The sequence below is a fragment of the Poecile atricapillus genome, chromosome 2 (assembly GCF_030490865.1).
Source record: "Poecile atricapillus isolate bPoeAtr1 chromosome 2, bPoeAtr1.hap1, whole genome shotgun sequence".
In the NCBI taxonomy this organism is placed as follows: Eukaryota; Metazoa; Chordata; class Aves; order Passeriformes; family Paridae; genus Poecile; species Poecile atricapillus.
In genome coordinates this window covers 79,401,280-79,545,458 of record NC_081250.1, presented here as the reverse complement: position 1 = coordinate 79,545,458, position 144,179 = coordinate 79,401,280, and positions in this window count along the sequence as shown.

The window sequence follows — 144,179 nt, the reverse complement described above, 5'->3', positions numbered from 1 at the left end:
CATTTCTGTGGGTGCTTGAATTCACCAGTATAGGAGTAGGTAGTTACTTGCTATATGCACCTGGCATTATGCCCTAGGACTCACATCCACATTTCAAGGGTAGCAGATTTTCTGGACCTGGATTCTGTATATATTTATGAGTGCTGTACTCAGCGGTGAGTTTGGGGTTTTTGGTTTCTTGTTTTGTTTTGGGGTGGTTTCTTGGTTTTATTTTGGGGTGGGGTGGGGGGGTTGTTTGTCTGTTTTGTTTTGTTGTTTTTCATGGGGTTGTTTGTTGTAGCAGCCCAGGCCCAGATTAGACAACCGGGTGCTACCTCGGGATGTCAGGGCAAAGGTCCCTTAGCAGGAGAGATGAAATGAGGATCTAGTGACCCAAAACAATAGCACTTTAATAAGGAGAAAATAACAAACCACAGCAACAACTGAGAATGTGAACAAGATATGGGGTGCACTAAAAAGGTGGAGACCAGGGTCTTAAAGTAATTTATATAAACTAAAGTAGGGGTGGAGTCTGAGGGAAGGGTACCAACCAGGAGAGATTAGGAATTTGCAAATAATTGTGACAAATGTAAACCAGTAACAGCAGGGGGAAAAAAAAACTTTCTAGCAACATTAACATATTAACTCCCAGGGGCCAATGCAGGTAATATTTTACTCTCCATGACTATTTTTCCCACAACCTTAAGTCAAAGCCTTCATCGACCCCAACAGTTTGTTTGTTTGTTTGTTTGTGGGGTTTTTGGCTTTTTTTCAGTAAGCACAAACCAGCTCCAAGTGTCAAATATGGTGAACAATCTGACCTCTTAAATCTTCCTGGATATTTAACCCAGTTTACTTAGTGCTTAGATTGTACAATCTTTTATCTGTTTTGGAATAACTGGACAGGCACAAGGAAACAAAGGCAGAATTGCAGCCCCACAGAACTTGGCCCTTTCTTAAAAATTCTTGGACAAGTCCACCATTATTTGTTAAGGAATCTTGCTACTGTGTTTCTCCCTCATGTTTTTAAAATGCAATCCAGCCTTTAGCATTAAGTCAAACTGAGATTATGCTTTCACCCCCTGATGAGCATATGCATATCATGAGCAGATATATCAGATATGTTCTTGAGCTGAAGATGCCCAGTCCTGCATAACCACTCCTCTGCTCATTTGTCTTTACATGAGAAAAAGAGAAGTGTTGTGTTAAAGTCTGAACTCATAAAGCTCAATCTCCAGATCACATTGCTTTTCAAACATCTCATCTTTATATAGACTGCACCACTTCTCATCTTTATATAGACTGCAGGAGGCTATATTTCAGACCTGTCAGCAGAGCCAAGAATCATAGCCAACACAAGAAAAGGTTTAAATTCCTGGCTGTACTGGATGTTGCAGGAGCCAAAAGATTAATGGAGAAATGAGAAGATTAAGTAATGGACTTAGAAAACAGAGATGAAAGTTTGTGTCAGGGTAAAGACACAAAAGTAAAATGACACAAGCATTTAAGAAAGAAATTGCCCTGTTGCCCTGTATAAGGGGAGCACATCTTTACACTGACAAGGTCTCCACAAGCCCTTATAGCTAGTGTTCCTACCTTTCTTTCTTGTGATTTTTTTCTCTTTCTTCTCTTTGACCTTTTGTCGTCTTACACCACCTGAGCATACTAAGCAAATGCTCAGTAATCCCCATTGAAGAGATGTAAAGTCTCTGAACAAGTCACTGAAAAAGATTGGCTGAAGCAAAAACATTACTTATTTTAGTATCATTGGTACATTTGTCAGCTAGAAAAACAGTAAAGGAGATAATCTGACTAGATCTAGTATGCACTAGAAGAAAAAAATCTTGTCTTGCACCAGGGACCATGGGAATATTGAGTAAATATGGAGAGCCAAACAATAGCTTTGTACGGCATTAACTCCCAAATCTTTAACCCACTGAGACTTCTGGAAAGCCTCTGGACAGTATCACTGGAAGGTAAAGAACATGAAGTAGACTGATGAAGCCAAAATAAAGTAGAAAATAAGGAGAAAACTCGAGACAATTGTTTAATACTTGCTTCAGGATTCTGAGTAATGTTTTGCAACATCAGTGCAATCAGAATGTAATAAAAGTCATGTAAGATAAGCAGGAACAATCTGCTTCTGTATCATAGTGCACAAGTATAAAAGTCCGAATGGTTCTTACCTTGCCATTTGCGTCTGAAAAAAGGAATGAAACTCCAAAGCAAGATATGTGAAAAATTCAAGAACTGCTTCCTACTGAAAATTGGTTTGAGCTAACCTTTATTTTTCCTGCCTCAAAAGGGTTTACTTTTCAGATTCCATCCCTGAAATTTCCTCCTTTTTATTCTAAAATGTCTTTATAATTCTGAATATAGATGCTTTTAGTTCCAGCAGATATTTCTCTAATAAGCTTCAGTGGGTATGGCTTATGTGTCCTTGGTGGGACATAGTTATCTGGTTACATTTCTAAAATTTATTTTTTAAATGACAGGTTGCCTGCCTATACTGATAGATCAGTGAAATACTTTTTCTTATCAACTCTTTTTCTTATCAACTTGTCCATCAAAACTGAATAAGAATTAAAACCTTCAGGGAAACAGTTCTTGTGGTGAATGGACCATAAAATCTAATTCTGCTCTGGGACTAAAAAAATACCTGAATTTTTCTTTTTATGTAATTTTTAAAAAGTGCACCAGAAGAAATTTCATCAGTAAAGCATGGTTTCGATTTTAACAATATAATTTTGCAAAGATGACTGCTGATAGGGAAAAACCCAGACTATTTCCTTATAGATTCAATTTATTAATGTAGAATGCTATTAGCAGCTATTTCACTGCATCAGAAAAATCCATAGAGATCTTACAGAATGCATGGATATCATCAAATCTGATTCCTCTACAAGATAAAAAAACCCCTTTAGAAGTGTTTTGTTGAACTCCTCCCAAAATTGTGGAGTCTCCACAGAGGGTAATTTAAAATTTAATGTATTGTTTTCATTTTTACATTCTTGAAGGAGTATTTTTTAATAACAAGGAATGACCAATTTTGGTTTAATCATATAAATAGAACAGACAGCAGTTCTGGCTGTGCTAAAATATTAGTCAGTAAAAAGTCTTTTATTTTTACAGGATTCTGTTTATGTATAAAACATTTAATCATGAAAAAAGAATTCTGTATCTGGGCCTGCACGACTGATTGATTTATGTACCTCTAAAAATAGAGGAAAGGCTCTAACTGCTTTATATGTGTAGGAACATCACTCATTTCAATCACTGCATTGTCACCTTTAAAGACAAGTTTGTTGTGCTTTCACTTTTATTGTTAAAATTACTGGCATCAGGGGAAGAAAAACATTTTATAGAGACTGCTCTCTAGCATAAGTAACTAGTCTGAAGTTCACCTTTAGACTCAATTTTTTTTCATATTTTCTGCATGGATAATTTAACATTCCTATTATACATTATATCATAGCTTTTGGTACTGAGAGCTCAAAAATATAGATCAAAAAAGAAGTTGGATAAGACTTTAATGCAACTTATATACTTCTCTTTTCATTCCTCACTCACTTTTTAAGACCATAAGAATAGAGAAATTACCCTAAGCAATGGCAAGTTCTTAGAACAAATGCATGTAACAAACATAAACATCATAACACATGCCATAATCTTTTATAATATTACACATAAACTGCTTCATTTTTAGCTACAGACAGTAATTAGAGGTGTATATTGACAGTGCAAGGTCAAATGAGTCCATTTTGTTTTCCTTTTCTACATTTCAAAGAAAATAAAAATTGGCCTGATCAATATTTCCAAGTAAGGAATATATTATTTAATAAATTTTTCTCTGTATTATCTGTGCTGTCCATAAAGATTTTATATTTAGCTGTATTTTTTGTCTGCCTGCCTCCAGTAACAGCAAAGTCAGTATAGATGATTCAAATACCAAAAAATTAGTAACATGGACGAAAACCTGAACATCACCATAAAAATGATCAGTAAGTGTCGCCCTGAAAATTCAGCTTCTGAGCTTGCCGACATGGTTTTCTAAAGACTTTCCCAGGACAGTAACTGTAAACATAGATATGTGTACATTCTTTCTGTTACATGTCTTGTGATGGGCATCTCTCATGGTCAGTGCAGTGAGAAAGTGTTATCCTGACCATCCAATCCCTGGCTGTGGTCAGAAGCCTATAAATCCTGGGAGGAAAAATAAACTTTCTCTCCTCTTCTTTTCACCACACCTCGACCTGTGTCCAGGTGATCTATTCATCTTCAGTGGCAACAAGTAAGCACCTATGTGACTCTCCACTGGTAGAGATTTTTAGTCAGAATTCCAATTACAGGGAACCCTTTAGGGATCTGAAAGTAAAGGAATTATTTTTTTCTTTATATCTGCTCTTTCTTTCCTTGGCAAGCACTCTCATTGACAGAAGACAGCTCCTTCTTAAGGCAAATTAAGTAACAGCAGCTGGCAATGTATGATTCATACAATCTGGGGTCTTGCAGAGGTTTCTTCTACAGGAACAGAATGATGCTTTTGGGTAGAGGGTGAATTGGCACAGGGTCCTTATGAAGCCTTAGGCCCATCATTTTTGGCACACAACATTATCATATTTATAAAAACAGTAACCTTCCCCTCTTTATCTCTTTAATAGCCTACTGTCAAATATTACTGATTGTCTTTTAAGAACAGAACACATCAAAAATATTGAAAATATATAAAGAGTAGTAAAATTATTGAAGAAATAAAGAATTTTGAAGCCCAGATGTACAAAAATTAAGACTACACGTTTGATGTAAAGAATTTATTAATTATTACCAGTTATTAAGACAATAAATGTCCCATTGCAGGAATTTATAAAAGGGAGATTGTTGTAAACAACAGGTTTTCTATGGCTTTTCAGACCTAAATAACAATGTTTTATGAAAAAATAAGGAAAAAGAGTTTTTCATTGATTTTACTGTCGGTGCCATTTTTGCACATAGGATATTTTCTTCATCATAAACTGCAGAATGTAAGCCATTTTATATGGCATATTTTTCTAAAGAGGCAATTATTCTTCCACATCTGTAGCTGACTTGGAAGGCCAGAAGCTGTTGTAGTAACTTCAGGAATATTTTTCTGAAGATGCATTTTGGAGTGCTTCCTTAAAACTAGTTTTTAAAATTAGATTCTAACATGAATCCTGTCAAATGAACAGTATCTAAAGATGAAAGTAAAAGTACAAATGTAGAAGAGCTTGCCTTTGCTCTAAGTTCTTCATCTGAAATTCAATGGATTTTGAGTGAGGTACCTGTGCTTTGAAAACCTTTGCTGTTATATTGACTTTACTCACAAGAGAATAGGAAGGAATATAAAGGATTGAAATGGCCTAATGTGAAATGATAAATATACATTAATAAATAAGAATGATAGTGTTCAAGTAGTGGTGCTGTAATAATACAACTAAGGCAAAATTTATGGGCAAATGATCACCCCATTGACTATAGCATTTCTTCTCATGCATGGAATATCTGTTCACAAGTCATGATCACAAAAATCTACATGAACAATCGAAATAACAGTGACTTAAAAGATAGTTGCCAAACACACAAATAATGTACTAATGCTTGGAAACAGCGGACTAGTCACATTTATTGTGAAAGCTGAGGGAAAAGTCCTGTGAATTATTTACTGAGCTGTTTCTGGGGGGAAGTGAATTCAGTTGACTACCACAGGGTGGCATTGTCAAAGAGGAGTTCATTAACACCTAGTATAGGATTTAAAATGTTAAGTCAAAACTCCTTTCCCTGTGAGAAGGATGGTAAATTTCAGACAGTGTACAGCTTCTATAAATCAGGATAATCCTTGCATTTCATCAGTGGTATTGACCAAGAAGGTGGAAAGTTAACCCATAACTACATCCAGTGCCAGTGCCTTACCAGATCCAATCTAAAGTGTGAGTAGCAGGCAGAAATTCAGATTTATTCATGTATACTTGAACAATTAAAATGAAATAGGGCTTTTGTAGTTACCTGACTACAAATTCAAGTCTAGTCAAGTCAAGTCAACCCTTTAGCCCTTTTGGTTGCTTTGTCACTGTCAAAATTATTGACAGTGCAAGTTATCTTACTTGCACTAACATTAGCTTTGTTTTAAAAAAATCACTAAATAAATGTTTCCACCCTGAAGCTGCCTGAATTTTTAAGCATTTTTTGAAAATTGAGCTGCAAATCCAGCTTCATTTTCTTGTATTCAAAAGTTAATTTTATGCCTTCATATTTGACACATGAATCTTTGCAGTTGGTCTGCTCTTCTGCATTCTAACCAGGTGGATCCCAAAGGGATATACATGCAAAAAATGTTTCTTAAAACCAAAAAAGAAAGAGCTTTTTATTTTTCTGTTCAGCAAAATTATGGTTTTATATCAACATGAAAAAAGCAAGAGTCTTTTTAAGAAAATATGTACTACTATTTGCTGACATTTTGTCAGGTATATAGTAAATGTTATCTTGAGGACACCAGAAAAAATCTACAAAAATTTTGAGAGAAAGCACTGTAAGTATAAAATCCAACAACAGACTAAAAAAACTAGTTTTCATGATGGAAAACATACTGTACAGAAGTGAGAGGATGGCTGTCAATATCCTTATAGCAGAAAGGTCACTTTACAATTACAATAGCGTTACTTATCTTCCTTTTGTCTGAAGCTGTCTGCAGAAGATAAGTGCTTACATCCACCCTTATCACAACATGAGTTTTTTCCTGTGATGACATGCTTGCCAAAAACAATTATTTAAGCCTTACCTATGTAAAGGCACTGGAAAAAATTACTTGGTTTAACTTCTAGATGACTTAAACAATGACAAACCCTTAAATAGAAGCAGTAATTTAGGTCCAGAATGTATGTAATTTTGTTTAATTTATTCTGATTTCCAGTCTAAAGGAAGCTGAATCTTGCCTCTGAATGAAGCTAGGCAAACATACAAGCTACTAGTACTAGTTCTATTGCCCTGCCATTGAGTGGCAGAATTTCAGTAAAGTGTAATAAGAATATTAGTTATAAATGTAAGTTCCATTTTCTAAGTCAAAGCGATGGATCTCTCTTGTGTCATGAAGACAAATGACAATATTTGAAACAGGAAAGGGATGTATCACAAACTTTTGTAAAATGCACTCTCAGACTTCAGATCTTGGCAAAACTGCAATCCAACATAGATTGTTACATACGGCATCTACAAATTTTCCATGCACCTGGACAAATTAAAGTCACAAATTAATTGATTTTTTCTTTGTGGCCTAGGGGGAGTCCAGAATTAATGCCGCCATGCTTTTCAATGTACTGTGCTGTCTTCAAAATTATGAGAACCTAGATGGCTTGTGTGAAGCCTCAGGCTGATATGTCTAAATGGTTTCTATTGATGGAGCTGGCAAGTACCTTTGCGACATGATATGCTGAATGATTTCCAAAATAATCTTGTAAGTCTTCAGAATGCAAGGCCCTTCTGCTGTAAACTGTATTCACAACTTAGTTATGTAGTTATCCCACTCCACCTCCTACAAGAGGGGATGTGATTAATTCTCTCCTTCCCATCAGTACATGATGCCCAGCCACTTTCTAGAAAGTAGAGCATACCATGACTAGTATTTGTTTAAGCTCCTTAATAAGGAGTTTTCCACCTTTTCCTCCTTTCCCTTAGCTTTTGTTGCTGAACATGATTTCATAATGTATGGACTAACCCTTTAGTCAGTTTGGGTCAAATGTCCTGGCTACATTCCTTCCTAACTTCTTGCCCACCATCAGCATGCTAACCTTTTGGGTGTGACTGGTGTTAAAGGGTATGGATTTCCCTGGTAGAAACAGAAGTGCAGAAAGGACAACAATGTCTAAAAAGTTTCATATAATTTTGAAGACAAGAAAAGCAAGATTGTATATTCTCACCAAATTCAAATACAATTGAACCTTATGAGGGTATGGCAGTATGGTTGTCACTGAAGAAAATTCCAATAAAATATAAAAGTTTTCTGGAAACAAGAGTTTTCTTTGTAGCAGCATTTCAGTTTACAAACATTCCCCTCTGTTTCTCTAAAACTGGTGAAATTATCCACTACCAACTGTCTAAGGCTTTACCTCATATTTCAGTATAATTTCTTTTTAAAGGTTATTGTCTTGATGGTCCATGCTACAGTGAATAGTTATTGTGAAAAAAGTATCCATGCCACAAAAAATTGTAATAATGTTTTTTATGAATATGAACTCCATAGCTCTCATCCTACTGGATATCTGGGTGCAAACAGGCAAACAAGATCTGTCAGCCTTTAGCAAAATGGGCATCGTTTCTTCATGTAGAAGAAACCTATTACTTTTACAAAATAAACTTTTACAAAATAACAGGTTATATTAACCCTGAGGCAGAAACTGTTACTTGCTACAACAGAGAATAGTACATGTCATTTGACAGGAAATCATGAGACTTTGAGCTACCATTTCTCTTTCTCCTGGGTCATTTGATAGCCCTTCCATGCAGATGAGATATGTAGATTTTTCTATTCAATAAAAAAAAAATGTTCACAGCTAAGTGCTGTTATATTTTCCTGGGTTTTGTGCAGAACATTGTTAAGTAGTACCATGTTAGGGGATTTTGGGCATTTGGAGTAAAAATGAAATGGTCATTTATATGTGAACCTCTATAACAATACTGAATAATTATATTGTTTCAGCCATCGTCTTTATTGCTTTTTCTCTATATTGTTTCTCTGTCTTGATTTGGACTCTGAAATATGAAGTGTCGAGATGAAATACAAGGTATGGGACCCCTTTGCTTTCAGATGATTTATTGCTCAAGTAGCTTGATAAGATATCAGTCTCAAGGCATGAGGTTTAGAAGCAATATGTCAATCATAGCCTTAAGAAGCCATGAGTTTCTTCTCCACATGGCAATAAAAAACTTTTTAGTCCAATAGACAGCTGACATGAAGTTTGTTTTCACTTATTAACCTATCACCTTTACTTAATTTTGCCACCCTGCATTTGTCTTTTAACCAACAAGCTGACAGGTCATGTATTCACACACACCTCTGTTACAGTTTCTAGATTTCTAACTTACTCTATAAATCACACTATTACAGTTTAAACTTCAAACTATTTTACCTAATATAATTTCTTACTTACTCTAGACATATTCTTACTTGAACCAATTGGAACATAAGTTTATAATTTCTCTATCCAGTGCCTGTGTACTTTCATCACCGCATCAATCCAAGTTCTTTCCAAGGCTGCAAATTGAACTCTTCAGTATACGTAGAAGTTTCTATTCCTCGGTTTCCAACAATGGAGAAGACTTCTTCCAGAAGAAATGAATTTTTAAAAATTAGTTGCTGAAAACTTGATTTAAAAAGCAAAGGCTTTTCTGGTCAATTTCTATGATAATACTCTCAGAATTCTTCAAATTTTTCTATTGTTCTCTCTTGATAGAAGAATTCTTTATTAGTTTTCAATTTTCAATATCTGCTAATATTAGATGCAGATAAGACCAGATAAATAAAGACTATCCTTTATTCAAATAGATTCTCCTGATTAGATAATTTCCAAGCCCTGTTTTAACTACCAACATAATAAGAAAATTTTTAGTATACCACATCTCTCTTACCATTCTGAGAACTCTGCCATTGACATTTAAGTTTTTTTCCTAGACTTCAATTTAAATACCTGTAATAAGAACACTTTGGAACAACTCAAAGCATGTTTCACCCATCTGACAAGTAATTTAAATTTCAGACAGTATATTAGTTCACAAAGTAAGCTTATTTGTTCTTTTGGGGCTCAGAAGACAATAAAAAAATGGATATATATTTTTATATTATAAATAATTGGCTTATTTTGCTTTTCTGACCATTTACTGTGGGACTCAAGAGTGCATTTGCTTCTAATCTTTTGTCAAAAGAAGAGAGAGACAGATGTGAAAGCCATCAACAGGACTATGCAAAGATGTCAAAAAATATATCTGTGTGAAACAGTAAGATGCATAAGAAAAATCTTGGATTTGTTTGTTTGTTTCAAATACTCACTCCACCCCGCACCCCCATTTTCAATTTAGATAGCCATAGGTTTTGCTTTTAAATCTTAAAAAATTTGAGTTCCATACTTTTTTTTTCAGTTTAGGAGCAAAATTTAGTTATGAAGTCAAGTATCTCAGATATGATTACAATTATTTATAAACAAATGACTGTGAGATCTGAATAACAGAAATACAATGACTGTGTCATGGGTTAGCTTCACCTTTAAGACCGAGTAAAAAAAAGAGGAAGTTGAAGCTACTGGTGACTGATGGGAGTTTTTCTTCCTGACCAATTATCAGCCATTCCCAAGAATTGACAGCAGATCTGACCATTAAAAAGTGAATTCAACTTGTAAACACCCCCTTAAGAAGTAGACTCAGAGCTTTCTCGCTCTTTCTGGTTTCCGGCGTTTGAGAGGTAACAAGCTCTGTGTTGGTTTCCCTCCCCCTCCCAGGCCCGGGACAAGGCCGCAGGGATGGGGGGGGAGGAGGAGAGAAAAAGCCGAGCTTAACACTTTTGTTTAGTTTTCAAAGTCTGCTGTTAGACTGAAACCTGACACTATGAACTTTTGCAGCTTTCTTAAAACTTTTAATTCTTTTACTACCTGAATAAACAAACAGATTACTCCTTTTTCTTAAAAAAGACAGAGAGAGACAATTAACATGTAAGACATCATAAAACCACCAAAAACAGTGAAGACAAGAGTTAAGTTTAAATAAGAAAGAGAGAAAAAGAGATGCTTGTTGCTGAAAAGTCTTTCTGTTACAGCTATGGAGATGGACAGTAGTTTAAAGACTCCTTTAATTCATGACTAAAATATGAGAGGAATAGAGTATTCAAAGTGTGGACTTTAGAAAAAGTAGTTGTGATAACTGTAAGTTGCTGGAACTTAGGAGTGAAGTGAAGATTTTGAAGCTTTGAAAGAGCCAGAGAGATAGCTGTTTTCCAGGAGGGCTCACAGAGAGAAATGAAGAAGATTTCTACCTTTAAATTACTTATCCTTAAAAATGGCATCCCAGGACTTAAAATGACCCCTGCACACCGGAAGAGTGTACAATGGGAGGAGTAGACTCTAGAAACTCCATGGATTAGCAGAAAGAGACTTCTGTTTCTCTGCAGAGACTGATGAAAAGACTCTAGAAATTGAAACTGTTTTTGACCACCAAGATTCTAAATTTTTTTGTCTCTATGTTGTTATGTGTACAAAGAAATGATCAAGTAGTGAAAAGTAAAAGAGTTCTCTGAAAGTTTATTTTGGTATTCTTATTCTAGTAGTTTGTTAATAAACTGTCTTTATTCCTTTTAAGTTTTAAGCCTGTTTTGCTCTTATTTTAATCCATATCTCTAGCAAGAAATAAGTAGTTTTTTTGTTACTAGTTTAAAACCACAACAGACTGTTATTTTGCTTTGGTTTGTTTTTTTTTTTTCTCCTCTTGTTTCTCTTTCTGGCTTGTGGTAATTCTTCACTGCCCTGCCTCCAATTAAAGAAAGAAAGGGACTTGTAGATGTGGTTAAGTTCCTAATGTGGACAAATTTACAGCTGGTGGGAGAGACTGTATGACAGGTGGAGAGAACAAAATCCACCTGTTTTGTAACTGAATCTTTCAGGGCATAACCTGACATAAATGCACTGGAATCAGTGTCTGAGTTAAAGACAGTCTCCTCCAAAACAGCTTTTAAAACATAACCAGAAATTAAATGAGCCCATTTAAGGTCCTCAAAAACTCTCATTAGAGGGGAACCACCTGCTGTTGGGGGAAATGTAATTTCCCCAATTCCCAAAATTTAGGTTTTTTTCTATACCCTGTCTGACTGCCGGAGACTGATAAATCTGGATCTCTGCACAAAATGCAGGGAAACTAAAGCAGACATGGAAATGTATCTAACTCCTCAGCAGGGCAAGTCATAGCCTTCTTGCAATCATGCTTTACCACTAGCTGTATCTAATTTGCTGTTCACCGTCACCCTTGAAGAAAGCTTGGGATGTTAGATATTCTACCTTTCCCCTGAATGTATATAGTTCAGACTAGCTATTACAGCTATAATAGATTGCTATTTCTTCCTTCAATGCCAAGTATGGGAAGTCAGGGGGTTTTCAGACAAAATCTTAACCTTCAAATACTAGTGATGTGAAGAGAGGCAAGATTTCACATTTAATTTTTCTACATAATATAATAAAATAATAAATAATAATAAATTATTAATAAAACATGATTGCAGCAATGTTTTAATATAAAATTAGCTCTTTCATTTTATAAGGAAGAAATAACATGGAGGTTTCAAACAATAAAAATATTGATTCTTTGATTTTCTGGTGCATATAGGTTCTTTTCTCACAGGTAAAAATCAGTAACTCTCCAATATTGGCTCTCTAACCTAGATTGCACTCAAACCCAAGAACTATAAATACTGTATTTCATAATCTGTCTTTCTGTAGTTAGCGACAGCTGAAGTAAGCTGATGTCTGTTCTTTAGAAGACAGATGAGTAACACATTAGTATGTAAGACATGCTGTACTTAGAGCTGTTACTTGAAAATCTGGCATAATGCTAATAGTGGATGCTGCTACACATTGTCTAGCACTCCTTATATGTGAGGTAGGATGCACTATCATCTCCATCAACCATAAAGTCACTTATTTAAAAAAGAAGGATTCTTTCTTGATTTATTTTAGCTGAGAGATTGTCTAATGTAACAGGTAATTTCTCAAGAAATAGCGTCTGTGTCTATGTTAGAAAGAATTAAAAAATAAATAGAAACAAAAATTACCAATCCAGTTGATAAGTATGCAGACAGAAAAAATAAAGATCAATCTATGCTAAAGAAAAGAATGCAGTTTATTTTGAAAATTCATTGTTGTCTGGTATGCTGACAATGGCACCCAACTGTGGATGCTAGCTTTGAAGCAGGCTGTAGGCCCATGGCCTGACAGGCCTGCCTGAGAAGCTAGCCTGGGAAATTCATGGGAGGATTCAAAACAATCCTCAAAGACACAAAACAGCCTGCAGGTGCTGTTTTCTGATTCCTGTGTTTTCCTTACAGGAGAAGGTCAGGGGGTGGTAAACCCCACTGACCAATGATGGTGATGTAGTACTTTACTAACCAATAAGAGTTTCCTTTCTGTACTCTTCACGAACTAGTCTATATAACATGACTGTAACAATAAACTAGAGATTCTCTCCTGTTCTGACTCCCCTGAGAGTTCGTGTCGTTCTTTCCGCCGTTCCCAATTAGAACGACATCTGGTGACCCCGCGTGATGATGGACCGACCCTCCGAGGTCTGATAACCCGACGTGATATGCAGCCGACCCCCGAGGTCAGAAAGCAACGAACGTGAAGACATCTGCTAATCCCCTGAGGGTAAGCAGCGAGCGGGAAAAACACCGGCCCTTCCCCCTAGAGGGGAAAGTGGAATTCTCCCGGGCTTTCCAAGAGGAAGCTGGTTTTTAACCAACGGGATAGTGGAGCCTGCCGGAGAGCGGGCTTGGAACGGCCTATCTTGGTGAAGCAGAGCTTGAAATCCCGGGTCCAAGCCCATAGCGTTTGCATAATTGCATTCGCGGAGCCGCCAAGATAAAAAATTTTTTCATAATGGAGAACTGTGATTTAGCTGATGAGCAACTTGTCAGCTTTGCATGGCAAGACGCCTTGCTGAGCATGGGACTCTGTATTCCTGAAGAAGATATACGCGCTTTGTGCCACTGGGTGAAAGCGCAGGAGTTTGCTGTGACTGTGAATGATGTGTTTAACCTTGAGATTTGGTGGTCAGTGGGAGACCACCTGTGGACTAAGCTAGCTGCGGGAGATACCAGTGCGTGCAGCTTAGCAGCAACTTGGGGAGTGATTTTTAAGGCACTGGAACAGTGCCAACCTAAAAACAGTGAAACCGAACTGTGTAGCAGTCCTTCAGCTCTGCCCAGACCCTTAAAGAACTTTAGCAGCGGGCAAGAGCAGTCTGTGAGCCGGAGATCTTCCTCTCCAGAAAAATTTAAGCGCCCGCTGTCCGCAGAGCTCGGCGTGCAAGTTTTACCAGCAGGAAAACAACAGAAGAGCGAAAATCGCTCGGCTCTGCCTTTACCGCACCCGCAAGCGCCGCCATCGCCAGCGCCGCGAGAGCCGCCTCCGCCTGCGCCCTCCGTGGAGCCCCCGCTGCGAGCACTGCTGCCAGCGGCCGCCGTGGAGCCTCCGCCGGTGCCCCGAGTCCCCACCGCGGCAGCAGCAGCGGCGAGAAAAAAACCAGAAAAAAGGTGGAAAAGAAGGAAGAAAAAGCTAACTCAGGACGCCGCCCGCCGCCACCGGCCGCGGGCCGGGCGGCCGGCCGGGCCCCCTGGCTCCGGCCGGCTGCAAAAACCCCCTAAAAGCCGAGCCGAAGCCCGGATCTGGAGCCGGGGCCGGAGCCGTGGCGAGCATTCCCCCCCCCACACACCCATCCAAAGTGCCGGCCGAAAAGCGGCGGGGGGGGGGGGGGGGGAGAGCCCAGGCACCCCTTTCGCTCGCGCGCGCGCGCCCTCTGAGCTCCTTTCTTCTGTGCCGCGGGAAGCGGCGCGAGACCGCAGAGCCCGCGCGGACGCCCACCGCTTCCCCGCGCGTGTGCGCCCCGCGCGGAGCGAGCCGCGAGGGTCGGCGCGGAGCCGCGGGACCTGCACAACACCCCCGCTGCCCCGTGCTCACCCGCGCTCCAGCGGGGAAGCGGCAGGGAGGACGGGGAGCGAACTCCGCTCCCCCCCGCGCCCGTCAGTGCGGCCCGCGCGCGCGCGGACCGTGCTACAGGCGCCGGGCCGGTTTCTGCCAGCCTTGTGCTGCCAGGTTCTTCTCCTGCAAACCCGAGCCGCCCCGCAAGACGGTGCCGGAGCTCGAGCAGTGCCCCGGCCAGCACGCGTTCCCCCCCCCGCCTTGCAGGGGGTGAACCGCACCAAAGTCCTGCGGTCCCTGCGAGACCCAAATTTGCTCACCTTATACCACTTTAGTGTTCTTTTAAACTACTATATTGACAAGTTAGACTGTCAGTTTGAACAGACTAACAATGTTTTGTATTAGTTCACTGAATTAGAAATATTTGACTCAACCATCAAATCCTTGCAAGGAAAACAATCTTTAAACATCAAAATCATAAACCAAAATTCCAAATTAGTATCCATTCCAATATCTAGTAAAAAAAAAACCACTTGTGCCGTGTTTGTTCTCCCTCCTGCAAGGGCCCAGCAGGATGTTACAAACACTGTACATTTTTTATTTTTTTTTCCTAAACCGAAAAGGTGAGTTGTGGATGCTAGCTTTGAAGCAGGCTATAGGCCCATGGCCTGACAGGCCTGCCTGAGAAGCTAGCCTGGGAAATTCATGGGAGGATTCAAAACAATCCTCAAAGACACAAAACAGCCTGCAGGTGCTGTTTTCTGATTCCTGTGTTTTCCTTACAGGAGAAGGTCAGGGGGTGGTAAACCCCACTGACCAATGATGGTGATGTAGTACTTTACTAACCAATAAGAGTTTCCTTTCTGTACTCTTCACGAACTAGTCTATATAACATGGCTGTAACAATAAACTAGAGATTCTCTCCTGTTCTGACTCCCCTGAGAGTCCGTGTCGTTCTTTCCGCCGTTCCCAATTAGAACGACACCCAACATTTCTGATATTCCAAAAAACAAATTAAGTATCCTGGAAAATACAGAGTAGTGAAAACTCTGTAGTATGCTCAACTCCTTAATGTACAACAATGTACATAAAAATATCCCACTGTACTCTATCTCACATATGAAGGTATCTTACCAGATTGCTGACACAGTGAAAACAAAGAATTTTTGTTTCAATTTCAAGCACATTGTTCTACTATGAATAGACTATAAGTGTGAAGAAATAAGTTGGTTAAGAAACAATTACTGTGCTCTTCTTTTGTAATAGGCAGAATAACCTTTACAGCATCCTATGATTCATTAGTGAATATGTCAAGAACCTGTAAATAATACTTGAAGCTTGTGCTTTTTTTCTCCTAATTAAACTAACAGTGAAACTCTTATCTCTTGAGGCATATGTTGCTGCCCTGAATATTTTAAGCAATATTTCATTCCTTGCAGTTGTTTTCACTCTAAACATGAAGGTGAATTAAACAAGTATTAATATTCTGTTCAAACTCAAAATTACCAGATTAAACATCTTTAATATAACCAATTTGTTTGACCCACGCTCAAGCATCAGACCTTTCTGATTTTTATAGGGCACAGGTTATTTTATATTAATGGATACATATAGTCCCATCTACAGTGGTTTAGTAGCTCCAGTTATGCAGCAAAATGAGCTTTTTGCCCTTTTTTTAAATAGCAAAGCTGCAGTTAAATTTTGATCTAAATTTCAGCACCTCCTTTCCACTAAAGAGAGATTTATATGACTCTTAATGATTTAAGAGTAGTTCCATTAACTGCTCTTCATATGTGACTAACCATCATTCATCATACAAACATGACTATTGGCATTCAGGATTCTTCCATTCCTTCATTTATTTCTACTTTTCATTCTCAATTCCAGCATGTTTGCCACAAAGTATTTGAAAATTCCAGTATTCCAATATTTAATCTATACACAAGGTGGGAAGGGAAGCTAACTAAATTCATCTCCCACCTCCTTACAAACACAGAATTACCTGGATTACCTATTCTTTTCTTTTAACTGACTTGAAAATTCCAATCAGAGCACTTTGAGTGCAATCAAAAGCTTATTTGAGGAAATTGGAAATCAAATGCACATCAAGACTTTGTATCAAGTCCTTGGTATGTGGTACTTTTATTTTTCTCAGTAACAAACTCAGTTATGACTATCCCCAAGCTTTAAACTTGAACCAGTGAGTACTCTGCTAAAGGGAACAGGTCATCACAATCCTTAACATGCCCCAACTGTACACAGATAACTTATTTTCTCCATGAGGAAGAAAAGAGCTTCTTTAAATCTCATTGCTTCCTGCAACGGCCACTGCCTGCTTCATGGTGATCAAGAAACAGCCAAATCAGTGAAAAATAATCATTTAGGGTTATGAGCTTATAGGGTTTACTGAGCTTAAAGATGCAATGTCTTTCTTATCCCCTCAGTCTGCAAGCAAAAATACCATTTCATTGTTCAAATATGCCCTCATTTAATTATAACAGAAGAAAGATGTTTTCCTAAAGAAAAGAATATGCTGAAGAAGCTAGTAAGTTACTTATCTTTGACTTTCTTTTCCACATCTACCATGTGTTAGCTAGCCATTTTATTGTGGAAAGACAATAGAATGTGAGAGAAGTTTTCAAATACTTAGTTTGAATTCAGACAAACAGCTACCATGAACACATAATAATAGATTCAAAGGGAAAGTCAAAATAGTAAAATAAGTAAAAGACATACAAGAGTCCATAAGGTGAAAAATTTGATGTATTTTGAAACTTTTCATAAAATGGGAAGAATTTAATGACAAACATTATTAAAATATTTTTGAAGAATATGAGGTACTGGACAAGGTTTCCCAGAGAAGCTGTGGACGTCCTATCCCTAGCAATGTTCAACAGAAAGTTGGTTGGGGCTTTGAGCAGCCTCGTCTATTGAAACGCATCCCTGCCCATGGCAAAGGGATTGAAACTAGGTGATCTTTAAGCTTGCTTTCAACCAAAACCATTCTATGATTCTATGAAGAAAAATAACTCTACTGCAGCCAAAACCACAACAGTAAGGTATGAACAACTACAGGCAAAAGGCAACCCAGAAAGCACAGCCTCATTTACATAAATACAGAAGATACTGCTGAAGTTTCCCATGTTCCAAACTTTAAAAACCCAAGATCAGTACTAAGAAACACCCTGAAATAACCCCCACCCAATCTCAGAAAAAAAAAAGGTTCCTGTTCACCAGTAAGCTTCGAACTTTTTATACGTTATTTATAAAAAGTGTATTTATATACCACAGAAGCAGACTGAAAAATAGCTTTCATAAGACTGATTTTCCTGGTTTCTATATCTATGTAATAGAAGTGTAAGAAAGTTGATCTGAAGTATTTTCAGTTTGTCACTTGATTTACCATTTGTGTTTGCCAGCACTAGACTTGTGCAAGCTTTATGGGCATCAGTACCAAAAATTATAACACAAATTTGTTTTATAATTTACACTAGTACAATGAAATTGTATTTATACTCTGAATTTCAGTGATTTAAGTGAACCCTATTATTTGTATTTTGTCTTCTTCATGGAACATTCAATCTATCTATTTTACATGTAAAGTTTAATTTGGGTTTTGAATCTCTGTAATTCATTAACCTTGTACATCTTGTCTCTCAAATCACAATCATTGAAACTGTGTCTCCTTTTTTCCTATTTTTAATACTGACATCAGTGAATAATAGCAGTGCAAAAAATACAGAAGTGAATTTGCATCTCTTTCAATCTATATATAAAATGTGAGATATGATATGTACATTGCTGCCTCAGAGATGGGATCTGTGACACATTCCCTGCAGTCATTAGGCTTATTGTGACAGCTGTTAAAAAGTGGTAAGTTTCTGGAGTAACAGAAAAGCTTTGGATACTTCTGAAACCCTGGTTATCCTGCAGTAAGTAACCATTCATCCTTTGCTGATGATACTGACCCCCTGCCTGGTAAAGATGAGGCACATTGTTTTTTGGGAGATGTTTAGGCTTCTCTTTAGCACTGAGCCATTGTCTCATGCTGTTCCTCCTCCTTTCTGGCTGATCTTGAGCCTGAGATAATTGGTGGAGAGGTCATAGACTTGCAGATGAAAATAAAGTGCCTGCCTCTACAGTCCTAGATAAGCAGAATGTGATGGCAAAGGAAATACTAAGCTGATGCATTACATGGTATATCTAAACATGTATTGCCCTTAGTGTATCATTTAATACGACAGCCTGTAGTATAGCAGAGGAGGGGAAGAATGAGCTGTAAAACATTTAAAGAACTTTCACTTGATGAAAGCAGGACTATATCTGGCAATGACCATATTTTGTCTCTAGACACCTATGTCTATCAAGGTGTCCTGGTTTACGGCAAATTTGGGACAAAATCAACAAATGGGGTCTGTCCATAAATCAAATTAAAATGGCCTCTCCCCCAACTGATTCAGGAAAAGATTTCTTTGGGGAAAACTGGAAAAAACTGTTTATTTAACAAGCAAAGTATCCACACAAATAAAAAGGATGAATAATATTAAAAAATAAAACCTCTCGCTGTTCTGAAGAGATGGCAAATCCAGATAAGACCTTTTCATGGGGTGCACCTCGGCTCACTCAGTCTTTTATCAGTCCCTCCAGTGCTGGAAAGTGCCGAGGCCCAGGCTCCGATGGGCCACAGGCGTGAGCTCCTGGGGTTTGTCTGGGTTTTCAGTCCAGAGAAGGTTTGAACAGATCCAAGGAAAAAAAAGGGAAAATCCACAGTCCGGGGAACTTCTCTGCCTCAGCTAGCTAAACGAGCTAAAAGCAAAGGAGAGCTCTGTCCTGCTGTTTGTCCATGCTGCAGACAACACAGTCCAGGAGCAGGATGTGGGGCAGTGAGGGCTCTTTCTGAACACAAACTGCGGCTTCTTCTTTCCTCCCCTTGCTCTCCGAGCCAGTCTTAAAGGTGCAGAACTTAACATGTAACATAAACAGAACAGACAACTGGGGATACAAGCATCATAAAATCACCCCAGGACACAAGGGCAAGACAAGTTATAGGAAAAGGATTCAAAAGAAAATTAAGCAAGTGAAGCAAATCTAATTAATAGTAATAGGATATTAAATCTATGTTATATCACTGACTCCTTGTATCCCTCTAAAGGTGATAGCCAATTGCATCATGTAGTTTGGCCTGTACAAACTTTCTAAATCTGCAGTGCAAGTTTAGTAATATGAATTAAGTACTAAATGCATCACCTGAAGTAACAAATGTTGCAGGGTTTCTTGGGGAAAAGGAAGTAGAGACAGATAAAATTTTTAGATTAAAAATTTACTTTTGTTGTTTCCTTAAATTACAGAAGTCAAAGGAACTATTTATTGTGCTTTAGCCATGAGAAGTTTATGATACTTACGAGCCAGTATTACCTATAATGTGTTGCAAATGATTAAAGTACACATCTTTAAAAGAGAGTAGTGATTTTCTTCCCTAGCTGCATTATTCTAGTAGCCAAAAATGATTATCAGTTGAGTATTTGTGAGTACTGCTAAGACTATAGCTTGAAAGACATAACACATGACATAAAATGCAAATGGGGTGGCTGTAGTTCTCTGGAATTTTCTATTTTCAAAAAATTAGAAACTAAGAAAAAACTGTTAACTTTTCAAACTGAAAACTAAGAAGAATTAATGCATCTTTCAGTAAATATGGTGAATTAATTTATACAGGACTTTTGTTTGTTTCTTTGGGGGCTTGGGTGTGTTTTATTTTCTTTTTTCACTTTAAGAAAGAACTTCTTAAAAGCGGTCTAGTAAAACAGAATGTATTTTGTTATGACTCAGAAGAAAATGTAGGCCATGTTAGTGTTCTTGACATAAACTCATGGCACTGTTTTAAATTTGTTTTTATATATGAAATAGTGAGAGACTTGTTTGTCACTGCTGTGATAACAGGTAAACTCTCAAACTTGCATGCACAGAGCAGTGGTGAAGTCTCCAGGAGGTTTAAAGACATGACTGGATAAATTTCTGAGCAACTAGGCCTGACCTCATAACTGACTCTGTTTTGAGTTAGAGCTAAGACAGGATGACCTCCTGAGATCCCTTCCAAGCTTAAGCTACTCTGTGATTGTACAAGTCTTGGAATGTGTCTGCAGTCTCTACCATGACGTGCTTTGCTATCTGTGGCAACTGACAATTGTTAGTCTTACTGCCTAAAGGAGCTGGAAAAAGAATGTACCTCTCCTTCGCATATCCACGCTGCTTCTGCTTCATGTGGGATCACAGAAGACAAGGTAGACAAGAAGACAACTTTTTTTCATCATTATAAAGGATGAGGAAGAGAGTGTCACCTGCTAGAACTAGGAGTTAAATCCTAGTTAAACCACTATGAGCATAGCAACAGTGTCCTCAGGCACTGACTGCTGAAACTAGAGTCCTTCTTCCTCTTTCCATATGGAGGTACATGCCTCAAAAACCCATGCTCAGTGTAACCTTTTATTTGAACTTTGGCTCCTCATACTTTAAAGGAACTTTGCTTATATATATTTGTTCCAACACATTGTGACAACCTTCTGAGTGGTCTCCCAGCTGCCACTCAAAAAACCACAGGATTGTGTCTGATTGTGTCTGGGTGTTGTTTTTGTCTTACAGTGTAAAATCAATGATTCCCCTATGTCACGAATACAGACAATGTATTTCAAAGAGCAACAGTTTTTTGAGGTAACCGTCTTCATTTACTTAGTCATAAAATTTCTCGTTTTGATGACTGAGAGGCAGTGACCACAGGATGTTATGCACATATCTTCAGAAGACCTACCAATCAGGTTAAAGATTTTGCAGTCTGACAATATAAGTAAAAGCAAATAACATGACTTCTCAGTAAAATAGCTCATTGGTACCAGCTACAGAAAGTAATATTTTAATTAATCAAGAAACCAAAATGAACTAAAAATTCCTCATTCCAGAAAATCTCTTGAGGTCTGAGTAACACTCTCTGTAAAGCCTAGAATATGCCTGAACAAAAAAGTTAGATTCATAATATTTTGTAAGATTAATCTTATCCATAAATGGGATAGAAAAAAATTTCTATTATTTTTCAACAGAAAATGTATTACTTGTGTTATAATAAGAAAAATTATTTATCATGTATCAAAAATACAATATTTATTTTATAATATTAAATATAAACAGTAAATATAAACTGCATTTATTCCAGGTGTCATCAGTTCATATAGTTTATATCTTATTTTCTCTTTTTAACTACATAGGTTATTATAACACATTGTTTTACTTTCTGCTTGGAAGATTATTGAAGTTACTGTCCTCAAAGAAGAAAGACAATATTAGCTGAATGAATCATAATTGCCTGCAACACTCTAAACAGATGCAATTTCATGTCAAAATCTCTATAAAAATGTCTCCACATTTCAAAATAAGTATTTCATATTTTTCTCCACAAAATGATCCTCAGCCTTTGTACAAAATACGTAGGCATTTATAATTCTATTATTTTGTGTTTAAAATATACAGCGCTTCTAAACGATCCCACATTTTTCTACTAGGTACGGGAAAAAAAATCTCAAAATAAAGGTCCATCATTTACACTGTAGATCAGCATGAGATCTCACCTCTCGTTTCTTTCTCACCCTCCCTTCCACCTAAGAAAGAGTTTCATTCTTCAGGTTGTAGCAGACTGGTTTCTCACCACTCCTTAGGTGTCTTAAACTTTTTATATTGCTAAGGACCTTCAATTTTCCCACTCTACAGCCTGCGAGCTCTGTAGCTCTTCATGTGATCTGCTGTGACAGTGTTTTCCCCAAATTTTTCTCATGTTGTTGTTTTGCTGCTGTTATTCCCAAGGCCTTGCTCCCGCAAGCTGTGGTGTTGCTACTTTAGTTACTTTTCGGAAGCAGTTGCCATTAGTGTAAGAAAGACCCTTCTTTACCATTGTTCTACCTGCTGCCCAAGATAAGCCCTGGTTATGCTGCTGGAGACAATAATGTGCATCCAGATAGGTCAGCAGCCGGGCAGTGTGCAGCACCTGCCCTATGTTGGCACCAACTGAGGCATCACGAGCAGGAGCAGTTAGCTTGGAGGTTGAGCAATTTCTGATGGAAACCGTGTAGTTGCTAAAAGTAAAGTATATAGTTGCATCAGAGAAAACACATGGATGGTGTTTGTCTAGGAATTCCTGTGCTTTCTTTAAGAATTGTCCACTAGGAAGAATTTTCCCTTTCCTCTTTCTCTGCTCTCTCTCTCCCCCCCTCTCTCTTTCCTTTGTTATTTTTTCTTTATGACCCAAAGCAGCGTCTTTTCATCACCAACAGAATGGCTGTTTGCCATCAGCTGCAAACTGCTGTATTAAATTTTTTTGCATTTGAACCTGCCCCAGCATCCTTTTCACACCACCATGTACCTCTGGAGCAGGTGCTCTAGCTAACTTCTCTGACAGCTTTTCTCCTATGTTATAAGAACACCAAAACCAGTTTTTACTATGTTTGAATGCGATGTTGTTAATTTTCCTAATAGTACCTTGTATGATGCTGTGTTTTGAGTTTTGAGCAGCTATGTGGGGCTCAGCTGCCTACAGAGTTAGGTCACAATATTGACGAGAGTTTTAGGTGATCGCCATGTTATTATATTTTAAAGTAAGTCTTAACCTACAGATTTATAACATCAACTATCACAATGAGAAAATTGATTGAGAAGAAATTGATGCATGGACAATTTCAGATACTAAGTATATAGATATATAGATATATAAGATAGAAGGATTCAACTCAAAAATAATTAAAGAAAAACTGTGTTCTCCACATCCACCAGAAGTTTCAGGTAAAAAAAAAAAAAAAGCATTTCTATGATATTAGTACAGTATTAAAAGGGTTGACAGTAAACTCATATAATCTATGAAGTAATTATGCATAATATAGTCACAGTATTTCAACTTCCATCCAGGAAAAATACCCTTCTTCTAGTAAGTATTATCTCCAAAGAAACAATTACAACATGTTTTATGTAGAATTAATGTCTGTAAATAAAAAAGCACTATCTCTTCAAAAAACTTTCAGTGAAGATTAAATTGGAAAAGGAACAATAATTAATAGACTCTTGATAACCTTAAGAACTCTTCTGCAACAGAAGAATAATTCCTATTTATCTTTAAAAATAAGTATTTCCAGGAAAAAAAAAACAAAAACCAACAACAACAACAACAAATGGGTGTTTTGTTATACAGGATAGCAAAGCTAATTTTCAAAAAACAATTGAGCTACGACAGTAGCAAATTCAGACAGGAAATTTCCCACATCAGATAGTTCAAGAACTGCAAAGCATTTAGAATGAAAACCACTAAACCTTCAGTTTTTGAAATATATGTTTGAACATTGGCCATAGTAATTTGCACATTTATGAACAAGTACCTAAAAGATTGATTAAAGGTATAAAAACAAGGGGTATGTGTATGTTATTGTCAAGAGATACTTCTGGATTGTGAAAAACGAGGTTCACTCACCTGATAAATTTTAAAAGGTTTAATATAAACAAAAAGGCAATAGGAGACAAAGATAATAAAGAAAAGGGTTAAAACAGCCGGGTGCTTGGCTCTTTGCCAAGAGCACACCTGGTGTCCTGGGAACACCCTTTATATAACATTACTGCCACATGGATTCATGCATATTCAAACCTTTCCAGGAACTGTTTTGCATGGCCACTCCTTGGATCCACCTTTTTAGAGCATGTACTTTTCAGGTTTAATTTCCCTTTTATCATCTTTTTATTTGGGCTGAGGTTCTTTCTTCTACAGGCGATTAGTGCTGATAGCAGCCTGGGCCCCATCATCTGTTCCCTGGAGGTTATCTTGCTTTGTTCAGGAAGGACCTAACCCTAACATCCAAAATTCTTCTTGACCTACACCTAATATTTTAGCTACTAGCAGGAGAAAAAAGAAAAAGACATAGCAAAAGCTACTCTAACATTATACATATAACAGTCATCTTAATACTTGCGAAAAGCCAATATCACAATATGTATTTATAAGATGGATGATTATACTTAAGAGGATGATAAACCATTGCAAACCAACAAAAAGCCCAGAACAAAACACCACCCCCAGATACACTCAGCTGAGCTTTAATGGGAAAAATGGCAAGGAATAGGAAAAAGGTTACAGCTATGCTACAAAAAGTGAAAAAGCTAAGAACTTAGCTTTTTGCTACCAGGCTTGACCAATGATTTGTTTTTATGTAAGTTTCCTCTCATTTCACTTCAGCAGTGAGCAGCTGCTAGCTAGATTAAAATGATAATAAAATAAAGATTGTATGCTTTTCTCCACTGTGAAAGCAAGAATGGCAACTCTATTTTTCATTACAAGATGTCTTTGTGTACTTATGAAAGGGCAAAAAATTAAATAATCAATGAGTTTCATCTTTATTTAATAGCGAGCTTGTACATTATCTACAAGTCAGACATGTATTCACACCTGTGAAGCTGCAATTGTAAAAAGAAATGAAATCTAATGAAAATTATATTTTGGAGGTTATCCCTTCATTTCTCATGGGCTGGTGTTTATCCAATTGCTTTATCTCTGTGGGGAATATCTTTGACTGTTAACTAAACCAAGGGCCCCAAACCCCTCTTAATCTGTATTTATTTTTGGATAAGTATCTGTACCTTCCTGGGTTAATCTTGTTCAGCTTCAGGTGTAGCTCAAACAAAAAAATTTCTTATGCAGCTAAAATATTCATGTCCTGCAATAAAGCAGAGATTTTTCTATTAATATTAACAATGAAAGAAAAATGACTGCCCATCGGACTTTGCATTGAAATGGAGTGGTTACACTTTGCATCAGTCTCTGTCATCTCTAGCTAGTGGTGTGTGTAGTCCTACTCTTTTAATCACAAACTCAAATGAGTTCACCTATATTGTGTTTTGTCAATATTCTGTTTGATTTTGTACTGGAAGAGAAGTGGTAGGCTGATAGGATCACTTACAGTCAAGAGGAATTTTATTTGTTCCTCATCACCTCTCAGCCAGTAAATTGAGACTGATAGCTGATATTTGGGTTTGATTCATGAGTTTTATAATGTAGAAATCTATATGGCATTTAGGAAAAAAGTTTCAGTTTGACTTCTGGGGGACATTCCAGACTTGATTAGAATGTATAGTAGAGATATTGCCAGGAAAACCAGCAGGTGTGTTGACTCTTCAACTAGAGTTCAGCAATGTCAAGATAAATCAGCTCTGTGAACACAGTGATAGAAATTTAGGAAGAAAAGCAACATCTAGTGAAGCTATTTCCAATGGTGGAGTATAAAGCCTTAGCCAGACATAAGGTTGCATTCATATATACTGTCAAATTTTACTGGAGACTATTTTTCTAGTAAAAAGAAAAATTTGGTGGTTATTTCCTAAGAGTTTTTTCATGTGAAAAGAACAATATACCTTTTCTAAGTTTATTTTATTTCTTCTTTCATCAGAAATTTTACAGTAGAGCAAGATATCAGATTTATCTGTCTTTTTATTACTTCACACCATAAAGCTTCACTAAATTGTTCTAAGGGAGTCTAGAATCTACAAATATTTTTATTTTACTCCAAATAAAATTTTTTGGGAAGCAATAGCCAGGTTGGTGTTTGAATGTGTTCATCTTGTTGGAGGCTTTCTACTGTAGATAGGAATTGTTTTCTCTAGTTGCAAGACAGTCTTCCTTCAGAGCTAATAAATCATGTTATAAAGTGAACTCATCATAATAGGTATCGTTTTTCCGTTGTTTGCCTTCTAGAATTTTGCCTTCTGCAAATTCTCTCCAGTATATTTTAATTACATGTTTATGTAATTTAGCATTGATTTGCATCCTGTGCAGGAAAGTATTTTTCTGCAGACTGATTCTACCCTTTGTTGAGGGTTTATTTATTGAGAATTGACCTTGACAAGGAGGCTAGGATGGGCCTGATATCATCTTGAATGAGAATTGCTGCCAGGCAACCCATCATTCCTCTCCAGGGTGAGTGAGATGCTACAATATTATGAGTGCTCTACTGACTGCTGTGAACAAGCTAGAACTAAATATATCCATTGGATAATGATAGATAACATTTAGGACCTTCAAAAAATGAAAAACAAAGCATGGAGAGATGAGATAGAAAAGGAAAAAATATCTTGCCTTTCTGGGAACTTCATTTGGCCTATGAAAATATCTAAGAATTCTTTTATATCTTATGGCAATACATGCATGCAGATTTACCAAACTATGAGTTAAAATGATAACAGATGTTATAGTTAAAAATGAGGAGATGCATTTTTTCAATTCACAGTTCTAACTTATTGGCATAAAATCAAATTAATGCCAAAGAAAGTTAATAGTGGTGTCAACTGTGAAAAACTGAGAAGCAATATTTGCAATTCAAACAAAACTAACTGGACTTCTAGGGAGTAAAAAACCCCATTTTAATTGTGAATATTATTTGCAAGCCATATCTGATGTACACAAACAATAGATAATTTGACCAATGCATCCTATATATACATTAATCAGTCCAAATGAATGTACTACAAATGGAAGTGCACAAACCATCTATGTAATTAGATTTCTAATTTCAATTAGAAAATAATTAGTGTGTATATATAATATAGTATGCTAGTGTACATTTTGTGATAAAACTAAATTATATCTAGCTTGTAGATCTTTATTCACTCTATTGCAGTACACAAACTCATCTAGACACAAAATTGACTTCAAAACCCCTCTGTTTTCTCTACTCTGAAAGCAGAAATGGAGAAAGAACTCCAGGAAAATAAAATGGGGATGAATTTTATAGCTAGCACCTTTCTGAAAAGATAGTATACATTTATGCATAATACAGACAACTTATAGCATCAGAGAACCTTTTATCTCTTAAAAGCAGAGTAGCCAAAGAGGTTCACTCACTAAATTTAAGAACACCCTTGAGCAGATTATTCTCAAAAATCAAACAATTCTCTGTGCTGAGAAAGGCAGCAGAGCTTTACAGAGATCTTTAGGAACATCACATAGCAGAATGAAAGCCTAGACAGCAGTCTTGTTTTCTGGGAAGACACCAAACTGAAACAAAGGGAAGACGTCAGTGTTTCTTTCCTGAATAAAATATGGCCATTTAACCTCTGGCACTGAGCAAATCTGTTTGGAACCACAAACCCAAGCTTTAAAGCAGTACTTCAGTGGCAGAAGATGCTATTTCAATGTAACCGTCAACCTCCCCTCCCAGAGAATACTGTATACTGATTTGTCTGTTGATTGCAGAAAAGCCTGATCTCTTAGGGAGTCCAGATCCACCCTAGAGAGAAAGGCCAGCAATCAGAGTTTGCATGGATACTGCTGACACAGAAGAGCAAGAGAAAGAATCTGAAAGCAATTTCAGATAATTTGGAAGAAAGATGACAGTAAACACAGCTATGTCAGTGAAATGTTCCTAAGAAGTTGAAGAATCTTAGTGTCTGGCTCAAAAAGTGCAAGGAGCAAGAACTTGGATTCATCAGAAATCAAGGCTGGATTTATCCAACTGCAGTGGATTAAAGAGCATCTATTAGGAAGGAATGGATTTTAACTCAAAGATAGAACTATGTTTCTCATGTTTGATATAAATAGCAATAGTTAAGTTATGAAAGGAGACTCAAGCAAAAGAATTAGGAATGGTTGGGTGCTTTTCATAAGGAATGCTGTCATGGTTTAGGAATGGTAGTCCACAATTTAGTCAAACACTCCAAATGTCTTGCCACTCAATCACTTCCCCTGACCCCTTTTTGCACCAGGCTGGAGAGGAGAATTGGAGGAACAAAAAGTGAAGATCATGGTTTGAGATTGGAACAATTTACTAGAAACAACCATGAAATTAGAATGAACAGTAATAGCTACAATGTTAATAACAGTGTGTGCAAGAGTTGAATGATTACATGCGAGCGCTCACCACATGAGAATCATGAATACCCGACTGCTTTACCACATTTCCCAACCTAAGGAACCCTTTCCCCTGACCCCCGCACGTGATGTGACATGGTATAGATAACTTCAGGGCCTTCAGGGTCCATACCCCTCCTGGTTACTGCAAATATTAACCCTGTCCTGGACAGAACCAGGACAAAGACAAGAACAAAAGCAGTAGTATTCATGCTTCTGCATCAAAGTTGGAAGCTTAAGAAGTTGTGTGGATGATCTTAGTCTAGCACTAAATAAAGACATATAATAGAACATTAAATATTTATCTAATCAGTGGGAAACTGAGTTACAAAATGTACAGGACTAATGCTGAAATGGATATGAAAAATGACTTGCCTCAGAAGGTAATAGAATCCAAATAGATTGAAATTTCAGGTCTCAGATAGGAAGAGCTTATTTTCTTGATGTATTTTTTGTGATACCATAGGATGTTAACACTGTCTGTCATCTGCTCATAGACATTAGAGGCAGGAAATACAGCAGGCATGGTAATCTTGACTCCATTTAAACTAAACAAATGTCATTCACATAAGGCTCCTAGGCAGAGACCACAATTTTAAACACTGTCAATGACTAGCAACTAGCTGGAAGCTTTACAAGGAAACTGGGGATGAAAGTATGCTATTCAAGGGGTGCAACTAGTTTCCGGGTTGACCCACTAATAGCACTTCACCTCATAATTCTTGGACAAATACTGTTCTGCTGCTGATCATGTAGCATCACTATCAGGTTTCTCCCAGACCTACTGGGCTGCATGCACCTCTAACCAGTCATTCTGTTCCTTAGTATATTGCTCTTCTCTTGCTTTATTTACAGACAGTGCTTGTCAACTAGTCAAGGTATTTCTCTTGTCAAATTGTGAGCATACTTTTATAGTAGTATATCTTGTACACTTTGTTTGTTTAGGTAACTGAATCTGTTTTTGGAAACTCACATTTATGGAAATAAAATTGTAGCTTACAATCATGGGAACAACTCTGATCACGGGAATCCATACTACCGAATGGTGATATTATTATTGGATATTAGTTCAAAATCAGGAACACAACTTCCACCTTAGTTTAATTAGCTATATAGTCACTAAATACTACTTCACACAATGTACCAGAATGGAGGCCTAAGCTACCTATAGACAAATATATCTTTAATCATTTAAAATGCTCCATTGGGTAAGAAAATTAATTGAAATATTTTTGAGAAATGTCACGAACTTTATTTAAATTTAAAATTCTGCTCCACAAAAGTCTGATTGTCCCTTGATTCCATATGAAAACTATGTACATCAGCAACAGAAAAAAATGAACTGAAAAATTAGAGATGTATTGGAAGACTGAAGTAAAATTATTAATCAATGAGAATATATGCTCAGTGTAGATATAATTAGTTTAAAGAGTAATTATAGTCTGATGCAAAATTTTTACCATTTCTTTTTAACACAATATTTACTCTTGTCCGTATCCCACAACACATATCCCAAAACATCTAAGCACTTTTCCTTTGTTTTAGAAAATGAGCAAACCATGCACTAAATGTTAAGATTATGATGGTCTAGTACCTAAATTTTACAAAAGTCTCTTTAAAGTATGCTTTCATAAGATGCTTTTTGACTACTTTCATTTTTTTTTATGTGAGGTTTATATGTGCCTGCTACAAGAAGTAGCTTCTACTTCCACATTCTACAGTTTTGAAGGTTGTGAAAAATACATGTTTTGATTACTTGTGTTTTTATAATTCTGTGTGAACAACACAGCTTAGACCATTTTCTTGTCAACAATACTTTGTGTCTTCTGTTTCTACAGCTGAAGAAAAGCATGGTTGAAACTTACTGAGTTCTTTTGAAAAGTTGTACTAATCTGACACAGTAAGGTTTGAGAAATGCTTTTTTTTCTGCTCATAAAAGTATTTTTCCAAAATGGGCTGGATAGGTTGCTTCTAAATTAACAACATATTAGGAGAAAAAATTCTTCAAAAGACTGAGTACCTCATTTAGGTTAAAATTCATCTATTTCTACTTTGGGTTATGTAGCATCTACCTAGGTATCTAGTCCTTTTAAAGGTTCTACAGACCTACACATCTGATTTATCATATATAGGGGGTTTAGCGCTGCCTAAAATCATCAGTGCACCTACTCATTTCCTGCTGTGAGATATGAATTAGGAGGGCAAAACAGACTCAAAAGGTATAAAGAAAACTTTATTAACAGAACTAAAAGAATAATAAGAATCAGAATAAGACCTTTAGAATTCTTCTCCTCCCCTCCCCACAACCTCTTTTCCTCCCCACAACCTCTTTTCTTTCCCAGCTGACAATGCAGAGACAAAACCTGAGATTTTTCTATCAGTTACCACCTATACAATAGTCTTTCATCAGTTCTGGTAGGGAGAGGAGTTTCTCTTGCCATGCCATGGAGACTTCTCCACAAGGAATGGTTCTCTCATGGCTTTTAATTTCCATGAATAGCAGCTGCCCAGAAAATCTGCAATCGTGAAGTCTCTCCCATCTTTCATAGCCTTCTCACAGCTGAGTTCATGGGCCATGTCAAATTTACAGGGTACTATTTTAAGGATAAGCTGTTCAAAAGCAAAGGATCTCTTCATCTATCTCTGAAATCATCTTAATCTCTGGGAACAGAGGTCTTCTTCTCTCCGTGGGGGTAAAGAGTCTTCATCACTTTCTCTCTGTTCAAGGTTCTCATGGAATCACAGCTACTTCAACATCTGCTTTGCTACATTATGGATGCCTCTGCTCACATCTACAGTTTGAACACTCCATTCTCCCATGCTTGTTCATGAATTAAAGGAGATATTCTGGTGTATCTGTAGTTTATTTCCATGGCCTTACCAGAAGAATTCCAGCCCAAGACTAAGGCATCTCCTCATTCTCCTGCTATGTGAGACTTGACTTCTTCTTTAGTAACATTGGTGTCTTCATGTTAACTTCTACGTGTCTTCACTCTGTCCTTTTCTCTCACTTGAGAGAGGATCAATGCTTTCAAGTTTCAGCTGTGCAGTGGAAATGTTAGTATCTCACCTGGGCCTGAGAACAGTCATATCATCTCTGCTGGGTTGTGAGCCGAAGATGCTTAGGATGCAAGTTCTTCAGAGCTGTCCTGGGGGCTGTGCCAAGATCTCAGGGGGCCCATCCAGAATGGTGGAGGCCACTCTGGCCACATGGTTGGTCTCTGGCCCCTTCTTCCTTCAATTTCAGCTACAGGCCGATGGCTTCCCCTCCCCTGCCTTGCAGCTGCTGTGGCCCAGCCCTGCCCCTGCCGACTCTCACAGGCCATGGCTGAGGGAGCCTGGCCTGGCCTGCAGCGACTTCCGGGGCCCAGCGGACCCTGGCTCGGCCCAGGCCGGCAGTGGGGAGGGTTTAGTGTCAGACAAGAAGTGACAGCCATGGCCCAGCCCAGCATCGGCCGGGGCTCCACGGCCTCCCATCCCCCTCCCGGCCACAGTCGGGGTCCAGCCCAGTCTTGCCAGGCCATACAGGCCACGGCAGAGCAGGGCCTGTCCAACTGCTGGCTAGTTACCTTTTCAAAGCCAGAAGCAAGAGAGATTTCTCCTGATTTCCTGTCTTTAAAATGTGAATCTCACAGAGGCAGATCTAGCTTCTTAATGCTTTAATAGATTGTCAATTCTCAGAGCTAACCAGCTATTAGTTTCTGCCAGGCACAGAGAAAGCTCTTAGCAGCTTCTCTCAGAAAAATAATTTCCTTGGGTAGCTTCTTCCCTCCTCACCAAAAATCAATTAATGCAAAACCAGCACATCGTATAATTCACTTTGAAGTAAATATTCTCATCTAAGTATGATTTAATTTCAAGTAAATACCTGGTATTAAAAATTATAAATCACTTTAGTAAGTCGATGGCTTAATATTAAAAAAAGTTGCAACATTTTGTTTTCTAGACTGAGACAAATCTGGTACATGTTGGAGTCTATCCTAGGAAGCTGCTTCTATTTTATGTGCTACAAATATAAACTAGAGCAAACTCTGCAGCTTCTTATTTTTTTGTTTGGGCCAGGTGTTGCTGTCACGGCTGTTAAACCTAATGCCTCCTTTTCATCTGAATTTTAAACATCTCTCCACAAGGATGTAAAAAACCCTATTTTATTTCTTTACTTTTTACTGTAAGTATTTTGAAGCAGCCCTGTTCTTGATCAAAAGTGATGTCTCAATTGGAAAATCTACTCTTCATTTCCTAAGTGAGATTCTATACATTGAAGAAAAATGAAATGCCAGTTGTGAGTGTGATATATACATGTTTTATAAAGTTTATGAGTATTTGAAAATTTGGATTCTTTTTGTCAGATTCCAATGTCACTTAATAATGGTCTCAAACTGAATTCTGCTATTAAGGGAATTTGCAATTTTAGCATAACTAGAGTAAATATACATATTTTTTAAAGTGTGTTTCTGCACATGTCATTCATGATTAAATGTGCACATGCCTTTTTATGTTAATCTCTTAGTCTTAATTCTCTGTAATAGTATAATTCATCATATGCAAACAGAAACATAATTCTCCTGTGAGGATTCAGTGACAGAAGAGCCAAATACCATAGTCTGAATAGTACTGCTTTACACTGACTTGTAATTTGAAGTCATAGTGCCATTTAACAAGTGGAGAAGTGATTAATATAACATAATTTAGGTACCTGGAAAATGAATGGAACAGTGAGGAGAAAATGTTTTCTATTCATTTAATGCTGTCTACTGATAGCATCATATAAAAAACATATTTTAGTAAAAGTTTAAGTCTGCACAGGATGTTAATAAGGTAAGTCATCCATGGGACTTTAAAAATTCTTCATTAAAATGAATAGGTCTCTGTCATGGTTGTAGCTAGCCTGTAGCTGCCAAATAATTTTGGCCATATCAGACCCCAAACTCAACCTAGCCTAGAAGTAAAAGAAATCCCCAGGTAAGACAGAGATAGGTTGGATTCAAACCCAAGCAGGGACCTCAGCCAATCATGTGCAATCCATAAAGCAAACATATCACAGGTCAAGGAGCTGGGCGGTGTTAAAACCTCCACCAATCAGTTATCTAGACCCGGGAATTTTGACCCCACTATTTAAGAAAGTTCCGAACCATAAAACATGCTGTTTGTTGAGGAGGCTCTCTGATTTCCTGTTGTCTGTGTCTCCAATCAACGACCCATAACGCAATAATTTGGTGACCATGATGTGATGACAGCAGCCATCCCGTGAGTAGAACAGGGGGAAACAGAAAAAGCATGCATAAAGAGCCACAAACCAGCAAAAAGCTGGAAATAATTAAGAGGTGTGCAAAAAGAGCCATCCAAAATATACAGTGTGCAGAGCTGTTTTGCAGTGGAAAACTGCAAAAATACGGATTCTCCTTTGTATATATCCTTTTTAAATAGAAGAAAAATGGCACCGAAAATATGGAAGGATGACTCTCACTGGAAGAAAACCCCATCATCAACGCACCTGAATGGGGGGTAGAATAACAGCTAGCGCAGTATAAAGCTGTGGAGGCTTATAGAAGAAGCTCTAAAAGCTGCTATGGACATTATAAAATCATGGAGGCTTGTTTCGGACTGGCTGGGGCAGTTAGAAGCCAAAAAATATGCAAAAGTGGCTTCTAAGACACCAGTGCCAGTTGCTCAAAATGGTGGAGAGAACATGTGCCGGAGTCACCCAAGATGGTGGAGCATGCACACCAGAAACTGGAAAAGAAGACAGCAGCCCCACTGCTGGTGCCTGGAGCTGTGGACTGCCCATACCACCATATCCACACTTGAGATGTGAGAAACCTGGGAAACATTGAGGCCTGGCTGGCATGAGCTTCCCAGGACTGCAGGACATCACATCACGGCAGCAGTGAATAGCACCAGAATCCAGCAGGGCAAAGCGGGGTTGTGTGCTACCACCACCAGTTGCATTACCTAGCAACAACCACAGGCACTGGATGTATCTGATCAGGAATTGCCAACCTGCCACTGCCAATGTCGGCTGCCCCCCAAAGCCTTTCTTTGTCTCCAGCCAACAATTCTAAGGTTACCAGGACTGTGGGAGGAGAACCAGAAGATGACCCTTGGTCTCCCGATCTCAATCTCCTAAAGAGATCCCAGACAGTATCACAAAAGAGCTCCCATTGCCCATCACCACCAGCTAAAGCTGTGTCACACCTAATGGCAATTCCAGGGGGAGCCCTTTCCAGCAGCGCATCCCCTCTCAGACTGCCCTCTACAAAAGCGGGGTGGGGCAGTAGCAGCGGCGGAGGGTGAGCGGCACGCAAATAAGCAAAGACGCGGTGTCTGCGATCACATGGTCCTCTGAGCCAATCCCAGCTGCGCAAAAAGCCATGCAAAGAGCTGCTCCCCTACACTGACGCCAAAGATCAGGGTGTTATAAATACATACGGTGATAATGGCTTTTTGCAAGTATTAAGATGAATATATGTTAGAATAGCTTTTACTATGTCTTTTTATTTTTTCTCCTGCTAGTAGCTACAAAGTTTTTAGGCATAGGTCAAGAAGAACTTTGGACATTAGGGTTAGGTCCTGTCTGAACAAAGCAAGATAGCCTCCAGGAAACAGATGATAGGGCCCAGGCTGCTATCAATGCTGACCGCCTGTAGAAGAAAGAACCCCAGCCCAAATAAGAAGATGATAAAAGAGACATTAAAACCAAATGTGTGTGCTCTAAAAAGGTGGGCCTGAGGAATGACCATGCAAAACAGTTCCTGGAAAAGTTTGAATATGCATAAATCCATGTAGCAGGGGATGTTATATAAAGGGTGTTCCCAAGACACCAGGTGTGCCCTTGGCAGAGAGCCAAGCACCCGGCTATTTTAACCCTTTTCTTTATTATCTTTGTCTCCTATTGCCTTTTTGTTTATATTAAACATTTTAAAATTTATCAGGTGAGTGAAACTCACTTTTCACAAGGGTATGGGAAAAGTCCCTACAGAGAGCCCAGTGTGCGGAGTACAGCAGCAAAAAATGGTAGAAGAGGTGTGCAGAGGCATGGTGCCGTGGGGACAGTAGCGATCAAGCCATCCTGAAAAAATGGTGCTGGACACATGGCCATGGCTCAGGACAGCAGCAGGTGGTAGGCCACTTTCTCAGTGGGTCTGGCGAGACACACATAACTTTCTGCATGTGGGCAGTGAAGAAGTGACCCAGGGAGGCCAACAGCCCTGGCAGGAGCAGTGTTGCATTCCTGCCTCCGCCACGCAGCAAGTTGTGCCCGGGAAGGCACGGCCACCATTTTGCGTGCCAGCAGAGCCCTGCAGGCTGTCCCAGGGCAGCTCCCCACATGCCAAGACTGAGGAGTGGGGCCTGCCTGCAGCCAGCTGCTGCTTTGACTCTGCCAAAGCTCTCATGCCCTACAGATCCTAATGTTCTCATACTTTCAGTCTATGCATTTCACATCCAACATCCCCATCTAATTTGTGGAAGTCACAGTTTTAAGTATGTCACTCAAGAGCTGAACTTAATGACTAGCATTCTTTAGATGCATAAAATGTGAAGAAAAATGTGAACAATCACACTGACAAGTGCCATTTTCAGAACATAAGAAAAAGTCTGCAGGACAAAAAAGGCCAAGCAGAAAGTTTGCAGATATTTTTGGTTGCAATTTTCTCAGTTAGCAAGTATAAGGACAGTGATGAAATCTCAGTTGTGCACATACACACACACACACACACACACACACACACACACACACACACAAACACACACACATGCATATGCACACATGCACCCTCCTCTCCTCAGCTTCCAAGAGAGTGTTGAACAACTAGAGGGGTCAGTTATTTTTCATCATTTCATATTTTTAATTGTTGTTTTATGGAGCTTTTTTCAAAAGCCATGATGCAAATTTCTTTAAACTACTAGCCCTTGAGGCTTCAGTATATTAAAGACACAAACAGAGTAACCATATTAAAAAACAAAAAAATAAACCAAAACCTAAATATCTGAATAGTAGTGAGAATGCTTAGAAATAAATCATGTTTTGTTCATAAAAATATCTTAGTGTTATTTAATTGTCAAGGGTATTTATATCAAAATTATATGATGAGCTGCACTTAGTAGATATTGATCTGATCTGTTCTGGAAAACCCTCCAGAGACAACTCATGGTGACATTTTCCACTCCCCAAGCTTTCTGTAGTGTCTTGGTGATAGGCGGAATAAAGACTCCACAACCAGCAAGGTTGTAAAGTAGATGTTTTCAGCGCTGGACACACAAACGTGCGTGCCAAACAGAGCAGATGATCTGTTTATATGCACTCAAGTTCATACATATTTATGAAAACCTCTATACATATTCATAACTTATGCCCACCTACTCTTGCTTCATATATTAATTAGTTCTCCGTCGGTCTGCGCTTGCACACTGTGTCCTGGTGGTCTTGGGCAGGAGTCGCTGGACTCCTCCTCACAGTGTCCGCTGGATGAACTTTACACTGGCTCTCTTGGTATCTGGCTGTCCCTCAGGGCTTCTGGCCACGTTCCAAACTAAAGATCCAGTTTTTACTGGTTTTTAGAGGACTAGTTCCTGCTTTATTAGTCTTAAGTGATAGGTGAAATCCTGTTGTTGCATAGCAAAGGACTATCTGTTCTGAACACACTTGATTACACAGAAAACTATAGTTGCATAAACGTAATTATAAGTTCCCTATATAATTAGTGTGTATGCGAAGACAGGAATATGCAGAAATTGGAGCATACTATTACCATTTTCTATTCTTATCCAAGAATATTTCATGGTCCTTAGAATTTTTTTTTCCCTGAATGTTTTAATTGTTCTTAGTCCATTTGTTAGATAGATTTTACAATCCTACAATACTTAGGAAATGAGATGACAAATATTAAATCTCTGGTGTACCCTACTAACCTTGCAACTCCAGCCCCCCCCCCCCCAACATAATATTTTATCATTCACAATCCTGCAGCTTCTAATGCTTGCTCTCTTTTCAACTAATCACCTACTTTTTTCCCCGCTAAAGTTACACAAGTGTTAGATTGAAGCAAATGTTGGAGTCCATTAAGTCCATTCTCCAACTTAAACAAGCACTATACCGACACTGCATCATGTCAGACACAGCTTTAACTGAATCTTAAAAATCACCCTGGACAGAGAATCTGCAGCCTCTCTGGATAGCCTCTCTTGGTAGTGAATTACTCTTTTGGTGAAAAGAGATTTCCTGCTGGCTAAACTGAAGATCTCTTTAAACTTCCATTATTCCTCACAATATTTTCTTCTGCCCGTACTTCCTCCTTAGACTCTAATTTCTTCCATTTTTGACAAGATCATTTTCCAGTCTCAACGCTGTATCTGTTGTGCTTTAGTGTTCTCATTTATGGCTGTGGATGCAAAAGTTTTCCTATTCCTTTTCTGGCATATTTTAGTGACTGTCCTATGATTTATCCTGAAAGACAGAAACACAAATTCCTTTCCTAATTCTGAAGATAAAAGTAAGTTATATGACGCTTCTTCAGCAATGCTGATCTATGAGGATTTCTCTAAACACACCCAAACAAAATACTTAACAGTTAAATGACTTGCACTGTTCTAGAAATCTCTATTACTATCTAGACCATTACCATAGTCTACTACTGTCAAAGGCATTCACTGTTATAGTATGACAAGGCATAAGTATTTCACAAGAATTTGTGACCTTCTAAAGGCCAGTTCTTCATACCTACAAGGTACATTTCTGCAAGTGTTTTTCTCCAGATTAGATGTTTATGAATGAATGCTTTAAATGTCGAGAGACCTTAGTACATTTATTTCTAGCGAAGACCAAGAAAGAAGGTTTCAGTGGTGCTAGATTTCCCCTGTTTCATGACTCAGGAATGCTATCTATTACATCTTCTCCCATACGTTGTTGGTCCTGCTGTCTGTACTCCTTAAAGTTTTAGGATTTATTTTATATTACGTGATCAAGGATTGATCTCCATGTTAAAACAGGCATTTCACTACTAAATAACCAGACTTTTAATTTTTTTAGCTCAGAACTATAGTTCCTCTTTTCAGAGTTTTAGCTAGAAAGTGAATCACATTTGAGCCTTTGATTATTGAGGAGGTTTAGCTCTGGGGCTGATACTGAAGCTGGTACTTCCTTTTAATGAAGATATTCCTGCATTAAACTCAGAAGGACAGCTGTTTCCATTCCCCAGCTTCTCTGTTCCTTTTCTTTCATTGCAAAATTTCCTGATTCATTAAAAAAACACCACACCTGGCAGTGCACAGACCTGATAGTCCACATATCAGTTGTCCACAGGGCAACCTTAGCAACAATATTAGTGAAATACTGTTCAGAAAGAATCTGCAATTTAAAAAAAAAAACAAAACAAAAACACAAGAAAAAAAATCCAAAACCAAAATCCCCTTGAGTTGGTGATATCTAGAAGGTGGGTAAGCCACTGGTGGTTGTACCCTCTGGCAATTGGCAGATGACACTAAGCTGAGTGGTGTGGTTGATACACCTGAAGGATGGGATGACACCCAGAGGGAGCTGGACAAGCTCTAGAAGTGGCCCATGGGAATCTCATGAGGTTTAACAAGACCAAGCTGCACCTGGGTTGGGATTACCCGTGGTATCAGCACAGACTGGGGGATGAACAGATCAAGAGCAACCCTGCCCAGAAGGACTTGGGGATGCTGGGGGATGAGGGGCTGGACATGACCCAGCCATGTGCACTCACAGCCCAGAAAACCAAACATGTCCTGGGCTGCATCCAAAGCAGGGTGGCCAGCAAGGGAGGGAAGAGATTTTGTCTCTCTCCTCTGCTCTGGTGAGACTCCACCTGCAGTGCTGCACCCAGCTCTGGGGTCCCCAGCACAGGAAGGACATGGACCTGTTGGAGCAAGTCCAGAGAGGGCCAACAAGTTGATCAGAGTGATGGAGCACCTCTCCTATGAGAAAAATCAAAGAACTGAGATTGTTCAGTCTGGAAAAGAAAAGGCTATGACTTTTGGGGCTGACATAATTGTGGCCTTCCAGTACATGAAGGGAAACTGCAAGAAACATGGAAAAGAACTTTTTTGCAAGGGCAAGTAGTGACAGCAAAAGGAGGAAAGGTGTGAAGATTTTCTTCTTCCTAAATCTTCCTAAATCTTCCTAAAAGATTTTCTTCTAACCTAAACCTACTTTCTTTACCTTTACTGAGAGGGGTAGTGAGGCTTCACCATTCCTGGAAGTGTTCAAGGCCAAGTTGGATGAAACTATAAGTAAATAGGCCTAGTGAAAGGTGTTCCTGCTCAAGGAAGGTGTTTGGAGCTGTATGATCTTTAAAGGTCCCTTCCAACCCAACCTGTTTTCTGATTGTGGTGAGGTAGTGGTATTGAACATTAGGCTTGGTGTCTTGTAACTGATACTAAACCTATAAAGCAAGTTATGTGTGACTGTGTAACTTTCAATAAATTCATACTTTAAAATAAAGCTCAATTTCACAAACAGTGCTGTATGAAAATATAATGTGATTGAACTTGATGAATAAAAACTCTAACCATAGAACTGCTGAAATGAAAGTATGAGGGAACTTTACTTAAAAACATTTGTATTCATAAAATGTACATATTAAGCCTCATAATAACATCTGAATCTGGAATGTGAACAACCAAGACAAATGCGGGGTCAATACTCTTCCAAGTGTAATGTATTCACAGTGTGAATACAATCCATAGAGATAGACAAGGTTTAGGGATAGAACTTAAAAAAATATTTTGAGTCATACACTTCTACAGCTCAATAGGGTTTTTTAAGTTCTCTGGAAATTTTCTGATGCAAATAGTTAAAATATGTTCCCTTAATTTGATTAGTGATTTGGTCTGCAGGCTCTGAAAATCTGAAACAGTGCTTGATTAAGAAACAGACTCTTTTTCTTTATTTGGAAATAAACTTTATCATTGAAGAATTTAGCTTTCTCTTCTTTCAGCAGTTATCCTGAAAGCTGACATTCTTTCAAACACTAAATTATTAAAAATATGTATTTTCTTAACATAGAAAGGTTAAAATTTTCGGTTGGCAAGAAATTGCTGCCAGTGAAAATGTAAAAATAAGCTGGGTTTGTAGCAGTTTTTCAAGAATCAATGTGAATTCTCACTTGCAACAATAAATGTGATTTATTTTGTAAAAGATTTTTTTAGATAAGTAAAATACAGGTCCAAAGTAATATAAATTTTTTGTGTCATCATCAACATTGCACTTAATTTGTCCAATAAAAGTAAACTTGACACAAAGTTTCAAGAATTATATAATGAATAATCTGATCATTTTTTTTCAGAGCCTTGACTTATTTAGTTTAGTAGTTTAGTTTAGTAGTTGAAAGGTGAAGATTTCACAAGCTCATTGGTCCATTCCAAATTCACTAATCCTGATTCTGTAAAATTCAAGTAAACTCAGATTGCTGAGAGAAGCTATGGATATCCCATCCCTGGAAGGGTTCAAGACTAGGTTGGATGGGGCTTTAAGTAACCTGGTATAGCGGAAAATGTCCCTGCCAGCGAAATTAGGGGTTGTAACTAGATGATGTTTAACGTACTTTCCAACCTAAACTATTCAATGATTCTATGATTCTGTGTGGTTTTGAGGGAAATAAAAGTCCTGCTAATTTTCTATTGTCCACCAAGTGCCACAGAAATATCAGCTGTTTTGTTTTTGGTGGGTCTTGAGAACATTGAATGTGTATGCTTTTCTCTTTGAATAAAAAGTAAAAATATTTCAATACCACGTTATCCAACAGACTTATTACAGTACTAAAAATAAAATTATTAAAATTGTAAGGAAGAAAGTAACACAGAAAATCATCAGTAAGGAAAACAAAAATACAGTCTCAGGAGTACAACCATGTGATCTTGCTGTCACAAGGCAGGGGTAATATGTACTTTAAATTGGATATCTATGTATGCCAAGTTTGTGCAGTTAGAAGAAGGATTTCATTGGTATTAAAAATTCACTTTGGTTAGAGGTTTTAATCACTTTTTCTTGTATATTTAAATATTCAGGTGAATTGGTCTTTAACTGCTTGGCATAACACAGACATACGGCACATGTTAGGCATCTAAAATACTAAAAATGAGGAATTCTTCTGGCATCACCTCATCCAATGATAATATTTACTTAGTTTTCACCTTGTGTCAAAATAGAAGATTCCCCAAGAAAAATCTAGCTGACTGGACTGACTTGACAGAATCCTTGTGAAAGTGCTTCAGTTCAGTACCTCTGGGATGACAGTAGGACAGAAATCATAGTTTCTGAGGAAGATGGGGGAAGACAGAGGTGATACAAATGATTCTGCTTTATTGCTCATAGTCCATGATTGTTCTAAATAAATGTAGTTCATCTTATTCTATTATCTAACTGCAGCTGTGGGAATATAGGGCTTTCTGTCCAAAGGGATGTCCCAATATTTTCTTAGGATGCTTCTTGGTTCATTTTATAAAGTGTGTTTCTTTGCAAAGTGAAGGTAGGGACAAAAAGGTAGTTTACATGCTCATTAATTTCTTTAAAGCTTCCTTTATCAAAAAAAAAAATCCAATCTAGTCTGAAAAGTGTTGAGCTAGCAACTCTATAAAGATATAAGATACTAGACTAAAACTCTACCAAAATTTTTAATATAATTTTAGCTGAGGAGAGTTTGCACATAGAATGCCCTGCCTTGTACTGAGAAGATGAAGAAGCAAGTTGTAAACCTTGAATTATAATCACCTTTAAATACTATTAATAAGGTGAAACTTATAACTGCCTATATGCTTTACTATCACTCAGGGTCTGCCGTTGCTGAGGAGCCTCTTTTTTACAATGAGGACTTGGAAGGCTTCTCCCAGATGACACCTCCATGTTTATCTCAAGGAAAAGTGGTTCAACTTTTGCAAAGTGAAATCAGCTAGTCAAAGTGACTCACTTTCCTCTTTAGCACAGAAACACCTGGATTTGATAGCTTTCCCTGCCAATCAAGACCATAGTTTGGCCAGAACTAAGACCTAGACTGGGAGGGCTTGATGGCACACCTCTCCTTGCCAGTCAAGGCTGCAGCTTGGCCAGAGCTGGAACCCAGACTGGGCAGACTCCCTATCACATCCTTAAAAGAAGTCTTTCAGTAATGACTCATAGAACAGCTGTCTTTGTTATTTATCCTTATCTAAATAACTAATGATATATAAACAACTATATATATATAACTCCTCTGAAAGTACCATCCACATCCTTGTTGTAAACAAACTAATTTTAAACTATTAATGGAAATATCTTTCTGTCTCAGTCACTACAGGTTACATCTTGGTATATAACTAAAAATGACACATTTTTGTGTTTTAAGGGTTTCATAGATGGTATAAGGTATATATTTGGAGCTTTTGGATTTCTCTTGTGAAGGCTTTTTCACTTGGTTGTGATCTTAGCTTATTATTTGATAGATAGATACAATGTTAATAATATTCAGTTCTATTGTAGAATCTCTTTCTAAAGATTATAGTTTCTAAAGTTATAGTATCAAAAACAGTACAAAATCTGTTGGGTTGTCTGTTTCTATAAATATAGATGATTTGTAGCATTACAGAACAGAGATAACAAAAGTGAATTATTTCCATTATCTGAGGATTCTTACGAAGTTGTTTGTTGAGGCTGGAAGAAATGAAGTTACTCTTACACAGCTATTGTATTATTAATATACTTAACAATATCGCTTAATGGTAGCAGTGTAAATAATGAACTTTTTTCTTTTGTTAAGAGTTTTGAAATTGAGTTAGATTTAGTCAGTGAAAATAAAAAAAGGAAGATAAGAATTTATAGTATGCATGGGCGAATCAACAATTTTGGTTAATTTAAACTTTTGGGGGGGGGATGGTTATGCATTTTCATTTAATATGTTTCTTGCAGTATAAATTATTTTTGTTAATTAGAAGTTCTTGTTAATACTTTCACATATACAGTTTTTGATCTTTTTGTAATCTGAAAATTACTTTAGTTCTGTGATTAACATCTGTATACTTAATTGCAAAAAACTTAAAATTAAAAATCATGGTTATATTTTAGTTTAAAAATAAGAAAACATGCAATTAGTATTTTAAATATGAAAGGTAGCTATGTTTAAGTTTCTCATTTTAGTGGTAATTTTTTTTCATTAGGAAAATGTAAGGTGAAAGTTGTTTTCTAGAAAGAGTGCCTTGAAAAAACATTAGCTAATTTCTACTTGATAGGATATCTTATTAAATATAATTATTATAGGAGACTATTCATAAAAGGCAATCTTAAATCAGGGGTTTGGGATAGTGGTAACATAGGCATAATATCAGCACTGACTCTTTAATTCGTGTAGAAATCGCTATTTCTATAGTAAAGGTAGAAAATTTCTATGAATTACCTATAGGAAATGATAAGTTTAGCTCACAACTGCAAACACTCCTGACAGCATTTGACAATTCAAATTTAAAACTGTGGTTTGTTTTTCAGGTTGATGGAGCAAGCATGATGCCTGCAGAGTGCACAGAAGCAAAATCAATGAACATTGTACTATAAACTTCAGGACATACTTGGCAAACTGCTGTCTGTATTCATAACATTGGCATGACACCTTCATAATAACTGCAAAAGAATTAGCTAACAAAGATATGTTATATGAGTCAGTTTTAATTTTAGCACGTGTAAATGTTGCAGTCCTCCCTCTTGAGGGAGAGGCTGTTAAACTAGCCCAATCTTTTCTTCAATTTAGTATCAGCATATTAGAGTTTGCAGGGCACGAGAACCTTGACAGATTCAAAGCAGTGTTGGGTGGGGTGGCTCTGGGGCTCTGCTAGAGGGTGGCCTGAGGTACTAGAGGGCAGCCATGCTTTACTGGGCAAACGCCACCATGTGTGTGGGGTAGGAAATAAGCGCTGGCCAGTGCTGCTAAGTTCTTTGGTTTGCCCCTTCACTGCCACATGCAGAGAGTTGCTGACATCCTGCTGGGCTTGCTGAGAGGGTGCCCAGCCCTTTGCCACCACATGGCAGCTGTGCTATGTAGATAGTGCTATTTTTTTGGGATGGCCTGATTGCTACTGCCCCCACAGCACCATGCCCTCATAGGCCTCCCTCCACCACCTTCACCACCGCTTTCCACTCACCAGGCTCCCCGTGGGGACTTTGCCCATGCCCTGATCCTAGGTTCTAGCACAGGGGCATGTGCTTGGGGGCCCTTCTTTTGGGGTGTCTGCTTTTGGGACAGCTGGGGTTGGCTCAGAGCATCATGCAGTTGCAGGCATCTCAATATGGCAGACTTGCCACTGCTGTTGCGGCACTGTGTCTTTGGAGATCTGCATGCCCTCTCCTGCTGTTGTACCTCTGTGGAAGGCATATGCAGAGGGGATGCACTGCTGGAAAGGGCCCCCCCCAGCTCTAGCCAATGCTGCACTGCACAGGGCAGCACGGGCTCTCCCATGACACTGTTAGGGTGTCCCTCAAGATTAACTGAATGAGGGGACTGGGGGCTATCTTCTGGTACTCCTCCTATGGCCCTGGTACACTTACAGTTGTTGGCTGGAGGTGTAGAAGGGCTTGGAGGGGCTGCCGTGGTGGCCCAAACGTCCTTCTTTATCTGGTCTGTGGATGCAGAGCGGCAGCAATGCCTCTGCAAATTTGGCTGCAAATGCAATGAGATGGTGTTCCGCAGCTGTGGGCTTTGGTGGCGGCTTGGGCAATGGCAGCATGGGTGAAGTTGTGTACAATGCAGGGGCAGCCAACACTGGAGGTAGCAGATTGGCAATTGCCATGCAGGCTGTGCAGACGCATCTGGTGCTTGCGGTGTGAGTGGCTCTGGTCCCAAAAGCGTGGTGCCCTGGCACCGTGGGGCTGCCAGCTTCTCTTCTGGTTTTTGGTGACGTGGTGCCATTTTTTCTGGCTTCTGGTAAGCATATCAACACAAATGCAGAGGCGATTTTGGCCACTGCCTTCACATGATCAGTGTGGTATCTCTATCCCCCCAGGCTGTCTCCCACACTCCGCCACTTTGGATGACTCCCGTGCTATGTAGCGTCTGCCATCTTGGGTGAGCTGTGTCCGAAGTACACAGCATTTGCCACGTTGAGATTTTTTGGCATGCTGTCTTTGCAGTGTGTTACGGGGCATGGAGCACAAAGATGGTCGCTGTAGCTGGGGCATGGGTGGACCTAGGCATTCCAAGGATAGACCTGGAACCAGCAGCAGTGGGGGAGCTTCAGCAAGTAATGACCTTTCCCCCCTCATTTTTTTACTCATTGCTCTGCCCCACTCCGTGTCCTTGGTGGGCATTTCAGTGGGTGGTGTCCGCAGCATCTCCACTGCTGCCCTTGCGTCCTGCTCAGCTCCCAACCATCCCAGAGAGTCCAAAAAATTTTCCAGGGCTTTATAACATTCAGTCCATGGTTCCCAGACTACACCAGCAAGGCTAGCAATATCTGCTGCATATATTTTACTCCATTTTAGGTAAAAGGAGAATCCATACCTTGAGGATGGGGTTCTCTTCCAGTGAAAAATATTCTTCCATTTCTTCAGCACTGTTTTCTATTTACAAGGGGTATTTACAAAGTGGGTCTGGTGTTGTTTTGGTCTGTTCTTCATGCCATTTTTGGTCAGTTCTTCACACCATTTTGGTCAGCTTTTCATGCTGTTTTTGGCAGCTTTCCTTATTTGCCATAATTTTTTGCAGCCTGATGGACTGTTCTGTTTCCCTCTGTTCTGTTCATGGGATGGCTGTCTTCCCACATGTGTTACATGCGGTCGTAGGTTGGAGACAAAATCATGACTCAAGTTCTCTTGATTATAAGACAAATAGCTAAGAGTTTATTATGCTAGATCTTTTTACAGGGAATTTGAACTTCCCAGGTTTAGACAGCTGATTGGTCTGGGTTTTAACACCACCCAACTCCTTGACAAGTGAGATCTCTGCAGCAGGATTGAATAGGATTGGTTGTGGTCTCTGTTTGTGTTCAAATCCATCCTATCATCACTCACACAGGGACTTGTTCTACTTCTTTTCTAAAACGAGCTAGGCCAGCCAAATTTGATTTCTGTTTATGGCCAGATTTATCTGCCCAGCTACACACTAGCTGTACTGTGACAATGGTATATAAATGGGTACCTTTGAAGCACACCAAAACCATCTTTGTCCTATGAAGATGAACAATAAACAAAATCTGTAACTAAATAAACTAAAGGGATTTTTAATGTGGAATAAATGGAGTAATGACAGGAGAATGAAGTCTAAAAGACCTTCTCTAATTTGAGACAGAAATTTAGTATGGAAAGTCAGCCATATCAACTGGATACCTTAGGCTACCTGGAGTAATCCCTCTTCACTTGAAATAGGTAAAATGAGCACTTAGAAATCTTTCAAGAGGATGGATTTCCAAATTAACTTAATTAAGTGTCAGATGTAGTATTGGTGGGGTAATGCAGATGCTACAGACTTGTAAATTATGTAGGCTGCTTATGTTCCTTTGAGGTAAATATCTAAATATCCCTTATGACCAAGGTTACTAATAGAAAGAATTATGGGAAATTGAGGTTTTCATGAACCAAAACTTTTCAGAGATCTCTGTACAATCATCCCCTTAAGATTCCACTTCAGTTTTATAAGATGTTATCTTCTTCAAGGGAAAATCCAGACCTAGATGAGAAAAAAAGCAATTTTGAGCTATTACTGTCTCCTTGACCACATAGGGGACAATGACAACCATGCAAAAGAGGTCAGGGATGCTTTGAGATTAGGGCATACAAGAGAAATGGCAGACTTGCCTTACCTTATTTAAATCAGGGAATCACAGAAGTTTCATAAAAGGCAGGGTAATTTTTTATTTGGTCCTCACCAGAGCAAAGAATGTGATTATAAATGCTGATGCTTGAGGCTAATTGAGTTACAGTGACTGATTTTTGTAATTCAGTATTTATAGAATCATAGAATGCTCTTATTTGGAAGAGACAAAAATCATCTAAGGCCAGCTTCTGGCCCTGCACAGGGCATCCCCAAGCGTCACTCTGTGCACCTGAGAGCATTGTCCAAGTTCTTCTTGAACTCTGGCAGTTTTGTGCCATGACCACTTCCCTGGTGTCGTGGTTTTAAACCAGTAACTAAAAAATTACTTATTTCCTGCTGTGAGATATGGATTAGAGCAAGAGCAAAACAGGCTTAGAACTTAAAAAGGAATAAAGAAAGTTTATTAACAAACTACAAGAATAAGAACACCAGAATAAACTTCCAGAAAACCCTTTGTATCCCCTACTACCCACCATTCCCTTGTTCACATGACAACAGAGATAAAAACTTTGGAACTTTGATGGTTAAAACAGTCCCAATTCCTGCTACAGTCTTTTCATCAGTCTTTGTAGAGAAACAGAAGTCTCTTTCTGTTAATCTATGGAGTGTCTCACAAGAAAACTATTTCTGTTATAGTTTTTATTTCCCTGATGTCAGCTGCCCAAAAAATCCTGTCATCAGAGCTCACTCCTCCCATCTCACATCACTCTGAGGTGTGTATGGGCCAATGAGTCTAGGGATGTCATTTTAAGGATGAGTTATTCAAAGGCAAAAGTCTTCTTCATCTGTCTCTGTGAGCTCCACTAGAAAACAGTTTTCTCATTGCCCCCCAAGGCTACAAACCTTCGCTTCACTGTATCACAATTACTCTACTTTTTACTCAAAATCCACACTTTGAACACTCCATTCCTCCCTATATACTCTATCATGAATTAAAGGAGTTTTTTCAGGACACTATTGTCCATCTCCATAGCTTTAACAGAAAAATATTTCAGCTTATAAAGCATCTCCTTATTCTCTACCTTTTCTGAAGCTTCTTTTCTTTACTGTCTCTGATAGTTTATAAAGTCTCTTTACATGTTGATTACTCTCTTTTTCTCTCTCTGGATAAAAGGATTAATCTGCAAGTCTCGTCTGCATAATGAAAAGGTTAAAATCTTGCCCAGGCTTTGTAGATAGTTCCGTGATCTCTGCCGGAGCAGCGGCTGGAGCTGTCTGTGATGGAAGATTCTTCATGGCTGCTCTGGAGAGTGTGGTCACTGTCTCAGCTTGCCACAGGTCCAGAGCTTTTTTCCTTTCTTTACTCGGCAGTCTCTGGTGAATTCAGTCACAGCAGAAACTGCAGCTGAGCCAGGGACCGGCCTGGCCTGACCAGAGCCCGGGAGAAGCCCCGCAGGCCCCATTTCCCAGCCGGGAGCCGCTGGACCCAGCCCAGCCCCTGCCCGGGCCGCATGGCCTGGGCAGGGAACGGGAGGCCAGCCGGAGCTCTGTTACCTTTCACAGCCAGGAAAACAAAGAGCACAAAAGTGCCCTGACTTTACATCTTAAGGAGGTGTTTACAAGTTGACTTCACTTTTTAATGGTTAAAACTGCTGTCAATTCTTAGAAATGACTGATAATTGGTCAGGAGGAAGGACTCCCATCAGCCACCAGCAGTTTCAACTTCCTTAGCTCCCAAAGCTATCTTAAAGGTAAAGCCACCCCATGACATCTGGGGAGCCTTTTCTGGTGCCCAGACACTGTATGGGTGAAGAAGCTTTTCATAATACCTAAACTAAGCCTCACTTGACACAGACTCAGGCTATTCCGTCACTCCTGCCACTGATCACCAGAGCGAAGAGATCACTGCCCTTCTGCTTTCCCATGTGAATAAGCTGAGGACCACCATGAGATTATCTTCTCAGTGCCCTCTTCTCCTGGCTGGACAAACCAAGTGACCTCAGCTTCAAATGGCTTTCTCTAGGCCCTTCAGCATTTCTGTAGCAACAAAAGCAGGCATTCATTAGAGCCACAGTCAATTTAAAAAGGTGACCAACATAGAAATGAACAAATGTCTTGAAAACAAGGTAAAAGAAAAAGACAGGAGGTAGAAGTCTTCTCAGGCAGCATGGAAGTTACTTGCAGACCATGCTGGAAGCAAAAAGTATATGTGAACAAACTGTCAGGAAAGATTTTAGAGAGCACAACTAAACATCATGATCAGAGACTATGGTAAACACTATGGTGAAAAGAATTTCTGGAAGTGACATTGTATACTTTTTTAAAAAAAAAGGAATAAAGTTCAAATAAATGCCATAAGGGCAATTAAAAAATCTAGGGAGGTATGAGTGCTAGGGCAACAAAATATGACAAAATGTTATTTTACTAAAGAACTTGTAAAAGATATGAAAGTCAACAACTAAGCTCTCGTAAAAATTGGAAGGAGGAAAAAGTCTTCAGGGATAAAGTGATTCAGACAGAAGCTAATACAGTTACGATTGGTAGTGGTTTATTTACCAGCTTGTTTCTATATCCTGAACAAAAAGGTATACACCAGGTATTTTTCAAAATCTTGACTCTTAAATCAGAGTTTGAACTTTCATTGATTAACAAGTAAATACTGACAGCCACACTCATTCCTTCTTACTCATTTTTTACGTTGTCCATACAATAAAGAGGCAAAGTTTTTGAAAATATGTCCTCAAATTACTTCCATGACCCTGCTGCTGTCTTATCAATGCTAACTCTGCTCCACAAAGCTCTTCTTTTTTATTAGGTGAATTTCCCTGGTATTAGTCTCTTCTCCCTTCTGTTATCTACCTGCCTCATAATGTAGCTTATATGTTAACCTAGTTACCCCAGCCTTTCCTTTGCCTTCATGTGTCTTTATGAGTACCTTGCCCTCTCTACTGTCCACCCAACAGGTTACACAGCTGTCCTTCTGTCCTCTGTCACTAATGACATTTTTCTTAGACTGCTTTTCAGTTACCCATATCAACTTAGACCCCCCTTCTTAGACTTACTCTGGGCTCTTAGACACAAACTGTGGTTATTGTTTGGCAAGTTTTTTCTGCATAAGATATAGGATATAAGATTTTCTCTTCAAATACACAGGTAGAACTTGTTCAGAATCTCATTTGGCATACCATTTCCTTGACAATTTCAATATTTCTCTCCTAGTATATTTACATTGCAACAAACACTGTTTTCCCATTCAGCTTTAGGCTTTTAATCTTTCTGTCTTCTTCCACTGTCTTGCTGTTCTCCATGTCACTCAAATAAACTGATGATTTTACTTCACCTATCCTATATGTATAATCTCTATTTTTGTATGAAAAAACTGAATTTGAACTCTATTCCAGGAAGCCAATTTTTAACCTCTAGTTAGGTTAGATTTTGGTGGAGGTTGTTTGCTTGTGTGGTTTTTATGTTTTTTTTTTTAGTTTGTTAGTTTGTTTGTTTTGGGGTTTTTTGTTGGTTTTTTGTTTGTTTGGGGTTTTTTTCCTTTTAAATATTCATGCCTTTGCTGTTATATTCTTGCATCTTTGAAAAATTGCATTTGGTTTAAGTTGCAAAGTTTTCATAGTGAGAGGGGATCAGAGTTAGTTCCAGCCAGATCCAACAGTCTCACCGCATGACACAGATGAGCAAGGGAAGGCAAAACTCTGCCAGACAGCCAGGCCTGAGGGGAACTGTGTGAGAAACTGCCCTGCAGCCCCAATGGGAGAGAGAGAGGACGAAAGTTCCTGGCAGGGATGCCTCTTCAGCCTCAGGATGGAGAAATCCTGTGGAGAAGGTGTTCTGGATATCCACTCTTCAGGCTGTGGAGTACCCCACATCACAGCAGGTGAAAATGGCCTGAATGAGGATGCGGCCCATGGGAAGACCCCACACTGGAGCAGGGAAAAGCATGAGGAGAAATGAGGGGGAGAGAGTAGTTGTTAGGGACTGATTGCAGCTCCATTCTCCATCCCCCTGTGCTGCTGGAGGAGAGGAAGCAAAGGACTTGGGAATGATGGACAAAAGTTGAGCCCACAAAGAAAGGGAGCTTGGTTAAAGGAAGGTGGTTTACGCTTTTTGTCTTTGCTTCTTCTGGTCCAACTCTACTCTTTACTGGTTAAATTATGTGATTTTTCCTCAAGTTGTGTCTATTCTACTGCTGGTACTTAAGATGTTGTCCTCAAGCAGTCAGTGATCTCCTTGTCTTATTTCAAGCCAGGAACTTTTGCATCTTATTTTTTCTCCTGTCTTTTTGAGGAGGGGCAGAGGCAGAACAACTGGGTGAGATCTGGCAGCTGCAAAGGGTCAATCCACAACAGAAATTCCATGTAAATATTTTCAAGCCTCTCTTCCTTCCATCCTAAAAATTGTTTTTTCATACACCATTTTGCTGTGGATTTTTATAAAAACTGCAATAATCATTAGTTTGATGATGTGTGAAAGGATTGGTTATGTAGATTAATAAAGTTCTATGTATTACTGTGTACCTTTGTCTCTTTTGTATGTAGACTAAACAGCTTAAAAGTTCATGAGGGCAGGGATGATTTTGTCGTGTATGGTTATAGAGTATGCATCAGTATACAGTACTGATTTCATGGGAAGGGTCCCTTAAAGATACTTATCTAAGTTAATTCAACCTCATTTTCTTCCCCTTACACTGCATTAATTCTGCTTAAAATGTAAATATTTAAAATAAAAATTTATGACAATATACTTCTTCATTCATTTGTATATTCTACAAACATCTCCATATTAAAAATTCCAGAATATTATTCAGTTACCACTAAAGACTATTTCCATACAATGTAAAATAAACCAGGATGGATATAGATGACCATCCTGGAAGGTGGAGTAGATGACCACTGGAGGTCCTTTACAACACAAATTATAGTGTGGTTCTAAGAAGTAAAAATCTCTCAAATCCTTATCAACAGAGAATTTATGCTGTGATAAGCAAAGTAGTTACAAAAGTAAAGACTTCATAGAATAGATCAGAAATCTGACTGTAATTCCAAATAAAATACCTGATTGTTGCACATTCACATGTAAGAAATCATTCCTAAATCTCATGCTATGGACAGATTGGCTCTTCTCCAAGAAAAACAGCAAAACCACATTAATTAATCGCACATTGTCTACAGTGACATAGAAAGAATAATTATTATGTAATTTCTGTCTCTCCTTCAAATATTGTTCAACTCTTTTGCAAGTTCATGTGTGCACAAACACACAACAGTGCACATATATACACATGCTATTTTTTTGAGAATAAATTGATTTCATAATTTCCTTAAGATTTGATACACAGTGTACATTTTTCTCTTGGGAAATTTTGTTGAAAATGTCTTTCTTTCACGTTACTTCAAATATAAATTTCCAGTAGTTTTGTTGCTTCCATTTTTTCTTTAATTTTTTTTTTTTTTTTAATTTATTTTCTGGAATTATCCTTGCAAATGAGCTTGCTAAGAAAAATGTTCCTAAATCTGCAAAATTTAGAAAGACAGAAGATAAAGTAATTCTGTATGTAAACACAACATTTTTACAGTTGGAATCTGAGTTGACTGCACCCAATCAGGTAGGCAGGAAAAAATCCATATGGTTTGTGTTGCCACAGTGATGCCATTTAGCTTTTACCTTTTTTCTATGTTCTCTGTATTCTTCACACATCTATTTGTAACTCTGTCACCTATTGTATTAGTAGCTAGTTTTCCCAGTAATTTTCCATGCCCTTTCCTAAGCAGAAAGATAAAAAAAATTCCAGAGCCCCAAGACCTGGGGAGTACAAGGATCCATGCTAACTTGGCTCTTCCTGGGAGCCAAGGCCAAGAAAACTCTTTGAGATACATTTTCATGGACAAAGTGCAGCTAATGCTGAAGGAAGGGCTCCAGAGAAGGGGCTTGACCTGGAGGGGGTGGAAATTGCATCCCACTCGTGTTCCTAATTGGTGCTTTTTATCAATTATTCTAATTTCCTAAAACCTATATAAATGTACTCACCCCTGTGGGGGTGGGGTGGCCTTTTGTGTACATCTTTCCATAACTGCTTCTGAAGGCTTTCAAATGAAGATCCCCTCTTATATTACCTCCTTACTAAAATTATCTCCAGTTTTATTTCCAGGTTGGGAAAAAGGCAATAGTAGTAAGAATCAAATAATTCTGAGTACAAATACAGTTAATTACTTTGGAGTGTTGTTTAGACCTGCAAATGACAATACAGTGTATTCTTGAGACTATCTGAGGTAGCAACTAAATCTTAGAAGGGATGTGGAAAGATCAGGGAAATTACTCAGTTAAAGGGGGAAGACCCACTTAGGAGTCATAAGGTGGGAAGACCTGCTGAGGGGTCTTCTTTATGCTGTTGGTGTGTGTCCCTGAACCAGGTCAGCCAAACCACTCTCCATTCCAGTGAACTGCTCAGTGATGAGTCCCCATAATAGGATGCTGACAGCCTGGTTGAGCACAAGGGTCTCAGCTTTCCTGGGACACTGATAGACAAATACTAGAAATCAAGGAAATATCCCCTCTTCATGTGACAAGAGAAAAAGGAGTGCATTTAGTCTTCTTGATTTTTTAGATTTTGAACCATAGATGGGACAAGCTGCAGTCTGCAGCAAACACCATTAACTTGTTCTTTGATTATTAAAAATTGTGTATAGCTGTTGGTTTAATGAAACCAAACTGGCAACTGCTGAAAAATGGCAATTGCAGCAAGTTTCAATGATGTTGAAGAGTACAAGCATCACTGGTGACAAACTGGATGTTAACAACAAACTAACCAAACAGCTTGTAAACTTGCTAAGTCAGACATACAAGTTACACTGTTTCTTGTAGTAGCTCTACTAATAGTGAGTAATTTAATCTGAGAAATTCAATTGTGTCCTGTTACTGTGAGGCATATGGATTACTTACAATGAATATTTTTGTCCTGTTCTGCAGCCACAGGATCATGTCCAGAGAAGCTACAGTTACCAGGAACCAGCATGGGACTCCAACAAGAAGGGCTTCTGCTCATGAAACCATTTATTCAGCACAGGAACAAACTCAGATCCAGAGACAGAGAGCCCTGAACAGAGGCAGGGTGATGGGTTTTGAGGGACAGACCCAGGGTGGAGTTCAGGGTCAGGGACCACTAGGAACACAGCAAGGGAGAAACCCCAGGGGCTCAAACCCAATCAGAACTCATTAGGTTGCCACCCTACGAGGGGTCTGGGGTGGAGTTTCTTACAGGGCTCACAGGACACATCCCCTGAGGCAGAGGTTTAGAATTCACATTTCCTGGGCTTAAAGCCATGCCTCTCACTTTAACAATGCTTATCTGAAACTAAACCTTTGGCTCCCTGGGCGCGGGGCACCTCACATCTTTTGTTGCTTTTTTTTTTGTTCTTAACTCATTAACAATACTCAGACATTATCTGCCCAAGCAGGAATGTTGGTACAGAAAGACATGTAGTGTTGCAGCACATCTATGTTGTGTTGTAAATACTATGTTGTGTTGGTATGCTCTGTCATCCCTTAGTTTATTTGGTTTGCCCCAGGTTGTACCTCCTCCCTGTTACAACCCCGCCTCTTCACCTAGAAAGTTCCCTGTCCCCCCTCCCGTTCCCTGTCAATTCCCCCTTGTACCAGCCCCTTGTTCTAGAAAGTTACTTGTCAATCCATCTTTTTGTATACACCCCTGTTCTGAAATTCCCCTAATCCTCAAAGCACCGTTGGCCCGCGTGATCTGCACTCTCAACCCCCTATTCCCATTGGTCTCTCAATTGCAATCCTGTCCTTTCACTCTTCCCTCTCAGATTCCCCATCGGCTGAAAGATTGTAAATTCTCCCTGATCCTTCCCGGTATAAAATGCCCTGCATACCTATGATTTCTGCTCTTTGTCCCTGGCTCCTTCAGCTAAAAAAACAGTTCCTGAAACCCATACAAAAAGCCTCCTCCTCAATTCTTGCCTCCACACTGTGCGCCAGTTATCAGGACATGCCGTATAGCAATAGCTCTAAGCCACACTCCAGGTCATCCTGCTCCTGGAGTGTGTCCCACTCTTGGCATGGTGCCGTGGTGGCAGTGAGCTAGCCTAGAACTCCAGCACCACATCAGTGTAGGATCAGATGTCTGGAGTCATAATCCATACTGTTCAGAGTATCGCCAAAAAGACATTCAGAGGAAGGGTCTGTAGAATATCAAATCCCTCTGTATGGCTTTATGTTCGAAAACAAAGTGGCATTTTCATATCTTAGAGAAGGTGAAAGCCACGTAATTGCTAGAAGACATGAGCAGAGCATCCAGGGCTCTCAGTTATTTTTCACTGTATTGCCTTAGAAACATGCCATTCAGCAACTATTTTTCATAGTTTTCTGAAGTAGAAATTTTCCTGATTTTTCTTGTTAGTGTGGATGATATTATCTTAAAATACCCATTCAGATTTTGCAATAATTAAAACTTATAGATGATGACAGGCAAAAGCATTTAAAAATCTGTATCTGCAGTTTATTTAAGTTTTTTTTTTTTCTGTGTATATACCACACAAACACACAGGCATGCATTTTGAAACCACATAGAAATGATACTTACATATTTTTTTAGCCTGCAGGGAAAATCATTATAGCTTTTATCATTAAAGGGCATGAAAAATTCAACATTAAATCATTTTGAGTTAATGGGAATTTTTCTCTTAAGGCAGAAATAATTCTGTGTGGTACCTCTTGGAAGCCAAATAACACAACTTCAGCCTCTTGGGAAGAGATACAACAGCTTCACAGAAGAAGCCTTTTGACTGACTTACATTTTATTCCCAGTAGGTGCTTCATTTTCTCTTAAAGAATTAATCATTATTTTTCCTTTTTATTCAGAACAAACACCTTTCTCTTCAATTGCAATAAAAAGGATCAAAACTCAAAGAGCTTACTTTTTCATAAAATATAGGACATGCATATTTTCTTTCTAGAAGCAGTCTTCTGATTCATCTGAATGATGAACTAAAACTGACAAATGCAAGGGAAGAATTAAATGTATGTTTCTGCAGGTCCATTGAAAAAAGGAAATGTTAAAAGATAAGTATATGGATAAGAAAAAATTCAATTTTCAACCCAGCTTATCTGCTTTGACATATAACATTCCACAGATTAGAGTAGCAACTGAAAAAAAATCAAATCTTAAGTGGAAGCGGAATTGTTACATGTTTATCTTTTCAGAATTCAAAGGAATGCAAAGTGCTCCATAGGAGAAATATTAACAACATTATGAAGGGAGCAAGAGAGGGGAGAGAAAAAAACCCCCAGAAACATGGGCTCTACCACATAGATGCAAGTATAAGCTTGCAGGAAGAAAATTGGGATACTGTGGGTAGATGCAGACTGAGAACCTTTAAAACCAGGATTCACCTCATCTACAACATTGAACACCCTAATAAGATTACCAAATTTCAAGTAATCATATTACAAAATTTTAAAAACTGTTTACTCATAGAAGTCCCTAAATCAGTAAGTTTCAGTATGAATATGTAGTGTCATATTTCATGTCTTCTCCATCAGCAAAAGCTGTACAAGCTACACTTTCTTTTCCATGTATATTTGTAATACCAAATTTATATCCTGTTCTGCATTTCTTAAGCAAAAATAGTAACATAGTATTTAATGTTCTCTCATTGTGAGAATAATAATCTATACAGAAAAATATTTTTGCATTCCGTTCTATTTTTTTTTCTTTCAAGTAGAAGACAAAAAAACCAATGTAGCTAAGCCAAAGAATAAGAATGCATATGCTCTAGGAGTGCTGTAAAAGTTCTCTATGGCAAACACCTGACATGAGCAAAATGCATCTACATGGAGAAAGGTACATGCAGGTGTGCAATCAGCAACCAGTTCAAACTCATGAAAAGTGGGAAGCAGAACCATGTTGCATTGCGTGTTGCAACAGAGTCATGTTCAGGGAGGGTGCAGCAACGGGTGACCAATGTGAGAAATCAATTAGATGGGTCTCTGTTAGGTTACACTTGGTAATACATTTATTGGGGTGTCACCAGCTCAGGAATTAACCCAGCATAATCCAGAGACGGCGAACCCCAAACAGTGGCAGAGTAATGGGTTTTATGGGGTCAAGCCAGGGTGGAGTTTAGGGTCTGGGTCCAACAAGGACACAGCAAGGGAGAAGCCCCAGGGGCACAAACCAATAGGGATACAGTAGGAGGGATTAATGCAGCAGAATACAATGAATTGCAACACAAGAATGGCAGAACACCTCTGGCTGACACCCTTTGAGCGATTTGGGGGTGGAGCAACTCTTCCCGGGCTTTAAAGCCATGCCTCTCACTTTAACACTGCCTGTCTAAAATTAAATCCCCACCTCTTTGGGCCGGGGTGCTCCACAGAACCATGGGAATTTCAAGGGCTGCAGCTAAGAAATCTGAGCTAAATGGTTAATTAAGATGTTTATTATATATATGACTTAAGAGAAACTGCAAGATTAAGTCTTATTATAGCTTTAGGCAATTTTTGAGATCTTCTGAATCACAAGCTACCTTTGTTTCTTAGACAAGTGCCTGTTCCTGAAATATGCAAAATACCTACAGAGTTAATAACAAGTCATATAAATTTATATTGCAATCAGATATTAGACTGTAGAGTTTGGTATGAAACAAACACAGCAGATAATCTATTTATTTTATACTGGCTTTTCAGAAATAGAAAAAAAACCAAAGAAGAAAACAAAACAAAGCAAACCCAAATGAAAACAAACAACAAAAGCAAACAAACAAAACCAAAACCAACCAAATGAACAAACCAACACACCCCTCCAATTCGCCCCCCCCCCCCAAAAAAAAAAAAAGAAAAGGAAAGAAAAGAAAAAACAAACAAAAAAAAAAACTGTTTTGGAAAAGTTAGTAAAGAACTTGCCAAGTAAGAATATCCTGGGGTACAAAATATTTCTAGAGTTTATTTCAAACTCTGGAAATTATGATCCCAGATACTACTGCTGATAGTAGTATTTTGTTGTATTTTACATATTTCTTCAAATGTAGCTGTTAACCAACTCAGAAATCACTGTAATTTGAAATATTTTCATGTACATGCAAAAAAGTGAAGTTGAAAGTGAAATCAGTAACTTTTTTGGTGGTTGGTTTTTTTTTCCCTAAATGGGCTTCTGTTTAGCATTTTTTATGTTTGACAACTTAACATGGCATGCAGAATATTGCAGCTCATCTTTCTGCAATTTGATAGTCCATTTTCTAAATCAAGAATTCCAGTTTCCACAAATTTATTCCTCTGAACAGATTCTACCTTCAGGAAGAAGTGCATGACTACACAAAATTGTAAAACAGGGAGTATTTGTCACCACATTTCAAATAGCAGTTTATGACTAAAAGAGAAAGTAATTGACAGCTGCAATTCCTGATTAAAGAAAGTCCTAAGAATGTCTTTGCTTATATCTTAATTTATTTAGAAATTTGTCTATCGTTTGAAGTCAGAAGGTAATTAAAGCAATAACATATTACCAGTTCTTATTCAAAATTAACAGTTATCTCCCTATTCAGTAAGGACAAAAAAAAAGAAAAAGTTATTTAGGAAAACACATTCACTGATTCTGTCCCAGAAAATATGAAATTCCAGACTGATCTGTGCCATGATACATGGATTAAAATGCTGGTGTTGAACAAGTATAATCTAATGAACGCTGCCTTTCTACCTGAGAGTTAACTCAAGATCAGTTTTTCTTCAAAGGAAAATTCAGGGAAAAAACAAACCAGCAACTCAGTCTTCCTAAATTACCTAGGTTACTTAATAAATTGTAAGAAAATATGTTAATCTTTGCCTATTAAATTTCTGCCTGCTTCTTGCTATTGGGAAATACTTTGTTCATTTTAAATGCCCCAAATACGGTAATTAACATTTAGACAGCAGATGCATACTATTATATAATAAGCAACTCCTGTCCTTTCCTTTTCTTCAGTATAGATACCATGTTATGATGGCACCCAAATTTAACATGAGCCCTAAATAAGCATTTCCATGTTTCTTTCATCCATTCTCACTTTGCTGTATTGAAAACCCTTTTTGTCATAAGGCAGTGATATTCCATAAATTTCTTCTGCTGCTGAAACTCTCAGTTCTATCCACACTAACTAATCCACCAAAATACAGAAACCTTGTTGTCCCTAAACATGGAGCGAAAAACACTTAAAAACCCCAAAACAACAAAACCCAAAAAACCCCACACTGTAAATGTAATGCAAATGTAAATATGACTCATTAGTGAGGAGGGAAATTTTCTGTCTGCTGTTTTGTATTTTAGAATCTGAGTGCCTAAATCTGTTTCCAGGAATGATTAGGAAATGAGTAATAGGCACAGTCAATTTCAAGTTCTAATCAACATCAAAAATTGTCGCACTACATTAGGAACGGCAAGGCGGTACGACACTGGCTCTCTTGGCTGCATTGTCCAAGAGAGCAAAGTTTATTATTCTTGATCTTCTTTTATAGACATGTTCGAGAAGGTCTGAGAGGTAAAACTCTCCTTGGTCATTAAAGCAACAAATCACCATCATTGGTTAAGTGGAACACCACCCCTCGACTAAACAACACCTGCAGATTGTTGTCCTTCACCAAGGACTGTCTGGATTCTTTCTCATGCTTTCTCAGGCCAGAGTGAAAAGCCTGTGTGACTTAGTTTCACACAGGCTCTGTTCTCCCTGCCTGCTTTCAGCATCCATAAAAAATATTAAATAAATGAATCCAGGCTTCTGATTCCTGGAAAAAAAATATAGTCTTTAACAGTAAAAAGTTTCACAATATATTGAAGAGGAAAATACAAGCTTTCAAATAAGACAGATGGTCAAAATAATAGTCATATAAGCGTACTTGTATTAATGGCTACATAATCTTACTAGTCACGAGTAACAGGTTGATTTTATTAGAAGTCAAACACTCTTGGGACACCTTCTTCTACTAGAAGGAAATGAACAGTTTCTTCTACATCACTGAACTGATAAATAAATAAAATTCTAACCTGTTGTTTCACTCCCATAATGCAAAAATTTCAAAGTGTAACTATGCAGCATGAAAAGGTTGCATCATTAGGTACTCATTAGAGACATAAAAGCTAGAATCACTCTACTTGAAATACATTTAAACAATAGAAGTCTACTGATTTAAGATTGGTCTATATACATCAAGGAAAATAAATTCTACTTAAATGGTAATAACTGAAAAAATAATGCTTCAGTATGTAGGATAATAAATTGCCTTTTTAACAAAATCTCTGTAGATGAATATGATTTAGAAAAATTCCTTCTCCCTAGAGAAATAATAGATAAAATAAATTTTTGAGAAATTAGTCCAAAAAACAAGTAATTATTTTCCAATAGTTCATCACACAGTATAAACTGAACTTACATCGCAATGCAAAATATGAGCATTGAATTTAAAAAGGAACTATTTGAAGTTGCTAAGCAACAGTCTTTGTTTCTCATATTGGTTCTGAAATGAAAACAATAGAAGCATAAAACAAAGCAAACGAATGTACAAAAATATAAGCTATTTCATACTCAACATAAAAACCCCCTTTTGTTTACAGAATATATATTAATAACTCTTCTTGACAACAACTTGATCTATGGTTCAATGGAATTTTTCTCTAAGCATTGTTACTGTTATTTTGACTTCACTTTCAAAACATTAGTAAAAAAGACATAGGTAAGTAAGAAGTAAGAAGCTACAGAAAAATTGTATTATTGAATGCAGTTTCTGGGAAATGCTCAAACTAAACTCATTCTTTTTAGTGTTCAGGTGGAGGAGGTCCACACTTATGAGTGTGGGCATGGACTGATAGAAACTAGAAATACTAATTCATAATACAAATAACTAATAATATAGACTTGATTATCCAAAAGTATTTATTTAATCTCACTTTAAAGCATATGTTTATTTCTTATAAAATATTTTTTTTTATAAACATTTCTTCTTATAAAACAGGTGATCAAAGCCAGGTTGGATGGGGCTTTGAGCAATCTGGTCTAGAAGACGATATCCCTGCCCATGGCAGGAGTGTTGGAGCTAGATGGTTTTTAAGGTCCCTTGCCATTCAATTTATCCTTCCTGTTTCTGAATCATTTAGGTTACAAAAAAGCCAAGTTTATGACTGTGTATCAAGGGACTGTGTAGGGGTGTCCAGTTGTGGAGCTGTGTATCCACAATGAAGGAATAGCTGCTTCCCAAATATGTTGAGGAAATTGCTGAAGCTTAACCATTCTCCCTCTGAAACATGTTCTTCTTGTGACAAATCCCTTGCAGTGAGTGGTGAGAAGGAAAGTGGACTCACTATGCTAAAAGGAGTGTCCTATCCTCATGATGATTGTCAGCTGAAGAAGTGCCACCAGACCAAATCTGACTTAGTATTTGAAACCTGAAATTGAACTGCCTAATATGTCTTCCCTACAACTACCTGCATTTTCTCTGTTTGTGTCATTATTTTAATTCTTAAAAAGGCATGTGGTTCTCTTTCACAGCTTTCAATTTTTATTTCAGTGTAAGTAAAGGAGGTCAAGACTTTCTGTAAATCAGACAGTCAACCAGCTAGGAAAGGTGACATTGGCCATTTTGTAACATGCCTCACTGCAGTCATTGAGGCTGAGATTTTGTATCTCTCATTGCATATATTGCTGAAGTGGATAAGGCCTTGCTCACCCCACAAAGTGAACTTCAGACCCAATACGTACTAGAATTGTAAAATATGCTGAGTTGGGAGGGACCCACAACAATCATGGAGCCCCACACCTGAACCTCTGCAGGACACTCCAAGAGTCACACCATGGACCTGAGAGCATTGTCCAAACACTTCTGGAACTCTGTCAGGCCAATGCTGTGACCACTTACCTGGGGAGCCTATTCCAGGGCCCAGCCATGCTGTGGAGGAAGAACCTTTTCCTGATACCCAACCAAAATTTCCCCTGACTCAGCTTCATGTTGTTTCCTCGAGTCCCATCACTGGTCATTAAAGTGATCTTGTCTTCCCCTCGTAAAGTTGTTGAGGAGCACTATGAGGTCTCACCTGAGTTTCCTCCAGACTGAACAGGTCAAGTGCCCTCAGCCAGTCTTAATGAGGTGTCCCTTCCAAACTGTTCACCATCCTCTTGGCCCTCCTTTCGATGCTGTCTAATAGCTTAATGTCATTTTTATGTTGTAGATCCCAAAGTGTCGATGTTTCTCCTTTCATCATTAACATAGTGCATGTCAGATTTTTCCAGAGTAGTTTCCTTACTCTGTGGAAAAATTCATGGTCTTCTATCAGTATTTTCAGATCTTTGAGAAGATATTTCTTTGATCTGTCCTCCCTTTTCAAGTACACTTGACTTCTACCTCAGTTGCTACAAATGTTACTATATATATATATATATATATATATATATATATATATATATATATATATATATATATATATATATATATATATAAACACAGACATGCACTAGGGCAGTGGAAATGCTGGTATTTTATCTCACAGTCCTCAGACACTTTTATCACAGACTGCTGAGTAGTCCTTCAAGATAAATATATGAAATCATTCATGCTTTTGGGGTATATATGTGTTGTAAAAACCATAAAATGTTATGAAATGTTATTTGTTTTTTCCTTTAAATAAACAAAAAAACCCAAACCAGCAAGCAAACCAACACCATTTTTTCCATGTGTTTTATAATGCACTTTAGATTTTTTTTAAAGAAAAAAGAAATTCAAAGAAAAATTAAGGCTCAAATTCAACTCTCTGTAGGTATCCATAAGTATTGGGTTTAGGGTTTGTTGCCGATGTTGTTTGGATGTTTGGTTTGGGTATTGGGCTTTTTGCGGGGAGGAGTGGTTGTATGTCAGCAAAATTAATAAAGCCAAGTGCTTAAAGAGGAAACTGAACTTTCAAATGCATCATTTTGGAGGTATTAACTAGGTATTTTTTAAGTTTACTCTTATTCTTCTAAGATAACGAGCAAAAATATCTGTCTTCAGTGGTTTTTTTTCAATAAGGATTTTTCTCCTTAAGAAGAGAAATCCTTATTGAAAAATAAAAATATTCTTAAAAAGAATATTTTTTGAAGAAATTGGGGCTTACTTAGCTCATTCACTGTTCGGCCTCTGTAATAAATAATCCATTTAGATGTCATAGCTGCATACTGGAAGCAAAGCTCAACCAGCCTAGCAGATATTTCTTGAGATAATCAGTGGCTATGAGAAGAAAATCCAATCTAAACAAAAGCAAATCAATGTAAAAATATTTCCATTAAAATAGGAAAATGTACTTGCTCTCTAGGTTTTTTGTCTTCCTTTGTAAAATGGAGGATTTGTCAATGGTTTGGAAAATGCAGAGAAGAAAGGAATAATTTTAGATTAACGTCCTCTGGGAGGGTGTGCAGTGGATCCAAACATACAATAACATTAAAATTCTGGTACTAAAATACAGTACTGATCTGCAAAGAAATGAGTACCTTCAGAGATAACCAGACTGTCCTGATCTTTACTGAATGTTAGTGGGTAGTATGATGAGAACTTGCAAAAAACATCCTTAATTTTGAACTTGGCTGTGAATGATATATATCCTTGTCTCATAGAATGTTGAGCTCTCAATTTAAACACACATTTTGAGAACCATAAATAAAATATGATCCTATAAAATACTAGAAGAAGCTGTAGACCTGACATCTTACAGCTCCCACTGCCATTCAGCAACCATTCCTAAAGGTTTAAGGGCATGGCTTAATAACCACCATCAGGAAAATAAGTTCCTGATTTTAGTAATGAAGTTCAAAATTGCTGCTAAAAATAGAACCAAAACCCCTGCACCTGAACACTAAAAAAAAAAGAATCAAAAAGAATATCTTTTAAAGCTATATTATTTCACAGAACACTTTTTATTGGGTTATTAATCAACAAGTTAAGTTATTAACCTGTGAGTCAATTACAAATTTGGAGGCAGCCAAGCATTAGGAAACGATAAATGGAAAGTAGATGCAAGGCAATCCTGTTTATGGATTAAGGATGTAACAAGTTCTACTTCTATGAACAAAGTAGGAAGCTGTAAGCAAGGACATGCATCTACTCACAATTAGCGACATTTTTCCAATAAGTATGGAGCCACAGGTAGTCTTGGCTAATTTCCCTGCTCTTGCAATTGCATTCTTGACTATTTGCTTACTTTCTGTGTGGATTTTTTGTTACATATCTAAAAAAAAATCTGTCTCCTTCACATTGATAAAAGCCATGATTGGCAGAACACTTCCCCCATCCTATGTAAATTCTTGGTCATTCTTGAGCAGAGTGATACACTACCTAGGCTGAGAAATAGTACATAGGTTTTTTCCCTTTTGAAGGTCTCTTCCACTTCAACTGGGCAAGACCTTAAAAGTGGAAGCAACACCTGACACTTAATACCGCCTAACAAAAGAAGAAAATATTTGAGGGAAATTGTTTAAGCCTATATTTGGTATTTAAAATACTTCCCCAATTCTGTTGAAAGGAACAGAACACAGCTGAACATGTAGCAAATGTGTAATGCCTTTTTTTTTCTTTCTGAAGGTGTTTTTTTAAGGTGTTTCCAAGGAAAATTTTGCAACAAGCAGTTAGCCATAAAGAACAGTGTGTAAACTTATGGTTCCTTGTCTTAATTCCAAAGCCTGAGAGGAAAATGTTGACAAAAAATTCCTCATCATCACAAGCATCACTTAGAAAAATATTTTGCCATTAAATTCCCTACACAGAGAGATACAGAACTATATGGATTATACTTTGTATTCATTAAGTTTCTGGCTGTTTCATCAGCAGTGTTTCTGGCTGCCCAGCACAATTCATCCCTCATTATCAGGATGAATATGGAATAAAGCAAACTTTTCTACTTTATAATTGTTGTTGGCAGTGTTTAACATTTACTTACATGGAATACTAGCACAAGGGATACAAAGTCATTATAAACTAATGCTTTACAAAGTGGAAAGACAATATCCTCAGCATCACTCTGCAATGCATTTCAAATGGCACATTTCAGGCGGTTTATGCTAATTCCCATCATTTACCGAACATAATAATACAAATCTGTTATATTTCATAACAACAGCCTCTAAGTGTTTAGAACTATGAAGAACATGGTAACGGTCTCGTTAACTGTAATTCGAGAATTGAATTTCCATTTCTAGGCAGAACTGTTATTGCTTTACTCACAGTCCACAACACTTTTCATGTTTCACAAGTTACAACAGCCACTGGTCAGCTCCATTTCTTTCCCTTAGTGGCCTCATTGAGTAATCACAAAGCAATAAGGAGAGATCAATTGATACTGATCTTATCTGAAGTAACTTGTTGACCACTTTCTGGCTGGTATTAGCTTGACAAAGGACAGTGATATCCAGTTTCCCTTGGTGTGCTTAGGAGCTTTAAGTATATACAGGATTCATAGCTTAAGCCATTGATATATTGAAAGAAGAAGGCAATAGCACAGCAGATGTTTGCTTTTCAATCTGACCTTATAGTGAGAGGCATAATCAACACTCTGTTCATAAGAAAAGGTATGACTAAAACAAGCAAAAAGCCATCATTTCTGAAGTACGTGAATGCTGGGAGGTATTAGGAGAAAAAGGTCAACTGATTATCCAAAGTCTGCCAAAAAGGTAAGTTACATCAAACAGTACAGCCAAGATATGTCCTGGATCGACAGAGGAAATACTTGTCTATTTATTCCTTCTTCTCATCCTCAAAAAATTTTATCAGTTCTTTTGAGTATAATATTGAAAAGGAGAATGACAAGTTGAGTAGAAACAAATTTATTCCAAGTTATACTTAAGTACGTTAGTTTCATCCCATCACACTGACAAACTGATGATGTACAGTTACTGACCCATAACTGCAAATATATTGCAATTATGTAATTTCCTAAATTTTATTTGCTAAGGGAAACAATTTATATAATGATTGTAGACATCAAAATCGGTAACAGTACAGCTGTTTTCAAAGCTTCATCTTCTGAATAATTAATATATTAGAACTGCAAGAATTTGTGTTGTGGATGTTATAAATTTAAAAACATAAGTTAACCTAAATTAAGTGCTTATACATAATGATCAATCATTATACATATAAAGAGCTTTCTACAGGTTTGCGTTTGGAGCAGAGAAATGACTCAGCAGCTGTATCAGTGACTTGCCTAATACAGTTATTTGATCTGATACACTGTATCTAGAAGAATAACAAAGAAAGATAAGATCTTTGATGCTCTTAAAGAAGCAGATTCTTAACTGTTATTTCTACATGAAAGAGGAAAACAGAGAAAATGTTTAGGTTACCCCAAGATTCTAGAGATAATAAATTATAGTAAGCATCAAGTACTAACACACTGTAGAAATCAAAGGTATTGCAGTGTAGCAGAGATGAAACATCCTCCAGCATTTCTGTAACAGATCATTTTCCATTAGCAGCAGTCAATAAGTCACCAAAGGTACAATACCACAAGAATTTACAGACTTAGGAATGTATAAATGCAATGCTTAAAATCTAAAGAAGTTGAACAAGTATGTATTGGGAGTCATTTATGTATTAACACTATCAAACCATATTGTTTTACCCAAATTGCATTAATTTGATCATAAGCACTGTATGTAAACAGTGTATGTATGTAAACATAAACTGGATGTAAACAGTGGCAAAACTATCAATAATGAAATAAGTAAAAGATTTTTGCTTCTGTTGTTACTAGCCCAAAAGATTCTGTGGAGGTACACGAAAGGCTGTAAAGTGTATTCCGCAACCCTTAGAAGATTCTTTCTCTCTCGACTCCTTTTCATTAAATCACTTCTACACAAATAGACACCGATACTGTGCTTCTATCTGTCGCATGCACTTCTGGTAACCCTACTGAGAGATGGTAAAGTGCTCTACAGTTTAACTCTGTGTTAGTAAAATCAATTTCTTTTCTTGGAACAGAAAGTGAACAGTTTTTCTATATTAATATTCCACACCCCTTCATAATCTTAGGGATATCTGTATTAATCCTCCAGCATGACTGCACTGTCATGTAGTCATGTAGACTGGTTTCTACATTAAGTTGAACTATTTATTATCAGTTAGTTCCATGTCTTTTAACTTGCCTGGTATGCTGTATCTATCCACTAGCTCTGCAGTTTTTTTTCATTTTTAGTGATATGCTCAGTAAACACATCAGCTTTATTGAGGCATTTACTGTCCAGATAGCACCAGGAATGTGCTGCAAATTAAACCTGATTGCCGATACCTATTTCTACCTTCTATATCTTAGTTATTAGATTACATTCCTTTTCATTTTAGAGTGGAGATCTGCTTACCTGTGACAACAGAGAGAAACTCAAGACTGTTTGTCATTCATTATCTGTACAAACGTATTCCTGGATCATCTTTTTAACACCAAAGAGAAAGAAACAGATATATTAAATCAATTTTAACAATGATGTAATGAATGTAATAGATAATTATATCTCAATAAGGCCACAAATAAATTATGCAAAAAGTAGAACATATTAGGAAGTCAGGAATGACAGATTCTATATATAAATATTTATAGCTGGATACCTTCCATTTGAGACTTTTCAAGTCAATCTGCTATGACTTCTTTGCAAATATTTATTAAATCCTTCCCATTTACTGTTTATGTACCAGGGTTATTTGGCTGGCTTTATTTTGCATATTAATTGCTATTTTAGGCTATCATTCAGCTAGAAAAAGCACTGTTAATATTTTTTTTCATCTCATTCACTACGAATTTGGCGTCACCTTTGATTTACCAGATTAAAATATATTAATTTGAAAGACATGAAGAACATTGAAGTAGCACTTAAAATTTATTTTTAAGAGGAAAAGATGCAAAAATGGATTGACTTTCAAAGGTAGATGCTATTCAAAGGCTTAATACATTTGACTTAACAATTTTGTAGACGCCAAAATATTTATGGGTTTTCAAAATCTTCAGCATGATCTAAATGCTGAAATAGGAAAACACTGAGACAGGAGAACACTGAAAACACTGAAATCTAAACACTGAACTTGCAAGAAAAACCAGCTCACAAGGTAACCATAGGACTATAGCACTGACATTACAAAACAAATATTTTATGGTGCATAATAGTTTACAGAAATTAAAGAATTTTTTTTTTGTCTGACTCACCTGGTGGGCAAATTATATATTGGAAGGCTGAAGGAATAGCAAAAGAGAAATATTATGTTTGGCATCTTTAAAGTTTTAATCTGACTACCTTTCAAACTTTAAGGAGGTTAAACCTTAATCTCAGTAATACCAAGAAGGACAAAATGTGTTTTATTACTTTTGTGAACCCTGGTTGCTTTATGAGTAAAAGTCATGTTTAGGAAAAACTTCAGGACTTCAAACTTTAGGACTTCAAAGATTTAGATGAAAAACAGGAATAACAAGTTAGGAGAGAGAGCATTTTTTTATTATTGTCATCTGCTTTTGGGTACAAGTTGCCATCAGCAACACTTTTGGGATAATAAATTAGTTTCTATATATATTTTCAATTTAAACTGATAAACTTGCATTCAAGTGCCAAAATATTACTTGTAGTCTTGTAGATTGATGCCTTCACAGTTAAACAGATGGAAAAAGAAAACAAAGGACAAGTAACTGCAAACAAGCTTCTCTTTAGAAAGACTAGTATCACTCTTATGCAGTCTAGACTGTATGAAGTGCTAAGAGCTCACAGGGCAAAGCACTAAACTGTGCAATGAAGAAAATTGCAATCTTTTCTTACATCTTGCCTTGTTCTTCCTCTTTTCACCACAGTTAATTTTAAGCAAAGTGCAAACCTGCTAAAAGTTGGAAACTCATGGCGGTAAAAATTTTTGACATATGTTACTTGTTAAGATTGGAAGCAGAACCAACTCTGACAGAAAACTCCAAAAAGAGATTTCCAAAATTTTAATGCTATTCCTTTGTGAAACAATCCTTCAAATTACTATATCAAATATGAATTCAACTTATATATTTTTCTAGTTTCATTTTGAGCCATCATTGGCTGCTACAAACAAGGTTTTGTTCTTAACAGTCTCAATATCATCCTTTAAAACATTCTCTTGATCTCTCTCTGATGAAACATGCTGACTTATTATGATCTGAAGTAGTAGTCAATAGAAGGATCATGATTTAAAAATTAAAAAAAAAGAAAAATCCATTACTTTCTAGGCCATTAAAAACACCACCAGCAACAAAACCAATTTCTAATTTTCCCATAAAACATTGCTAAATTTTTCAATTTTTTTCTTAAGTCAACATTTCCTATTAGTGCTGAATTCTTACATCTCGTGTTACCTAACAATGTGAACAGTCACACTACTCTAGAACCTGATCTTTAGAGCATGATGCCTCTTCTGCTTTAGTTAATTTCTGAGTCTCTTGCAAGCTGGCTCATTTAATGGCTTGTATTAATTATTTTAGGCGTGGCTCCAAAATGATAAACGTATCTGAAAGGTGGATTTCCTTAAGCTGGGTTTGGTGTTGGGGAATCACCACCAGCTACACTAGCAAAGATTTGGGGTTTTCTGCCTTCTTCTGAGTCACCTGACCTTGTGAATGGAATGGAATGTGTCTGGGACTGAAACTGACCTTTGGGAAAGGGCCCCTCTTCTGTAGCAATAAAGGGCAGAAAAGGAAGGACGGGAGAACTGAAGGAGACATGATGGCTGATGCTAGAAAAGTGCTTCATGCTAAAAAGGGTTCTCTTTTTGTCTCTAAAATAAAAATTAAAAAATGTCCTCTTTCTTGCAGAAATAAAGGAATAAAACTCAGTTGAAACCAAACCTAAATAAGTGTTAAATTTTAGATGAGAGTGGCTACACCCTCTATTACTATGTTCGAACAACAACATAATTAGATTATGAACAATATATTGATACAGAATATATGTCTGCCTTCAGGTAGTTTAGGAGACCTACAGAAAGATTGTCTGTGTAGGAAAAAAGAATCACTTTTACAACTTAAAGTACAATCAGAAACCAAGTCTATTGAAATGTGAATGAGAAAAAAGTATGTACCGTATAATGTCATGAACAGCAAGGAATTTAAATACTTGGTTATGATTTAAGGACAACATGCACAGACAGCAAAACTGTGAAGCTGGTGACTTAGGCCTCAGTGCATCAGTCAGGGCACCTTGACATGCCTACAGGGACTCAGATATGAATGGTGGATGTAGTAAATAATTGTACATGGAACCACTCTGTCAGACTCTCCTAAGAACAGTTCATCTTTAGATGCGGTTTTGAGACAGACCAAGAAGATTAATCCTAATTGATGCAGCAGGCTTAAAGGATTTAAATACAAATAAACCTGGTAATCTAAAATACTGAGAAAAAAATCTTGTACAAAATAAAAGAATATATAATTCGATAAATGCTAATTGAAAAGTCAGTTTATTTTCTGTCACTAGGCAAAACAACCACCACAAACTTTTTAAATATAGTATAGGAGTAGCAATGCTGTGTTTCTAGGAAAAAAAAGGCTCACCTCAGTTCTGGCAAGGTTATGGAAGAGATCAGCCTGAGGGACATTACACAGCACATGCAAGACTTGAGGCCCTGTCCACAAGGATTTATGAAAGTCCTTCTTAATCAACCTGGTATTCTTCAAGATCAAGATGACCTGCTTAGCAGGTGAGAGAAAAGCTGTGGATGTTGTTTGTATAGACTTCAGTAAAGCATTTGACACCATCACCCACAGCATGCTCCTAGAAAAAATGGCTGCTTGTGGCTTGGATGGGTGACTGTGGTGGGTAGAAAACTGGCTGGATGGCCAGCCCCAGGGAGTTGTGGTGAATGGAGTTAAACCTTGTTGGCAGCCAGTCACTAGTGGTGTTCATCAGGGCTCAGTTTTGGGGCTGGTCCTGTTTAGTATCTTTACTGGATGATCTGGACATGGTGACTGAGTGCATTCTCAGTAAATTTGCAGATAATATCAAGCTGGGTGGGAGTGCTGATCTGCTCAAGGGTAGAAAGGGTCTACATGGACAAACTTGATCAACAGAGTAAGGACAATGGCATGAAGCTCAATAAGGCAAGGCCCCCTGGCTCCTGTGCTTGGGTCACAGTATCACAGAATTCTTACTGGAAGAGACCTCTGGGTATCATTTAGTCCAGCCACCCTGCCAAGGCAGGGTCACCTAGAGCAGATGACAGGAGCACATCCAGGTGAGTTGCAGCAGTTGAGTGTAGTCAGGCTTGAAGAGCAGTGGCTAGAAAACTGGTCAGCAAAAAGAGGCCTGGGGATGCTATTTGGAGCTGGCTGAACATGAGCCAGCATATGCCCAGGTGGCCAATAAGGCCAATGGCCTCCTGGTCTCTATCAAGAATAGTGCAGCCAGCAGGACCAGGGTAATGATTTTCCTCTCTCTACTCAGCATTTGTGGGGCCATACCTTGAGTACTGCATTCAGTTTTGGGCCCTTCGCTTCAAAAAGGACATTGCGGTTCAGAAGCATGTCCAGACAGAGGCAACAAGGTTTATGAAGGGTTTCGAAAAAATGTCTTATGGGAATGGCTGAGGGAGATGGGTTTGTTTTGTCTTGAGAAGAGGAGGCTTGGGGGGACCTCATTGCTCTCTACAACCACAAGGATGTTACAGTGGATGGGGACCAATCTCTTCTGCTGTGCCTGCAGTGAAAGGACCAGAGGAAATTACTACAAGCTGAACAGTAGAAATTCAGATTAGACACTAAAAAAATTTTTTACTGTTAGGGTGATCAGGCACTGGAATGGGTTTCCTATTCCCCACCAGACAGGTGGTGAGTCACAATCCCCAGAGATGTTCAAGAGGCGTGGATCTGGATGTAGCGCTGAGTGATGTGGTTTAGTTGCTTAGGGGTTGCAGTGGTAGTGCTGGGTGAATGGTTGGACTAAAGGATCTTAAAAGGTCTCTTTCAACATTTATAATTCTAGAATTCTAAGCCTGAGTGTGTCTACTAACTGAAAATATAACTACTGGTTTATCTGTGTGTGAATGTGTGCATAGGAAAGGTCATTACTGATTTATTTCAAGCCACATCAAACCTGGCACAGCTAAGAACTTGGGCATTTGGGTTCTCAGGCAGACAAGTTTGCCTTATGTTCTCTTACCCTTGTATCTGTTTTACATACTTAGATGATATGTCCTATTCATTTTTGTCTCATACAGTATAATGTGTCATTCGAACAGAGCTAACTCTTTTCATGAAATGTGTCTGCAGTCACAGATAGTATTTTGCTCACACTGTGCTGCTGCACGACTGGGAGATGGCTGTGCACCATCCCTTGGAGTAAAGCTACATATTGTTTTTCTAGTGCAACTGTGCCAAAAGTAGTCCAGTTTTAAAGCTCCCAAACTTTCTCGTTTTGACAAAGTACAGACGTTAACACTAAACTTGTCTTATTTGAACACCCATAGGAAAGGGACTGACATTTTAATGGGGGATCACGGGTAATTACCAAAGAAATCACCTTAGGGTGTTCAGTTATTTCTGAAATCATGACCATTCACTTGGTGTCCACCATGTCTCTTTTGAAATCATTTTGTACCAGCTAATTCCAAGTACAACTGGCCTTGATGTCACCAGCTATACTTTGAGAGTATGAAATATCATCATCATCTGAAACTATGGCTATAAATTGGTCTGAGAATAAACTGCTATACTGGGAAACTTGCAGAGCTACAATTTAGGCAAGACATTTTACATTTGAAGTGAATATGACTCAAGTTTTCAATCAGAGAAACATGATATGTCACTATATAGGAGACAAATTGAACAAGTTTCTACTCCTACCAAAAATTCATAATTAGCACGCCAACATGATAGGCTTATTTAAAACCAGACACAAGAAATTACTTGGAAGACATAATGAACTGCATGTTTATAGTGAATCCTTATTGTTGAATGGAGTCAAGCACTTTATTGGGAGAGAAAATTTCATTACTTCACCATATATATGGTATACCAATGTCTTCCTCTGTCTTGAAGATCATTCTTGTCTTTTCTCCCCAGGACCCAGATAATACTGGAAATGGTTCAGAGAAGGGTTCCAAGGATGATGAAAGGTCTAGAATGTGTTCCATATCAACACCATCTCTCTATATACAGTGTTGGTTGTTCATTTTCTTGTTTGCTTCTATATCTTAAAGAAGAGAAAAATAAGAATGGAATGAGGAAGAGGATGGAGACTTGAAAGATGATGAGCAGCACAGGAAAAATAATTAGGAAATATGTTTCGCTGTCCTCCAGTACAGGTAATGACAACATCAGTTAAAGCTAGGAAGTGAGGGGTTCAAAACAGTCAGATGGAGGAACTTCCTCTGGCACATTGTAATTAAGCTGAGGAATTATTTTCTGCAAGATGCTATAAGTTTACTACAACCCAATAATTTTATACAAGTAACACTAAAGATGTAGTTTCTTACACATGGAATCTCCAAATATTTTCATTTTTCAGCTTGGTAAATCCTGAAAATCCATTATTTTATGTGTACACTCTTCTGTCATCTTCATGTTTCTCTATCTGCCCACAAAATAGTGGGCTAGGCAAACTTCTTGCTTTCACGTAATATGTGTGTCCCTATACCCTTACTTTCTCCTTTCTCTACTGGCTATGATAGTCTCCTGATTGCCATCAAGAAAAATAGTTAAAAAAGAAAATAGAAGTCATCTTTCTTTTACACTATGTTGTTCATATTGCTGTTCTTTCTTTTCAGCTGATATTTGGAAATCCAGGTGTGTCCTCATTTGCAACACTTAGGATGAATGAATAACATCACTCTTAAGAATTTAAAAGATTTTTTGTTTTAAATTGTATTACAGTGAAATCCAATTATCTTACTGTTACAGATTATATATGTTTCTTGCATTAAGGGCTTCTAGAAGAGTTTATTTTTATACTGGACAATTTTCATATTGTTGATTTACTGTGCTCAATAGTGTGTGTAATTCCAATTTCTTCTGAAAGTTTCAGCTTTTATCTTGTGCCTTCAGTGTGTTTATGGAATTTTCACTTTATATGTAGATATAGAAACTGCACATCAGGGTTAAGAGGTCCATTTGGTAAGACTGTTTCTTACAGAACAAGAAACAAGTTTCGCATAGAAATCCCCAAAAATATCTGAAAGCTGTTTTACCTTTACAAATTTCTAGATAATTTTTTATCAACTTCAGAAGAGAACAGGGACATCACTGGCATGTGTTATATCATCACTCTTAAAAAACTCAAGTTCATTTGTGGCATTATACATAGAATTGTAGAATTCTTTATATTGGAAAAGATAATTAGGATCATCATAGAATCATGGAATCAATGAATTTTTAAGGTTGGAAAAGAGAGAATCAGTTTAGGTAGGAAAGGACCTTAAAGATCACCAAGTCCAACCATTATCCCAGCATGGCCAAGTCCACTGATAAACCACATCTCTTACCACGCTCCTACAACTCTTAAAAAACTCCAGGGATGGTGACTCCATCAGTTCCCTGAGCAGCCTGTTCCAGTGCTTAATGACCCTTCTGGTGAAAACTGTTTTCCAATATCCAATCTAAAACTCCCATGGCACAACTTGAGGCCATTTCATCCTGTCCTATCTCTTGTTACCCGGAGAAGAGACCAATCCCCACTGGATACAACCTCCTGTCTGTTAGATGTGAAAAGAAATAAGGACACCCCTGAGTCTCCTTTTATTGAGGCTAAACAACTGCAGCTCCCTCATCTGCTCCTCACAGGACTTGTTCTTTAAATCCTTCACTAGCTTTATTACCCATAGACACCACATTTCATTAAGCTAAAATTTTTTTTAAAAAAATTGCTAAGAAGAGTTTATCCCAGGGGATGTTAGCTGGTTTCAGTGGAAGTCCCAGTGAGGCATTCTCACTATCATGGTAGATTTGGAATTTTTACAGAGCAGTGGTATTCATAAACCATACCTGAGCATAACTATTCCAATATACATAGATGTGAACATTTTCAGAACTAAATCTTTTCCCCTGATTATAAATTATTTGCAGATAGACATTCTTTCCCTTTGCATGGGAATGTAAATGTAAAATTTTAATGGAATTTTACAGCAAGTTTTAAATACTGATTCATTTTTCACTATGAAAATTTTCACAATAGAGTATTTTCTATTTTCTGTTTTGAATTGCTATGATGATGTGCTATTTCATTAATGACATTAATTTAATGAAAAGTTGTTCTTTAAAATAATTCTCATACTCATAATTTTAATATACTGTGTATATAATGACTTCCTAAAAATATGTCTAAAACAAGCAAAAATGTCATGAATTTGCAAGTAATCATTTCATTTTTCCCCACTAACACACTTGAAAACAAAAAGTGACTTAGCCAAGCATTTATAAGCTGAGATACTAAAAACCCAATAGATATCAGTAAAACATATTGATATTTTTATATTTCACTGAGCTATTTATGAATGTATTGTATTGTATTCTTTTTTGCTTTGTCTTGATATTTAACCTACTTCCTCTGAATAAACAGAGCCAGTCCTGCAATACCACCTTGCTGGGGGAAAAAACGTCACTTTTGCTTGTGTATTTCAACATTCATGAGTTTGATTGTTCTTTCTAACCATCACTTTTCAGCTAATCATTCTCTTCTTTTCTCTTTAGCCTCATCTGCTAATGGAGAAACAAAAATTGAGAAAAAAGTGTCATGTTATACAATTCAGTGCTGTAATCCACGAAAATTATAACACAAAATATTACTAAGAAAAAATAGAAATTTTTTTTAATTAATGCCCTGTGTGAGCAGTTCTTTCTGCAAATTTAGTGGAAACTAAATGCTCCATGGAAAGCTGACACCATATAATTAACAGGGATCTCACAAAAAGAGATTTCAGAGCAACAATAATAAGGTAACATTGATGCTTCACAAAAATGTCATCTTTCCTGCTCAGGGATACAGTATTCCAGTATAGATAAATTCACAGGGTCAGTAAATGTAAGAACAATTGAGGACACAACAGGGAAAATAGAGTTTTCATCTAGGATATAGTTGATAGCAGATAGTGGGGAGCAGCTAGAATTGAAAATCATTCAGAATCAAAATAAAAATTCTTATTTGCGAAATTATTTATTTAAATAAAGGAAGAAAGACATCTCTAGCATCCTGCAAAGATCAGGAAAGCTGTTATTGTCTGAGCTCAACATTTCCCCCTTGTTGCATTGATTCTCATTTTCAGCAATGAGAATTACTCAGTAATTCTTGCTGTTAATGACACGGTTAAAAGAATGGTGCAGTAACAGTGTTTCTCTGGTGGCGGAAACAATGCTTTTTCCTTTGCTGTTTAAGGTTTTAAGAATATGAATCACTACTATTAACATTAGCAACCGTGGGACAACACATGCACCAACTGTTGCATTTTCCTGAAGAACCTTTTTAATTCATAGGAGAGTATTTTACTTCATACTGGTGGTGCCACAGAAATTGCACACACAGATCTGGAGGTTTGTAGGCTGATTATTTGTACTCTAAAAAGAGAAAACCACTAGACATGACTCATCAGTCCTTTATTACGGCCCATGCAGACAGCCAGCTACCATGTCATTGTATAAGCCTTTGCTTTACACAAAACTGCAAAATTTAAAATAAAACCAGGAACAACAGCAAATCAGGTAAGAGGATAAGACTTCAAAAAATAACAGAAATGGAAACAGAGCTCTAGAATAGCGTTTTTATGAGATTTTTGTTTTAAAGAGAACCATGTAAGAAATTCTGGAAAAATTCCACATACTAGTGGATACAAGTTCCCTGAAATTTAGGGAATAAAGAAGCAGTAGGAGAGAAGCTCATGCAGATACTAGCTGTCCAAAAATATCCACTAACCTGGTGCTTAAAAGAAGTAGAAAGATGACTGTAGTAGTTGAGGGATCAGAACACCTTTTATTCCAGCTTTGGACTGCTAGAAACATCCTCCTGCATTACAATGAACGCTTAAGGAAGGCCTCTCACATACTGAGTCACTTTTTGTAAATTTATATTAGGTGAAAAATTGGAACCCAAGACAAGTCACATAATGTCTTTCAAATCTCCTCCACTACAAATGTCTTTTTGAGAAGGACAATTAACTAATTTTCTTGTTAAATAACTAATTTCTTGTGTTGAATCCTCACAACCTTAAAAAAAATCACTCAAAGCTCAGGTTTCTTAAGTGGAATTCTTTCCCATCATGACTGACAATTCAGAGTAGCTTAACCCAGATGGCCAATGCACAGCTGACTAACCTACTGGTATGGGAATTTATTTGATTTTTTTTGGTTTTGGTTTTGTTGGTGAGCCATGTATAGCAGCTTTCTCATTTTTCATCTTGTTCACATAAAATATAATTGCTCCAGATGTAGAGGAATCATCTGCATGTGTACCTCTTTGCAAATTTTATATTTTATCACAAGCATATAGGATAGTCTGTGCTTTTTATGTGTATCATTAAGTGCTTTAAGGGCAATCTAAGCTTACAGACGCAGTAGAACCATAGACCTATACCTCCACTTTCCTTCTTCAATTCTACAAAATGCTCTTTGATGCAAAGAAGCAAAATGATTGTTGACAGAATACATTTCATGCTGTGATTAGCAGTATTATAAGAATTAGCATAGAATCATATAAAATAGAAAAACTTGGGTTGGAAAGGACCTTACATATCATCTAGTTCCAACCCCCATACCATGGGCAGGGATGCTACCCACTCAGATTGCCCAGGGCTTTATCCAACCTGGCCTTAAACACTTCCAGGGATGGGCCATTCACAGCTTCACTGGGCAACCTGTTCTAGTGTCTCACTACACAGTGAGTAAATAATTTCTTCCTTACATCCAACCAAAATCTCTCATTCTTTTTAAAAAAATTAACTATTCCTATGAGTGGGCAATGTTTTATGCCTTCAGTTTTCCTGCATTTGAAGACTGGTGTCTAGTTCTTTCTCCATTTGCATTGCAATGAGTCTTTAAAACTAAGTTTTCTTCACATCTGTGAATATAGGACATCTTTAGATGCTCTAAGAGACATGACAAAGTTATAGTCTACTTTATGTGAACTGAAAACTGGATATTGACTACCACCACAGACTCTTCCCTCTGTCTCAGTCCAGGAGTGCCAGCAAGACATTTTCTTGCATCAAGACAATTAGCTTATACTGATGACTTTCCCCTGGTCCTAAAATTTAATAGCCAGACATGGTTAAGGGATAAGGGGTTTTTACCTTGGTATTAAATAAAGATCCTTATGGTGCACCACTTTGCCAAGGTGGGATGAGCTGACACACACACACACGATAGATTGCGTATACAATTTTACAGACCTTACAAATTAGCATATCTAGCAAAGATGCCCCAGTGAGAGGATTGAATGAATAGTGTTGATATCCTCCCATCCCGAGGAATTCCCCTGTGGGTGGGCCGAACCTTAGTTTACAGGATTTATCCTAGAGAGGACCCTGGTTTCTCAAGATAGCGTAGGGCTTTTTTGCCTCAAGCTGCGAGGCCTCCAGGATGTTTGATGTCTTGGCTTAACAGAATGCTAGGACTATGTTAAGTTATCAGACTTACAGAATTACAAGTATGTGTGCTAAGAGTACTGAGGATACAAAAAATATATATAAAAGAAAAGGCAAAAATCTGTCTTGGCATCAATACAATGTTTTAAAAAAAGTAAGCTTATAATTAAGAGATGAGTGCAGTTCTGATCAGCACATGGTTTAAATTCTGCTGTGGTATCTTATCACATGATGGAGCAAAGTAGGAGGCCTAGATTGTTGGGTATAATAACACCTGTCTGAGTCTTCTCAGTAAAACAACACTCCTGTTTTATCTGTGTTAACTTGATTATACCAGAACAGGCATGCCAAGTTCTATAATAACACCATTATTTTCTTTGCATTTGTATTTCACATAGGTATACAGTAAAGTTATATTTATCTTATTCTTAATCTGGTGTAATAAATACTTTCATTTCATCTCTGTAAATTTATAAGGGAAGTTTCCATATCCACTTACTCTTTGCAAACTGAGGCACATATTTATAAATCTATCATAGGTCCATTAAAAATATTTAAACTTTTACTATTATTCTTAATATTAATGACATGAATATCAATTTATCACTGCTGTAATCTATATAGATTTAGCAGACAAGTCATGTAGTCTGGCATATTAAAGCAATTTGTGCTGTTCATCCTTTGCCAAGAATGCCAGATGTGTTAGATTCAACCTGATGTTAAGAATTTTGTGTAAGATTGACAACTCTTCTCTCAATGTTCTTAGGAAGTTTGTATTCTTTGGTAGAGTTAACTGACCAAAAGTAAGAAATGGGAACATAGCCCATTCTGTCTCTCTCCAGCCTCTTTTTCTGGGTGAGCTCCAACAGGTCTGGCGTCCATGATGTTCTGGCTTGTATGCAAGTGAACTATTGTGGTAGGGTCCTATGGAAACATGTACTTAGTAACTAAAAGCAAATAAAAAAGAGAGAGAGGGAAAGGTAGAAAGGTTTTGTTTAAACTGTTGAGAATTAATTATTTTATAACATCAAAAAAATCAGTATAATTGCCCAACCAAGCTGATAATCTTGCAGCTTGCAGTACAAGACTTTAGATTGATTCCTAAATTCTGAGAACAAGGTAGTTTATTATTTCTATAGTTTTCTGGGCTGCTCTGCACATCTACAGTGAAAACCTAATTAATCAGTATGTCACTACAAAGTTATGCCTATTTAACTTCAGTAGTTTCATTGACTTACTCTGATAAATCAGGACCCTGAAGAGAGTCACCTGCTGTAAAGGTCCATCTGTTGAGCCAAATCATACTCTCTGCAAAACAAGAACAGCTGTTAAATACAGAAAATTAACTTCAAATGTTTTGGCCCTGTACTGGATTAACTTCTGTTAAGATGTATTGTAAATCAAATCAAGACCTTACAAGGATGACTTCCCTCACTACTGCATTATTGTGTAATTGAAAAAGCATAAGAGAACCTCTGAAGAAATGAAGAGGTTTGGGGATCCTGTTCTAAGACAATCACTTGTCGCCCTGAAAACTCAGCTTCTGAGCTTGCTAACATAGTTTTCTAAAGACTTTGCCAGGACAGTAACTGTAAACATAGATATGTGTACATTCTTTCTGTTACACGTCTTGTGATGGACATCTCTCATGGCCAGTGCTGTGAGAAAGTGTTATCCTGACCACCCAATCCCTGGCTGTGGTCAGGAGCCTATAAATCCAGGAGGGAAAAATAAACTCTGCTCTTTCCTTCACCACACCTCGACCTGTGTCCGTGTGATCTGTTCATCTTCAGCGGCAACATCTGGTGGACCCCTACGTGTCTTGCACGTGTGTTACAGGGTACTGTCTAGCCTGTGGCTATGGATGGTTTTGGGCTTCCTCTTACGGAGGGCCTGGTTTTGGAGATATGGCGTGCAGTGCAGGATCAGAGAGGAATTGATGTTTCGTATGCTGACTTTCAGCAATTGTGTGAGTATGGGAGAACTGAGGGGTTTTTCCCTGTGGCTGAAGCGATTTTTTCTCAGTCGGCTTGGGAGGCTTTAGGCGACTCCCTGATCGAGGCTCTGCTGGTCGGTTATGAGCCCCGGCTGCTCCGGCTGCTCGGGATCTGGCGAAGGTGCGGCTATCTCAGGTCGGGTCCCGAGGTCGGCTCCCCCGGGATCGCCGGGGCCCCCGGCGGGTTGAACGGGGCAGCCGCGGGACCGGTGGGCGTGACCCCCCCTCGGCCCGTGCCCCGGCGGTGTAGGTCCAGGGGGGGGTTGGATCCCTGCCGGCAGGCTGTCCGGGGCGCCGCGGATCCGGGGAGTGTAAGCCCTCCTCAGCCCGTGCCCCGGCGGTGTAGGCCCGGGGCGGGGTTGGATCCCTGCCGGCAAGCTGTCCGGGGCGCCGCGGACCCCGGGGGTGTAACCCCTCCTCGGCCCGCGCCGCGGCGGTGGAAGCCCGGGGCGGGGTCGCCTGCTCCGTGTGCCCTCCCGGCACAGACCGATGAGGGGGTGCCTGAACGGGGGGCGGCGCCGGCCCTGGGGGATGCCTCGGGGTCCGTCCCATGTCCGTGCTGCGGCGGGGCCGTGCCCTGCCCCGCGGTGGGGGACGGGCCGGGCCCGGGCCCCGTGCCGGATTCGTGGGGCGGGGGCACGGGTGCTGCGGGTGCTGCGGACGCGGGGCTGGGTTCTGCCGGCCCTGTGCTGCCGGATTCCCGTCCTGCGAGCCCGGGTTGTCCCCTGGCAGCGGAGCGGGACGGTGCTGCGGCTTCCCCGGCTGTGCCTTTACCGGCGCCCCGGTTCCCCCCCGCGCCGGGAGCGAGCTGTGCTGAACTGCCTCCAAACCCCCCCGCCTCAGGTTCCCGGGCATCACCCGAGCCTGCGGCTGGAGCCAGGCCTCCCCCGTCGCCTCCTGTGGCTGTGGCAGACCAAGGTCCTGCGCTGTTTACCACTGGCTCCGGTGGTGCCGCGGGGGAGAAGGCGGTGGCCTTGACAGGCCAGGGGTCCCAGGCTGCTGGAGCCTTTTCGGCTGGCCTGTGGACCTTGTCCTCCTGTAAAATGACTGTGCAGCTGAGCATATCAGGCATTCCATGTGCTTCCGAATGCTTTGGTCCAGTGGGTGAGGCCGTGAGTGCTCTTCTTGTGGCATGGTTGAACACCACTGCTCAGGGCACCATTGTTCACCTAGGGGACGTTGATTCAGATTTCCTGGGGTGCATTTCTGCCATGGGTTCCACACTCCTGCCTCCTGTTCCTATCCCTGCGGGACCTGGATTTGCTCACCTTGTGCCTTTTGAGTTTTATGTTCGCAGAGCTGAGAATCAGCTGCGGGGAGATGGTGGCTTCGGGTTCCCTGGACCTCCCTGGGTTCATGGACTGCTGTTCTGACAGCCAGGGATCATCCTGAACGGGTCTGCATCCTGTCCATCCTTGGTGACATGCTGTCAGAGATTAGCTTCTGTGGGTTTTGACACTGGCATGGACATCACGATTGTCTGGTTTGCTGATGGACCCTTGGACCCGATGCTGACACATTCTACGCACAGAAGAACTTGAGACTGACTCTTTGTTCAGCAGATTCTGTTGTCTTCTCTCATGATAGACTAGTCACCCTCCGTGACCTGATGCAGGAACAGTTGGATCACAGTGATCTGGAGTTTCAACCAGTCCCTGGGACATTCCTGTTTTCTGTATCAAGAAGAAGTCTGGGAAATGGAGGTTGCTACAAGACCTCCAGAAAGTTACTGCTATGATGGAAAGCATGGGGATGTTGCAGGCTAACATGCCTTCACCTGCCATATTTCCTGTTGATTTGCTAGTCCTCATTGTGGATCTGAAGGATTGTTCTTTGCAACTCCTTTGCATCCCGATGACAGACCGAAATTTGTCTTTCTGGTGCCAGCTATTGTTAATGCTGAGCCCACACAGAGATATCAATGGAGGTTTTGCCATTTCACGAGGCTTGTGAAAATTTGCCGGCATTTGCTGATGATATGGGGCTCTAGCCCTCTCTGGAGTTTGCAAGCAGTTTCCTGCTGCTCGTCTCTACAACCTCCCTGAAATTATTTGAGGGTCAAAATGATTTTGGGACAAACAGTCCTGCCTTTGGAGGTGCAATTATTTTTTTTGCATTCAGTGCAGACACTGCATGAATGACGTCCAAATATTAGTGGACTTTTACATGGTTGTTTCCCTATATGGGACTGACCACGACAGAACTGTCTCCCTTGTTTGGTCTATTAAAGGGGGACTCTGATTTTAAAGTCACCTCTGACACTGACTCCAGAGGCACAGTAGATGCTGGAGGAGGTTCTGCGAGCAGTTTCTGCTCCTCAAGTTTATTACATTAATCTTTCCATTGATGTCGCTGGTTTGTTTTTTTGGTTTTTCTTGGAGAGTCATGAGGCTGGGTTAGCCCAATTGATGGAATCACATACTGCTGTCATAGCATTTCATACATATTCCCAGGCACCTTTCAGACTGGCCATGGATTCTGCCTCTGTGACCAAATTGAGAGCCATCCACAAGCAGGTGGTGATGTTGGACATTTGTTTCATTTATTTTTTTTTTTGAGTTTTGTTGTTTTTTATGTTTAAAAAAAAAAAAAAATTTTTTTTTTTGTAATAACGAAAGGGTGAGATATCACCCTGAAATTACAGCCTTCTGATTGTATGGAGTATTGTATTTTTCTATTATTTATTATTTTGATTGTTTATAATGTTGCTAGTTTCTTTGTTCATTTTTCTTTTTTCTTTTCTTTTTATTAAACCGAAAAGGGTGAGATGTCGCCCTGAAAACTCAGCTTCTGAGCTTGCTAACATAGTTTTCTAAAGACTTTGCCAGGACAGTAACTGTAAACATAGATATGTGTACATTCTTTCTGTTACACGTCTTGTGATGGACATCTCTCATGGCCAGTGCTGTGAGAAAGTGTTATCCTGACCACCCAATCCCTGGCTGTGGTCAGGAGCCTATAAATCCAGGAGGGAAAAATAAACTCTGCTCTTTCCTTCACCACACCTCGACCTGTGTCCGTGTGATCTGTTCATCTTCAGCGGCAACAATCACTAGCACTGAAACAGCATGAGAGAAAAGCACAATTAAAAAAAAAATCTTTACTGTCACAGATTATCTTTAGTCTTTCAAACTGGACTGTTCTGTGATTCTGGAAGCAGAATAAAATCACTATGTACCAGCATTTTGTTTCTTGGAAGTATTTAGCAAGATACAGAATAAATGAAAAGAAATTAGAAATGTCACAAATGTGAAAAGTTGTATTATTATAGACAGTAATATGAGAAACATACACGTGCTAATGTTATGTTATGTTAGGGTATGAAATAGGGCATAGGAATCTTCAAAGCAAATTCAGGGTATTATGAGAAATATTTGTTTACATAATCACTTGAATTAGCCACAAATAGAAATGTGCTCATTTTCCTTTGGAAAATTCTGGTCAAACATAATCACCAAAACGAGCAAAAATCTTTCAGAGCACTGAATTTCACTAAAAGTTTAAAGTCTAACAAGTGATATATATATAAAGCAAAAGTCATTTTTTCCCTTGCATCCTCATGTGATACCAATCTTTTAGTGAGGCATATAGTTTTTAATAGGCACAAGCTTCATGAAGAAATTGTTATTAAATTTCTACATTAATTTGGGATTTTTATACTACGTACAAGTAAACCAAGTCTTGCATGGTCACAAACTATAAACCAACATAGCATCTCTATGACATATTAATAGGATTTCTGCAATAGCTACTATCTTCCTTAATATGAAAAACAAGCCTAGCTTATTAAAATTTCAATTTAATTAGAAGCACTTCTTGTATCTTTAAGTAAAATCTACAAAAAAGTTGAAATTACCTTAGAAAAAAAATTTATAATAATGACTCTGGGTTTTTCATCTCTTTCTCAGAATTTTCATTTCAGTTCCCTCTGATATCTCTCACCAATGTAGTGAAGGAGGAGTGCAGAAAAAAAACCCACTTCTGCCAGAAGATCGTATTAAAAGTCTGGGGCAAAGAGCTATGGATATATTGAATATTACAATACATAGACCTCATATCAGATCTTTAACAGAAGCACCGTGAGAAACCAGCAGCGTATACATGGTTCATCTAGGACATCAAACACACAGAGAAAACCTAATCTAGTCTTTTTGACTAACAACAGAGTTACAAATTCAACATAAACACAAGGGTGCAAACAATAACTTTATAGCAAAATTTAATGAAATCACAAGTGTTTCAGTCAGGACGTCTTGTAATAATCTCCAATCTTTTTCAAGTTTATTGAGCTTTGTCCTAGTCTAGTGAGAATCTGTGTCCTAATTTTGTGAGAAAGAAGTGTGAGAAAAAAATAAATCAACTAAGAATTTTTAATAGTTAAAGCAGTACATTCCCAATGGTGCCATCACAAACGCAGTCTTTGTGAAACCAAAGGTCAGGCTGACAGTTGGTAGGAAAAGAACCAAATGGCTGGAGATTCATGACAAGAGTGTGTTCATGGCTGGAAAACAGAAGGCTACAACATTTCTTCCTTTATCCCTCTATTTACTGTTCAGTCATCAGACAAAAATATCCTTGGGCTTTGCCTTGCTTTCCGGGGATTTACTGTGATCTTTCATGGACCACAGGAGGATTCTTAGTCTATCATTCTGGAAAATCAAAAAAAGGTTGGTCAGGTTCCTTAACTCAGCCTTCCAGAGTACAAATTCTGTGCGTACAAAGGAAGACTTTATAATTTTTAAAAGTCTGTGACAACAAGAGATGAACAAATAACTTCTAATTATTCTTACATGAAGTTTTTTGATGGAATTTCACAAGGTGCTTGTTTGGGTTTTTTAATTGGGTATAATGTCTCTGATTTAGTAAACTAAAATCCTCTGCCCTTTCTTACCATATTACACTTAGTATTAAAAATCAGGATGTAATTTAAGTAAAAAACAAACAAACAAAATCCCTGACTTCAAGCAGGAGGGAAAAAAAAAGCAGTTCAAGAGACTTGTCAGGGCAATGTTTTACTCAAATACCCAGCATTGACCTGCAATATTCATTCATTGAACATAATAAGAAAATCAATACTTTAAATCAGGATTAGCCCCCAAGAATGATTTTATCTCTTTCTTGTGCATAAGTTATACTTATAAAATAGCATGAAGAAAATAAATTTTCTTCTGGTGCTTAGATTATTTCTGAGACCATTCTGGAAGGATGATCACAGAATCACATTTTTGCAGAATTATTTACTTCCTGTCATCTGTATGGAATATTTTGGTTGCAAAGTTTTTCTAATTACTTAGAACTGAGAAAAAAAAATAAATCAGGCTTCCATGTTCTCCTGTTGCTCTGTTGTACAGCCTTCGGCTGCATAGTTAACTGCAAGAGCCACTTTGAATCATACATAATAATGAATAAAGGACCCTGCAGCAGTAAATGTCAGTGATAGATTTACTAACAACTTCCCTCTTCCCACAGTAATTAGGAACACCCCACAACTTCTGATCTGCATTGTTTGAAACTCTTAAATATTTTTACGAAGCCTTCATTACTCCATATAGTGCTCAAAGCCATGTAGTTCTCCATCTTTGTTTGGCTTCTTTTCTTCATGGAGGCTCATACAATTAGGAAATACACAACTTCCATGCAGAATGACTGAGAAGCCCCTACAGAGAAATAAAACTTTGAAGAAGTAAAAGAAATATTTACAGAAGTTTTTAGTTTCTTTTGTGAGATGACTTTTGTTTCTTCACACAGGACATCTGCACTGACATCTAAATGAGGAACAAAAAGGAAGTGGTAATTAGTTATTATTTGATTGACCATCACTCTCAAAATTGTTGCATATTTTAGTAGTTTAGGTTAGCCAACTTGACTTTCCAGTCCAATGTACCAAATAATGTAGCGGGTTCAGTGCTGGCTAAAATCATCAGTGCACCTACTAGAATTATTTACTCATTTCCTGCTGTGAGATATGAATTAGGAGGAGGACAAAGCAGACTCAAAACTTAAAAGGTATAAAGAAAACTTTATTAACAGAACTAAAAGAATAATAAGAATCAGAATAAAACCTTCAGAACATTTCTCCTCCCCACAACCTCTTTTCTTTCTCACTGACAATTTAGAGACAAAACCTGGGATTTTCAATCAGTTACCACTTCTCCAGTCATTAGTTCTTGTAGGGAGAGGAATTTCTCTCACCATGCTATGGAGATACTTCTCCACAAGAAACAGCTCTCTCATGGCTTTTTAATTTCCATGAATATCAGCTGCCCAGAAAATCTGCAATCGTGAAGTCTCTCCCATTTTCACAGCCTTCTCACAGCTGAGTTCATGGGCCATGTCAAACTTACAGGGTATTATTTTAAGGATAAGCAGTTCAAAAGCAAAGGTTCTCTTCATCTATCTCTGAAATCATCCTCATCTCTGGGAACACAGGTCTTCTCTCCCTGGGGGTAAAGAGTCTTCATCACTCTCATCTCTCTCTCTGCTCAAGGTTCTCATGGGATCACAGCTACTTCAACATCTGCTTTGCTTCATTGTGGATGCTTCTGCTCATGTCTACAGTTTGAGCACTCCATCCCCCATACTGTCTCATGAATTAAAGGGGATATTCTAGTGTATCATAGTCCATCTCCATGGCCTTACCAGAAGAATTCCAGCCCAAGACTAAGCCATCTCCTCATTCTCCTTCCATCTGGGACTTGACTCCTTTACTGACCTTGGTGTCTTAATGTTGTCCTCTATGTATCCTCATTCTGTCCTTTTTTCTCACTCGAGAGAGGACTGAGGTTTCATCTGTGCAGTGAAAGAGTTTTACCTGGGGCCTGCAGATGTCCATGATGGTTTCTGCAGGGCAGTGGCTGAAGCAGTCATGGGGATGGATTTCAGGCCATGCTGGGGCTGTGCCAAGATCTCAGGGGGACAAGCCTTAATACAGACTTAAAATCTCATTGTTTTTCAAACTGTGAGCCTATTTACAAAAGACTTAATTATGAGAAGTTATCTACTTAATTATGGTTGTTATCTACTGTGAGATAAACAACATCTTTGATTACTCTTTGGAATGTAATGCACCTTGACTATATAGCTCATGCTAGATGGAATGGTGCAGACTCTTCAGTTTTCCTGAGGACTTTTTTAATGCTTCTATCAGAAACAGAGTAACACTTAGTCTTTCATCTTAATTATATTCTTAATACAACAAAGAACATAATTGTCAGCTATTGAAAAGTACGTTTCGTTTTTAAAGATGCTACAGTTTTCCTTATCTCTGTTACCAAAAAAGTTGCAGTGATATCATGCATTCAAGATGTTAAATGTGTATTTGTTTCTGTCATGACACTACAGCAGTGTTGGGCACTAGGTGAAGCTACCAGTCTCCAGAGGTGCTGCATCTATGGTAAATAGCTGTAATATATTACCACAAGAGAAAAATTAGTTTCACATGCCATTTTCATAGTTTGTATCATGCCATGGGGTAGGAAGTTATCTTCAGCAAGGTCTGTCATAAGCAAACCTGGGTGACTATATGTGAAAAATGAAGAGTAACATTAGAAAATTTTCACATCAACACTTTTTATTTTCTGTATATCATTTCAGAAACTGACAGGACTTCAGTGTTTTTCAGTATATTTATATAAATATATGTGAAAATTCCAGCAATTTAGTTTTATCAACAAGGAAAATTCAAATCCCATTAAGTTATATAACTGAAAATCCAGATTGTTTGAAAGTGTTAAATCTAACCATAATTTGAGATAGCTTGCAAAAAACTGTCTCTTATTGGATTTTATGCTGAATATTTTTGTTTCTTCTTTCCCCTGTTTGTTTTGCATTTCAACTTTTTAACTTCTCCACAACAACTTAATAAATGCAACATTAATATTTCCACTAAGTCTGAGGGAATACCTTAGAACTTTTCCCTAAAAAGTAGCAGAAACTACTGATGCATTTGACATAAGTTTATTCACAGTACAGTGTAGACTGAATTTTAATGAAAAAATACTGCACTGCTATAATCAGAAGCTGTGAGATCACAAGTGGCAATGATTATTATGGTGGGTGTCTGTAAGTCACCACTAATCTCTTTTCTGCTTACCTGTGTAATTTAACCTTGATGTGACAAGGCCACCATTCTGCAAGTAATGGCAGCATAGGAGGAAGTGACAATTTTTATTATGTTTTATGATTAAGACATTTTCAAAATGGAGGTTCAGATGTAATCTTCCTTGTAATTTCATTTAGGTGACCCATTAACCAACAGAAGCTGGATGCAATGTTGTTGTACAACTTGTGAGCAGAATATATTCTACAGTGATTACAACTAATATGTCGTTTAGTGAAGGTTGTACTAACCACAGCTAGACAAGAACTTTATTATTTCCATTCCACCACAGGCTATAAATATATGCCATTCAACCATGTTGATTTTGCTCAGTAGATTTTGCTTTGGAAACCAAAGGGCTGTTTCAAGCATTTAAGACTGAGACAGGACACAGGTAGAAGTTGACCAGACTTTTGAACAAAATCTCATCCAAATTCCAGTAATCTATAGCAATGAAAGGCATTTAGACATATCCATGATTTATCCTGTAGGAGACTGCTTCTTCTCCTCACATCTCAAACTTTCTGATAGCCAAGTAAGGACAAGGCAGAAGGTGAGTCTATGAGTCTGCATTTGGGTAAGTCTTCATCAAATAGATCTTTGCTTTCCTAAAACAGGAGTCCTTGTGTGGTCCTCCCAGTGTGATCTTTCCCATTTCCTCACCCCTTAGAATAGACAGCCCTGGTCTTGATATGTGGTGGGGAAAAAAAGGAAAAGAAGTATTGGTAATAGAGCATAAAAATGAAGATATGATCTCCAGAATGTGTTTTTACCTTCCATTATACTACCTGGCACAACACCAAATTTTTAGTGACCAGAACTGAGAGCCTCAACTTAGTCTTCGTTAAAATTATTGGAATATAACAGACAATATAGAAATAAGTCTTAAGGGTAATATTAAAAATAATCATCTACTCCATTTATTTCCTTTGATACTGTAAGCAGCTTGGTGCTTCGCCAAACCAAAAGATATAAATCTTGCTTTGCATTCCCCTGAAAATGCAAGTTATCTAAAATCAATTCTCCTCAATGAAATTTTTTATTGTAATGGGTCCAAGATTATTTTTTTCCATTTCGTTCTTATGGAATATTTCAAGAGGCTTACCTTCACTGTTCTGCTCATGCATCTGAAATAGTAATTCTGTGCAATTACTAGTAGGGCCTCTGATCAGTCAAACCTCTTTCATTTCTTTCTAGATCAGAAACATGTAGTTTCATTTCAGGGGAGGAAAAAAAAAGGCATCAGAAACTAAAAAGGCACACACAGAAAAGAGAACATACTCAAATATCAAAAATACTGCCACTAAAGAAGTTCCTGTTTCTTTCCAAATGTGTTGATAACCTTAAACATCATGAGGGTTTTCAGTTGTTTTGAGTAACTGAATTAATGTCAATCTTTCCAACTACAGTTACTTAATCTGTTGAACAATATGTAAACAACAGAGTATACATGTGTATATATATATATATATATGTATATATATATATATATATAGTATAGTATGTTAGTACATTTATGCTTACCCTTAATTATTATGAAAGGACAGCTAACCACAGCACCAACAAGCTGGCTGTGGAAAGAAAGCTAAAACACATGGTTTAATAATTTCGAGATACTATTTCAGTTTATTCCAACAGTAGTAATAAATTTTAATAACCTCTCTGAAATCCTAGTGCAGTCTAACCATTGTAGCATTTACTATGTAATTGTTATGAAGAGCGGTATTGCAGCATTACAAGTGTGGTAAGCTCAAGATGCTTCTAAGTCTATGTCATATTTGATAGACTCCAATTCTGCCCTTTTTATGAGGAAGATACAAAAATCACTATAGTAGTAGACTTCTCCACCACAGTACAGTAATTTCAGTTTCTCTCCTTCTCAAAAGTATCCCTGAAATTTTGCTACGTTTCTAATCCTTCCCTTAGTTTTGTATGTTACACTGATAGCTGACACGCCTACTTAAATATATTCTATATGAATTTTGTTAAGAAAATACTTACTAAGTATTACAGGATGTGTAACCCCTGTTCTTAGGCAATAACAGAAAATATGGAAGAAATGGGGCAGCAGAGCTTTAAAATTATTATTATGGTGAAAGATATTTACCCGTTCAACATGATAAATACTCATTCAGGAAGAGGTAGGAAACACGACTGCTGCATACCTTTGCCTTTATTTTAACTTGTGTTTACAGCCTTAAGGCATTTGCAAACTACACACTTTGAAGCATTACAACATAATTAATAATGATTGTTTAACACAAAGAAGTTACTGGGTCACAACTGCTTATTTAACAAGATTTTTATAGGGTGAAGTAGGAAGAGCTGTGATATGATCATTGAGAGGCATTGAGAATTTGGTATGAATTCTGTTGGTACTTAAGGAAAAGAGCCAAAGGTGAAAAATTGCATGATAAATTACTTTCTTTTATTCTGCATCTAGTGCAGAATTTCATGGTTTAAGGGCTTTCCAAACATGATTGACTGCTAACTGAATTCAGATGCTTTATTACAGTTCTGGTTTATATATACTTGACAGTTGTCATCCAAATTCTAAATTCATTTTCTTCATTTTAATTCTCAATAATGGCAGAGAAAATAAGCAGTCTGTTGTTTTCACCCTCTCTAATTCTTCTGAACTACTTTTTTAAAAGTTTGCTAATAAACTGCAGTTGGCTATACTCAAGGACACTCTCTCTGCTCTCCTCCCCCTTTGATCACTGCAGTGTTTTCAGACACTGTAAATTATTTATGGCTTATCTATTACTTCCTTGGGCTTTCAGGGTTTTGTGCTCCAGTGATTTTCCTGTTACCTCAGCCTTCAGTAGCTCTTGTCATATCCTTCTACCAAGACCCCAAAATTTTATTTATGTTTACTTCTCTCTGCCCCACTTGTGCAGAGGCTTCTGTGCTGCCATGCCTTCAATGAGTAAGTTTCCAGTGTAACTCTCACCTTTAACATATCCAGCTTTTTCCCTACTAAATTTTCAATTGGATTCTGGCTTCTCTTAGATAATTTAACTGTAGGCTTTAATAAAAAATCTTTTTGTTTGCTATATATTTGTCTGTTTTTCCAACTGTGAAAAGGAATTTTTCAAATTATAGGCAAGTTAGTATTAGTTGTTCTTCCTCAGTGCACTCAGCATCTATTATTTTGCATTTATTCCTGACAGTATTTTTGTATCTTATCTAGACTTCAGCCCTGATTTCTTCCTTCAGATTGTTTGTTGAATACTCATGCCACTTGTTATGAAGCACTGTGTATATCTACTTCATGAACTTTTGGTTATCTTCGAAGTATGCTAGAAACACTGCACTGCACATGGTTGCATTTGTTCCTTTAGTGATTTCCTGAATTAATTATATCTTTTTATGAACATACATGCATTTAACAGTCACATATTGTAGTAGCTTCACATATACATCATACCTTCGTAAGCAGAACAAGTTTCATCTCTTTCATATTTATCCCCAAAATGGTTTCTCTTTTTTGTTTATCATATATTTCTGCCCTCTGATTAGTCACTACTTTCCCTTCTAAGAAACAAAATATATATCAGCTTCAATTTTTAAAATTACCTGAATAGATTGGTAAAATTAGGTTTAACATTAAATCTTTTCAGTGCAATAAACTTCACTTTTCCTCACAGCTGCCCAATTTATCTTTATAGTCAGGTTGCATGTTATACCTCATTTTAAACTGAAGAGAAATAAGAAAAAAATTTATAAAGAACAAAACAAACAAACCAACAGAAATCCCAAAAAAAACACCAACGAAAAAGAAAAAGAAAAAGAAAAAGAAAAAGAAAAAGAAAAAGAAAAAGAAAAAGAAAAAGAAAAAGAAAAAGAAAAAACAAAAGAAACCCCAAAAACCTCAACAACCCAAGAGCACAATTTAGAAATACAAATTTCTCCTCACATTGTACTATATGTCTGAGGAAGACATTTTTCCAGTCACTGTGGTTCTAGCCCCTCACTGTTGAATTAAGCTTGCCATTGATTCATCTGGAATAGGTACTGAGTCACTTTAAGGCAACAAGCAAGATAAAAGAGCTGAGCAGTCTGTCAGATGGATTCACTTTAAAGATAAACAGCTGTACACTGTACAATAGTTATAGCTATTACTAGAAGCTGATGTTGAGGTAATAATATAATTAGTAGTGTTGTGAAATATTAAACTTAACATGCTGCATATTGATGCTTCTTCCCAGGAAATCCTTGATGCTTACTGTTTCTGCCAGACACGGTAACGTGCCTGAATATTTAATCTGACAGAAATAGTAAGTCTGCATAAGCAGCTCTGGAAAGCAACCAAACAATGAAAAGGGGAAGCTAAATAATTTTAATGGTGCTCATAAAGTAAATCCATTCTGTCCAGGAGCTGTAACACTTTGTGAAGACAGTTTATACTCACTTGAGACAAAAATTACGGATATAGACAGATAATATACTGAAAGGGTTCATACTTGTTTCCAAAGACTGATAAGCTTCAAACTTCTTTGAGGGAAACAAAGAAGCTATTTACTGATGCTCCTGCTAAATAAATGTATGAAATGCAAATTGCATTGTTTTCTATGACTTACATTCTTAATATATGTGTTATATATATGTTATATATGTTTTTATATATATATATACACACATGCACACACATATATATATATGTTATATATATGTATATCTATTAATACAAAATGCCATGTTTATGCACTGTTGAGTTACTCTCTTTACTGTGGGAAAAATCAAATGTGGTCTTGACCTTAACTTTCCACTAGATAGACAATGTGCTGTCACAGTCAGTCAGTACAACTACAAAACTCCAGCAGTATTCAGTATACTGGAAGACTTGGGTGTGCTGCAGAATCATATATACATATATATACATATAATACCTACAAGAAATAAAAGCCTTCCCTCAGCGCAGCAAACATCACTTTTCAGTTTGGTGTTTATGCATACAGCAACTGGACAACTACTTTCCAGCCAACTTCCCACTGACTGTGGAGGTCAAGAGTAAAGAATATGCTGATGGCCACAAATTGCAAAGTAGTAAAATAATGGGGAGATTACATATATTCCCTTACACTGCACATCAAATTGTGATGACAAATCAATTGAGCACCTATGAGCAGCCTGACTTACAATGAAATTTTAGCTTTTGCAGAAAATTCAACACTTGTATTTAGTTGTGTTCTTTCCTCAAGAACTCAGTACCACTCACTAATATTAAAAGAAGGCATGATTATGGAAAGGAAAATATTTTTATCTTTCTGCCCCAGAGGGGCAGGGGGAGGAAATGGAATTCCCGAGTAGCTGTAACAACAGACGTAGTTGCAGTGTCTTGAAATTGTTCAAGCAAGAATCTGATACCTTTATAGAAGCAAAAGCACTCTTTGAGAAAGAGAATTTCAATATATAATAACATTCAGAAAGTTATGTGAAACTAAAAGTGCTAATGGATTTGTTGAGTTATGAAACAGTATCTAATAAGATCATCTCAACAGAAATATAACACTATTATAAAACACAAGATGCAAGACATATGCATATGCAAGAATAATCATTTGATTAGTTTCTTACTTATATTCAATTAATGACTCAGACAACTAGAGAACTTTGACAGAACCCATCATAAGATATCAGACAGTGACCAGAACCACAGAAGAGATTTCAGCACCAGATAAAGTGAGGAAAACCTATGCATCTCTGCCAAGCTGGAAAAGAAAAAAATAAATTAGACCATGTCTAGAAAGCAGGCAATTTGTGGCTATGCTCTGGAGACTGACCATCAGGAAATTGGAAGTTAATAACACTAGTGAAAGAATGAGGAATTGACTCCCTAGAGCAAGCATCTGTTGAAGGAGTTTGAGAGACCTCTGGTAGGCATTCTCTTCTTTTCCTGCAGATACCATGCAGAACTTAATCAGACAAGTAATGTCCACAGTTAGCTAAATCTTTCCTCTACCAATACAATTTAGTCAGATATTTGGAATCCATCTATGCTAACGTGTTATGCAGAGATCAGAGCAGCACAAATGCAAATAGGTAGTTGAACACTTTATGTGGAAGAATTGCTACAGACTAGAGAAGAAAAAAGATAGTTGCCATTTTCTATATTAATTAACTTTTGTGTATTTTATAAATAAATATGTGTGACAAACCTAGACAAATCTTATGGTGTAAAACCAAAAATTTTCTGTTACTGAATGCATTATCTCATTTGATAGCTTTGGTACTGGGCTGGAAAGATGCCAGGTTGTGTGGACCTGACAGTGGGGTTCTGTTGCAATTAACCTTTTGTTTCAATGTCAGTACAGCAGAAAGTACTGATACTCAAACTGTAACAACCAGAGTAAAGGATGTCTAAAGCTATAAAAAATTATATGCTTGGTCAGAGATTTAGCATATGTAAACTTCCCACACATTCAGAAGGATTATAGACATCCATGTTACCAATTAACTTTTGATATGGAAACAAAGCAACTGCATAACCCAGGGTTTGATTGTTTCTGCAATTTTTCTTGTGTCTTTTATCACAGTCAGTTTTCTCATGCCTTTCAAACTGATATCTAAAGGTCATCAGTTTGCTTCACATCAGGAAATGTTTATCAAATGAAATTTCTATAGCTTTAACACCAATATGAACCTGTACTATATATGATTTTATTACAGGACTATTCAACTTTTGGCAGTTTCTGTGTTGTCCCAAGGAACCACAGTGAGAGTCACATAAACATCTAAACAGGTATCTGCTGGTGCCCTTGCGTCCCATCCATGACTGCAATTAACAGCAGCACTAATTGAGGGTAGGCCACATTAATTCCTGTGCCAAGAGGATGCTCTTCACAGCACATCAACACACTGTCTTATGAACTGTATGACTCATTGCTCTGTGGCAACTGGTATTCTCAAACGCTGACAGATGCTCTCTAACAAAACTTGAGAACTGAAACTATATTTTCTTATTGGAAATAGTGAAAATTATGCAGATCTCTCATTCCTTCCAAGCTGACAAAGTCAAAAGACCTTTCTGTGTATCTTCTTTATCAATGGTTCTAGTAAAGGAAGCCTGAATTTGCTTCGATAGGGAAGAACTTAATAATCCAGGTATGTTGATGTAGCTGAATCTGGTATGTGATTGAAGTAGTATAAGCACATATACTCGAGGCTACTGCAGAGTAATTTTTAATCAGGTCAAGAATATCTTAAAGGCTTGACAGCTTTAGTACAATTCCGAAGTTCCATCTAGTGCATGTGTTTTTATTGTTGACAAGCACACTGAGTGAGTGATGGAAAGTAATTTAGAGTTTCCATGGCACCCTCTGATATCAGGAAGGCATGTATTTGAGATCATCCCTTCTGATAATTAAACAGCCAAGACAGAAACGGTAGCATCCCAACAATTAATATATATTAATGGAAGTAATTACTTGGAAGGGGAGTAAGAATTTGAGAACAGTAATGACTGATCAGTCAAGGCTGGTTTTTTTATAATTAGTGCTTGATATATTCCTCTTCCTTGAATCATCTGTCCAGCTGATTTTAGTATCTCAAATATCCAGTTGACACAATTCTACTGTTTAAGTGTCCCATTTTAGGAAAAGCCACCTCTAGCTTGTTTCGAACCACTTGCCTGCTATTCTAATTTGGCACTCTCCATTTATTGGATCAGAAGACATACTGGATCTTACTAAGCAATTGCTTTACTTTTTGTAGATACTTTAAAATCCCTGTATCATTAGAAGCATGATTTCTAAAGTTCTGTGTACAGTGAAATACTTCGTCCTAAGGATATGGAAGGATGTTTTTTCTCTTTTTTTTTTTTTTTTTTTTTGTTTGGCAGAGAACACAGTTAGATGGTCAAAGAAGCATTCAGCTTCAGAATTTCAAAGTTGACTTTTACACTGGACATTGGATCACATAATACAATACTTGCTGTACCTGCATTCACTCTTACAGCCAGAGAATTCAATATTGTCCATTTTTAAACAAGAAGTAACAAACATCTCATTTAGGAGAAATAAACATTTTTTTAATGTGAAATGGTGGTCATTTCTAGCAGACAGGGTTTAAGAGCAAATAAAATTTAGGGCACAATGACAAAAGTTTTGATTTAGGTACCAATTTTTCCTTCCTTTTGAAACCAACCAAACCTTAATTCAAATATTTTTATATAAATATTAAAGAGCAGCTGCAAGTCTAAGAGCAACAGATTTAGTGATTCCAAGATATGGGTAGGACAATGTCTTATCTATTAGATAGCTCAACAATTTGAGGTGAAAAAGGATGTAATTTGAAACCTAATTCAACAGTGGGAACAAAGTGGGATCCTCACCATGTGATTTAGTAATTGTTATTGCCTATTACACTTAAGTATGTCTATAAGAACTTTTGGATATTCTAACTTCGTATTTCTCTTTCACCTGATTGGAGCATTATCATACTTTGAGTTTCCTCAAAAACATTTAATGTCCTAAAATAACAGTTTGCATATCATGATCTCTGGATACCAAAAGTCTGTTTTAGGTGACAAGGACCTTCTGTCCTGTCCAATAGGATACTCATTTTTAGACAGAGGAAATATTTTTTTGCAGCGGAGAAAATGGGCAGCCTCAGGGGATGCTGCAGTTGCTGAAAAAGGGAGAGCATTTGATGACATTAGACAAGAGTTTTCAGAAGAGTAGCAGGAATTAAATAGGATTGCCCAGACTTTTCAGTCATCTGTTGGAAAGCAGTGTTCTAGAAATGTATTTAATTAACTGATGGTTTCTAAACAAAACAAACAAAACCTCCTGGGAATTAGTGATACAAAAGGACAACAAACATCTAATAAGATTCAGTTTTTGGCTGCTAGTCATATTTTGATTCGCCTCAGAAACAAGACAGAAGACAGAACTCTATTGTTTCAAAAGCTAATATCCTCATGTTTGATATACTTCTTTCTTTCTGTACCTTTCAGCATAATCCAAAATATTTTATTACTATCAAGTCAAATTTTCTTTTCTTGTGACAGTGCTGTTTACTGCTCCTCTTTGCCATTTTTTAGATCTCCTAGACTGAAAAAATCCTGAACCTCTGATGGAGCAGTATCTCATCTGCATTACCTCTCTGGTATCTTTTTTGCTGTTTCAAACTAAGTGTGATGCAGTGGGAGATAAGACGTAATTAGAGAAACCACCAAACTCTTTTACAGCCTACAGATGATTTATCCATATAATTTCCTTTGACTCCTCTGCCATTTGCATGAAACTCACAATTTCACTCTTTCCAAATATTTCCAACTTTCAGATAAGGTCTTCTTAAGAATCTAGTTTTGTGGGCATGTAAAAAGTCTGAACACAAATTTCCATGTTATAGTTTTTGATTGACTCATCTGGCCACTTTAGTTCTGCATACTTATATTCTCACCAGTAAAACCAGTCTATAATGAATGAAAATTTACTGTGCATACTAAAAGTTAAGTCATATTAGCAAGTCCTTTTTTAATTGAAATACCAACATGTGGGGTGATGACAACTTAATGGCAGATGGAAATCAATGAACCACAGAAAAGAAAAATTCAAAAATATCTGACTGTGAGGTGCTGTGAGATGGAAAAATAGATGTGTGATGCCTTCCTCATATTTGATTAGAGTAAAATTAAAGCACATAAAAGACATCTTCAGAATACGTTATGCTTTTAATTAACGTGTTGTTGAGATGGTTGATGTGCAGAAAAAGTGACCTGCTTGACCTAACCTGCTTGAAAGAATGGCATTTAAGTTGCACTGGAACAAACCTACTGGACTTGTATGCAGATTGCAGATGTTCACACACTTAGCAGAAAGCCAGGTGAGTTCAGCCCCTTTAGAAGGGTACTGCGGTCTGGCATCAGATATCTGGTGGGAAAATGGCTAGAGGGACTAAAAGTATAAACTCCACAACAAACAAACCCCATAACAGGGAAGTTCCATGGTTAAATTTCTTGGGAAGCTGTTCAGACAAAACTTACAGATTGAGCAATAACTTATCACTTTTTAGTATCAACCAAATTGATATCTAGAAACAATGATTGGATTTGTGAATCCAAATAATTTTTTTCAATTTTAATTCATGTCTAAACCAAGAACTCTTTCTATTTTTATCCTGAATACTTTTTTTGTAGTGTGAGCAAATGAAAGTAGAGTCTAGCAAGGGTCAGAAAAAAACTGTGAAATCTTCCTTGTTCCTTGAAAGCAGTAGTAGATTTAACACACTAAGCTACATTCCAAGTACTGCCCTTGGTAATCTAGAATCAATGCCTGTTGGTTTTCACAGAAATTGTACATACAAAATAAAAACCCACTTTCTGAGCTGTGCCACTCAGGTCTATAATTAATTGACTTTAGGACAGAGAGCAGGGTTATCTCTCTTATCTCGCAGACCAGCTGTAGTGCTGATTCCAGCAATGAAACATTTCAACCTTCAGGAGAGAAATCCTTCAGTAAAAGAGTGCTGTTAAATGCTCTTGGTAATATTGAGAACAGGATTGTTACTGAGTGCCTCATATAACATTGGAATTCTGGCACTGAAGAATAACTTGGCCTGAACTAAATTACTTTCACTCCTATCCAAGATATCAGAAAGATCTGTAATAGTTGCCCTTGAGCAAAAGGGCAAAAAAGAAAAAGGGCATTTGATCTTAATAATGACTTTCTAATTCTCATTAATGATCAGGATATCCTTTGTGAATTATAAAAGGAATAATGAAATGAAAGAAAAATGTATTGATAAAAAGCAATTAGAATAAATCCCAAAGAAGACCAACTCATGAGAATATGGAAGTTGGTTTAAGCTTGAGTTGGTAGGGCAATTATACACACATTTTAAATTACTTCACTTTTTCCCCAGGTTCTAGATTTGTAGATGGCCATGGTATAGTTAATGAGGTCATACTATACTTTTTTAAAAAAATTTGATTTGAAATGTCCATATCTGTAGCAATTTTCCAAATGCTTTGAGAAATCATTATTGCTTTTTTTCTTTTAAATAGCTGATACAGAAAGAATTAAAGAATTTCCAGAAAGCTATTTGGATGTTCTTCTGAAAGATTTAAACAGTGGATAAATAGAACAAATAATTTTTAACCATATCCCAAGCTACTGTGGTTTGTTTCCACAGCTGCAGACACATGCACGTTTGTAAATATTTATAGCAATGATTTATTCTTTTAGTTCACATTTCTCTAAAATTTCTTTAAATATTTTTTTAGATCTTGCTAATTTTGTATTTCCTAATAATCACCCAGAAATATTAAACTACATAAAATACCACCTAAATCTTAGAGCATTAAAAAAAAAAAAAGGTTATCTGATAACTAGTGAGAAATCACCAGCTCTACTCAAGGAATCAGGAATAGCTAGGACTGTAGTGTAAATAATTTTTCCAAACACTTTTGTAAAAACCTGAAGTACTTCTTTTTTCTTTTTCTCTGAAGTTGAATTGGACCATTGTTATGGTTTAACTCTGGTAGCCGACTAGCCCCACACAGTCACTTGCTTATTGGAAGGGCAAGAGTGAGAAACTTATGGGTTGCAATAAAGAAAGTTTAGTAGGTGAAGTTAAATCTGCACATGCAATCAAAGCAAAACAAGGAATTCATTGCCCACTTTCCATGGGCAGGCACTGTTCAGCCACCCCCAGGAAAACAAGGCCCCACCATTTGTAATGCTGATGGAATAAAAATGGCAGAAGACAAATACCACCACTCATCTTTCTGCTTTATCTTTCTTTCCCAAACTTCTGTTGCTGAGCATGATGTCACCTGGTATGGGATATTCCTTTGCTCAGTTGCGAACAGCTGTCCTGGCTGTGCCTCCTCTCACACCACAACTTGTTAAGCCCTAGCATACTTGTCTGGAGGAATAGAGAGAAAAACAGAGAAGATGTCAATGTTAAAAAAGATAGTAAAACACGGTACAAGAAATAGCAAACATAAAAAGTATAAAAAATCTGAAAAAGAAAATTATATGGATGAAAAAATGTTGCTAAAAATCCCCTATATTCCTAACCTTACCTTTTTGAAATCCTAGCTTTTAGTTCTAATGTCTTCTCTTTCTATTACTACTCTAATATCAGATCAATAATATTCTAACCATATTGAAAAGAAACTCTTGCAAATGCCTGATTTAATAGTTTAAAAATTGCATTAATTTCTTTAAAAATTCTCATTTAAAACCAAAGTAAGTATATTTTGAAATTGGCCTAAATTGGGAAATAATTTGCATTACACTTCTGCATTACACTTCAATACCTAAGCTAATTAGGTGGTTTTTGAGCAGTCAGGAATTTCAACTATTCACTTACGCATATCTCAGTGGAAGAGGATTTACAAAATTGTGGATGTTAGCTGTGATGTAGTACTCTTGGTAAGTACCTATGGCCACCATAGTAACTTGCATTTGACATCAGTGAGGGTAGACTTAAGATATCAAGGACTTATTTATCAAGAAAAGCTAACATAATATCTTTAAGTCATTCCAGTCTAGCAAATTAATTCAGAAAGATCATGCTGATGACTGCACGATCACAGTCTATAATGTAGAAAATAAGAGAATCACAAGATTAGTTCCAGATCAAATCTGGGTGGATACCTACTTTATTTAATGGTTCTGAGGGACTAAAGCTATTAAAATGTTAAAAGCTGTATCTTTAAAGTGCTGCTCATCTATTTCAATGAAGCTTTGAAACTACTGTAAATGGTGAAGAAGGTAGGAAATAAAAGGCTTTGTGGTTTTAGGTTTTGCAAATAAATCTTATTTCATTTGCTTTTAATGGTAGATAATTTAGAAGCTCTTCAGAGGTAAAATTCATTGGTAAGCCTTAGGTATAAGTTATTTGAAAACTTTTAATAGATTTGTTTTATTTGCAGTATTTTCTCCTATCACAAATATTTTAGATACAGCAGACTTCAAGTCACATTCATCTGGCTTGGCAAACAAAGCTTGTATGTATGATTTCTTTACATTATCCTAATTAATTATGCCCATGGAGAAAAAAGAAGCTTCTGCAAAATAGTTAATGAAAAGCTACAGATTCTAAATCTTAGCAGAATTCTGTAATAGCTGCATTGTAGAAAATAATATTAATCAGCTCAGTGTAGATTTATATGCTATTTATTTGTAAGTCAGAAAACATCCATAAAAAAGTAGATATCTTTAAATGAGATTTCAAAATTTATTCACATTTCAAAATTGATAATGCTGCCATTTAGCTTATCAAAATAATAGATTAAAATCCTTTTACTGCTCCTTTCATCATAATCATTAAAAAAAAATAAAAACAAACAAAAACACCCCAAACAAACCAAAAAGCCCCAAAAACAAAACTCCAAAACCAACTGTAAGGGGAAAAAAAAAGTATTTCTGGATTTAGTGCTATTATAATTGCATGTAGATTACTGCAAAAAGGTCAAATTTGAACTACTGTTACAGGTTTGGGTGTAGAGGGATAGAATGATACCAGCTTGTTCAGCCATTCTTTGAGCATGACTGTTTTTTTTACAAATGAGCCAGACTAGATAATTTAAGGGGAAGAGACAAAATTAGAGCAGGACTGCACATGGATACAGAAAGTATTGCTGCCAATAGGGAGTGATCTGGCATCTCATGTATACTCAAAAGTGTACCAATCTCTTTGCTCAAACAGTTCCTGCACTCAAGAGCACCTAGCTGTAACTCGCTGGTCTTGTGCAGCAAAAAAAAAATTCAAGCATTTTTCATCTGTATCTGATGTGACCAAAAGTTCTATTGAGCCCCCAATTTAGTGCTGATTCTTCTGTGGATCAGTAGCTTTATAATTTTACTGTCAAATAGTCTGTTTTCCAGAAGCTCACTAATATTTTTCAAGTTTACCTTGAAGCTACATTCCCTGAAAAATTGGTCCTGCAGGGAACCTGCTGAGTTTGACATTCAGTGCTATAATTCCTAACTCCTTGCAAAATCACTTCCTGATGAATAGCATCCATTGACTGTCTGCCCAAATTCTTTACAGCAGCCCTAAGTCTAACTAAAACCATCCTATCTTCATGCTCAATTCCTTGCTGCAAGAGCAGTGCCTGCCTCCATATTACAGCGCTGCAATCCAAGGTCTTATTTCTTACAACCTTAGCCAAACATGGCCAGTTTTTAACAGCCCTGAATAATAGAATGCTTTTACGTGGAAATATGGCCAGAACTGAGTCTTTCTGGAAGCCAAGAACACATAATTTTCTTGCTCTACAGAGAAACGCCATTAATAGTCACAGAAACCCAACATCAGCACATGTTAAATTTTCATTAACTGAATGCAGCTGTGACTAGTCACATCAGTGTGTTCAATACAGATATTCTATTCTCTAAATACAGAATTTTGAAAGGATTCTCAAGGCTAGCATATCCATTGCTTGTTGAATAAAGTATTGTTTTGATCAAAATTTACAGTCAACAAAGGGTTCCTCTGTGTTTCATTTTATGTAAAATTTGAAGTTAATTTGTATTGTTGGTTGTCTATGAGTCAGGTCAGACACCATGAGAAACTTGATTAACAATGGATGCTGTTTTGACATACATTCTATTACACTCTGCTAAATAAAGAATATAGAGAATAATTCTGATTACAGTACTTTAAAAAAACGGTTAAAACAACCAGGTTTCTTTTTCTTTTCTTACACTTCCCTTGTATATTATATCATACCTTGCCGTATCATATTGAACCTTGGTTCTTTAAGTCCCCAAATAAGTTGCTGTCTGAGTATTTAGAGCATATGTTAATCTTCTGAGAATTGCTAATCTACTTCATTGGCACAGAGCACTCCTAAGCACTGAGAAGCCTCAAAGAAATTGTAACTGAAATCTCAAGCTGAAGACATCTGTTCTTCACAAATATTCCCATTCTTCATGGTGTTCTTCTGCATACTATTATTCAAACATAGAATCTGATGAGTCCTTAGGATGGACTACCAGCAGCCATCAAATACCAATAATTGAAAGCACAGGCAGAATTCTAATTTCTTCTGACAGTTTATGGCAGAAAGTCTTGAGATAAGGTAAATATTTGCACACTTAAATTCCACAAATTTATAACAGGAAGAGCAAGGCTTGTATGGATGCAGAATGAACGAAATACACATGTTCAAGCATCAGAAAAAAACAGCACAAAAATGTTTTCAAAGGTAGCCTGCACTGGGAAGGAAAGGGCACTCTTCCCCAGGCACTGTTCTCTTGGGAAGTACTGAAGAAGACGTTGCTTATGACAAGATGAAAAGGCCTGCATTCTGAAAAGGTCACTGCACAGATGACTTCCTAGCTGATGACCACTACTCCCACAAAAGTAAGAAGGAAGCTAGGTTTCTGCATGTAGTGCACACCATCCTGTTTTTCTTCTTGCTCAAAAGAACAGACTATGTACCCACAAGTTAGTAAAAGCATACAACAGGCATCAATATATTCAAAGATTCATGAAAACATAAATCAGCAAGATTCTGAGATATGACATCTGGTGACTTCTAAGGGGTACAAAAGAATTGTCCAGAAACCTTTATGTCATCTTATTAGTTCTGTCAGGAATTAATGCTTTTCATATTGTATACAAGTATGTGAGTGATAGAGTGCAAATGTGTAAAATCCCTTGCTTAAGAAAATTGTAAATAAATATCCTGAACCGAGTTTTACTTCACTAATTTCTCTAGCATGCAATTGCAGTGTAAAGCCACATTATCAAACTAACCAGGTCATATAAAGATGCAATTGGTCCAAGTGATTATAGCGTATTTCTCCTGTTTATTCTCACAATAAAGGAAAGAAGATGCTATTGCAAGGCTATGTAAAAAATCACCTTACTTAAAATTACTGTAATTTTCTTGCCTTAGTTTCAAACATTGAATTATTCATGTTTATTGTAAATATCCTTTGGTCCCATGGAACTTTTAAAGTTACCAAGTAAATATTTCACATTTGGTCCATTTTCTTTAGGTAAAAAATCACCACTTAACTCTGTGCAACTGTACCTTCCAGTAATCCAATTACTTCACTCTTGCTTTGGTGCAGCTGTACTCACTTCAGCACTCAAATTCACAAATATTAGCAAGAAAACAGCACAATGTATGAAGTAAATTCTCACTTGTGTAATTTCCCTGTAAAGTAGTAATCAAAGTTAACTTTCTCAGTAGGCTGTAACAGAAGTTCAATGATAGAAATACTGCTACTTTATAAAGTTCTCAGGGTTTACAGACCCAATATTTATCATAGCTCTTCAAGAAAGGTAAATAGTAGTATTTAGACATCAGCATTTCAAAAACATCCCTAGGCAAAGTGAAAGAGGTCAACAGTTTTGTTTACTTAATGTTTCTTTAATGAATAGCTGAGAAGTATTTCATGCTACAGAGAATGAATGCTTTTATTAACTTAATATACTAAATTTATGTATAAAAAAGGTAACAGTCCATCAAACAATAAACTATTAAGCATTTGTAGATTATACCACCACATAAGGTAAGGCCAGTAAAACCTACAAGTCAGTTTTGTGTGCCAGTCCTGTCTCACGTACACACTGCTTACAATATAGGAAAATGACTAAGATCCAGACCAAGATCTATTACTGATCAGAATGCCCTTATATTCCTGTGCAATTTTTCTTTTAATTAAATATAGACTGGCAAGAAACATGTTATCTTTTAGATGCTGAAAAAAATCTGAATCTGATTTTTCAAAATCTGAAAATTTCCAAAATACAAAACCAGTTCTAACATGGTGAGTTTTTGTGCAAAACAGTTGTTTGCATTACCTAGAAAATACTCAGAAATTAAAACCATTGGAATTAAACTGGGACTACTCTGTGAATGAGTACATAGCTATTGACTCATTTACTGGTGCTTATATTATTGAATATTTAGTCTTTCAGGCTTCAAATCATGAAAGAGGCTAGATTTACAATAGATCTGTAGCATTAAATCGATTACCCAGAATCTGTTCTTCTGCCTAAAAAAACCCCATGCTCCTACAGCTCAGTGTAACATCACCTTCACCAAGGACAGAAGCTGAGTTCAAAAAGGCAGGACAGAAAGAGGTGGAGAACTGTTCCAAAAAAGCATCTGAAACTACATAGGGATAAATGTAATATTCTGCACTTAGTAAGAAACCACAAACTCCAGAGTCACTCAGGACAAAAAAAATCTTGAAATATTAAAGGAGGTACAAAATCATCCCCCTGCCTTAAGCATAATGAAATCTCACCTGGAAAAAATACTTTTAACTTTGAAAAAATCTCTTTAAAATAGATTTTAAAAAGTAGGAGCATATCACCCCAAATTATCCACTGAGGAAAAGGGAAATAGTGACCATTCTGTAACAATTTGAATATAAAGACAAAACCAGACAATAGGATAGATTTTTGGTGAAGCTGCAGAACTTTAGCTGCAAACTATTTCATCACTTTAAGCAATGCAATTTCTGCTTTGGGAACAACTTACATCCTTCTCCTTTGCGTGACTATTCTCAGAATGAAAAAGGTTTTCCTTCTATCTAGTGTGAAACTCTTATCTTGTTTCAACTCACATTTCTTGTCACTTATATTCCCACCAGATTATCATCTGTAGGTTTTGCAGGCTGCCATTAAGTTTCACGGAATTCTTCTCCAGATCTGGTTCCTCAGCCTGTCCTCAAAGGTCATGTGCTGCAACAACAGTAATCTCTGCTGTACATCCTTCCTGCAATACATGGCTGGATGTGGGGGAAGCGAGGCCACAGTCCTAGACGTGGTATCCCAAATGCCAGGCAGATGGGCTTAATCTCTTCTCTTGATGTACTGGCTCTGTTCCTGGGAATATTGCCTGGGTATTGCTTGAGACCTCTGTTGTAAGGGCCTTTTTCAAAGGCCTGGAAAGCATATAATCCATTCCTATATCTAAATATTTGCTATGTCTTTGCATCCACATATACAAAACTAACACTGAATTTAAAACTCCTAGTACTTTTCCTTACATTCTAGCATATAAAAATCAGAGTTCCATATAATTAATATTAAAACAAATATATTTAGGCCAGAGGTGTATGTACAGACATACACTGAATACCAAGGACACAGACTTCTATGTGAGAAGTTACTGGTTTTGTTGAAAGTAGAAGCATGAGACTGTCTGTCAAGTCCATCGCTTAGGTTTGTGGCAGGTAAATAGAAAGCAGACTGAGTTGTATCACAGTGAAGTCATGTTGCTATTTTGTCTGTAGGAGGGCCCTTTTGATGCCTGAAGTGTAGAGCTGGAATCTCTTTACCACTTTGAAACCCTACATATACTTGGGAGTGGCTACCTAGGTACAGAAATACTGTCTAGCAGATGGTGACTGGAAAATAGAAATCACTGGGTACTTGCTTTACAAATGTGAGATGGTGGTGCAGACAAAAGGGAGGGAAGAGGTGGAATCAAAAGAAAGCGAAAGGCAGTAACCAATATGAGAGAAATTTAATCAGTGTTACTGAACTGCCTTTGCACCCAACAGGAAAACTGAGATGAAAAGCAGAAGCTGGAACTACAAAGTTAGACTGAAGATGAAAAACAATTAAGGTTGCATGTATCATTTATAACTTGCAGTGGAGTGGAGGGGTTCCATCTTGCAGGGTGTGATCAACTGGAATTTAAGAAAACAAAGAGAAACACCTAAAGAAGTTAAAACTGCTGGAGGCTGGTGGGAGTTTTTCTCCCAGCCAACAGCTGGCCATTTTTAAGAATTGACAGCAGTTTTGATCATTGAAAACTGAGATCAACCTGTGAACACCACCTTAAGACCTAAGCCTGAGAATTTCTTTGTCTCTTTGTTTCCTGGCTGTGAAAGGTGACAGGGCTCCAGCTGGCTTCCCTTCCCCTGCCCAGGCCATGTGGCCCGGGCAGGGGCTGGGCTGGGCCCAGCGGCTCCCGGCTGGGAAATGGGGCCTGCGGGGCTTCTCCCGGGCTCTGGCTGGGCCAGGCCGGTTCCTGTCTTGGCTGCAGTTTTTGCTGTGACTGAATTCACCAGAGACTGCCGAGTAAAGAAAGAAAAAACCTCTTGACCTACGGCGGGCTGAGACAGTGACCACACTCTCCAGAGCAGCCATGAAGAATCTTCCATCACAGACAGCTCCAGCTGCTGCTCCGGCAGAGATCACAGAACCATCTACAAAGCCTGGGCAAGATTTTAACTCTTTCATTACCCAGATGAGACTTGCAGATTAAAACTTTTTTCCAGAGAGAGAAAGAGAGAGTAATCAACATGTAAAGAGACTTCATAAACTATCAGAAACAGTGAAGAAAGGAATTAAGCTTCAGAAAAGGTAGAGAATAAGGAGATGCTTTAATAAGCTGAAATATTTTCCTGTTAAAGCTATGGAGATGGACAATAGTGTTCTGAAAAAAACTCCTTTAATTCATGACAGAGTATATTGGGAGGAATAGAGTAGTTCCAAGTGTGGATTTTGAGCAAAAAGTGAAGTGGCTATGATACAGAGAGGTGCTGGAACAGAGGGGGAGAAGTAATAGTTGAAGATTGGTGGCTTTGTAGAAGCAAAGAAAAAACTTCTGTTTCCCAGGAGGCTCACAGAGACAGATAAAGAGAACTTTTGCCTTTGAATAACTCATCCTTAAAAATGACATCCCCAAACTCATTTGACCCATAACACACCTCAGAGTGATGTGAAATGGGAGGAGACAACTGATGGCAGATTTTCAGGCAGCTGGCATCAGAGAAATAGAAAGCTATGAAGAAAATTAATTTTCTTGTGAGAAACTCCATAGATTAGCAGAAAAAGACTTCTGTTTCTCTACAAAGACTGATGAGAAGACTCTAGCAAGAATTCAGACTGTTTTAAACACCAAAGTTTTTTTGTCTCTATGTTGTCATGTGAACAAGAGAATGGTTCAGTAGTGGGGGAGGAAAGGGTTTCCTGGAAGTTTTATTCTGGTTTTCTTATTCTTGTAGTTTTGTTAATAAACTTCCTTTATTCAAGTTTTAAGCCTGTTTTGCTCTTGTTCTAATCCATATCTCACAGCAAGAAATAAGTTTTCTAGTAGTTTTTTAGTTGCTGCTTTAAAACCACAACACAGGGTGAGGTTCTAAAATTTGGAAGGAAGCAAACATCAATTTTGTCATCAAGATATGTAAGAAGTAGGATGTGGTGAGCTATAATCTTTTCAGCCCTTATGTTGATACATGGGAATGTGATAGATCAAATCTTTCTGGAGACCATTTCCAAATACATTAAGAACAAGAATGTCACCAGGAATCAGCAACATGGATTTACCATAATGAAATTTTTCTTAATCCACCTGATGTGACTGACATGGTTGCTGAGGGGAAGGTGGTAGTTGTTATAAATTAGGGTAAGGCTTTCAACACTGTCTCCTGATGCATCATCTAAGACAGACGAATGAACAAGAATTGACTGAAAACTGGCTGAACTGCTGGACTCCAGCTGGCGGCCAGTCACTAGTGATGTGTTCCAGGGGCTGACCTTTTAAAATCCTTGTTAATAATCTAGAGTATGGGGCAGAGCTCACACTCAGCAAGTTTGCAGGTTCTACCAAAGTGAAAGGAGTGACAGATTCCAGCAGAAAGTTGCTGTCATTCAGAGGGACCTTGATAGATTGTAGAATCAGGCAAGGAGGAATCTCATGAAGTTAAATGCAGGGAAATGCCAAGTCTTGCCTGTGGACAGGAATAACCCTGGGCAGCAGCATCCAATGGGGGCTACAAAACTGAGTTCTCAGGTTCAGCATATCCCTATTCACTGCCACCCTGTGAAGAGAAGGCTTTTTTGTACTTTTCTGTAAGTAATAATATTTTAAAACTAGGTCAATAAATTTAAGAATGATTTTAAGGGCCAAATTGATCTTTCAAAGTTGAAAATTTGTGTGCAGCATAGATTAAAATTAAGCTTAGAGATCATAAAAAGAAGACATTAATTTTCCGTCAAATCACCATCATCAAAATCAAAAATATTTAGGAGACTGCCAATATTAAAAATTGAACTTCAAAAAAAAGGCCAAGCCTAGTGAATATCTTAACACTTTGGAGTTAACTCTTGCATTATTATTGTTCTAATTCCTATTATTATTATTATTCTGTCATTATTTTTCTAATTTTGACACATATTTTCTCTAAAAAGCTTAAAAACCAAAATTTTGTAAAAGATATATTTCCAAATATTCTTTGCCAAGTGTACTGGCTTTGCATGACAAGACTTTTGGTAGTAAGAGGGTGAAGGAGTGACTTCTATGAGAAGTTGCCAGAAAGTCCCCTCATGTCCGACAGAGCCAATGAACAGCTGGCTCCAAGATGAATCTGCTGCTGGCCAAGGCTGAGCCCATCAGCTAGATCAGCTAGTGGTGGTAGCATAACATATTTAAGAAGGAGAAAAAAAAGCTGATCAGGATCAATTGAAATTGGAGAGAGGAGTGGGAATATGTGGGAGAAATAAATCTGCAGACACCAAGGGCAATGAAGAAAGAGGGGAGGTGTGATGATTCAGATGCTGGAACAGAGATTCCCTTGCAGCCTGTGAGGAAGAACCTGATGACAGACTGTCAGCTGTCCTCCCGCAGCCCGAGGTGGAGCACAGACCCACCTGCAGCTAAGGCTTTAGCAGGTGGATGCCCAATGGAGCTTGTGACTCTGTGGGAAGTCTGTGCTGGAACAGGCTACTGACAGAAGCTGTGACCCCATAGAGAACCCTACCTGGAACAGCTTGCTTCTGAAGGACGGCTCTGCCCCAGAAGGGACCTATGCTGGAGCAGTTTGTGAACAACTGCAGCCTGTGTGTCCTAGTTTAGGGCAAATTTGGGAGAAAAACTCCAAATGGGGGTTTCCCTAGGGAAGAAATTCAAATGACCCCTCCCCCACAAGTGGTCCGGGAAAGAAAAAAAATTTCCTTGGAGAGAAGTGGAAAAAGCTGTTTACTTAACAGAAATTGAATAATATTAAATAATAAAACCTCTCACTGTTTGACGGGATGGAAAATCTAGGAAGAAAAGTCCTTTTCATGTGGTGTAGCTCGGCTCGCTCAGGTTCTTATCAGTCCTTTTGGCACTGGAAAGTGCCGAGGCCCAGGCCCCGGTGGGCCAGAGGTGTGAGCTCCCAGGGTTTGGCTGGGTTTTCAATCCAGAGCAGGTTTGCACAGATCCAGGAAAAAGGGAAAAAAAGGGTCCAGGGAACTCCTCTGCCTCAGCTAGCTAAAACTAACTAAAAGCCAAAGAGAAGCTCTGTCCCACTGTCTGTCCGTGCTGCAGACAACACAGTCCAGGAGCAAGATGTGGGGGAGTGGTGTTACTGTGTGCTTCTTCTTCCCCCACTTCGCTCTCAGAGACAGTCTTAAAGGTGCAGAACTTAATATATAACATAAACCAGGCAATTGGGGATACCAGTATCATAAAGTCACCCCAGGACACTGCAAAGGACTCATGTTGGAGATGTCTCCTATGGGAGGGACTCCATGTGTGAGCAGGGGAAGAGTGTGAGGAGTCTTAGTCCTGAGGAAACGGGAGCAGCAGAGACAACATGTGGTAAACTGACCACAACCCCCATTCCCTGTGCCCCTGCATTGCTGTGGGGCCAGAAGGTAGAGAAAATGGGGAATGGAATTGAATCCAAGAAGAAGGGAGGGGTAGAAGGTGTTTTAAGATTAAATTTGTTTTGTCATTACCCTGAGAAATTATTTCTTATTACTCTGATTTGTTCAGTGATAAATTGAATTAATTTCCCCAAATCGAGTCTGTTTTGCCTGTGATGGTAATTGGTGAATGATCTCTTCCTGCCTGTATCTCAACCCAAAAGCTTTTTGCTATATTTTCTCTCCCTTGTGCAGCTGAGGAGGGGAGTGATAGAGCAGCTTTAGTGGACACCTGGATCCCAGCCAGGGTCAATCCACTACACCAAGTTTCAGATATGTTCATGCCATGTTATCACACCATGTAGCAGGGAGCAGAGTATTATTTTTGGTAATTAATAATGTAATACAGCTTTCAAAACTCACCAGTAATATCCCTATTGCTTACATGTGACTATTGGGCTCTTTTCATACCCTACTGCAGTATTTCAGGTTAAATAGCTGAAGTCCTTTCTCTAGAATCCCTTTCACAGAATGCAAGGCTACGTTTTGATCCCATTTCAGTGGTGCTTTTGGGTCTACCAGGGATGGGTTGGTAGCAGACCTCCTGCTTGCAGCTCAGGTAAGACAAAGGTAAAATAGCCACAAAATATTGCTCAAGTACTCCTAATAAACCTTGTGGCCCTGATTGGGAGACTATTGTATATTGAAGAGTTAGTCCTCCACCAGCTGCTGTTCTGAGTGGGGGCTGGGCTGGGTTGTACCATGCATATTACTTAGCCTCAAGGATTGTGCTGTGCTACACACATTCTTTGATGAAGGATAACTTCCCAACATGTTTTCCTAAGTACATCCTCTTGAAGAAAATGCTAAAGAAGTCTAAAGACAACAATACAAGCAAAGTTCACTATAAACAGGAATTTTGTGCAGAACACCATTTCCTAACCATTCCTTAGCCTGTGTGGTCACTCCACGTTTTCTTCATCAGGCATGTAATATCTTCCAACATGCTATCACCTTTCTCAATATGTGGCTTTCTTGCTGGGATCCAAAAGGAACCAGCACATCCTGAGATAAAAGAATAAACAAAACTGTTCAGCCTATGTTAAAAATTACTAAAAGTTGCTTAAAGCTATCCTCTTCCCCTATTCTATTTCCAGCACTGTTGTCCCTACAGATCCTAGTCCCAGGATGCTACTGATTACAAATGTAATATCTTCCAGTATATGGTTTTCTATATCACCTCAAGTAAATATCTTTAGTCATTACCTGATGATAAAAAGAGATAATTTTTAGTTCTACATGACTTTGTTATAACAGTGAAACTCAGAATTGTAACTGATAGTATTATACAGGAACTAAGCCCCATTGTGAATGCTTTAAGAGCAAAAAATTCCTCACAGCATTTTACTGTTTCTTTACGTACACATCACATACCTCTTTGGATTCACACAAACCCGTTTATATATACAAAAGTGATAATTTCATTACCTGAATTCCTAGTTCTCTATTTTATTGATATCGCAGGGCTTCTCTAAACATGCATTTAGTTTCTGACATTTCATGAAGTTTTTCATTGTTAATATGACACTAGATATTTTTTCAAAGCCTTTCTGAATATCTAGTTAAATCCTTTTTAATGCAGTGCAGCACTTCCAAAGAGAAATAAGACAAATTAATGAACAGGCCACACATCTTGGTTTATTTCCCAGATTATTAGAAAATAAACAGTTCAGCATATTTACAAATAGTTTAATCCTTAACATATCCCTAATGCTATAAGAATAACGCAGATAGAATGAAGTATACAAACAGGGAATTGAAGTATGGGAAAAATAAATGGCTCAAGAAAAACACACACAAAAACAAATTATCCATTTGTTTTTGAAAGGGTAAATCTTCAAGCAGGAAGTACTGTTTATAGACAAAAACTTCCCAGCAGACTATGAAAGTTCCAGTAGAGAGCACTTTTCAGGTTTTTTTTTGTTTGGGATTTTTCATAGTATAGAAAACTCTCCCTTACCTATTCCTGCTGGTTCAAAAGTGTCAGGAGAAAGCTAAAAACATGTGAGCTGTAGGCTGGGCTAGAACTGCAACTCTGATAATGCTCTTCTCACAGATATTGAGAGATCCTTATGGGTCATATTTAATCCTTATTGCTCTGTTGCTTGCTATCATGTAGTTTTAATCTAGAGTTCTTTTTCTCACTGAAAATATTACACAGGTGAGATAATTTGTCTACTTTTCTTTTTTCTTTTGTGTCTCATGTTTCATATAGATTAAATACGCTGCCATTGTCAATTTCTTTTCCCTAAATAGTTAGGCTGTGCTATTTTTTACAGAATCAACAATAATTATGGAAAATTTCAGCAAACAGAAAGCAGGATAGGAAGGTTTAGGTTCATAGTGTTATTAGCGACACTGATAGTAGAAGTAATGAAGGGTTTATGGCTTTAGACAATCCAATAAAACTCATGAGACTAACATTTGATTAAAACATTGTAAAGCAAATGTTCTCTCTTCTTCCAGTGTCTCCCTTGAAAATGTTTTAAGTCAAAGGATGCAATACTGGTATGTAATTTATCAGATATCTGTAAAGAAAAGAGATTCATCCTGGCATATGGAGCTTCAGATCACATCCGCAAAATGAATTTTGTAATTCTTTTTCCTCAACCAAGTTTGCCTAGGATCAGCTGCAGAAAAAATAGAGGGCTGTGAAAATTTAAATACATAAAATAAAACCCTGAGATTCAAGGACTAAAAATTCTGAGTAACCTTGTGTCTTGGGGTGACTTTATGATACTGGTATTTCTGATCGCCTGCTTTATATATATTAAGTTCTGTACCTTTAAAATTAGATTTGGGTGCTAAGGAAGTTGAAACTATTGGAGGCTGATGGGAGTTTTTCTCTTGACCAATAACTAGTCATTTCTGAGACTTGACAGTGATTTTAACCATTAAAAAGTGAGATCAACCTGTGAACACCTACTTTAAGATGTAAGTCCAGTAATTTCTTACTCTCTTTGGTTTCTGGCTTCTGATGAGGTAACAGGGCTCTATCTTGGCCTCCTCCCCCCGCACCAGCCCGGACAAGGCCACAGAGGGGTGGGGGGAGAGAAAAGCGGAGCCAGCCGGCCTGGCTCGGTTTGCAGTTTCTGGCTGAACTGAAACCTGACACCATGAGGATCTGCAGTTTGAGCAAGACTTTAACTCTTTTACTACCTGGATAAGACTTGCAGATTAATCCTGGGTTTTTTTTTTCTCCAGAGAGAGAGGAAGAGAGAGAGGGAGTAATCAACATATAAAGAGACACCATAAAACCATCAAAGACAGTGAAGAAAATAATTAAGTTTTAGATAGGAAAGAGGAAATAAGGAGATGCTTTAATAAGCTGAAATATTTTTCTGTTAAAGCTATGGAGATGGACAATAGTGTTCTGAAAAAAAACTCCTTTAATTCATGACAGAATATATTGAGAAGAATAGAGTAGTTCAAAGTGTAGATTTTGAGCAAATAGTGAAGTAGTTGTGACACAGTGAGATGTTGGAACAGAGCGGGAGAAGTAATAGTTGAAGATTTGTGGCCTTTAAGAAGCAAAGAAAAAACTTCTGTTTCCAGAGAGAGGCTCATAAAACCAAATGGAGAGAACTTTTGCCTTTAAATAACTCATCCTTAAAAATGACATCCCTAAACTCATTTGACCCATAACACACCTCAGAGTGATGTGAAATGGGAGGAGACAACTGATGGCAGAATTTCCGGCCAGCTGGCATCAGAGAAATAGAAAGCTATGAAGAAAAATAGTTTTCTTGTGAGAAACTCCATAGATTAGCAGAAAAATACTTCTGTTTCTCTACAAAGACTGATTAAAAGATTATAAAAGGACTCGAAACTGTTTTAACCACCAAAGTTTTTTTGTCTCTATGTTATCATGTGAACAAGGAAATAGTTGAGTAGTAAGAGTGAAGAGAGTTGTTCTAGAAGTTTTATTCCAGTTTCTTATTCTTGTAGTTTTTGTTAATAAACTTTCTTTGTTCCTTTGAAGTTTTAAGCCTGTTTTGCTCTTGTTCTAATCCATATCTCACAGCAAGAAATAAGTAAGTTTTCTAATAGTTTTTTAGTTACTGCTTTAAAACCACGACATTTATTTATGCATTAACCAGAAAATGAAATTAGCAAATATAAACCACTACACCTTGCAAAAATACCAACTTCCCCTCATCGATTTCTGTAACTAGTGGCCTTACTGGTTAAATTACCCAGGTTTATCTCTGAATTTCAATGTATCTAGAGCCAGTTAGCACAGTTTCCTGAGTAATTTCTGTTACAGGGATGTGAAACAATGATTTTTTATTTCTTTCACACTCAAAATATCAGAACAGATATGGTGATTTTAGCTGCAGTAGAGTTGATTTTCTTTACAGTGGCTATGGGGCTATGTTTTGGATTTCTGCTGAGCACAGGGTTGATAATGTAGAGATGCTTTTGTTGTTGCTGAGCACATGTTGTTGCTGAGCAGTGTTTGCACAGAACCAGGGCCTTTTCTGCTTTTTTGCACTGCAACGCTGGCAGGGAAACTAGGGGTAGTTTGGGAGGTTGGGAGGAGGTGGGACAGGTGATCCCAACTGACCAAAGGGATATTCCAGACCATATGACATCATACTCAGTACATGAAGTGGGAGAAAGAAGAAGGAAGGGGGACAACATTTGGAGTGCTAATATTTGTCTTCCAAGTCCACTGTAATGCTTGATGGAGCCCTGCTGTCCTGGAGATGGCTGAGCACCTGTCCAACCATGGGAAGCAGTGAATTCCTTGTTTTGCTCTGCTTGTGTGGTGGGTTTTGCTTTTTTGTTTAAATGTCTTTATCTCAATGCACTTTTTTTTTTCACTTTTGCCATTTTGATTCTTTGCCCTACCTATTGGTGAGGGAGTGGGCAAGTGTGGGGCTTGGTTACTGGCTGGGCTTAAACACTGACAGAAGGGGAGATGCTATCCAGAGGAATGTGACACACCTGCCCTTAAAAATTATCTGGGTTTCCCTTGTTTTGCCAGCACATGTAAACAATACCTGATGACTCAGCTGGTTGTGCAGTCAAGGTCTCATTTTATCTGATATCCTTATGGGAAGGGTTCACTTGGTGATATTTTAATCTTTGGTCAGTCCTTCACATCTGTATACACACATTTTTTTCATGATTAAAGAGAATATATATATATATTTCCAATAGTTTCATCTGTTTTCAAATACATTTTTATGATCTAATGAGATTTTAAAGTCTGTATACCATGTACTATGTGCAGATTATATGATTAAGTATACAATTATCCTACAGGACATCAAAAGCTTCAACAGTTAAATGGAATTGAGTCAAAATATAGGTACAGTCACAGTTTGAACAAATATTTTTGAGATAAATTGTTTTAAATAATAATAATTTATCTTCCTTCTGAATTAGATCAATGTGGTATTCGTTGTACCATAAACGAATAGTTACCATACATAAAAGTATCCAGCTGGTATTATTTCAGTTTGGCTTTGAGGTTTGCTGGGCTTTTTCCCTTTACATTTTTAATCCCAGTAAATCAATCTTACTCAGCCTGCAATATCCCCACTCATAAAAAGGACTGCTAAGGACTGCCACTTGAATAATAAATGATTTATTATATCATGTGATATTCTCCTGCTTTATATTTAAAGAACAGAAAGTTTTTAAACATCTCCTGAATGCTTTTATCAGTACAAGTCAGAGGTTCCCTGAAGTTTGCTCTATTAAGCTGTGAATATTTCCTCTATTTTTTTTCTGTTGTTCTGTAGTTCTCATAAACCTCAAAGCCTTCCAGTTATGTTTTTTCCACTCCTGTTTATGATTCTTAATATAAAAAGGTCAAGCCTCAGCAATATATTGATATTACTGGAAGAGTTACTTTCCTGGTGTGCAATATTTTATTAGATAACAAATGTATGTCCAATTTTATGCAGACGGAAAAATACAAGAGTCAGCTAGCTGGGTCCTGATAGCTGTAGCACAGTAAACTAAAGACTGGAGTACTTAAATAGTTATGTGGGATGTGCTACATCTCATTGCTTTAATTTGGGAAGGTCAGATTTCACCAAGGAAAGGAAAATTCTCTTACATTTAATAGTATGGATTAGTAAAGAGTAATCACTTCCAAAAGGATTTGGTTGGAAATTCCCGAGATTGCTAGTAAAGAACCAAGAATTCATTTCTTAGACATTCTTTCCTTAATTGAAAATCCCAGCTTCTTGAAAATAACACTAAGCTGTAATTTCCTGACTGCATTTGAGACATTAATTTGGATTCAATTGTGTTTATACACCTACCATGTCAGTGAATATCAGCATCAAATATTTAACCATGTGCAAACTGTCTACTTTTCAATATCACTGCAATATTTCAGGGGGAAGCTATGCTGTTGGAAACTGCAACCCCATCTGCACTACATGCCATCATAAAGCAGAACTACTTAATTTTCAGTGGTGTCTAAAATAGTTCACAAGTGGTTTATCATATGCCATTTTAGACTTACATAATTTCTACATAGAAAAAATAGAGTTAACTAAGTTAACTTTCTCTTACTGAGAATTCTATTAATTCCTTTTAATTTTGAAACATCTTTGCACATTCTGCAGACATTTTTGTTTCTAATAGTGTTGTTGCCGTGACAACCACAATATTAATGTCCAGCATGTGCATCAAGATGGCTGACTACTGACTACCCTTTTCTTTGCAAGACAGTGTCTCCAGGAGGTTATGAGAGGCTAATTCAGTCTGGTAAAACTTAAGAAACACAGAAGTTAGTAATGTACTGTACAGTGCGTATCACAGCACACAGGGGCACAGTCCTCAGATACCACTTACTTCCTTCCCATTAAATGAGTAGGGGAGAAAAAGCTGAGAACCAGCCATGATGAGCTATTAGCTTTTGGAATGAAAGGCAAGGCACCTGCTTGTGAAACTCCTGTGTGCCACCAAAGAGAAGTGTTGTCGTTCTAATTGGGAATGGCAGGAAGAACGACACGGACTCTCAAGGGAGTCAGAACAGGAGAGAATCTTTAGTTTATTGCTTCAGTCATGTTATATAGACTAGTTCGTGGAAAGTACAGAAAGGAAACTCTTATTGGTTAGTAAAGTGCTACATTACCATCATTGGTCAGTGGGGTTCACCACCCCCTGACTTTCTCCTGCAAGGAAAACACGGGAACAGACAAACAGCACCTGCAGGCTGTTTTGTGTCTTTGAGGATTGTTTTGAATCCTCCCATGAATTTCCCAGGCTAGCTTCTCAGGCAGGGCTGGCAGGCCATGGGGCCTGCAGCTTGCTCCAAAGCTAGCCTCCATAAAGTGTCAGTCAGAATTCAGGGGTTGTTATACCTCCTGGCACAGTCTCAGTCTACCTTACTCCTTTTTAGTTGGCATGAGCTGAGATGCTACTTTAGCTTTCTTGCTTTGCAAATAGAAGTCTGAGACTCTGCATTGTTGGGCTAAGTTTACTCACATTACACTACACGTACGGATGTGAGCACTACCACATCATCTAGAAAGACAACCTTTAGATATGGTTGGATGCTTGATAGACCCTGTCTATACCTGCAGGATTTCCTGCACAGTATCACCTACAGGTATACTGAGCAGCCACACTGGCTAGAGGATGGATGGATGGATGGATGGATGGATGGATGGATGGATGGATGGATGGATGGATGGAAGACACTGTACATCACTGAGACCTGTTTCTTTATATTTTCCAAAGAAAAACAACCCTTTTTTTCCCTGCAGAAATCTCAAGCAGAAATTTGCTCCACTGTGCATGTCTAGTAGCCTAGTTTCTCCATACACTGAAAAATAATGTGTCATTAAAAACAAACAAACAAACAAAAAAACCCCAGTGACTTTATCTGAAGCTTCTTCTTCATACCAGGACTGAGAATTAATGTATTCCCTCCCTCCCAGTTCCTCTGATTATGCACCTCTGTTTCACATGAATAGTCAATGTTATTGTTAGCAGGTTCAATTAAACAGCCTTCATTCTACTTCCTCACTGCCTTAGGCAGTAGGTCTCCACAATATTTCTCATTTCTGAATAATAACATTTCAATGACGACACCTCAGATTGAACAGAGGGAGCTACCAGGCAAGAACCTAAGTTAATTTCTTTTTCAGAAGCAATGATCAATCATTCCTTTTCCTCCAAAAAAAGGAGTCACATTAACAAAGTGCACATATATCTGATATCCACAATTGATTTCCAGGAATATTCTGCATTAGAAAAAACATTTTTCACAAGACCAGGTATCAAAATAATTTGTTTTTTAAAAAGACCAATACTTTATAGTTTTGATTTACGGTGTTTCCCTTATAATCATTTAACAGTTTAAATCATAAACAGATTTATGGTGCATTCAGACATTGAACATAAAACATGTATTCAGGTTTGGGTGGAAGAACATTCTGATTAGAAATGCTAATCCAAATCTATATACAGAGTAATTGGTGACTGGAAAAGGCCCACAGCTCTAACATCAAGCTGTTCTTTGACAGAAAAAAAGTACTCGCTCAGAAGGTGGCCAGTGTTTCCAAAGGATATGCATGGAGTTTCAGCTTCTATTAGCTGAGGTACCAGGTACTCCTGAAGCCTTCTCACAAAGCAGACCAAAACATTGACTCATGCACTGTGGTTTCTTCTTCATCCTGACCTTGTGTAGAAGTATTCAATCAGCTTTTGGACTCCCCATTAATTTTGAGGGCAGTGTCCCTATGGTATATGACTTTGTTAAATACCTAACAGTTTAAACTAACTCCTCTTACTCTAATACTACCTCAAAAGTCATCACCTTTCTTCTATTCTTCAACATCTTGCCATTTGAATTCATTAAAAAAAAATGGATTCTACCCTTGTGAATGCCAAGACTTAAAGAGGAAAGGACTACTATGGAAACCATGCTTTGTTAGTATGTGTGAACTTGTATTTTCAAGTATCCTGCATCTCTGTCACAAAAATGAAATAAATTCCCGTTGCTTGTCCCAATCAACATGCAAACAGTTTGTGGTCAGAAAGTCCATTGCAGACAGGATTATTTCAGATGGCACAGAGACCATCATACAGATCATCTACCCATGACTGGTGCATGCCCACAGTATCAGCAAGGCCAAGCAAAGCTAGTGTGAAGGCATTGCACAATCCCACCTCCACAAGGATTAAATGAGCACACTGCTACACCCACTGAAAAGACATGACCTTTTTCTCCTTCTTTGCAGCCATAGGTCCCTGCAGAATTCCTACTGAAAGGTCTTCCAGTCACAAATCCTGAAGGCTGTTGTTAGTCTATCAGTGAATCACATATGCTCTAATTGGTTCTGCCCTAAATTTACAGCCATTCCAACAATAACTACAAGACACATGTTTGGATTAGGACCTGATCTCACTGCCATCTTTGACCTGCTGATTTTGAAACAGAATATTATGAGGGACAAGCTGGACTTCAACATGCTCAGTGTTGTGGAAAACATCTACCTGGAGCATTTTAGTCATCTGACTAAGAATACAGGCAAACTATTTTGCCTCAAAAATCCTCCTCAAAAGGAGGATTCACTGCAGGATTGGGTCCTTTAGCTCATGTAAATCCTGCCTGACTTCACTGCCCCCACCTAGTTAACTGTTTTTCCATCAAAATATTCATGAGGATTGCAGCAGTATTCCATTAACCACATCCCACAAAGCAGGTTTCAAAAATAGGTCTGGGTTTTCTCCCACACTCTATATGGCACTAACATATCTTCTTTACAGTAGTTTTTTTGACTTAAAGGAAAAAAAAAAAAAACACAACAAAATCAAATGCCAGAAGAAGCAAACTAATCAACCCAAAATCTATACTGGGTATTCCCTCTAGATCCGATCATATAACATGGACCATTTAATCCAACCACCCCTCTCTCCATTGCCACACTATCTGCTTGGAACACAGATCACCTGATGAAGTACATTTGCTCTGCTGGACCACAGCCCCTTCCCAGCTGTTCTAGCATGTTCTACACCTACCTTCATTGTATTCTGACACAGACTTTCTGGATGAGCCCTGGGCACCCACCACCCACATTCACCTAAACAGTTTCTAGATTCCACTGTTTCAACCTGTCTGTATTATACACTTCAGCTATGTAGGTGTTGACTTAGACTTTGCTTGCATCTCTATATTAAGAATCTAAAGTGCTGTTCTCCTCTGTCTGTGTGATAGATATGATAGCTAGATGGGCATTCTTTTGCAATGTTTGCTTTCCTATCATTGTGATACAAAAATATACTATGTTAATTTTGCACAACCTGGTTTTTGGTAGCAGGGGGCCCACAGAGGTGGCTTTGTGAGAAACTGCTAGAAGCTTCCACCATGTCAAGAAGAGGCAATGCCTGATGGCTCTGAAGATGGACATGCTGCTGGCCAAAACTGGGACTATTAGACATGATGGTAATGCCTCTATCATAATGCATTTAGGAAGAAAATCAAAACAAAGAGGGGCACAAATTTTTCCTCACCAGACAAGAGGAGGAGGTGAGAACATGTGAAGGAATCGACATGGCAACACCAAGGGCAATGAAGGAGGGGGAGGAGGTGCTCCAGGCACCAAAGACAAGATTTCTCTGCAGGCTCTGGTGAAGACCATGGTGAAGCAGCTGTGCCCCTGCAGCCCGTGGGGATCTATGGGGGATGTAGGGATCCACCTACAGCCCATGGGGGAGGTGCCCGTTCCGGAGTCGGTGGATGCCTGGAGGAGGCTGTGATCCAGTGGGAGACCCAGTGGAGAGAGGGCCCTGCTTCCAGGCTGGAGCAGCCTGTCCTTGGAGGACAGCACCCTGTGGAAGAGTGATGCACACCTCAGCAGTTTTGGAAGGACTGTGGGTCCATAGGAGGGACTCATGTTACAGCAGTTTTGGCAAGACTGCTGTTCATGGGATTAGAACCACACTGGATAAGTTAATGGAGAACTGTCTCCTGTGGGAGGGACCCCGTGGTCTCAGGGGAAGAACTCCTCTCCCAGAGCAGTGGAAGAAAACCTTGAGTGACAAAATTACCAAAACACCTATCCCCTTTCTCCCTGCACTGTCAGTGGGAAGGAGGGATGGGCTGGGGGAAAAAAAAAGGTAGTTTTAAGGGTTATTTTACTTCTCATTATCCTTCTCTGACTTTGCGAGTAATAAATTCACTTTTTTATCTCTAAGTTGAGCCAGTTTTGCCCTTGGAGTATTTTCTCCTGGTTCTCATCTCAACTCACGAAGCCTTCATTAATTTTTTCTCTCCTCTGCCCAGCTGTAGCAGGGGAGGGCAAGTGAGTGACTTTCATGGTTGCCCGGCACTTGGCCAGTGTTAAGCCACAACAAATGGTTTTAGGAAAACCGTCTCTCCCCAGTTAACCACATTGACCTCTATTGCATACATCTGCTACCCAACATATTCAATCACAACATAACAAATCACAACACCCAAATAATGAACTTAGGGAAGAGACAGGAGGGAGGATGAAAGCTGGAAAAAACTCAAGTGCCCATCCAGACCTGTAGCCAGTCTGCCCATGGCAAGTCTCATGGACTGCAATTGCAGCATGCTTTCCTTGAATCTGAGTATTCCTTCCCCTGCAGCTTCACCTGGCTGTGAGAACAAAAGCCTGCTCTGCACCCCTAAGAGAGGAAATACGTGGAATGATGTTCTAAGTGCCCCTCCAGTGCAACTGTAGAACAACACAACAGCATGAAGAAGTGCATGGAATTATAGTTTTGTGGAGTGCCTGCTTGGATGTTGCTGAATGGCAGGAACAAGTCCCAAGAGACATTTTAAGAGCTGAACTACAGCTGAGAATTATTTGGGAAGATTGGTAGCTAGCATGGACCAAGCTGATGCAAGTAGCATCTCTAACAACCTACTTCCATAGACAAACATATTCTACTTATGGGGAATTTTCTCAGCCAATGTAATTTAATAATATACCTGTAGTCCTTAGGTATATATAGAAACAGTGATGATTAAACCAGCACTTTGGTTCTGTTTCCCAGCTGTGCTAATTTTATTCTGGTTAGCCACAACCTCTGTGTCTTTCTGAAATGGTTACAGAAATTATGTTCTGCATCAAAGATTAACCCAGAAAGATCTATGGGGAACAATACTATCACAATCATACCACTGTATTTATAGCTCCCTCTCATGGTTTCTATTCTAAAATAAGCATTTGCAGGAAGAATTAGATCAATGTAACTATAGCAGTAAAAACTAAGGCAGTAATTTTTCCATGCAGACAAACTCCAAAGGATTCATATTGAATGAGAAATGTGTAAGAGTTGTAATATTATTATGACCTTGAATTCTTGAGGAATCACATCTGTGATGATGAGTGTAACCACATTGTAGGTTTTTTTAATTTGGTTGTAGTGTTTAGTTCATTAACCCATAACATGTGATTTTCTCAAAGACATTTTTTATGTAACATGACCCTTAAATTTTAGATTATGGATTAAAAAACAAAAGGCAATCACATGCTTTGTTCAAGTCAGATCTTTGTTTTTTATTTTCTGACTTAGAGTAAAATTTCTTAAGGTTGTTTGAAGTAGGTAAGGGAGATAAAGAAGCATTAAAATAGGAGGGGGAGAGTGGTGACAGTTTTAGAGCTACATTTTTGACTTGAAAGAATTGTGCATAATAACACTTAAGGTTACCTCAGCACTAGTATTTTACAGCATAAAAATAAACAGAAGTTGATTGAGAAGAGGTGAATCTTAAGCGGTCATGAAAGCTCTTTTCCAAAGTGTTGTATCTTGCAAATATTTATAAATTTATACAACCAAGTGTTTACTAATAAGCAAACAAAAGGGGTCATGAATATGAATGAAATTATATGGTAGAATCTATTTATAACTATAGTTATCAGACAGCTTTAACTGCAATATACTTGGTAATTAAGTGGATGTTTACTTCTGTTCTCTATAATCAGACAGCAGGCTACAGAGAGAAACCTAGATAATGACTGTCCTCATTTTGCCACTCCTGCTGATACTGATTTCAAAGGGAAGTCAAAGAGAACCTAAATACATATCATCTCTAGGTACAAGAGAAATGGTATTTTGAATAAACAATCATTAAATCAAATAAATGTTCAAAATTATGTACTGGGAAGATTTATGACTCTACATTGATAGATACAGCAAAGAATTACTTCCATACTTGCAGGAGAACATAGCTATAAGCATCACTCAGAGAGAAAAGAAACGGTTTAGGTACAGAACAGAACACAAAAATTCAAAGTGCCTACAACTAATCATAAGGACCTAAAACTCAAAGCTTCAGGTGATCAAGTAGAAGGAGCAAGGCTTTATTGCACTAAGATCAAGATGTTTAAGTACTGTACAACTATTTTACAATAACAGTGTTCACAGGAAATCACAACAGGAAAAAACTGAAATTTTGTCAGATGAAAGTGAGGTATGAGATCAGAGATGACAGTGCTGATTGAATAAGCCCAGCTGCTGCCTGTGAGATTACTCATCTGCAGAGCTCACTCAATATGCTTTCAGATTGTCAGGTTTCAACTCCTCTGAACTATTTTCCTTTGAAGTAGAGACACATAGCTGAAGATAAGTATAAAATCTGTGCTCTGTGCCATTTAAATTAAACCTTAGGAGCAAACAATTATTCTGTAGCAAAAGTGTTATCCATCATTAGGAAATTCCATCTAGGAATTAGGGGGGTTCCCCCACAAAAGAGGTGTCAGGATTAATAGCCCAGGTGAAATGCATCTACACTGATACATGTGTATGGGCAACAGACAGGAGGAGCTGGAAACCATTGTGCAGCAGGAGGACTATGACATAGCTGCCATCACAGAAATATGGTAAGGTAACTTGTGCATAAAGTTGAGAAATGATGGGTAAGAATCAGGGGAAGGACAGTGAGATGGATATCCTGGTGGAAGTCTCTTATCGACCACTCAACCATAATGAAGAAACAGATGAACTATTCTATAAGCAGGTGGAAGAAGCATCACCATGGAGAGTTATGAGTTATGAGATATATGCTGGAAATAAAGTACAGCAGAGAGCAAACAGATTAAGAGCTTCCTGGACTGCTAGGAAGATAACTTCCTGACACCGCTGGTGAGGCAGCTAGGGGAGGTGCCCACTTGACTATCTCTGAACAAAGGAAGAGTGGTGCGTGATGTGATCAATGAAGGCCTTGGCATTGGGATAATGAGCTGATAGTTTTTAATTCTCAGAGAAGTAAGGAGAAGAGTCAGCAGACCTGCCACCCTGTCCTTTGGAAGGACAGACTTTAGCTGACTGGTTGGGAGAGTCCCTTGGAAAGTAGTCCTGAGGGGCAGAGGAGTCCAGTAAGGCTGGGCATTCTTCATGAAAGTAATATGAAAAGCACAGAAGCAGGGCATCCCCATGTACTGAAGGATGAGGTAATGGTGAGGAGAAGTACCCTGGCTGAACAGAGAGCTGTGGCTGGAAGTCAGAAAAAATAGGAGAGTTTTTAACCTTTAGAAGAACTGGATGGCAACTCAGGAAGACTACTAGGATTTCATTAGGTTATTCAGGGAAAAAATTAGAAAGCCCAAACCCCAACCAGAAATTAATCTGGCTACTGCAGTAAAAGACAGTAAAAATGTTTATATAAATACATGAGTGACAAAAAGAGGAGTAAGGAAAATCTCCATCCTTGTTTGGATGCAAGGGGAAACATAGTAGCAAATAATGAGGAAAAGACATAGGTGCTTAATGCTTTCTTTGCCTCAGTCTTTAAAAGCAAGACCAGTTGTTCTCTGGGCAGTAGCCCCCTAAGCTGGAAGACAGGGAACAGAATTAAGCCCCCATAGTCCAAAGGCAAATGGTCAGTGACCTGCTACTACTTGTTCTATGGGGGCAGCTGGGATTCACCCAGGGGTACTGAGGAAACTGGCAGAAGTGCTCACCAAGACATTTTTCATCATTTGCCAGCAGTCCTGACTGAGGAGGTGCCAGGTGACTGGAAGTTCACAAATGTGACACCTATCTACAAGAACTCATTAGTGGATGAGGGAATGGTTAAGGATGTTGTCTGCCAGGATTTTAGTAAAATCTTTGATGCTATATCCAATTACGTTTTCCTTGAAAAAGTGGCTGCTCATGGCTTGGACAAAGTGTACCATTTGTAAGAAAACAACTGGCTAGATTTACAGGCTAGGGAATGGTGGTAAAATGGAGTTAAATTTGGTTGGTAGCTTGTCACAAGTGGTTTTCCCTAGAGCTCAATGGTGGGGCCAATCAAGAATAATAGCTTTATCAATGACCTGGGTGAGCAGATGGAGTGTATCCTCTATCAGTTCGCAGATGACACCAAATTGAGCAGGAGTGTTGATCTGATGGAGGGTAGAAAGGCTCTGCAGAGGGATCTGGACAGGTTGGATCAATGGACCAAAGCCAATTATATGAGGTTCAAAAGGTCAAGTGCTGGGTCCTGCAACTGGGTCACAACAACCCTAGACAGTGCTAGAGGCTGGGGCAGAGTGGCTGGAAAGTGGCTCAGTGGAAAAGGACCTGGGGATGCTGGTGACAGCAGCTGAACACGATTCAGCATATGCCCAGGTGGCCAAGAAGGCCAAGAACATCGTGGTCAGCAATGATGTGGCCAGCAGGAGCAGGGCAGTGATTGTCTCCTTTACCAGGCCACACCTTGAATTCCGTGTCCAGTTCTGGGCCTCTCACCTATTGAGGTGCTGGAGTGTGTCCAGAGAAGGGCAGTAAGGTTGTGGAAGGGTCTGGAACACAAGACTCAGGAGCAGTGGCTAAGAGTTCTGAGGTTGTTTAGCCTGGAGTAAAAGAGAATCAAGACGACATTATCACTCTCTACAATTATGGGAAACAAGATTGTAGTGAAGTGTCTCTTCTCCTCCCTAACACGAAAGAGGGAATAGCCTCAAGTTTCATATGGGAAGATTTAACTTGGATATAACAAAAAATTTCTTCACCAGAAGGGCTGTCAAGCATTGGAACAGGCTGTCCAGGAAAGTAGTGGAATCACCATCCCTGGAAATATTTAAAAGACATAGATGTGGCATTTGGAATATGGTTTAGTGCTGGACTTGATTGTGCTGGGTTAATAGTTGGACTCAATTATCATGAAGGTCTTTTCTAACCTAAACAATTCTATAATTCTGTGATTTTGTACAGAAAACCTAGACCCAAATAGACAACCCCAAGCAGATGTAGTCACATATGAAAACTGAGATCTAGAAGTACTTGTGTGATTGCAGTTATCCTTTAATTTGGATTACTTACACAAATGTAAACTGAAAAGCAAAATTCCTGTCTTTTTCAAAGCAACCCCACACAAGACCCAAACTCACAACTAACCACCACCACTATCTATTCTTTTTAGCCTTGTATACAGTGCAATAATTCAGATTATCCAGGAGACCTCAGAAGAAAATATTGTTGAAATAAATGCAACATTTTTTTCTTAGCAACAAGAATCACTCCTCAGGTTATAAATCCAAAATAAGTGAGACTTCAGAATCCTTTCATCAGCATTTCCTGCTGACTGTTGCGGGTGGGAGGAGCTTCCACAGTGCACTGCAGCTGAGTCTCTGCAGGTGAAGGCAGCAGGTGAAGGCAACAGAGCTGGCTGCTGAACCTAGTGAATAACAGGCTTTTGGAAGAGATCAGGAAAGGCAGAAGAGAAGGCAATCCTGGGTGATGGAGATTTGAAAAGAATTGTTTAAGTTAAAGCCTAAACGCAGGGTGGTATAAATAGTGAAACTATGTGTTTGGTATGAGAATTTGCAAGAGCATTTTGTGCTGGAATAGGGATATGGGTGCTAAAAATAGAAATGCTTTATATTGGATAGTGAAAGAGACTTCAAAATTTTCTACTCTGTCCTTGTGCACTCACTCCGGCAAGGATTCCATAGACCATGAGATTAATAAATATCTATTTCTGAAAACATCTTATTTGTAAAAATTCACGTATAAATTCTCTTCTGGTTGAATTTCACAGATGACGTATTGGAAACAGCAATTTTCCATTTTGCAAGACTTTATACCATTGAAAAAAATGTTCTTTCCTCTATCAATGGGCCTTTAATCTCTTGATACTATTTTGGACATAAATTTTATAATTTAAATACGCTGATTTAATTTGTACTCTTAATAGTAGATCAGTAAAATCACAAGATAAAGCAATTTTCCAGATATCTACCATTCTGCTGACAGTAACACATGTATGCAATGGATAGATACCTAGTATTTTTTTAGCCTCAGATTTTAGCTGCTAAATTAAAATTACTTTGGTATGAAATGCCAGAATATGTCAGTGATAACATACTGTGAGAAAAGTCATTATACAGATGACTACTAAGTGGTACATTCACTAATAGATATCTAGATATCTTGAAAGTCACAAAGGCTCATTTCTCAGCTATACAATTATTATTTCAAAATGTAGATAACAATTATGTTCTAGGAATAATGCAAATAGTTACAGTGGAGCTGAAGATGAAACAAAAATATTAGCTCAGCTGAAAGAAATCTTACTCAATACCTTGAAACAAATACAGCAATGCTTTGTTCCAGTGCTCTTAAATCTAGCTCCTCTCTGTAATCCTTATTAGGATGCAAAAACCTTCACATTGATGTCTACAATGTCCCGGGTTTTTTCTCAGATCACTAATAAGTCCTTCAAAATAAAACAACATTATATATTTCCCTTCTTTTCCAAAATGCATTAATAAATACATATCTTTTAAAATCTGTGCATATATATTTAAACAGTGGCAGTCCTTTATGATTTAATTTCAGTATTTGTGCAAGATAAAAAAAAAATTAAAAAATCACATGTCTATTGAGAAGCTGCAAGAAGTAAATTTATCTCCGTAAATGAAGATTGAAAGGCAAATCATCCCAGTGTGTTTGTCTGCAACTTATTATGCTCAAGAAGTGCATAAGCATACATCTAAATGGTACATAAATATATAAAAAGTTGATGTTTTAGACAGGAAATGGACACAATAAGCAGAAAGCATTATTTTTTAAATAGATGATGGAAGAATTTTTACCTGGTAACAGCTTCAAGAAAATAAACAAATGCTCAGTTTCAGAGAGTTTTGAATGATGAAGAGATAATTGAAACTTACATCTTGATGCACGGTAGTTAGTGTCTTTTTTCTCTTTTAAAATAAGCTTGGTTTTGCACTTTTACAGATACAGTTTTTTCATCCTGAAAATACACAATTTTCCTGCTTTTGTTACATAAGTACACGTTGCAGCTTGAAGTCCCTACTCAAATACAAGGTGAAATGTCTAAGTATTAGTAAAAGAAAAGAAGAAAAATAATTTCATTCTGAAATGGGATTTGCAAATGACATTCAGAAGTCCAGCTGAGAAACAGCAAGACTATAGTACAATCTTGTAGTACGTTTCACAAAAAATCTTTGAGTTCTCTTCAACTTAGCACAATTCAAAACACCTCTAGGTAAAGTTTTTCTCAGCAGGTATATTTTGAAACAGCTTTCTAAAAGGTGCTAAGACAAAGATTTTTGAATGCAAACATTGAATTGCTTCTGCAGAACAGCAATATTCACTAAAATAGCCAGCTCCAAGTAGGCTCCAAGTAATGAAAGAAATGTTTCTATTAACAACAGTTAAATATTAAACTGAAGTCATAGTAGATTAAATATATATCAAAACCCAGCATCATTTCCTAAAGAATCAATATAAGATGAAGAAAACAATAAAGATGTCTAAGAAACACGGAGTACTGAATGTCAGCCCTGATCAACAACAACAATCTCATGGAAAAGATAAAAGAAATTCAGTAAGGAAAAGCTGGACTGATATGACTGAAGAACGCTCAGATTTCATCCTCTATACTTATTCCCATAATCTGCCTGAATGTGATGCAGAACAACAAATAAGCCATTTTTAATTGAAAATCTCCTACATCTCAAACAACCTGTGAGCAGTGGTGAAGATCATTGAGGAGACATCACCAACCAGTTCCTTTCCTCATCCCACTAGTGCTCTTAGCTCTTTACACCTTTTAGTCAGCTTGCTCACAATTATTCTTTGGCACTGAGGTGAAATATTACCCTGCTGTGTTTCACTTAGTATCACCAAAATGCCACCTCTTAGAGACTGGTTTCATCCAAAAGTAGGAAAAGGATAGAAAGACTGGGCTTTTCTCCAGAATCATCAGTCCAAGAGTTTCTACATAAAACTCTGGTCCAGTAGTGCCTTGATAACACAGGATTGGGAGATAAATACCACCTTTATTCATTTTAAAGACCAAAGGAAATTTAGCTGCCAGTCCTGGCATTATAACTTGATATGAAACACAGGAAAGTAAAGTCAGTAGCCACACAAAAATAATAGCATGGGAAGCAGCTGACATAGTGTCTTTAAGAATAAAGTGTGTCTCAGTTCTGTCTTGGTTTGGGAAAATATGTATTCTATTAATATCCCTTGCAAGCAGGTGGGGCAACTTGCTTTATCTCTTTCAGGACCCATCCCTCAATAACTGGGGGATATCTTCTGTTAATGGGCCAGCTGTTAAAACCAAGTGTGGCAGTGTTCTTTTTCCCTTCCAGGACCCATTCTCCCTCCAGGGTAACATTTTCTGTTAATGGGCCATTGAGTCTCACTGCATGACTGATAAAATTACATCATCCCATTGTGAGATGCTCCACCCAGGGGGAGGAGTCAAGCATCTAAACATGTATATCCTTGGAGACTGATAGGACCACAGCAGCCTTTCTTCACTGAATTCCCAGAGGAGAGAGACCAGGCCCATCTACACCACTGGACCTTCAGAGAAAAATTAAGCCCTTCTATGGGATCATTACTTCAACAGGACCACATCTGTCACTCCAGGAGGACTGCAGCCACCATTTAATTGGACTGCTGCCAACACTTTGGCCAACAGGATGTCAGGTTGTATTGAGTCTGTCAGTGGGTTGTTTTTTCGTTGATTTCCTTTTTTGTACTACTGCATTTTTATTTTAATTTTCCTAGTAAAGAACTGTTATTCCTATTCCCATATCTTTGCCTGAGAAGCCCTTGATTTCTAGATTATAAGAATTTTTGGGGGCGGGGGGGGTGGTTTACATTTTTCCATTTCAAGGGAGGTTTCTGCCTCCCTTAGCAGGCACCTGTCTTTTCAAACCAAGACAAGTTCCCACTGGCATTTTCTAGCAAAATTATCAGACTGACATTGCCTACCCGGTTATACAAGGAAATAAATTAGTATATCTATCTTCTTGTAAAAGAGTAAAATGTGTCCACAGTGATTAATAACTCTTACAGAATATTTTTTATATTGAAAAATTAAACAGAAGTGTAATAAGTGGAGGAATGTTTGTTCATTAGTAAACGTGTAAATGTCAAACCACAAATACCGAGCCTATGTACTTTTGGCATATTTGGAATGAAGTTTTGCAGGAACCAGGACCGACAGCGAGGAAGCCCATCACCCATGCTTGCGAAATCTGCCCGGCACAACGCAGAGAAACAAGGCCAGAACGACACATATGTGGAAGATAAGAAGACTATAAAAAGGGACTGATAAAGGGGGAAGGGTGTGAGCCATTGGAAGAGCAGTGACTCCCCAGCTGCACCCAGTGCTCTTTTCTTTGCTTGCCATTGCTTGCTATAATTAAAAATAATAAATTCTGATTGACTCCTTAAAGGCCAAATAAATTATTCGCCCCAATTTATAACTGAAGGCTTTTCAGAACAAAAAACCTGGAGATTTCTAGATTTTTCATATATCTTTTTTTTCCTGTTTGCATCTGGGTGCAGACCAGGATCAAGCAAGGAAAACAAAGGTCTGAGAAAAACACATGTCCAGACATTCAAGTTGAATGCTTGAAAGAAACTGCTTAGATTTCATTATGACACAAATGGACATTAGTTTCTCAAAAGTGTCCTTTTGTGCATAAAACTCCACATTACAATGGGGCACGTCTAATAAAAAAAAAATGAGGAAAAAAATGGAGCAGTTTCCATTTTACTTCCATTTCAAAGGTCAGAAGAGTAAGACATCTTTGGCTAACTTGAAAAATGTGACACAAAAGTTCACAAGACATGCACATGCATTTGGAGACCTCTAAAAACTGATGGCAAGCACCACTGGCCAATTCTAGTCTAATAAAATAATGAGTGGCATTTTTCTGCAATACATATCAAATGCTACAGAACTAAAATGAGCTAGGGTATACATGTCCTTGGAAAGTGCTATAAAACAAACTCTTAAGACCTTTTTGTGAAATCAGTAATATGTTTAAAGTGAATAATTCATAAACAGAGGAGATTTGACTTATTCCAAAAAGCAGCAGAATTATCATAAGCAACAAAAACAGCAAAAAATAGAAAAACCAAAAATTCAGTTAGAAAAAAATTAGATTAAGAAATCTTAGACTCTTTCAGAGTGTTCTCTGACACAAATGTTAAATTTAGAATCTATTTGGAAATTTAAGCTGGAGACATCACTTTAGGTAAGATCAGATAAGGAAACAAAGATTTCATTAAAAATATGACCCACTCAGAAATTTTTGTCAAATGCTGAAGCAAGGAATACCTTTTACCCTAATGGTGAAGAAACAGGAAATAATCTAAATATAATCTAAATCCAGCTTTTTATCTTGTATGGAGAACACAAAGGGCTCTCTGAGGGTTGCTAAGCTTTGAAAGTAAGTGTCTCTCCTATTAGAACATTTGTAGGAATACAAATGTTGAATTTTTGGAATTGAATCTGGAAAGCAAAATTCCTATGGACCAAATGTCTATCAAAGGTTATACTGTACTATTTAAAGGAAAGTTTTACAACAAATTTATAGGCACTACCAGGGGGCGTATCTACAGATGTTCATATCAAAACAGTCTGTCAACTGTAATTTCTGTACCACTCAGAAAGAGCTGAGTGTTCATTACAATACAATGGTCCAAGAATGACTGAAGAGTGTCACTGCTTATTTAATCAAAAAGGGCAAAATTTGTCAGTTGCAAGATACTTTTCAGTCTTGGCCTTCTTAGGTGTTTTGGCATAACCACAGCTACCAACTAATCACCACACAGCTTTTCACTCACCCCTTCACTCCTCCCTCCCCTCCCCTCTCCCAGTGGGATAGGGATGAGAATCAGAAAAAGATAAAACCTGTGGGTTGAGATAAAAACAGTTTAACTGTTTTTTAATTTTTTAATTGAAATAAAATAATAATAACAATAACAATAATAATAACAATAATCATCATCATCATAACCATAACCATAACTGTAGCAATAATATGAATAACAATTATGATAAAAAGGGAGATAACAGCAAGAGAGGAGCGGTGCACAATAGCATTGTTCACCACTTGCTGACTGATGCCCAGCCTGCCCCTGAGAAGCTAAAGGCCTCTCCTGGCCAACTTCCCTCAGTTTATATATTGGACATAATGTTCTATGGTGTGGAATGTCCTTTTGGCCAGTTTGAGTCAGCTGTCCTGGGCATGCTCTCCTCCAGCTTTTTTTGCACCTGCTCACTGTCAGAGCAAGGGAAATTGAAAAGTCCCTGACTTAGGGCAAGCAATGCTCAGCAAGAACTAAAACAGTGTGTTATCAACATTACTATCACCCTAGATCTAAAACAGAGAACTGTACCAGGTGCTAGGAAGAAAATCAACTTTCCCAGCTAAACCCAAAACAATGTTACTTTTGTTTTTCAAATAGTGAAAAGTCAAAGATGCATCTCTAAATGTGTCTTCATAAAATTTCAATGCTAGGGGTTTTGACTTTAAACAGGTGCAGTTTTAAAAGGATTGCTTGGTTATTTTCAGAGAAAACCAGATGAACACATCGAATTAAACCTATTTTTAAGAAATAAGCATAATATTTCCTAATGAACTGCTGAAAAACTATCTAGCCAGAGTGCCAAAAGAATTTCTACTATTTACATCACTTCTCATTATTTACCAGGATTAGAGATGTTATACTATATAAGCCATATTAAATGTAATCCCAACTCTGAAGAGCTTACAGTGTTTAAGCAAGCCACACTGCTAAAAGCAAGTAATAAATTAATATAAATATATATATATATATATATACACACATATAGGTCCACATGTTCCTAGTGTGGGTTGTTTTGGAGTTTTTTCCTACTTGTTGTATATTGACCCTGAGGCTTCCAATATATAGCGTCTACTTACTCTGAAAGACAGTTTCTGTCTTCAACAATTTAACAACCAAAATATATTTTCTGCAGTTTCTCAGAATTCTTTAGCAGGACGGTAACTACGACAGATTGTTTTGTATGGGACTAATCAATGTGTATGCTAACCTCCTTTTCATTTCACATGACAAAGTTGACAGCATTCTGTATATGTAAGATGACATGCCTCATCAGCAAGTTTCTGCTCAGACAGAAGGGCATCTTTATTGCCCACTTCCTATTTGCTCACTGCCTTCAACTTTAGGAGTTTGACTTATATCTTATTAAACAGTAAAAAAAAAAAAAAAAAAAAAAAAAATTGCTGGGGGAGCATGGGGCTTTGGGGGCAGGAAATGTCCAGGACCTGGAATTGATGATGGGAAGAAGTTTACTGTGAGGGTGTTTGTCCCTGAGAAAAGCACCTGGGCAGAGAGGCTGTGGATGCCTGTGATAGACTGGCATTTAAGAAAACAAAGAGAAACACCTAAAGAAGTTAAAACTGCTGGAGGCTGGTGGGAGTTTTTCTCCTAGCCAACAGCTGGCCATTTTTAAGAATTGACAGCAGTTTTGATCATTGAAAACTGAGATCAACCTGTGAACACCACCTTAAGACCTAAGCCTGGGAATTTCTTTGTCTCTTTGTTTCCTGGCTGTGAAAGATGACAGGGCTCCAGCTGGCTTCCCATTCCCCTGCCCAGACCATGCGGCCCGGGCAGGGGCTGGGCTGGGTCCAGCGGCTCCCGGCTGGGAGATGGGGCCTGCGGGGCTTCCCCTGGGCTCTGGTCAGGCCAGGCTGGTCTGCTGGCTCGGCTGCAGTTTTTGCTGTGACTGAATTCACCAGAGACTGCCGAGTAAAGAAAGGAAAAAAAGCTCTGGACCTGTGGCAAGCTGAGACAGTGACCACACTCTCCAGAGCAGCCATGAAGAATCTTCCATCACAGACAGCTCCAGCCACTGCTCCGGCAGAGATCACAGAACTATCTACAAAGCCTGGGCAAAATTTTAACCTTTTCATTACACAGACGAGACTTGCAGATTAATCCTTTTATCCAGAGAGAGAAAAAGAGAGTAATCAACATGTAAAGAGACTTTATAAACTATCAGAGACAGTAGACAGTAAAGAAAAGAAGCTTCAGAAAAGGTAGAGAATAAGGAGATGCTTTAATAAGCTGAAATATTTTCCTGTTAAAGCTATGGAGATGGACAATAGTGTTCTGAAAAAAACTCCTTTAATTCATGACAGAGTATATTGGGAGGAATAGAGTAGTTCCAATAGAGTAGTGGATTTTGAGCAAAAAGTGAAGTGGTTATGATACAGAGAGGTGCTGGAACAGAGGGGGAGAAGTAATAGTTGAGGATTTGTGGCTTTGTAGAAGCAAAGAGAAAACTTCTGTTTCCCGGGAGGCTCACAGATAAAGAGAACTTTTGCCTTTGAATAACTCATCCTTAAAAATGACATCCTCAAACTCATTTGACCCATAACACACCTCAGAGTGATGTGAAATGGGAGGAGACAACTGATGGCAGATTTTCAGGCTATGGAAAAAAAAAAAAAAAAAAAAAAAAGAAAAGAAAGCTATGAAGAAAATTAATTTTCTTGTGAGAAACTCCATAGATTAGCAGAAAAAGACTTCTGTTTCTCTACAAAGACTGATGAGAAGACTCTAGCAAGAATTCAGACTGTTTTAAACACCAAAGTTTTTTTGTCTCTATGTTGTCATGTGAACAAGAGAATGGTTCAGTAGTGGGGGAGGAAAGGGTTTCCTGGAAGTTTTATTCTGGTTTTGTTATTCTTATAGTTTTTGTTAATAAACTTCCTTTATTCCTTTTAAGTTTTAAGCCTGTTTTGCTCTTGTTCTAATCCATATCTCACAGCAAGAAATAAGTAAGTTTTCTAGTAATTTTTTAGTTGCTGCTTTAAAACCACAACATTTATTTGGTGCATTGGCCAGGAAAGGAAAATGGCAAATGTAAACCACTACAATGCCCCATCCCCAGGAACACCCAAGGCCAGGCTGGACAGGGTCTGGAGCAACCTGGTGTCCTGGGAGGCTGCTCAGGTTGGAACCAGGTGATCTTTAGGGCCCCTTCCAAGCCAAACCATTCAAGGATTTGATCATTCTACGATCCCCGTCTGCCACTGTGGAGTGTGGCACTGTGACATCACAGCTAGCAGAGTGATGCAGGTGGAATCTCCAGGACCTGGAAATGAGCTTGGAGAGCACCTCACCAACAGTCAGTTGTCACTCTGTCTCCACTCTGTGCATCAGTGCTGAGCTGCTCCTGCTACCTGGACTTCTGCTGCCTGGACTTCTGCTTCCTGTCCTGAAGCACCAAGTCCAGCAGGATGTGCACTCCTCTCCCGGGGGAGATACAGGACCATGCCAGCCTGGCTGCCCAGGTAGGCTGCAGCCTGGTGGGGATGGTGTGGGACAGGGACACCGTGAGATTGTTCTTCCTCTCACAGGCAACCAGAGACCCTGTGGAGGACATGGAAGTGGATATGGCGGTGGATATGGAAGAAATGATGGAGCTGGACATGGAGGAGTGTGTTGAGGACATGGAGATCGATGTGGAGGACAACATCGAGGCCATGGATGTTGATGTGGAGGACATTGAGGACATGGAAGTCGATATGGAGGACAACATTGAGGACATGGAGGTCGATGAGAAAGATGAAGAGGAGCCCATGATCCTGGGATGAAGATGGAGCCTCCACAGTAGGACAGGCTCCCCATGTCCTGCCCAAGGCAGAGTGAGTCCACCACCTGCACCATCCTACACTCGCTTTGGACCACAGCAGCCCTGTCCCAGCGCCGGAAGCCTGGCTCCCCGCCCCAGCTGGGCTCAGGAGTCCCGCTCTGCTGCTCCCTTTCTTCCAAGACTGATCTTCCAGGACTTTCCTCACAGAGATGATGGCCGTAGATATTTGCTTTACCCCTCTGTAGATATGTTTGACTTGTTAGAGATTCTCTGTAAATATGTTCTGAAGATTGTTAGCCCACAGGATCCATGTAAATACGTTCTGTAGATTGTTGTTGTTGTTATAGGGATTTTTATAATGAAACATGTTCTGTAAATCCTAGGATCTGCTGATCTTAGGTAAATAAATACTATTTATTTTTAAAACCACACTTCTCTTTGCAATTCCTTTGGGCACAGGCAGTGTTTGCACAGTTGTGTTTTCCACTTGCTCTGGGTCCCTGGGGCTGGGGGGTCCCACTGACCCAGCACTGCGTCCTGCTCGTGTTCCTGGGCTGGGGCAGGGCCGTGTCCCCAAAAGCAAAGCTGTCACCGGCAGACAGGGGGCTCTGACAGGAGCAGCCCCTGCAGCAATGCCACCAAAGCAGGCAGGAAACCTTCTGCAGCCATGGGACTCCTGGGCATGAGGCCCCAGGGGGGAGGCAAAATCCCCATTCATGCCCTGAAGGCCATGACTGCCTCAGGGACTGTGGGATCTGGATCTGGGGTGCTGCAGGGGCTGCTGTTTAAGGCTTGGAGCCTCCAAAGGCTCTGGCCTCTGCTTCCTCCCCGCTCTGCTTTGCCCTGTGCCCAAATTGTTCAAGAGACGAAAGCCAAGAGAGGGGATCCTCACCCTGCCCGCGTTCCTGCTGCAGGCAGCAGCCACTGGCCCCTGTCCCACCTCAGGTGACAGCTGGAGGGGCACTGGGTGGGGACTTTGGGCCCAACAGGGCCCTGAGCTCAGCCCCTGTCCCCAAAGCAGTTTCTCACATCGGATAAAATACTTTCTGGTATTGGATGTGAGTTACACTGCAATAGTGGAAAGCTATAACTACAAGTGTTAATTTTCATATTTGGGTATTACATGAGCACTTTATATATAAAAAGGACACTTCAGTCTGGGCAATCTGAAGCTTTATACTGTTGGAAGAAACTGGAGGTAAACTATGGAGAGCAGGGATGATCCCTCCTTAAAATTCATTAAAGTATATATCTAGGCAGTGCCACGGTACAGTTCCTCTTGCAGACAGAGACTAGAGAGCTGAATAGGAAGCAGGATGACAATAGACCATATTTTCTGCAGTTCCTATGACCTTAAACATGAGAAAATATGCATACAAAAAAATTTTCTCGGCTGCTACCACTGGCAGTCAAAAGAGCTTTTAATTTTCATTATTTTCTTTGATATTTTTTCATATGGATCATGCAACGTAGGAAAGAACTGAAGAATAATGGAGGAAGGAAGAAAATGTAAGGGTTTGGCAAACTTTTGTTGGAAGAACCTGTACCAATATACGATTTTGTGAACCACAGTTCAATGTTACACTGAAAAAGTTAAAAGGAGGAAATTTGTACAGAACTAATCTCCCCCTCCCCCTCAAAAACAAAGCTCCAATTTTCTACTTGAATTTCTTCATAGTAAAATTGTGAGAAATCTTTGAAATAGTATTTTAAAGGCCTTGAATCCACATGAAGAATAATTAATTGGAAGAAGGATGCACTTTTTTTCTTGGGATGATGCCTTAAGTTTTAACTTTCATATTTTTCATATTCTGTCTACCTAGGTGTGTAGCTTTAAGCTTCATATTAAGTGCTTGTGAGCTCTCTTCCCAGAGTAGGTAGACAAAGCAATTCCTTTTCTAGTTTGATACCAAGGACAATCATTGCAAGTTTCAGGCCCAAAGCATAAACAATGGTGGACTGAAGAGAGAAAACAAGAAGGATGAGACTTCATAACATGAAGCAGTGATTGGACAATTAACCCTGATATGCAGATGGACCAAAACTTATAAAAATGTGAGACCTTGTAACTGGTCGCCCATTTTGTGATCATTTTTAGGTCTATCTTGGGTGTAGCCCTGGCCAGGCTCTTGTACTGTCCAAGGTGTATCCTTTAAGGCCTTTCAATAAATACCTACTTTATTCTTAACTCTATCTAGCCTCTGTTCTAAGTCAGCATTCTCAAGGCATCAGGGATATACAGATACTCATATCCTTTTATCCATATGGAAATAATATTTACATTATTTTCCATGGAACAGTACTTTCTCTTAATCGTCAAAGTGAAAAAATATGAAAGGGCACTTCTCACACCAGTATTTCAGGTCAGTTTTTTCCATCAGTAATATCACAAGACAAATCATAAAACTTTCCTGTAAAATATAGGTATATTCTTTGCTGATAGAGGTTGAGATAATTATATGCATATATTGCAAATACCAAACATATCACTGAGACCCAGTACTCTTATCAAACTGATTTAAAATTGAAGTATTTTTTTTACAACTTAGTTTGGATTAAATTTATATTACCGTTTCTTTGGATTAAATATGAGTAGCTTGTTAATGTTTGGAGACTGAACAGTCACAAACAAATATTTACAACTTCAGGATATAGTTTATGAAAGATGATAGACTGAACTGAAAGAAACTTATATTCAAATTAATGCACATGGTTTGTAACATGTTTTTTAACATTAAACAAACATTTCCTAGCATTAATAGGCATGAGAGCTTCAATCTAATTTCAAAATAGGGATTTTTAAAAGTCATATTGCATGTAATGGGCTTTTTATAACTAATAAAAACTACATTTATTTATGTCAATTAGTATAAGTTTTGTTATGTGAACAGCTTCAGAAAAATACAACAGTAGCTGAGCAAGAACTGATCATAAATCCCATACCCTTTAGCATAGCATGTCACAATTTATAAAAAGTTGCTTCTACCCTTCTGACCTTAATTGTAAAGAATAAAAATCTTACTATTGTGAATGAAAGTCACTTCATTGTCTGAATGTGTGACTACAGCTTTGTTGTCCTGCTAATTACAAAAGTAGCCTTGTCATGTAACTGTTCCACTTACAGTGATTATTGTTTATGCGAATGTATGGAAAATGACTAATTTCCTATAGTAAGTCCTTCTCACAATGAATACCTGAATATCAAAATTAATCTCAAATTTTGATTTCCATGAACATTTTGCACACACTTAAGTGATTTTACCAGAAAAACTTCATAAATGTAGTTCAACTAAAACCATTAAAAACATATGGTATTCAGAAAATATATTTCAAAGCTGTCACTACATGACTAATACTGTAGCCTCCATATTTCACTAGACACATAATTTATGCAATTTTTATTTCATTTCTGAACTGTGATAGTTCTGTTAGAGATGAATGAAGTTGATCCAGGGTTAATCCATATATGAGTTGGCAGGAAATAAATATATGTCATGAGGAATCAGATTATTTTTTGCTCTGTATTTGACTCATCATTGATTACAAAATTTTCCCTTTTGAGGCCTATCTTCACCTCTCACATACAGCACAGATTGACATGACAGCTTCTTGCCAGGATATAACTTGAAGTCTAATGCTGTCTTGTTAGGAAAAAGAATGTCAACTTTTCTAACATTCTTCAATGAAGAAACTTACCATTTCTTTTATAAATTATGTGTCCAAAGAAGATGCAATAAAATGGAGATTTATGATGTATTTATTGTCCTGTAAATTCTTAAGTATGTAAAAGTAAGTCTAGATATCTGTTTATAAATATTTTAATGTAGTCAATATTGGGGAAAAATATTTTAACTATACTTGGCCTCTTTTTTAAGATATGTCCTTCTTGAGACACCACAACAGTAATCCGCATTGTTGCTGGTCAAAAACAATTCTTCTGCCATCAGAAAAAGAAAAGAAAAGGTAGGAGAAATATTTGTATTAGTATTATTTGTAAAATTAAGAATAAAGTCCTTTCTTTCCCAGCCCCTCCTGTTTTAAAACAAGTTCACATTTGTCTATCTGTAAGGTCTTTTATACATGTATTTTACAACATTTCATATGTATTCCATTACAAATGATTTGGCATATTCCACTGATAGTGGCACAGAGGAAAAAATAATTTGCAACACTTGATACTGAATAATAATTGGAAAAACCTTTAAGTTTCTGTACCACTGCTATGGAACTCTCATCAATCATAATTGTCCATCAGACCTTTACATCTCATTTCCACATCAAATGTCTAAAGCTCAGGTTGAAGTTCTAACACTGAAAAACAAAAACTGGTTCCTGTCAGGAACCTTGTCTATAGTATGATGCTGGACATTTATCAAAATTGATACAAACAAGATGCACAAAAGAAATACATTTAAATTAATTCATGAAAATTACAAAACTCTTTATATCAAGCTGCTAATTAATGCATGGCCACTCTGGTTAAACACTGTTCCTTTGCATCTCTTTGGTAGGTTTCATCAAGAGATTGCAGAAAAACCTGTGGTGAGCTGCACAGTAGCAAGTACTTAAGGAAAAGGCACAGACAGTGACACCATAATATCGGTTTAAGCATACTGTGGAGCTAACAGGAGTTTGACAGTGCAATATGCTTAGGAACGCAGGAACTCTCAGAGGATAACAGGTGACCCTCACTCTTACCCTGGAAAAGCTAATTTTTCAGAATTATTCAATAAAATAATTGCCAAAACGCTTTTCTAGAATATCTGAAAAAGTTAGGTTTGCACAGGCAAACACTGGAGTGGGGAATCTAGCTAAGATAGACACAAGATTTTAGAATAATCCTTGAAGGTCTTTTAATTCACTGTAATTATGTTCCAGAAAGACTGTGAAGTTGCTGTAGAATATTTGGTCAGAGTTCCTAAAAGAGGGACTTTGATTTGCTAAACATTAAGTATAGTAAAAATCCTGGAGCCCAGACTAAGAAATTAGTAACTTGAATCTAATGCCTTAGTGGTTAGGAGAAAGGGATGGTTTAGGTAATGTCTAGATGAAAAACTGACCAAGAAATATTTTAAATGATGCAAATATACTGGTGTCCTGTAAAAAAAAGTCCTAATAACATTAAAAAAAATACTTTAGCATTATTTCCCTCAATTTTCATCAACATTTGAGTGACTCTAGTCAGAGCTGTAAATGAAACACATTTTCATCTCCATGTGACAACTTGAATCATTGAATCAATATTCTCATTATAAGAGACAAAGACAAATCTTTTGAAAAAATAGCAACCCTTTCATATTTCTAAATATGAAACACAAAAAGTACAATGAATAACCATCTATATTCATATTATCATCACATTACTTGGTTTACAGTAGATTCTATAAAATACAACTGTTTCAGGAAAAAAAAAAATCACTTTTGACTTTATAAGGCAAAGAATCTAGTTCCAACTCAGACTTTTCAAAAGGTCTTAGCATTTCAAATCTCAATAGACATATCCTTGAACAGGACCAAAACTGTGAATTTCTACTTTTCAAAATTTGGATACTGTAAGCTTCTCAAATGAAAAAAAAAAAAAAAACCAAAGAAAAATTATCTAAATTTATATTGGATTTTTTAATTCAGTTAGTTTTTTGTGACTTTTCCCCTTCCAGTTAAAGAGCAGGTTTTATGATTATAACTACTAGAAAATGGCAAGCCATATTTATAAAAAAAATATAACAGCAGACATGCATTGAAAGTTATTTCCATTTTGTAGAAAAAAACCACAAAACAATCTTTATTAGGTAAAAGTAAATGCAGCTGAGAAAGCCAGTATACCAGGAACTTGAAATGCAACTGAGATTTTACTTTGTGTAAATCGGAGAAATAGGGGGAGCTCAGCACAGGACGAGAATACCATTTAAAAGCTCTTCATCACACTATATATATACCAGCCCACAATCATGCCACTTATTCTAATTTTCTTTTTACTGAAAACTTTATTACGTTTTCCAGGTTAATTTCCAAATTTAAGACTTCAGAAGAAGGAAGGGTTGTTTCTTTAAAAGAGACATGCGCAATATACAAGTGTATATGGTTGGTGATGAAGTGGCAGACAGAAGTGCTACATAAAATCCAGAATAAACAAAGACTACAAACTATATGGAGTAAAAAAGAGTGAACAACAGGAAACTCATATAGAGCTTCTGCCATTTCTGTACACAAGTCCAGGATATTGCAGTCCGCCTGTCAAAAAATACTACAACCTCTGTAAAAAACAAAGGTTGGCTTTTAGCTATTTTGCTGTGCAGTGGCATTGGAAAGGCCAAAATATCCAAACAGGAAGCATCATGAAATTTATTGGCAATGGTTCAATGAGAGCACACACCAGCAAAAACACTTAAGCAACAGCACTGGCAGCTGCCTGCTGAGAGAGAATTCTGCTAACAGAACAGTTGGCTGGGAAAGGTAGAAGAAAATAACTTCAGTGACTGGAAGCCAATCATCTCTCTCTTTCTCAGAATCAATCTCACTGAGAGTTACAATAAGTTGTCGTACTGGGAGACACCACAGAAAATGAAATAAGTTGAGCAGCAATAGCAAGACTGGAATTTGCTCATCAACAGGCATACTAAAAATGTGCTGTGGACAAATATGGACAAATTCTCTGGGAACTGTGGTCCATATAAGCCAAAGCCAAAAAAAGTTGCATATTTTCAAAAGTTATTGAAGAATTTAACTCTA